Source organism: Strongylocentrotus purpuratus, unplaced genomic scaffold, assembly GCF_000002235.5.
Source record: "Strongylocentrotus purpuratus isolate Spur 01 unplaced genomic scaffold, Spur_5.0 spur5_scaffold_14, whole genome shotgun sequence".
Classification (NCBI taxonomy): Eukaryota; Metazoa; Echinodermata; class Echinoidea; order Camarodonta; family Strongylocentrotidae; genus Strongylocentrotus; species Strongylocentrotus purpuratus.
This window is the reverse complement of record NW_022145599.1, coordinates 6,598,781-6,736,194: the sequence shown is the minus strand read 5'-3', so window position 1 is coordinate 6,736,194 and position 137,414 is coordinate 6,598,781. Positions and strand designations below refer to the sequence as shown.

General features: G+C 37.9%; 8 protein-coding genes across 10 annotated transcripts; 4 read left to right on the top strand and 4 right to left on the bottom strand.

Moving 5' to 3' along the window:
* Window positions 1–4,109: 4,109 nt before the first annotated feature.
* On the bottom strand, window positions 4,110–9,124 carry LOC105437508 (ryncolin-1-like). The gene is made up of 4 exons (XM_030984965.1): window positions 9,001–9,124; window positions 7,437–7,538; window positions 6,230–6,372; window positions 4,110–4,469 (listed from the first exon to the last, which is right to left on the bottom strand). The coding sequence occupies exons 1-4, from the start codon at window positions 9,122–9,124 to the stop codon at window positions 4,110–4,112; spliced, it is 729 nt and encodes a 242-aa protein (XP_030840825.1).
* A 24,907-nt stretch (window positions 9,125–34,031) lies between these two features.
* LOC100893588 (toll-like receptor 3) lies at window positions 34,032–37,011 on the top strand. The gene has a single exon (XM_003727574.3). It carries the CDS (start codon window positions 34,032–34,034, stop codon window positions 36,669–36,671), a length of 2,640 nt encoding a protein of 879 aa, XP_003727622.3. The 3' UTR covers window positions 36,672–37,011.
* Window positions 37,012–46,569: 9,558 nt separating this feature from the next.
* On the bottom strand, window positions 46,570–62,342 carry LOC100893656. Its single transcript, XM_030984075.1, has 11 exons — window positions 60,799–62,342; window positions 58,380–58,588; window positions 57,689–57,959; window positions 56,866–57,261; window positions 55,895–56,146; window positions 55,299–55,442; window positions 53,097–53,358; window positions 52,209–52,490; window positions 50,616–50,843; window positions 49,379–49,510; window positions 46,570–47,519 (listed from the first exon to the last, which is right to left on the bottom strand). The coding sequence occupies exons 1-11, from the start codon at window positions 61,345–61,347 to the stop codon at window positions 47,176–47,178; spliced, it is 3,069 nt and encodes a 1,022-aa protein (XP_030839935.1). The 5' UTR covers window positions 61,348–62,342; the 3' UTR covers window positions 46,570–47,175.
* A 3,840-nt stretch (window positions 62,343–66,182) lies between these two features.
* On the bottom strand, window positions 66,183–67,898 carry LOC105441623. The gene has a single exon (XM_011672912.2). It carries the CDS (start codon window positions 67,896–67,898, stop codon window positions 66,183–66,185), a length of 1,716 nt encoding a protein of 571 aa, XP_011671214.2.
* An 813-nt stretch (window positions 67,899–68,711) lies between these two features.
* Window positions 68,712–83,386, top strand: LOC585741 (tRNA (guanine(26)-N(2))-dimethyltransferase). The gene is made up of 14 exons (XM_030984074.1): window positions 68,712–68,934; window positions 69,486–69,676; window positions 72,543–72,598; window positions 72,879–72,976; window positions 73,527–73,714; window positions 76,141–76,366; window positions 76,877–77,025; window positions 77,566–77,646; window positions 78,032–78,110; window positions 78,828–78,962; window positions 79,790–79,984; window positions 80,329–80,519; window positions 81,076–81,172; window positions 83,217–83,386. Exons 1-14 carry the CDS (start codon window positions 68,833–68,835, stop codon window positions 83,268–83,270), a joined length of 1,842 nt encoding a protein of 613 aa, XP_030839934.1. The 5' UTR covers window positions 68,712–68,832; the 3' UTR covers window positions 83,271–83,386.
* A 2,631-nt stretch (window positions 83,387–86,017) lies between these two features.
* LOC582823 (60S ribosomal protein L10) lies at window positions 86,018–90,331 on the bottom strand. The gene is made up of 6 exons (XM_782761.5): window positions 90,301–90,331; window positions 90,115–90,146; window positions 88,841–88,899; window positions 88,177–88,423; window positions 87,530–87,692; window positions 86,018–86,430 (listed from the first exon to the last, which is right to left on the bottom strand). Exons 2-6 carry the CDS (start codon window positions 90,135–90,137, stop codon window positions 86,272–86,274), a joined length of 651 nt encoding a protein of 216 aa, XP_787854.1. The 5' UTR covers window positions 90,138–90,146; window positions 90,301–90,331; the 3' UTR covers window positions 86,018–86,271.
* Window positions 90,332–95,105: 4,774 nt separating this feature from the next.
* Window positions 95,106–111,068, top strand: LOC583315 (PRKCA-binding protein). Of its 3 annotated transcripts, none has more exons than XM_783229.5 (9): window positions 95,106–95,268; window positions 103,832–104,072; window positions 105,550–105,706; window positions 106,315–106,431; window positions 107,100–107,233; window positions 108,182–108,274; window positions 109,061–109,161; window positions 109,799–109,893; window positions 110,772–111,068. In XM_783229.5, exons 1-9 carry the CDS (start codon window positions 95,240–95,242, stop codon window positions 111,041–111,043), a joined length of 1,239 nt encoding a protein of 412 aa, XP_788322.2. In that variant the 5' UTR covers window positions 95,106–95,239; the 3' UTR covers window positions 111,044–111,068. The 3 variants fall into 3 exon arrangements, with proteins under 3 accessions (XP_788322.2, XP_003728209.2, XP_003728208.2); XM_003728161.3 differs by lacking the exon at window positions 95,106–95,268 and adding an exon at window positions 99,854–100,717; XM_003728160.3 differs by lacking the exon at window positions 95,106–95,268 and adding an exon at window positions 101,378–101,626.
* An 8,332-nt stretch (window positions 111,069–119,400) lies between these two features.
* On the top strand, window positions 119,401–120,428 carry LOC105444723. The gene is made up of 2 exons (XM_030985022.1): window positions 119,401–119,605; window positions 119,874–120,428. The coding sequence occupies exons 1-2, from the start codon at window positions 119,603–119,605 to the stop codon at window positions 120,411–120,413; spliced, it is 543 nt and encodes a 180-aa protein (XP_030840882.1). The 5' UTR covers window positions 119,401–119,602; the 3' UTR covers window positions 120,414–120,428.
* Window positions 120,429–137,414: the final 16,986 nt, after the last annotated feature.

Here is a 137,414-nt window from a genome sequence, read left to right as displayed (position 1 = left end):
GATGTGCATAATTGTATACCTTATTTGTGACAATGGCAGGTAACTAATTTGCGTGGGGTCCGGGGGCGGAGCCCCCAGAAGCTCAGAGGTTTTAGGAATTTTATAACAGTCAGACAAGCATGCAGGGGCCCGCGGGGGTGAAGCCCCGGAAACTTATGGGTTTTAGGCATTTTATTACGGTCAGATGAACATATTTTGATACCTTATTTGTGACACTGGCAGTACACTAATTGGCGTGAGATCCAGGGGGCCTAGACCTCAGAAGCTCAGGGGTTTTAGGCATTTAATTACGGTCATATTTTGATACCTTTGATATATTTCCCCTTTTATTTCCTTCTTCTTTTTTTTCCCTTTTTTTTCCTTCTTTTTTCCCCCTTCTTTATTCCCCCTTTTTTCCTTCTTTTTTTGCCAGGGGGGGGGGGGTGGAGGGCGGCCCCCCCCCCTGGATCCGCCAATAGGTGTCCTAGAACCGTTAAAACATATCAGAAGTAGGGGTGATAAATCCAGCATTATTCTATAATCCACATTATACCCTTCACCTATATCTTGCCATTATGTTGTTTATACATGCCATACACTCCATTGCTACTCTGTTGCAGTCCTCTTCCTTTCTCTTTCTCCAAGCTCTCTACCATCTTATCCTCCTTGCCTATCCCTTTCTTTCTTTCTTCTATTAATAATGTATGTTATGTATTTGTTTATTCGGGCGTACCCAATACAAGCTATGCTTACTGGGATTCGCGCCTTTTTCCTTGCAATACAAGTTCTTAAATTATATTTATGTTCCTATAGTCCATCATTGTAAATCACTTTTGAAAGACTACACATTAATTCATTAGAAGATATTCCATGTAGATGTCGTATAATTAGCCTAATTAGCATATACACTGTATGTGCCATATGAAATAATGTTGCTAATCTTAATCCAGGAAGACTAAACACATGGATAATATGACTTTTCTGGGGTTTTCCTAGTCCAGATTCAGTCCGTTCGTTCTTTTTATCCCCCACACACAGCGCGGTCTCTCCACTGATCGCGCAATCCCCAAATTTCCGTCCACAGATTTAGAGGAATGGCTAGGTCTACTTTCAACGTTGAGGGTGTGTTATTTTATCAGCTGATTGGGTGCGCTAAACGAAAACGGTACAGAGGCTGGACTAGGGTTTTCCATGACAAGGGATTCAGTTGTGACACCAGTTTTTATTTTTAAGTAATGCAATTGGCTTGATATGTAATTATTGTACTAATATGCCTAATTAGCATATATGTAGAATATCAATTATTTGGGACTCTATTTAGCTTCACAAATTGTATGTCCAATGTGGTGGTTATCTTGGTCGCAGGGCAATGTTGTCGAACCTCATGAAATGTTTAGGAAATGACAGGCTCACCATACGCATTGGTGGTTGCGCTTCAGTCATTGGATTTAGAGAGACTGTCTAAAACACACCGAAGATGGTTAAAGCAAATGATAATGATGAAATTGATGATGTGGTGAGACAGATACGTACATAGGCCAGGGATGTAACAGGGAATACAACAGTGCGAACTATGATCTGTCTATGTTTACCAAAGCCAGAACCATTGAGACTGAGAGTACAAGCCCGACGTTGCTCAAACTGGTGGCAGAATTCCTGGAAAAGTCATATTATCCATGTTTTCAGGCTTCCTGGATTGAGATTAGCAACATTATTACATATTGCACATAATATGCTGATTAAGCTAATTATACTACATCTACATGAAATATCTTCTCATGAATTAATAATTAGTCTTTCAAAAGTGATTTACAATGTTGCATTGCACCATTTTTAGGCTTTATAGATAAACAATGACAATGAAGTCCATATTGTACACATGCTTATTAGCTCATTAATGCTAATTGTGCTATTTAAGACAATTGCATTACTTGGAATCACAAATTGGTGTCATAAATGAATTCCTCGTCATAGAAAACCCTTGAAAAGTCGTTTTATCCATGTTTTCAGGCTTTCTGGATTGAGATTAGTAACATTATTACATATTACACATAATATATGGTAATTAGATTACTATGCTAATTAGGCTAGTTATACTACATATACATGGAATATCTTTTCATGAACTAATGATTAATCTTTCAAAAGTGATTACAATGTTGCATTGCACCATTTTAGGCTTTATAGATAAACAATGACAATTGGAGCATTATGTTGTACATATTATGCTAATTATGATATTTAAGACTAATATATTACTTTAACAAAAGAAATTGGTGTCATATATGAATTCCTCGTCATAGAAAACCCTTGAAAAGTCGTATTATCCATGTTTTCAGGCTTCCTGGATTGAGATTAGCAACATTATTACATATTGCACATATGCTAATTAGATGATTATGCTAATATGGCTATTAAAAAAGTTGCCCAAGGTTGCCAAGCTGGCGACCAAGCTTAATTTACTTCAATACCCATCTAGAACACAAATCAACAAAAAAACCACTTCTACATGACTACTACGTATAAATTGCATTGTTTGAACAATACTAGCTTCGCGGGTGTCGGTGGGGGGGGGGGTGTCATTACAATGTGTATGATCGTAAATTAAAATAACACGAAAATTAAGTAGCTTCCACTTTTAATAGATAAATATTTTTGAAGAGAAAAAATATCGTTCATTCGGATCTGATCTGATGAACCTAATAAATCTTGAATGAATACAACGAATCTTGAATGAATACAACGAATCTTGAATGAATACAATGAATCTTGAATGAATACAATGAATCTTGAATGAATACAATAACACTTGAATGAATATAATAAATCTTGAACCATGAAACCATGATAGTTACAATGGATGTTAATAAATAGCATATTAGAAAACTATGATTTCACGTCACTTCTATTCATAACTGTATGAATATAATATGTGCAATCCAATCAACGCACTATACCTCAAAGTATCAGCTTCTAATATTACTTCGACAAAGATTATGATACCTTATTATACAAAATAGACATGAAAATCTTCTTTTTCCATCTCCATCTTAATTGATATCGAAATCAAACTTCAAAACAGTTTCAAACGATGTTTTTTTGAAGCGCTGGTAATCATCAATATTGGTATATTTAGTCCCAGAACTCTTTACTTAAATAACATTTAACATTTAGACAATGTCGTAAAACACGAGTATTTTCAATTGATTTGCCCCGTACACATCTGGACGCTTCTTGGAAAATTATCAACGTTTAGGAAAAACACAATTCATTAACAATATCACAATGGCGTCTAAATAGGAGAAGTTGATCGGCATAACGTTTGTATACGTATAGATCTGTAAACCTTATTTTCGTTTTATCTAATCCTCACAAACTCCTTACAGAGGGATGTGAAGTTGTGAACTACGCTTTGAAACTCTATGCGTGCATGATAACTTTATCAGTCTCTTCTCATCACGGGGCTTTTATCTCCATTGTCGAACCCTGCAAATACGGTTCGTTCCATCTCATCCCTCTAAGGTCTGAATAGGACCAACGTCCGTTTAGGTTGGCCCAGTAACAGTCATTATACCACCACCCTCCTTTATAGAGAATGGCGCAGTTTTCATCTGCATTTAAATCGTGATCACGATCTAGAGTGGTGAATTGACGTCCATTGTGAAAAGTCAACGCGTCACCTATGGATAATAATAGAAAGGATTTTAATAATAATAATAATAGTTACCCAAGGGAGGAAACCCCCACTTTGAAGGTTTGAGACATGGGATGTTCTAAAAGGTGGACTACCTTGAAAATATGCTGCTGGTAGAAGAAAAAAAGCGGCTATTTTCAAAATGGCTGAAATGGACGTTGAACGATTTTGAAGATTACTTTTTAACACAACTTCACTTTACAATATGTGAGTTGTCGTATGGAAATTTGTCTTTCAAATACCGTTGGCATTTAAACTCTGTCTATTTTTTAAACCTGCAAATGGCACATAGTACCTTTAAATTGTATGCTCTTTCAAATTTAACACTCAGTTTGTCATTATCTCACCCAAAAAAAAAATCTGTGTAGCGCCCTCTATACCAAAACTCAAGTATCCCTTCAAATAAGAAAGATGACGTTTGTACAAATTTCCGTATCTAATATAAAATATAATTGCCATTCTTCGAAAATTGGATCGGAGGAAGATCATTATAGAATGCGGTGGGCTTAAGAAGCACAATCGAACCTCCATTTGAAGAAGTTGCGTTGTATGTGAGATCTTTTAGGCGATAACCTTCACTCTCATTAGCCACACGAAAGTTGTTATACAATGCCGTCGATGATTGCCCGTTTAGGTCCACCATGTATATACGGAGCGTATAATTTCCTTGGTATGTGATGCGATGAATGATATCATTACCAAGCCAAAACTCTGCCTCTAAATCACCGAAGCCATTCTTGTATGCAGCCCAGTTTTGATAAAAGTCTACAGTGCCGTCCTGGCGACGCTGAAAGACCTGCGAAAAAAAGGATGTATTATAAATGGAAGTGTAAAATTAAGACGATGAAGTTATTAAAAGCCCTGTCAGTGTGTAGAGCTAACTTGTGGCCGATGTTTCTTGGAAATTTAGGTGTACGTTTGAGTATTTAAAGTTTATTTAAAGTTCACTCGTTCGTGACATGCAAGTATGACATAAAGTTCTTTTCGTTAGAGGAGGTCGTTTTATAATTTTGAAGATGTTCAAAATGTTGATCGTGTGACAACGTAATGAGCGATATGCTATGTATTTAGGTTGAGCATTCACTGTTGGAACGTTTTGCACATTCGGTATACGTTTGTTCGTTGTCCGCCCAAATACGTCCAACCCTATTGGAACTTTGCATAGCGAATGCACAACGTATACATAGCGTTTGTCTCACGAATGACCGCGTTATCTAAGGAGGGACAACTCACTTCTTTAAGAAATGTTATCATATAGCTCCGTTTAGTCTCATTTGACAACGCTCCCTATCGTCAGAGTCAGCAGCCTAACATGTTAGCCTATGGAATTTTACCCCCCAAAATCGTTACAGATTCTTTTTTTGTTTAAACGAAAAGCACATCCACCCCGACGTACGTCGAACTTTGGACTCAGTTTGCCAAGCGATTGTAAGGTTTTAGGTCAAGCACACGAAGGATAAGAAGCATGAATTATAATAGATCAGTTCTGATCGGTTCATTATGTCCATTTCATCCAACCCCCCCCCCCCCCACTTATTAATTTTTCCATTGAAGATAGGCAAACATTTTACCGAGGTAAGCAAAAACATGAATATTCATGATCGCCATGGACTATTCGATTATTTACAGAGGGGTGCAATTATGCACCACATCAAACTCCCCTACTTTAAGCCAAGTATTTCATTGTATTATGTAGTTTGATAGGTTTATTTTAATAACAGTTTAATTATCAGATATCAATGATAGTTTAAAGATATGGAAAATGTTGTATTTTATATTTAGCAAAGCAATCTCACATACAAATTCACTACCAAGTGTCATCTAATCCACCAATTGTCGTCTGCTATATACGTCCAGCGAGCGAAAATGAGACAACCGGAGCAATAGTACGGATCTACATTTTTTCGTGTCACAAAAGTCTTAATACACTATAACACATGACAAGCTAGGATATTTCATTAACTTAATCGAATATTTTATATTACAAATGAACATTAATTTGGAAGGAATCAAAGCAATCTCATATGACACTTTAAGTGCAAGAAGTGGTTTATTAATATCTTTATACCATCATCCAGTAACAAATTTGATTCGATTCGATTTGAATTAATTTTCTGACAGGATTTATTCACAATATAACACCCAATCCCCCTCCCCCCCCCAAAAAAAAAAAAAGAAAGAAAAATCGTGGCAGCTAAAATCTTTATTGAAAGTCTATTACACTTGTAACACGATTCTAAAGATTCAGAAAAAAAAGCTGTGTAATTATGTCATTACCCTCGTAGACTTTCACGATTGTCCAAAATACATGTATAACACAAAATAATGTTTAGATATGAATTTGGGGGAGTAAACTTAGTGGTAAATGTATAATATATTCGTCTTGCCCTACGAACACAGGTGTTATTGAGCAGCAATTTGGAAACTTATGATTCCACATGGAAACGTAATTGTTTTGATATATGCACGAATTAAACTCTATTCAAGACATTGTTGTTGTCACTGTTTATACATAGATATTGGGTTTATTTTAAATAAAAATCTGAAATCTCTTACTAGCCATCCACCATCTTCATCAATGTTGCAATAGACGTCAATCGGTTCTTTATCTTCCACGTTAGAGCCGGGGCAAATCTTGTATACTCCACTTATCCTCTCACCTGAAGCGTATATCTCGGAACAGTCTTTCAATAACTTGTCTGAAAGATGAGCAAGGTCATATATTGCCTTGATTATGGGGGGGGGGGGGGGAGGTATTTAACGACTTTTTCGGCGACAATTACTTCGCGGCCATTCTTAATAAGCTAATCCCTAATTTCAACCCTGGAGATAAAAGTATACATAATCCTAAACCAAACTCCAATCCTATAACCAAATTCCAAACAATGTCAACCCGAACCCTAACCTAACCCCCAAGCCTTTATCCTACACCCTACTCCTTTGAAAAAGCAAAGCCTTTAACAAATGTTTTCAGATCAAATATATATAGGATCACCTCTCATAATCGTCGCTACAAATTCTCTCAAGACTCAAATATATCATTTTGTAGTAACTTATCAAAACAATGAAAATGTTATTATATGTCAAGAAACGAAATGTAATCTTTATGTATTAAAATTCAAGGGCGTAATAAATCATTCAATGATTATCTCGAAAATCCGTTTTAAAGTTCCATATTCCTTTCTCCCACAAATGTAAGTGAAGTGATTAATATTGTTAATATTTTACAAGTTAATAAGTGCAAAGTCCGCCGCAATCCCAAACTCATGTTTGAAGAAAATTAATAGCGTGATCATTGATCCCTTGGTGCATATTTTTAATCTATTTATTAACGTGTACCTGACAAAAACTACAATCGCTAAAGTATTACCATTTAAAAAAAAAAAGAGATAGCAACTATTGTCCCATACCTTTCATTATAAAAATGTCTACACAAGAACATCCGATATCAAAAATAATATCTTCTCCAAGGCCTTCGATACTATTATTATTAACAAGGAAAATCTTCTTCATAAACTACAGTATTAGAGGGAAGGCGTGATGGTGGTTAAGGAATTAGTGAATATATATATATATATATGTATCTTGTACATGCTTATAATGAAACGAGAATTTTTTAAAATATCAAATCAAACATTCGATATTTCTAAATGGCTTATATCCACCATGCACAGTACTCAAGGCGCTTCAATAACTAACGATTTCGGTAGACCCATTCAGGATTCTTTAAAGCTTTTACATGAGATTGCTAATGAGTTCTTACCTTGGCATTGGTTACCAGAACTGCAGACCGAGCACAGGCACTCATACCCATCATATGTTTCCGTACAAGTGCTTCCATGAAGACAAGGGTTCGACAAACAGTCTGGGATAAAATGGCATGTCAAACGAATGTGTATAAATATTTGGCTCTTAAAAATCATGAGAGAGGGTAAAAAGAAATCAAGATAAAAAATCAAGCCTTTAAGGGGTAGGTAAATTAAGGCCCGAATCAATTTTGTGGAGCCTTTTTTATTCCTCGTACCATCACCCCTCCCCCCATCCCCGAGAGAGAAAACACATTGGTGGTGGTTTCTAGAAATCACGTTCGTTTGAAAAGAAAGAAAATCGTAGTGAAATTATATATATTAGGGAAAAAATTGCCGTCCCTTTTTTGAGATAATATGCCTTCTGTGTCAAGTGTATTCGTTTCCTTTTTTTCTTTCTTTTTTTTCAATTTCAAGATTTCAAATTTATTCATGTTTCCAACAAAACATTACGAATAAATTATAAGCAATTAAAACAAATGTAAGAAATACATGTTGGAAACAGGTTACCTTTTTAATTCAATTAGGAGAGTTCGGTTTCCCCAAATAAATCGGAGGAAATGCCCATAATGAGAGCATGAATATCTAAATCTGTTTTATAACAGAAAGAGTTGCCCTTTTTTTAACACCCTTTTGCCCATCATGAATTCCATCACTTCATTTTCCGTGGCCAACAAAAATGATTTTGCATCCTTCGCGAAAAAGAAATACGTGATTGATTGATTGATTTTTATTCGACAAGCTTCCAACATACAACAATATACAATAATAACAGATCAGAAATAAGTCAGCTTGAACAGGATAACCCAAAAAAGCTCGAGAGCTTATTTCCAGTGGGGTCCATTACAGAGATGTATAAAACTAATAACTTTAAATAGTAATTATCATTTTGATAATAATTATTTACAGACAAATAAGAAAAATAAAAGAATTACTTATTAAAGATAATAATAATAACAACATTAAACTGATGATAGAAATGATAATAAGTACAAGAAGAAAAGGGAAAAGGAGAAGGAGAAAAAGAGGCGGAGGAAGAAGAAGAAAATAATGATGAATTTGTAGAATTTCTATAACGTACAAAAACATAAGTATATGCAAAATGAAAAAGTATGAACCGGCAGAAGAATACAAATTTCAATCATATAACATGTCATTTACTTCTCTTATCTGACTGTCAAGCATTAGGTATTTCTTTAATTTCCTCTTAAAATGAGCATAGTTTCTATTTCCTTTAAACCATTGGGAAGGGAATTCCAATCTTTTATGGCATTGTAATAAAACGAATTTCCAATACTACCTACTCTTTCTGGTAAGTTAAAGTTGAATCGGCTATTTCTTGTATTATACTCATGTAAGTCAGTAACAAGATCGAAGTCGGATCGAATATAATGATTAGACCTAGTATGATATATTTTATGCACGTGATGCAATGCGAGTTGTTTTGATCTTTGGTCGACTTCAAGAAAACCAGCTTTAGAAAGTTCGCTGTAGCCGACATGGGTATATGGGGTTAGTTACCTGGTTTAGCACATATCAATTTCAGATCATTTCCCATCAACTCAGTACGATCTGCCAATGGATGATCATGTGGTAGTCTCTTAGGCACCATTTGGATGACGTCATCAGAATCTAGTGATGTCATTGTGGGACAAGACACATCGGATATCATGGGACAGCTGACGTCATCATTCGCCAGTGCTGCATTGAATGTAATCCAAATTTAAAGTACAATATGCACAAGAAAATTCCATAGGTCTTTCTTAAATGGAAATAATAAACATAACTAGACTTCAATAAAAATACGGGTGTCATTAATTCCGTCTTGACATATTACAATCAACTTATTCGAAGGCTTACACACCCTCCAAAAAAATCAACCAAGTAAAACAAAAATACATACAATAACCTGCTTAACAGTTAATCAAGGAATCACATGCACTTGGGAAAAAAATGAACTAAGAAATTCTCAATTTTGCATGGCTAACAACGATCATGACTGAAAGTAAAATGTTATGAACGAAGGCAAATAGCCTGGGGAAGCTGCATCCGTGTATCTCCTGGACCGGCCCTTATAAATTGTAGTGCACAACAGGGCCACCCCCTACCCCCCTCACAAGCAAATGTCAGGATACGCCACTGTGTGATGCCAAAGTGACTACTGGTATGATGTATCTTTATTTTGCAGCATATGCTAAGAGGATTTCTCACTCGGACAGATGAGCAGCAATTTGCAGTATGCATAAACCTGAAGTGGTGTCAGTAGCATACCCTGCCTTTCTGAAATGCCTTATCATCAATAACAAAACATTAGTAATGCCCTAGTCACATAGACCTAGACCGCCAATAGACAGAGCAAAGACAACATCAACCCCAGTCAGTGGCGGATCCAGATCCGCCCCTGCTACGTATGGCCCCCGGTGTGGGCGAGGGCACATGCGTAAATGTGTATGGTTGGGTGCGTGCGTGTATGATATGATTGGAGGCCGACAATTTAATTCATGGTCTGAAAGACCCGACTCGGTATTGAAGCTGAGACCTTCAGAGTCTGTTCAAACTTCGAAGGCTGATTATGCCGCTTTATCAACTCATATCAGTTATTAGACGACATTTTAACGTTCCCGAAAATTGACAAAATTAGAAGGGCACACGTACAAAAGAATCATTTTTAAAAAAATACTATTGCATTAACATACGAAAATCACATTGTTTCAAATGTAGGCCTACCCATCGATGTCTCTAAAAAAATAGTCACAAAAAAAGGACACAATTTGTGAAGTAGTAAGAAATTATAGGTAAAATGAAATATGGTTTGATTCACAGGGTCACAATAAATGGTATATTTTCCCAGCTCGTAGATTGAATAAATCTTATTAAACACACATACATTTTATACTTTTGTAGTGTTATTCCACTATTCCACTATTGACGGTGATAAAATCTATACTCGTCTTTTAATATGAAATATCCATCATATTTAATGTTCGAGACAACTTATTGCTGCTGGAGGACAAAGACGACATGAGATCCTGCAACGATAATTTGATCAGTTCTGATGCATCATGTTTTGTGTTTACATGGATACACCAAAACATAATCTGCAGAGATGATATAGAGAACTGATATCACACACACGAATATTATCCTTGTCTATACAATAGGGTATTCATTAGCGAGTATCCTTTTGGGTGAAAAGCTCTCACAAGACACTTTACAATTTGTTGGAATCTTCAAACCACCCAGTGAGGAAATACAAAATATAAACAGCTTTGGCAACTCTTGTGGAAGTAAACGCAATGCAAAAGGAAAATGGAGAATTCTCCGCTGTTAACCTCCTTCAGTAAATTGTTGATAAAGGTTGAGCATAATATCTTTGCCCTGGATCCTTTTCTATACCAAATAATAACCTTAACCTAAACCCAACGAAAAACCAATCCCAATCTTAATCTTTAATAATAAACTTTTTGACGAAAAAAAAACCCGGACGCCGGAATCACCCAATTTCCTTAACATGCTTAAAGATAAAGACCAGTTATGGTCATGCGATTGCATTGTGAAAGAAACGTTGTGAAATCGATCAGAAAAGGTTGATCATCTAGCATAGATGTACTGCAAGGTTCTGGAATCATCAAAATGATAAGAAATTTGGCCCAGTCGTCACAAAGTTACAAGCACTGTACACAGAAAGATGTATATGGGACTACGCACACGTGCGCGACACGTGCGTTTTTATCTCTCACAGGCCAATAGATAAACTAATTTACCAAATAGTAGGCGGTTTCCCGGCAAAATTTGTATCAACATGTATTATTCAAAACATATTCTTTCACATGACTGGTAATAAAAGCTTCCATTTCATTTTTTGAAATTGGGGCGTTTCCAATACTGGTCTTTAACTTTAATAACCAACTACATGTACTTATACGACACTGTTTTCATTGGGTTGTTAGTAAGTAATAACCCAAGACATATCCATGGAAATAAAAACCGATACACTCCACATAATGTCATTAGATAAGGTGCATGTTAGCATGTACATCTTTTAAATAATTGACACAATTATGACAAAGCCATTTTCTAATTTTAAAACATACGCCATTAGAGGCTTGAAGGGAGTGACAGTTGTGACATGGAAACAAGATGTAAATGCATCAAGTCCGTAAATACAATATATCATCAAGAGACATGCATCATCATCATGACACCATCATGACAAGACAGTGATCTGAATGGAAGTAAAAGGTAATTTCCATGCCTTATAGGCATGGCCCTGGACAGGCGCGTACACAGGGGGGGGGGGGGGGGGAGGGGGAGGGGGGGGAGGGGGGAGGGGGGGGGTTAAACTCCCTTTTGGTATTTTTCTGTGTGTAAACACCCCCCCCCCCATAACCCCCTACCCCCTAACCCCCCCCCCCCCCCCCCCCTGTGTACGCGCCTGCCCAGGCTGCCCATGGCTGACCTAAAAAAGCTGACCTTACCCCCCCCCCCCCCAACGGAGCAAAATGTCAAATTTTCAAATTTTGGGACCCCCCCCCAAAAAAAAAAAAAAGTGTCCCATTACCCCCCCCCCCCCCCGCTTATTCAGCGGCTGGCTGAGTCGTTGCGAAATTTTCGGCCCGATTTATAAATGTTAACCCCCCCCCCCCCTTGAAAAAATCCTGCGTGCGCGCCTGGCCCTGGGAAGCGAGGGTGCTGAGGGTATACGATGATACATTTAATGTATATCATTATGCTTCGTTTACGAAATTGTCACACAGCCGACAGCCACAAATGACGCTTTTTGTTTAACCTTCTTTCACAAAATCCTATAACACGTATCCCTAGCTGGCACGCGACCCAATAATACTCGCGACAAAAGCATACCATATATTATTTATGTGACCAGTCAAACACTGTTTCGAAGAGAATTGCTTATTAACTTTTTGTATTCATCGTATACATCTTCATGAAGGTTTCACACAATGAAACATCTGTTGCTATAGAAACAAGATGTAAATACATCGAGTCCGTAAATACAATACATCATCATGACACCATCATGACAAGACAGTGATACTACTGGGCCAGAAGGAATTAGACCACACAGCAAGGTCACTGTGACAGGTGGCTATCTCATTACCTCAGCTCTCATTTAACATAAGAAAAAGAGGATCATGGGGGACCAACAGGCACTGATTTGGAAAGTTTTCTATATAGATGGAGCAAGTAGCTACAAATAGGACAGTGTGCCTTGAAGCTGTTACTTGATTTAAAAAGACGTTATCATGCACTGCTTTTTATGGACTCCATTGTGTTAGTAGATACCAGGAAAACATCACCCACTGTCCTACTAAGCGCGAGTGAGCGAAAAATAAAGAGAAAAGAGAAAAAAGAAAAATGTGAGAAAGAGAAAACAAAATTGTCATCTCATTTCTAATAATTGACATTATTTCCATCATGTCCTTCTAAACTAACTCAATTCTTTTTGAATATAAAGCCTATATTCGATGATATATCATGGTATTTCAGAGAGAGAGAGAGAGAGAGAGAGAGAGAGGCGGTAGAGAGAGGGAGAGAGAGAGAGAGAGGGAGAGAGTCATCATGGAAACAATAACTATTTTATTTGGTTACACCTAGACCTATAGAGATGGAGAGAGAGAGAGAGAGAAAGAGAGGGGGGAGTGAGAGAGAGAGAGAGAGAGAGAGAGAGAGAGAGAGAGGCGGTAGAGAGAGGGAGAGAGAGAGAGAGAGAGAGAGAGAGAATGAGTCATCTCATTTCTGATAATTGAATGCGGTGACATCACCATGACAATACTAATTACACCCTATGAGCCATGTTTCGTGACATTATGAGAAATGTTAAACGGTCGTGACCATGGAAACATCTCTTTTTGAAGACCTGGAAGGCCTTGGACGAGAGGCTAACTACTCCCAGTTCTGCTAATTAATTCAAAATGGTGCCAGTGCCATGTCAATATTTGACTGGAAATAAAAAATAGTTTCTACACTAAAATTGTTGGCTGGAAGAAAGGTGGTTTAAGTCATTCTATTTCTAACATAAAATGATGGCATTTCCACAGAATTGTAAATAACATGCTATAAATCCACGTTTCATGACAAGTATTTTCATGGAAGCAAAATATCTAATTTCTACACCTTCCAGACTAATCGAGAGAGGGAGAGAGAGAGAGAGAGAGGGTAAGAGAGAGAGAGAGAGAGAGAGAAAGAGTTTGTTTGATGATTACAAATGGTGACATCTCCATGCCAATATATCTTACATCCTATGAGCCATATTCATGACAGTGATAATAAAAAAAAACTATTACAAGTTATCTTTGCGAAAACAATCTATTTTTCAATAATTGACAATTATGAAATTGCCTATATGTAGTATCCTTTTTTTAATGGGAATTAGGACCATGATGACAAGTCATTTTAAAAAGAGGTAAAAACTGATATAGGCCGAGATGAGTATTGCTTATCACTTGTAAATAATTAAATATGGTGGCGTTTCCATAGAACCATTACTATAAACAGATAAATTCATTAGATATAATTAATATAACGAATAATTGACAATGATGAAATTGCCTATATGCCTTGTATTATCACTTTTCATGGAAATTAGGACCATGATGACAAGTCATTTGAAACGAAGTAAAAACTGATATAGGTCGAGATGACTATCGCTTATCACATTGTAAATAATTAAATATGGTGGCGTTTCCATAGAACCATTGCTATAAACAAATATTAGATATAACAGCCTCCTGACAAATTTAAGGGAAATTGACACGATTACGACTTTTGCATGAAAGGCCTTCGGATGTGGACTAAAAAGAGCATCACTCTAATTAGACAGGGGCATTTATTAAAATAAACGTATTTCTCGTGCAAAACATAATACAATTAGTAATTATATTACAAAAAATGTGCAATGAAACGACAAATATAATAGAAAAGGCACGAGAAAAAAGAAACTAACTATAGAAGCAGAGCTTGTTGAAGTGTTAGTTCCTCAGATGCTGTTTCACAATATAACATGAACAAAGAATGCTTAGAAATCAATAAATAGAAAAATATGTAGCTAAGAAATAATAGATTGGTGGGGGGGGGGGAACAAGAGGAAAAAAAGGGGAAAAGTAGAAGGCAAAAAGAAAGAAAGATACACAAAAGAAAACAAATGAATGATTGCAAAAGCTCTTTAAAAAAAAGGAAGTTAGATCAGTAGAAAGAGGGAGAAATATTGTGTATTGTGATATCTTTCGAATAAACAAGGTGTGCTTAGTTTATGTGGTAGTGCCAACTAACCAACTCAAAAACTAAGCATGATTTTTTAATTTGGCCCTCCGCTTATTATATCAAATTGCGTAATAACCCTTTAACTCGTAAGGTGAAAGGACTTTCGGGTTTGTAATTTAACATGAATATTGTTAGGTTTTGTTGCACATTCAGCATATTAGATTGGAGAAGGGTAGTAATAACATATTTTGTTATGCAGGGCCCGCTGGAAGAGCAGTTTCATAACTGAAGTGGCTACCCTGGGTAAATATAACATTATTATTATTATTATTATCACTAAACATAGACGTATGAGCACAATAACTCGAGAGGGGATTCCAGGGGCGGATCCAGCCGGCGGCAAGAGGGAAGGGGGGGCCCAATTCGTGAGAACATATTTAGCAGCGAATCAGCCAGCCGGCGAATAAGCGGGGCGGGCAGGGGGTTAAAAGGAATGTTTAAAAGAATTGTCGGCGAAAAAAAAAGGAAAACAAATCTTTACAAAAAAAAATATTTGTGTACATTTTTTTTGTCTGTCAGGGGTAGGGGGAGGGGGCCGCTTTACTTTTTTGTTTAAAAAAGGTACAATCACAAGAGTTTCGAAGGCACCTTTTTGTTTTTTGCTCATCAAGTTAGAAAATGTTTAGCAGCGAATCAGCCAGCCGGCGAATAAGCGGAAATTACAATTTACGTAACCATTTTAATTTTCCCTGTTTTTTTTTTTTGCTATGGGTATCCGCGCCTGTCCTCAGTGGCCAACACTTGGTCAGTTTGAGGTAGGTTTGTAGCCGCTTTTGCGGTGTGCCAGAATGGTGAATAATCTAAAAGGAAGATGTACATGTCCTACCTCCAGTTGAGATGTTCATCATGATAAGCAGAAGTGACAGGCCGTTGAAGAAAACCTGTAGAAGAAGATAAAAATCCGAATTTTAGACAAAGCAGGAGAGGGGGGGGGGGGGGGGGGGCTCGATATTTTTACTTTTTTATTTTATGAATAGTAAGCTTTCCATTCTAAAAAAGTTTAAAGCATAAACCACGTTTGGTAGCTATTACACGTTATATGTTAATTTTTCTTTTCAAGGGGGGGGGGTGCAGTTTTTTAAAAATGGACATCCCCCAGATAAATTTCGCGGAAAGGGGCCTCCGTTCTCCGGGGCTTACAAGGTAATTTAACAATATGTAGCCTAAACGGAGAGGGGCAGGGATGATTGTCCCCTTCCTGTGAATAACCAAATGCCCAAACATGCCCCAGAAGTTGACAAACTTTATGCTTTTCAGATAAATGTATTTTTTTTTTAGACCGGAGCCCCCTCTCCTTAAAAAGTGACGTCCCCAACTCTTTTCTCTGAGCGCCCCTAGTCTCACATTCTCTATCCCTCCCCCCTCTCTCTCTCTCTATCTCCCATATGGAATATATATGCTATCCACCCGACTATATGGCATAATAATAATAATAATAATAATAATAGTGGCTACTTGTATAGCGCACAGGTCCACCTTTCGGTGCTCATGGCGCTTAGAAAAGAGTACATGTAACAGGCATAAGAAAGAAAAAACAATAAACCGAAAAACAAATTCGGAATTCTCCTAGACATAGTAAATTAAAATATTGCAATAATTACAACGAAAGAAACAAATAGGTTTTTAGTTGTAATTTGAATGTTTCTGTCGATGACAGTTGACGTAATTTTAGAGGGAGCTTATTCCACAGTTTTGGACCCATGGCTGAGAAAGCCCGTTCACCCCAAGCATGTTTTATTCTGGGTGTATTAAGTAATAGTGTGTCTGATGAGGAGCGAAGACTTCGTGTGGGGTTGTATTTTGAAACAGAGTTGCTCAGGTATGCAGGGGAAGAAAGAGAGTAAACTGAACAATACAATTTAATTACGGTAATGGAAGTACTCATACGCTACGAAGTCCGTGAATATCACCCAATTAGTACAACCATAATAGTATTAGTGAATATAACAAAAAGGAGTATCGAATCGTGTTAGTGGAGGTATTATCAATGTTTCGCTTCGGCACTCCGTAATGATTAGACAGTCCATCTGGAAATAGTGTCCCTTCCTACAAAGGTGTACTAGATCTAATTATGCATGGAACGAAATGTGTATTTCGAAATTATTATTTTTTTCTATTTATCCTCTTTCGAGGGACTTTATTTGTTCATATCATAAAATAACAGCTATTTACAACAGTGTTTAAATACAGAACTCATGCAGTTGTAACATATCATACATAGTACAGAACATGAAACTAATGTGACATAATCACTAACTAAAATAATGAAAACATTTTTGTAACTTTTGTAACTTCGTTTGTATCGAATTTCTTTTGATTACATTTCATATTTTATCAAATATACAGCATGTATCCTGTGCTTTTCACTTCCAAAACATTCTCTAATATAGTTTCTATAGATAATAAACTGAGCGAAGTTTAAAATAAAATTGAGAAGATTCATTTCTCTTCTCTCTATTTCATAACCTATTAAAAGAATTTCTTCGTTCAAAAAGATTTTAAAATTAAACGAAGTATCAATTAATTTGGATACAATCTTCCAAAAAAGCGAAACCTTCTTGCAAGCCAGGAGAAGGTGGTTAGTTAATGTGGAATCTTACATATATCACATAGATTATTATTTTTAATCTTCTATTTACATAAATTGTCTTTACTGGGCAATATTCTATGAAGATATTTAAAATTAAACTGCTTAATTCTGTTGTCATTTATAAAGTAAAATTTATAATGGAGCACCGTTTTCCAGTTAAACTCATCAGGTAAACCAAAGTAAGCGTTCCAAAAATAAATGCACGGCAGATCCTGTCTATTTTGTTCTAACATCAAATTATAATAGTGTTTGGCTTTCATGACCGCTACATCAATGGAGTCACCTGTTACTATTTCTATTATACTAGATTCCACTGCAGACGGTGGACTATTTACATATTGTAACCTATTACGTAATTTCTGCAACCAAAAATTCGGAAATGCACTTTTTAACTTTGCCATTTTGAAGGCGGAAAGTAATTCATTTTCTTGAAAATTAATACAAATAGAATCAACTTCTTTCCAGATACCGTTTACTAAGACTTGTTTCACTTTAAAAATATTGTTTCTCATCCAGTTTGGAAAATACAATAACTCATTCATATCTTTAATATTGCTATTATACCAAATCATTTCATTTTCAATATCTGTTACTTTAAACATAGCAATGTATTTTTTTAAATCAGCCCAAGAAAAAAACATGTCAACATAAAAGTTAGGCAACTGTTTTTTTTCTACAAATACGACACATATCACTCTTTTTGCAATTAAAATGCAAACAAAGTGGCAAATCCCCAAATTTTCTTGATCCAATATCTAAACAAAAATTTCCAAGCACTTTGTTCATCTCTTAAATATTTATGAATCCATGAAAGACGGAGTGACCGGCATTTTGACTCTAAGTCGATCATTCCCAACCCCCCTTCTACTTCAGGATTGTGACAGATGTTTCGTTAAACCTTTTCTGTTTTAGAATTTCATAAAAATGTGTAAGCCAGTTTATTTATACTTTTAATTATTTTAGGAGGGATCGGAACTGCCGTGGCAGTATGTACTATCTGAGACATAACTAAATGTTTAATCACAACAACTTTTCCGTACAATTAAAGTTTTCTCATTTTCCATAAATCCAAGGTATTCTTTATTTTCTCTACCTTATTTTCCAAGTTTAAATTTTGAACGTCAAAATAATTTTTACCTACATAAATACCAAGACATTTTATAGGATCTTTGGTGAAATATAAATCTTCAACTTCATCGTCATTTATATTAAGTTTCATAAGATTTGATTTGGTCCAGTTAATTTTTGGTCCCGCATGTGCTCCAAACAGTTCTACTTCTTTCATTATTTCGAAATTATGACCCTTCGGAAATACGAACCTTCGGTAAAACGATCATTCGGAAAAACGAGTGCCCCAAAAAATTTCACCCAACATTGAATGGGAAGAGAACATGAATGTAAAACTTTACTCAATAATGGTTAGGGTAGCATTACCAAAAACCATTATTGAGTAAAGTTAGCAGAGAGCGATATGGAAAACAATACAAGTACGGTTCTCACTTACCAATGTAGACATCTTTGGCATCCTTTTTCCTCTACGTATAAGATTGAGAACACTTCGGATAAGAGGATTTACTCGAAGTCTCCAATACTCAAAGATAAGGCAAGGGTTCTTCTTGTTAATAGAATTGTTCTATGCTGATGGAGTTCACGTACCTCAGACAGAAAGCTCACATCGTTGAACTGACTTTGGTCAATTACTCCTGATCGTCTGGTCGCCTGGTCACATGATATCGCCTGATCATGAGCTGCTTAATTACAGATCGCAGCTATCGAAGTCATAGTAATTGATTGCCTGATGAATAAAACATGTAGACTCAATACCATGGTCCATATCCTGGGAGGGGGGGGGGGTACTCACATATTAAAGGTAATACAAAGTTTTGGGAAATTTTGAAAATTTGGTGGATAGTGAATCTTTACAATTTTTATATATTTGGATGCCCCTGTGGATGTATTATAAGCACTAAAAAAATTACCCCCTAAAACACTTCTGTTTTCGAACAAATTGAATATAAAAATTTACCGGTGCTCCTGGTAAATTTTGATAAATTTCAAATAGCGCCTACGGCCGTACAATGGTAGCTGCGACCATGAAAATCTCAGAATATGTAGTTGTGATATGTTATTTCCAGACGGAAATAGCTAATCGGTCGATTTTAGTCAAGAAACATTGTTTCATAGCTAAATTAATATCTGGACCTTGAGAGGGAGCTATACAACATGAAGAGTTTATTATTTATAATTTCATAACTTTAGACTCGATTTCAACCGGGACAACGATCAATGAATATTGTAGGAACGCATATGCTTCCAATATTTTAATTTGAACCAAACTCATGACCCCATACCAAAACTTTGTTATACCTTTAAGAAATACGGGGAGTACCGCTCTTATTGGTCACTTTCCCCAAAATCCCGAAACATGGGTGATATACTGTGACTTATTGATAAACAAAATCAAATCAAGAAAGAAGAAGAAAGCAATCACTTTAGTCGATTCGACAACTAATAGTCGTTATTTTCCCACTAAAACCCATTTCCAAGCCCTTTCGTTTTGAGGGAAGATCTAAATTAGTATTGTCTTTAAAATGCCGTTGGAATTTAACCTTTTCATTATTTTGGCCTGCAAATGGGAGTACCTTTAAAGGTAATACAAAGTTTTGGTATGGGGTCATGAATTTGGTTCAAATGAACATATTGGAAGCATATGCGATCCTACAATATTCAGTGATCGTTATGAAATTATAAATAATTAACTCTTTATGCTGTATAGCTCCCTCTCAAGGTCAAGATATTAATTAAGCTATAAAACAATGTTTCTTGACTAAAATCGGCCGACTAGCTATTCCCGTTTGGAAATTATATATCACAACTACATGTTCAGAGATTTTCATGGTCGCAGCTACTATTGTGCGGACGTAGGCGCTATTTGAAATTTATCAAAATTTACCGGGAGCACCGGTAAATTTTTATATTCAATTTATCTCGAAAGCAGAAGTGTTTTAGAGGCTAAATTTTCTAGTGCTTATAATACATCAACAGGGGCATCCAAACATATCAAAATTGTAAAGAATCCCTATCCACCCAATTTTCAAAATTTCCCAAAACTTTGTATTACCTTTAAGTGGTTGATTTGATATTATCAAAATAATTATTCTTATGAAGACCATAATGCCTTGCTAACGTACTCTGCACAAAATCATCATTCCATGTCACATGAGCATTATTTGTTCCCCTTGTGCATCGAGACAAGCACACTAATTGAAAAACTAAAATGACCAATTTGAATTACTGCACTCAATCAGAGTAATTAGTTGTCCATGTTTCCAGTAGGGAAATGCTATAAAGTCCTTATTTCGTCGAGGGGTTTTGATTGCGCGGGAGAGACCAATGGTGGACAACCAGGGAAAGTCGATTATAGAGATGTATGATATTGTATTATGTATATTCGATATTCTCTGGTAATAATTGTGACCTTATGTTTAAGTCTATAGACTTTGCGTTCTTCTTATATTAGTTGGAATAGAAAAACTCTTTTTTTTTTAAAGTTGCCCCTCGATAAGTTTTATTTGCTGTAAGAGATCAAATTCTGAAATTGACAAATTCATGAGCAACATATCAGAAACATAGTTTTAATGTACAAATTGAAATCATCATCAGACTGCTTGTATACATGATAATATTGTTTGAAGGATATTTGGTGCATGATTTAAAAAATGTGTGTCGCATATTTTTGTAATACTTTCCACTGAATCCAATACCATTCACAAATAATATTATTCATTTGTTTTAATTATAGCTACCCCCCCCCCCGTAAGAAAAAAAAAAAGAAGACATGAAATACCTTTAAAAAGGAATTTTTCACTGAAACCTGCCAAAATTAAATCATTATTTCTCAGCACTGGTAACAAATAGAGACGAGATGAGAAAGAATGAACGTCATGGCGACCAGAAGTGCAATGAATCGTGCGCTGCATACACAATCATACTCATTGTTATCCATTCAATGAGCCATTACATGAACATCGCTATTAGTATATTATTGAAAACCGAATTCAATAGCAAGCAGATGCTAATGTAGGAATAGTGATGTGTATCAATTCATCAAAGACAATTTCCGACAATCGAGGCCAATATGTAATGCTAAATTAAAACCCCCAAAACAGAGGGGGGGGGGAAATAGAAAAATAATGGCCTCAATAGATAACGACCTCACTATATCATTTTAAAAAATATTTAAAAAAAAAAAAAAAAAACGGAGCTCGATTTCGATTCAACTGCAAGCTGGGGGTGGGGCGGGGGGGGGGGGGAGTGAGCAACAATGTTTTTGTTTTGCCCCCCCCCCCCGAAATGTGAAAATCGCACCGCCCTATATTTCGCTCAGTGGGGGGGGGGGGGGGTAGTGAGCAACAATATTTGTTTTCCCCCCTGACATGTGAAAATCGCGCCGCCCTATTTTCGCTCAGTGGGGGGGGGGGGGGAGTGAGCAACAATATTTGTTTTGCCCCCGTAAATGTGATAGTCGCGCCGACCGATCCTTCGTTCAATGGGGGGGGGGGGTAACCCCTAAAACACCCCCCCCCCCCCTTGCGTACGCGCCTGCCTCCGACATTATTAACCTATGACATATTTACCATCGTCATTTTTACCGAAGCTAGATCAGCTGGAAAGGTAACCCTATTTAACTTATGAGGAAATGTTCGGCATAGTCCACTATTATATAAATTACAATTGCTAGACATTTCAAGTGGTCGGGCGTAGCCGGCAGATGCCCCCAAATATTGAGCTAGATCAGCTGGAAAGGTAACATCATGAAAACAACAGGAAAATGTTCGGCATAGTGTACTGGTACATGAATGTGTGAGGTGTGTGTATTGTGTTTTTACAGACGTGTATCAATCAGATATGATTATTTACGTGACCGACCTTTAAACGTCACCATCGGAAAGACGTGACTCAATTGCGAACCTGCGTCCTCGGCTGAATCAGTTTAAAACTTCCACTGTTAGCCGGATTACAGGCGCACGCCACAACGCCTAGTTGTGACCATTGCCAGACATTTTAAATGGTGGGGTGTGTCTGGCAGACGCCCCCCCCCCCCCTCCTCCCGACCCTTATGATGAGCTAGATCAGCTGGAAAGGTAACCTCATGAAACCAGTTTGAGAATGTTGGCCAGGGGCAATAATTTGTTTTTGTGTTTGCCCCCGCAAATTTGCAAATCGCTAATCGATAATTGGCTCAGTGGGGGGAGGGGGGGGAGGGGTAGTGAACACTAACTTCTTTTTTATGGGGGGGCCTCGAAAACAATTAAAATCCGCCCCCCCCCCTTGAGCACCAGGGAAGGGGGCCAATCTCCAAATAAAGGTAAAATTAGCGTGTTTCAGGCAGATGCCTCCATAAGCCCCGACCCCATATTAATCTATATCAGCTGGAAAGGGAACCCTCTGAAACAATTGGAGAAAGTTGGAGAACGTTGGCCATCTTTTGTCGCATTAATGACCATTGTCAGACATTTTGAATTTTAGGGGTGTAGCCAGCAGATGACCCCAAAGCCCCTGATCCCCAATATTTTAGCTAGATCAACTTGAACGTAACCTGAAAGAATGCTCATCAACGCCATAGTGGTGGTGGGGGTGGAGTGGGTGTGTGTGTACTTGGTATATATATGCCCCAACAAACCTAATTCACATCCTTTTTAGGATTTGGGTGTTCTATCTAACCTGCCTATTGCCATTACGATCCCCCAACCCCCCCCCCTCCCACACACACCACCACCACCATCACTTGCACAAGCACACATCTACACATTTTACCTTAACCCAAATGTACCCAGAAATAAACAATACTCTTGCAATACGAAATGTAGCGTGAATGACTTCATGAGCAAACAGCATTTAGTATACAAAAACAACAAATGTAACAATTTACAGTAAGTAGGTAGGTATCAAATAAGTGAAGTACATTACGATTGCTTGGGCACTATATTCCCCTTTACAAAACTCCTTCATTCATGTGTTGGGTCGTATAGTCACTGCTGCAACCATGTACCTCGATCTAGTAATTAAGAACAAATCTCATCTTGAACTATTGTTCATTAATTTTACTCCTATCATGAGATAAAGGAATCAATTATGTCACATTGTAATACCAATCATAATCTGAAAGTTTACATTTTCATGTCTTAAATGTAATTCTGTATAACACAACATAACTAGTCACACAACATAAACAGTCTTTTTCAGGACTACACAGTACACCCTCAAGAAAGATTACAGAGAGTCCTTTTTAGGACTCCTCAATCCTCTCTCTCTCTCTCTCTCTCTCTCTCTCTCTCTCTTTCTCTCTCTCTCTCTCTCACATGGCGCACCCGCAAGCCTACTGTATAACATAACCATTACTTACCAGTAACAATTCTTTACAACCATTCATCAAAACAATATGTTAATAAATATATAACTGAACTGCAGTTAACCATTTGAATGGCCTCAGATCATTGTTTTGTTGGTCATGCTCTACAATATACACAGTAAAATGAGTAATAATATTTTTGCAAAACAATATTACAGGAGCATAGAAAAAAAAACATGTTCTTCAAGTACACCACAGAGAATAGTAATTTACAATGATAACAGTGATACAAATAATAAACCCTACTTATGATGAAAAAAATTGACTTGAAAATGGGCATCATATGAATTAATCGTTTTGTTTATAACACCAGACCAAATATCCACCTATCCCTGGAAAGGACGACATCCACTGGTAATACAAAGTTTTGGGAATTTTGAAAATTGGGTGGATAGTGATTCTTTACAATTTTTATATATTTGGATGCCCCTGTGGATGTATTAAAAGCACTAGAAAATTTAGACTCTAAAACACTTCTGTTTTCGAGAAAAATTGAATATAGAAATTTCAAATAAATTTCAAATAGCGTCTACAGCCGTACAATGATAGCTGCGACCATGAAATTCTCAGAATATGTAGTTGTGATATATAATTTTCTAATGGGAATAGCTAATTGGTCGATTCTCGTCAAGAAACATTGTTTTATAACTTTAATAATATTTTGACCTTTAGAGGGAGCTATACAACATAAAGAGTTTATTATTTACAATTTCATAACTTTAGACTCGATTTCAACCGCGACAACGATCACTAAATATTTTAGGATGGCATATATGCTTCCAATGTTTATTTGAACCAAATTCATGTCCCCATACCAAAACTTTGTATTACCTTTAAGGATTATCCTATAGAGGGACAAGGACAATAGAGTACCAAAGCTGTGACATCAAAACAAAATTATTTTTAGAATTTCTCATTTTTGTCTTCATTTTCCAAAAGAGCATCAAAAATAATGTCCAAATGTCGAAAACCAATTGAAAATGTGAAGTATTGGCTGAGATATGACCATATTTCGGAAAATTAAGACAAATTACACTGTCGCTCATAAAGGTGGAATATTTTTTTTTATCCCAATTTATGGAATTATTTAAAAAATAATTTAAAAATAATAGATCTTGATAATAGTATACATTCTAAGATTTTATTGAATAATAATTTGCCAATGTGTGCTTTGCGTGACTGCTAAAGCATGTGTAAGCTGCTATGCTTATCAACTAGGGGACGTATGCCCTTAAGTCGTAAATGACAGTAATGAGGATTAATGCCCCACAAAAGGGCACTAATATAGCACATCGACACGGTTTTGATCCTGGGGCCTCACAGTTATGATGCCATTGCTTTGTCACTGAACCATGACTGTACGCAGCGGGGGCTAGGGTAGGGGGCAGTTTCCATAAATAAATTAAAAAACAGAAAATGCAATAAATTTTCAATAATTTATTGCATTTTACCCCGGTTCCCAACATAAACAAATCTTCTGTGTGCCCTTGCCTTGAGCCATAATGCATGGCCGTCCAGAGGATTTGTTTATGTTGGGGACCGGGCAGTGGCGTACCTGGGTTACTTCGTCAGAGGGGGCAAGCGATCGAAACAAAACAAAAAAGGCGATGCTAATTTTCACTTCTGGCGAGCGAGCGGGCAAAAAAATATATTTAAGTAACGTTTGGTATATTAACCGGTATTGTTGCAAGTCGGGGGTGGGCACATTGTTAGCCACGTTAATTTCATTTTTGCAAGCGAGCGTAGCGAGCAAGAAAAAAAACCCTTCTTTTTTAATATTTGCTACTTAAACTTGGTCCAATTGTCCCATGCCGGGTGCGGGAACAATATTGTGTTTAGGGTGATTTTATACCCATTTTAGCTAGCGAGTGAAAATACACCTTTCTCTTAATGAATTGCTATATAAAACTTGTTTCATTGTTGCAGGTCGGCGCGGGCACAATCGTGTGTAAGACAATTTCAATCCCATTTTGGCGGGCAGGCAACCCCCCCCCCCTACATTTCTCTTTTTAATGATATTGTAGCAGGTCAGTGATGGGCACATAATTCCACGAGGTAGCGAGCGAAAAATCACTTCTCTACGGTGAGAACATGGTACATAAACTTGATTTCATTGATCCATGTCAACTAGGACATGATTATTTAAAGTGGTGTTATTTCTATTTTGGCGGGCGAGCGTAGCGAGCGAGCAAAATTTTTGAAATGATAATTGGTTCATAAATTTCAGGTTTTTTTGTGGCAGGTCAGGGCTTACACAATCATGTCTAAGGTGATGTTAATTCCGTTTTGGCGAGCGAGCACACCAAAACTTCTTTGAATAATGTTTGGTACATAATTATTAACTAGTAATGTTGTTGCAGGTTAGGGCGGGCACGTTAGCGATGTTAATTTCATTTTGGCGAGCGAGCGTAGCGAGCAAGAATATAAAATCGCTTCTTGTTTTAATAATAATATTGCCAATTAAACTTGGTACAATTGGCCTCAATGAATTGGTACATAAACTTTGTGTCATTGTTGCAGGTCGGGGTGGGTACAATCGTGTTTAAGCCAATGTCAATCCCATTTTGGTGGGCAGGCAAAACAAAATTAATGATGGTTGGTGCATAATTTTCAGGTTACACAATCATGTTTAAGGTGATGTTAATTCCATATTGGCGAGGGAGCGTAGCTAGCGAGCAAACCAAATTTTCTTTGATTAACGTCTGGTACATAATTAACAACTGGTAATTTGTTGTAGGTTGGGGTGAGCATGTTTGTTAGCGATGTTAATTGTAAAGACAGCGTAGCAAGAGAGGGTAAAACAAAAAACAAATCAACTCATATATCAATAACTAAAATCAATCAATTCATCAATTCTGGCGAGCGAGGAAACAATATCTCTCAAAATAACATTCGATACTTATTTACTGGGATTTTCGTTGCAGGCAAGGGAGCGTAGATATTTTGTTAAGAATGTCAATTCCATTTTGGTGAGCGATCATAGCGATGCAAAAAAAACAATTCTCTTTTAATAGAAATTAATACATAAACTTGTTTTTATTGGTGCAGGTCGGGATGGGCGCAATCGCGTTTAACACGATATCAATTCCTTTTTGGCGAGAGGGCGAAAAAAACACTTCCATTTTTAATGATATTGTTGCAGGTCAAGGGTGGGCACAATTGTTTTCAAAGCAATGTCTATTTCATTTATTCGCGAGCGAGCGTAGCGAGCGAGAAAAAATGAATTAGTCTCTTTTAGTAACATTTGGTACATAAACTGGGTGTTATGGTTGCCATGGTTGCAGGTCGGGGCCAGTCGGAGCAGACACAATTGTATTCTAGGCAATGCTAATCCTTTTCTTTTTTGCAGGGGGACGAGCAAGTGAAAACATTTAAAGGTATTACAAAGTTTTGGGATGAAGTCATGAATTTGGTTCAAATGAACATATATTGGAAGCATATGCGATCCTACAATATTCAGCGATTGTCGTCGCGGTTGAAATCGAATCTAAAGTTATGAAAATAACATAATAAACTCGTTATGTTGTATAGCTCCCTCTCAAGGTCAAGATATTAATTAAGCTATGAAATGATGTTTCTCGACTAAAATCGACCGATTAGCTATTCCCGTCTGGAAATAATATATCACAAGTACATATTCTGAGATTTCCATGGTCGCAGCTACCATTTGTACGGCTGTAGGCGCCTTTTGAAATTCATCACAATTTACCGGGAGCACCGGTAAATTTTTATATTCAATTTATCTCGAAAGCAGAAGTGTTTTAGGGGCTAAACTTTCCAGTGCTCATAATACATCCAAAGGAGCATCCAAATATATCAAAATTGTATAGAATGACTATCCACCCAATTTTCAAAATTTCCCAAAACTTTGTATTACCTTTAATACAAAATAGGCTATAGCAAGCAGCTCGCGCCAGCGAAGAGTGTCGAATTTGTTATATCACTTATATTTTCCTATTTTCATTTGTCTTTTTCTTTGCCGTATGCGGAATATTTTTCTGATGGGGGAGGGGGAAAGATGCATAAAAAGTTTTTGAAGAAACTCAAAAGCAAAAGGAGTGAAGGGAGTTCGAGCGACCAAACTGGTCATGAGGGTACTTTTGCATTTTTCAAAAGTAGAATTGAAGGATTTTGTATAGGCCTTCACTAATTGTGAGCTTTGATAACATTTTCAGGAAAAAACTGTACGTTTTCAAAATATCTGGGGTCAACTGCCCCCCCCCCCCCCGGTGCGTACGGCCATGGTGTTTTATTAAATAATTTCCCCAGTTTTTTTTCTTTCCTTTTTTTCCCCCTCTTTCTTCCTTTCCTCTTTTTCTTCCTTTTTTTTCCATTTCCTTTTTTCTCTTTCTTTTCTTTTTTTTCTCTCCCCTTTTCCTTTTTTCTTTTTCTTTCCTTGCCTTTCTTTTCTTTTCTTTCCCCTTTTTTTCACTTTCTCCTTTTTTTCCTTTCCCCTTCCCCCCTTTTCCTTTTTTTTCCTTTCCCCTTCCCCCCTTTTCCTTTTTTTCCCCCTGGAGCCCGTCAGGGGGGGCACTCTGCCCCCCTTGCCCCCCCCCCTCAGGTACGCCAGTGGGACCGGGGTAAAATGCAATAAATTATTGAAAATTTATTGCATTTTCTTTCTTTTTTTTTAATTTATGGAAACTGCCCCCTACCCTAGCCCCCGCTGCGTACAGTCATGGTTCAGTGAACCAACAATGGCCTCGTAACTGTGAGGCCCCAGGATCAAAACCGTGTCGATGTGCTATATTAGTACCCTTTTGTGGGGCATTAAACCTCATTGCTGTCATTTATGACTTGAGGGCGTCGGTCCCCTAGTTAATAAGCATAGTAGCATACACATGCTTTAGCAGTCACGCAAAACACACATTGTCAAATTATTATTCAATAAAATCTGAGAATGTATACTATTATCTAGAGCTATTATTTTTAAATAATTTTTAAAATAATTCCATAAATTGGGGTAAAACTAAAATATTCCACCTTTATGAGCGACAGTGTAGAAATTCCAAAAATAGATTTTTGATGACGTCACACTTCACCACTCTATACCCCAAAAGCTATAATCTACACAAAGTGAGTAAAAAGGTTCTTATTGGAAGAAATGTAACAAACTTTAGTACATGTTCAACTACTATTATATAAGAGAAGTAATAGTAGCACTGTCCAATGCTCCACTGTGATTCCACCTTGACGGAAAATTGAATCCAGGTCTTACATCTTTACTTTCTTGCACAAAAGTGATTATACATTTTTTTTTTGGAATATCAATCTCAAAATAGGGTGGGGAAGGGGAGGCAAAGTGCAAAAGGTAAATACACTACAAGAACCCCCCCCCCCTCCAAATACCCACCGATATAAATTCATCATCATCATTATCATGTTATTACAACCATCGTCATCATCATTATCATAACATTCTCCCAGGATAATTATCCAGAGATGAATGCTTCTGTGAAACGCATGGTTGTTTGAAAATACTTGTAGTGTATTTACCTTTTGCACTTTGCCTCCCCTTCCCCACCCTATTTCGTGCACCTGTCACACCATTTTCAGAGAGTGAGGTGGTATATTCATATCTTGTTGGTATCCTGTGATGGTTGAATGTATTTGATGATAAATATCCACGGAACACGTTTATGTCAAAGAAAGTACTTGGTTGCTGAAAATGCTTTGCTCTCTCACAAATATCTTCATTTTCCACTTCGGCTTAACAAACTTCTTTCTTTTTTTTTTCTTTTTTTAAATAACGGTAGGCCCTTTGCCTTGACTGAAATCGCTATGAGTGAATTTTCCCCGTGTACAGGATATTAATGATATTTTTGTACACGACAAACAGGAGAGTAGTCCGTGTATACGTCACATTCAACTGATCAAAGATCGAGCCAGTTTGAGATTCGCACAAATATTATAGCGATCTCATATTTCAAACACTTCAAATAAACTCCCTTAGTATTGGTCGGAATTATTTCAAAATTTCTGTTTGCATACAAATTAGGTAATTATAAAGGATGGATCGTCCTCTATATATAACGTGATAAAACAGTCAGAAAAGGAATGCGTAAAACTACTCGGGGAAAGAGAAAGTCAGTATGGAAATAAACAACGGTTTCTTGTTGGTATATAGTATTTATTAAGTTGTATGAAGGATTGCCACGCCTTAAGCTAACTTTATGTGCCAATCGTTCTTCATAATTATTTTATGTTAATAATACAATGTAAGTACTTTATGTTGATGATGTATTACTTATATGTTTGTTTATTATAATGATTTTGTTGTAATTAGTTTGTAATTTTGGAAAAAGACTTGAAGGGAAATAAATGAATCCACTCAAATGAAATCAAATCATTGTACAAATGCATCCTTTTGCTTTAAGTCTAACCGAAGGAAGACTGACGATTAATCAATTAATAAGAAGTGATGCTCAGTTCAATTTCCCAATTCAGAGTAAAATGAGATAAAATATAATTTCTTTTCGAGCAGAAACAGAACGCAGAAAAAATTTCTTCCCACAAATTTCAAAAGACTTTCTACTGATCAATTTAACGTTTTTTCCCTAGAATTCACTTACATTTCGTTACATGATTCAGCAAAATAATGCACATGGTTTTAACAAACTGCATGCAAGATAAATATCCCTCGTACAAAGGATATACCGGGTTCCATTGGTCAACAAAACAAACAAAATATTGGGAAAATCCCCACATTAGCTGTTTGGTTTTACATCCCTCACAAGCATGGGGTGATATAGAGTCGGGTTGGGGTGGGCGGTTAAACCAGTCCACTTCATTTCAAAATTTCAAATAGGGGTAATTAGAATATTAAATTGATATCATTGAATATAGTTTTACTAATAGGCCTAATTAGGAATTAAAAGGTGTTTATTCAACCCTTGTGCATGAATCACCGCGTGTACATTCTCACTACTGCCCCTCCCCCGTCCCTCTCTCTCTCTATCTCTCTCTCTTTCTCTCTTTCTTTCTCTCTTCCTATCTCTCCATCTCTCTCTGTTTCTACCCTTTCTCTCTCTCTTTCTATCTCCTCCTTTTCTCTCTTCCACCTCTCCTTTTCTTTGCCCAAAATAAAATCTCCTCTACATTATCTTTATTCAATACATACTGGCCGGCTTTGATATGATTATTGCTGTTCTGATGTTTGGTTTGGTTTGCTCTTTACTTTTCAACATTATTCACGGGAGAGATGCCTCCTTTTTATATTTTACCTTAATACACTCATGTCCATGATATAAATAGGCCTTGCTTTCCGGAAAGAAATCAAGAGCCTGCGATTCTGAAACCCTTGTAAACAACCGACTTCTCGTTAGCCTGTTATTGAGTTAGCAAGAGATTTCAATCTCCTCGAAAGTGTATCCTGTTAATGTGTCCGGTATAGGGTTGCAACTTCAGAAGAAAAGAAAAGTACGAATGCTGTGGTTTACCATGGAATCACATTGTTTAATCATGGACTCTAGGTTCATGGTTGCATTAACTCAAATCATTTCAACCCACTGTACTTTTAAAATCACCACTTCTAAAAATCAATGAAAAATTGAAAACGAAAGCGGTGGGATCATAAAAAGCAAAAAAAAAAAAAAAAAAAATCGGCATACGTTGCCTCACTGCGCGAAAAAAAGTATCGGAGATAATCGTGTTTCAAGTATCAAGTATCAAGTATCAAGTATCAAGTTTATTTGTCTTCCAGAAAACACATGTGACAAAATATAATAGAGTGTAATCATAACAGTACAATGTGTTTAAAGATTTTGCCCGTTTAAAATGCTAATTTGAATACCGTATTTACATTCAATCAAATGGAATTACATTATGATAAGAGTTGAATATTATCTTCCATATGCACTCAATATTACAGAAAGAAATGAAATATTGTTGGTGTTATTCATGAAAATGTTAAGATTTGTGAGGTCGTAGTGCGAAAAATTACATCTTATAAAGAGGGGAACACCAATCCCGATGGTGTTATATGCAAACTCTCATAACGGAAGAATGAAAAGGTCTTTGATAACTAACATAATTAGATCATCTAATGCAACCACACATAGCGAGCGAGCTTTGGAGGAAATTGCTCTTAGTCGCTTGAAATTGGGATATTTATCGAAAGAGATAAGACATTGAAAGAAAAGGAGCACGTGTCAAAGTACAAAGGGTAATTATCAGATGTGAAAATGAGGCACTTTTTACACCTACAAAAAGGGGCACTCACCAGGGACGAAAAAGGGCACGTATGAGAATGGGAAATTGGCATTTTGTCGACGGAAAAGCGGCACCCATCAGATTTTGATAGGGGCATTTATAAGAGGTGAAAAGAGGCATTTATGAAAAGGGAATAGGCCTATTATTAGAAGGGAAAAGGTGCATGTATCATTGTTAAAAGGTAAATTATTTGAGGTGGAATGGGGCACTGGCTAGAAATGAAAAAGGGGGCACTTATGACCATGAAAAAGGGGCACTTATCAAAAAAGGAAAATGTGCATTAGTTGAAAGAAAAGAATAAGATAAGGAATGGTAGAAAACAAATGAAAGAATGATGAAACAAATAAATACATAATAAAAATTGATAGAAGGAACAAAAATTAACAAAGAAAGATAGAAAGAAAAAATGATAGAATGATAACAACAAACAATAACATGAGGGATGATAAAATAATAAACAAAGAATAACACGAGGAAAGACACAAAGAGAAAATGATAAAGAATAGATAATCAAAAGATAGAAGAGAAGATGAAAGATAGAAAACAAAGAATAACATGAGAAAAAACAGAAAGAGAAAATAATAGAAGAAAAAGAAAGAACAACATGAGCCAAGTTAAAAAGAAAAAAAATGAGATAATAATAAAACAAAGAATAACATAAGGAAAGATAGACAGAGAAGGCGATAGAATAGTAAAACTAAAGAATACGAAATGAAAAGATAATAATGAATTAATAAATATTAATTTTGTGATGGAAACAAAGAAACCGAGACATACATTTTTATTACGCGCGAGCATGACCCGTGCCAACATAGCAACAGGAACCGTTCCTGTTGTTATGAAATAACGTGTCTCATCAGGGTAAACAATTACGATGAGTGTGAACATAAACGAAGCTTACCTCTGTCCGCAGTCCAGTGGATCGGTCTAGAGTAGATCGGTCCTGCAAAGTTAGTGAGAATGGGGTCTAAAACACGCTCTGCACACGTCACTACCAACGTCCCCGTCCCGAAACAGGTTAATGAGGACAGGATCATAGTACAGGACGATCTCTGTTGAGTGAATTCTTCCGTCGTCTTTGGCTTGCGTCGCGAACACTTGTATGATGGACCACCTCATTTAGATATTCTCTTTCTCGTCTCGCCGAGGATATACATTAAATCGTGAATAGTTTGAAGCGCATGTTCAGAATCATTCCACTTTAAAAATCAACCATCCATTGCGAGGGATCTTATTTTGGAGTGTCAAACTACTGGAGTTGTGCAAAGTTAAGGTAAAATGCTCAAGAGTTTTCTTCTCCACGAACCTTAATTGAAACGGTCAAAGTTTTACTCTCTATTAAAGTATGTCGCCTCATTTGATAATACGTTGAATGGTCATCGTATGAGGTTAAAGTTAGCCAAAGTTAACTTGAAATTGCAGATAGAAAAATATCTCATATAAATCCAAACAAAACGATTAAATTTCGTTTACGAAGATATTTAAGTGTGGGTATTAATAGTAAGTATAGGGGCAGTAGCATTAGTACTCATATGGTAGTCAGGGGCGGATCTAGGGGTGTTTTGGCGGTTAACCCCCCCCCCCCCCTTGGGCGGCTAAGTGAAGAAAAAAAAAGTAAAACAGTAAAACGGCGCGATTTTGGGAAAATCCTGGATCCGCCACTGGGTGAAACACCCCCTTTGGAAAAAAGCTAGATCCGCCCCTGGTAGTAGCAGCAGCAGAAGTAGTTTAATTAGTAGTAGCAGCAGCAGAAGTAGAATTAGTAGTAGTAGTAGTAGTAGTAGTAGAGGTAGTAGACTACTACTAGTAGTAGTAGTAGTTGTAGTAGTAGTATAAGATAATAAAGATGATGATGATAACAAAGAAGAAGAACACAACATTCACGAGGCTCTTCTACCAACGTTGCACACATTCAGGAAAACAGGACTCCTGCATGCTATATTAAACTGTCGAGGGTGCCATCGCATATACAGCAAACAAACACAAGATATTACAACTTTGTTAGATAAATTGACCCTATATGTTTTTCTTTTAGACGAAAATCCGAGATCAGGCATTATGGCTTTCGAACACCGTGTACTTCTTCCGCTGATCATCTTCTTCTGTATCCAAACCCTGCATGGAGATGCTGTTCCCATAACACCGTGGGATCTGAAGAGACGGCCTTGTCACGAGAACAGTGAGCGGAAGGAAGCTAATTGTGATGAAAGAAGTTTGGATTCTGTTCCCCAAAATCTTCCTGAAAATACTGAAGTTCTGAAGCTGAGGTCCAACAAACTCACCTCTCTCTTAAACTCTACATTTAAAAGATACCCGCTCCTTACCAAATTGGATATTGCCCATAACGACATCAGGATGATTGAATCTAGGACATTTTACCCTCTCAAGGAATTGCAGGACATTGATATGTCTTTCAACCTTCATCTTGTGCTTCCCGACACAGGGCTCTTCAGGTGGGCTAAGAAGCTGTCTGTTCTAGAGTTATGGTCTTCAAACTTGATATCACTCCCCAACGATACGCTAAAATGGAGCCCGCATTTAGAAAGTGTACAACTGAACTACAACCGTCTTACTTTCATCAACATCAGTAGCTGTGGCAGGGTTAAGCGTGTTTACTTGTCTACAAATAATCTTACGCACATCACCCAGAAAGCTTTCTATTTTTCATGTCATAGTGAGACTTTGGATCTAACTGATAACCTCATCCTATCAGTCGATCCCAATGTGATCGCATCATTGCATGTCAGGTCACTGCGGGTCGGGTTCGTTTCTCTGTCATTCGAGGTGTTGAGAAATATATTTATTGGCGTATCACGGTCGAATATAGAGCAATTAGAAATCACCTATTGCTTTACTTTGAGTGAATTTCCAAGAGATTTCTTTGATCCGCTGCAGGGTCATTCTCTTTCAGTGCTTGACTTATCTGGGAATGTTATGCCCACCCTCTATCCATTCGTCTTCTCGAATTTGACGCGTACTAGATTACTGGATATCAGTGGCAACAGGATCGAAACGATCGAACCAGATTTTTTTGAAAACATGCAGGATATCAGGGTTTTGAAATTGCAAAGCAATAGAATAAACAAAATAAACACCAACAATTGTCCATGGAAAATAGGCTTAACTGATTTGGATCTATCCGACAATGTTTTGACTACAGTTTCCCGATTCACTTTTCTCGGTTTGCAAAATTTAACGTTTTTAGACATGCACTCAAACATACTCCTTACAACCCTAGAAATGGCATCATTTATGGGACTAGAACAAATTGAAACTATAAATTTGTCACTATGTAATATCGTTAATGTTGAATTGGTCACTCTGAGCTTAAAATCTCTTTTCCTTAAAAATAACCCAACGATGTTTTTAATGCCTGTAACTTCCTTCGAAAGTCTACAGTCACTTGTGTATTTGAACCTCAGGAAGACCGGGCTTGATAGCATTCGTCTTTGGAATTTTTTTACAAATATCTCTCTTTTCGATGGACTGTTTAGTCTGACGACTTTGGATCTGAGTGAAAATTCAATCGGCTCAATATATGATAGTGCAGATTATTTATCACCTTGGGTATTTAAACCACTGTCTGCTCTACAAAATCTCAGTTTGGAAGACTGTCAAATTTCATTTCTTAATCCATTAGCCTTTGAGGCGTTAAAATTCCTTCGGGTGCTGAACTTAAGGGGAAACAAAATAAAGCAACTTTCTATTGACATATTCAAAAATTTTGGACAAATGACAAACATTGATCTACATAATAACCGTTTGACATACCTCGATAAAAACCTGTTTTTGAACAATAGCAGGCTGACAACACTTTTGTTATCAGAAAACAAATTAACAAGACTCAACCAAAGTACTTTCAAACTGATTGGGCCTTCTCTTACATCAGTAGATCTTTCAGGGAACCCGATAGACTGCAACTGTGAACTAAGTTGGCTTCTTGCCTGGATTAGCGGACCACTTGTACTCATGAACAAGAATAAAACTATTTGTTCATCAGCGTCTTTAGAGCGTCTTCGCGATAAACCGCTGTTTGATTTTGACTCAAAAACGGTTTGTAGCCCTAACATTGCCCTCTATTCTCTGACTTCCCTCGCCATCATGTCCTTCGTTGTCATTGTCGTACTGGTCTTTCACTATCGATGGCAGTTGAGGTACAAACTCTTTCTCTTGAAATTAGCAGCCGTTGGGTATAACGAGATGCGAGACGCTCGAGACCCCAATGATTATGAGTTCGACATGAATGTCATCTTTTACGACGATGACGAAGAGTGGGCTCGCGAACATCTTCTACCAACTCTCGAAGAAAGAATCCCGCAGTTTCAGAGGAACGTCTTTGGTGACGAAGACCTCGTGCCGGGTATGCATTACTTGGATGCGATTGACTACGTGGTGAGCCGGAGTTACAAGACCGTCATTCTACTAAGCAGAGCCGCCGTGCGCGATCGTTGGTTCATGCTCAAGTTCCGCACCGCGATGGACCATGTGAGTGACACTCAGACTGAGTTCGTAGTCGCTGTCTTCATCGAAGACATCCAAGATGATGAGATACCTTTCTTGGCGAGGTTGTATCTCAGTGACGGCAGACCCTACCTTCATTGGACTGAGGACGTGAGGGGACAGGAATATTTCTTTAATCAATTGACGAAATATCTAACGATTAATCTCAGAACCAATGACTTGATCCCTAACGAGTAGAAGAATGTGACAATATGGGCTGTTGGTGGTAAGCAGGGGTAGCCTCAATATCGTTATGAGCTGCAATATTAGAAATTTAAAATAAAAACAAAAAATCGGAGAGTGCAACGACATAATATTCTTTGAGCAATTCCTTTTCCTATATACCTCGTCTTTGAAGGGCAAGACATAGCATATTGAGAATTTTCGTATGAATACAAATGTACCACCTGATTCTATAAATGCTTTCTACTACGACATGGTCTAACACATTGTCGTACGATATGCTGATCCCTTTGGGTCTGCGACAGTGACCTAAACATACTCAGTAATCCTAGAGGTATTACTAGGGTGATCACACTCAGGCACGTAGCCACGGTGGGGGGGGGGGGGCACGGGGGGGGGGGCACGTGCCCCCCTAAAATTTCCAAGATCGGTTGAACTTTTTTAGACCCTTTTTTTTTTCCTCGATCGATTACATGTATGTGCCCCCCCCCCCCCCCAAACATCGAACTCTGGCTACGTGCCTGATCACACTGCCTGTGCACACAGTCTGCCCCATGCACATACACACACACAACAGCAGTCAGTTGGTAGAAATAGCAATTTTCGTAAATTTATTTTTAAAAAACTGAACAATATTTTTAAATTTTTATTTCACATATCTTTCAAGCATACCTTTAACTACAATTTTGTGTAGTTTCATTGTTATAGAGTGGTGAAGTGTGACGTCATCAAAAATCTATTTTTAGAATTTCTCAATTTTTTCTTCATATTCCGAAAGAACATCAAAAATAATGTCCAAATGTCGAAAACCAATTGCATATGTTAGGTATTGGCTGAGATATGACCATCTGAATGAATATATGTCCTATGAGAACTCAGTGTTATATGCTCTGGCTCCTAACCATTAGGAGCCAGGGCATATAACACTGAGTTCCTATGGGGAGTATATTTATTCAGATGGTCATATCTCAGCCAATACTTAACATATTCAATTGGTTTTCGACATTTGGACATTATTTTTGATGTTCTTTCGGAATATGAAGAAAAAATTGAGAAATTATAAAGATAAATTTTTATGACGTCACAGCTTCGGTACTCAATATGTTAAATTATTAATTAGAATATTGTCTTTTCAGCCATGTGTGACATGGCCCGCTGATCGCCCATTGACTGTTATTCTGCGTGGTGAAAATGCACTTCAATGTATAAAACTCCCCTACAAAAATGCAATATTCTCATGTGTTTCACTCATTGAAACTGTACTGGGGTCACCAAACTTTGTTTTTCTCTAAAATTCAGTCCCTGTGGAATGTTATGACCTGTTGAATTGAATGGTTTCTCGGAAAATCGTCATAAATCCTCAAATCTGACATTTAAAAAAAAAACTATACTGTGATGTAGCTGAAAGTCTGCAAATTCTTATCATTTGTTCGGTTTTTCTGAATAATTTGTGAAACATATGAGGAAATAGCTGTAACGGTGATCCAAGTAATTTCCATCGCCATATTTTATTGGCATTGCAAAAATATTTGGAATTTAATGTTAATATTTGGTGTAAATATGATCTATAAATATATGATTTAAAAAAATGCCAACAAAATGAACAGTTTGACTTTCCTATATATATATATAATTAGCTGAAATGACCTAATTTGCATATTTGATGAATATTCATTAAAAAAAAAAATCGTAAAAAAAAAAAAAATTCCATATACCTGTCTGATATACATAGGTTTCATGGATGTATCATGTTCGGTTTTGATTTGATTACATATGCGCATATTAATTAGACGGACTTAGTTATTTTCACAACTTTTTCATATCTGCAGATTCGCAAAAATGGCAAATATGACTTATTTTGTTTGCTTCTGTTTTCAAAACGGTAATAGATATATGAATTTTCTTTTTTGTATTTTTACCTCAAAGATGATATTTTAGTGTCTGATAATTTAATGTATTATTTGTGTCCAAGAAAGTGATGAATTAAGTTGTCAACTTTGTCGAATTTTGCCATTTTTGCCAATTTGACCATTTCTGGCAGGTTTTTCGGTAATTTTGCGATATCAAAAAAATGGTATAAAATCACAACGCATGGACCGATTTCAATTCTGTTCTTTGTTTTTTCAAGCTTTTATAAAGCTTGATCATTTGCAATCATCAAATAACATGTGTTTGTTGTACTTATTTTTGGTGTGCTATAGCTAGTAATAGATGGATAAGTCTGGGACAGGATGTATATTCATACCTTATCATTGATAATCAATGTTAATATTTTTAAAACTTAACATTACATATTTAAGAGAGATAACATATTGGCACTTATTATCTTAAGATATCAAATGATATTCATTAAAGATGTGTAAGTTACAACTACATTTAAATTAATTTAACAATATTTAGAGGATTTCGTTTGTACATATTGTTCAACCCAAAACCTGTTCCCAGTATGTGTGTGTGTGAGTGTGTGTGTATGACGTGTGTACAAAGAGATACTAGATAGGGATATAATTCTCAAAGTTTTGGTATGGGGTCATGAATTTGGTTCAAATTAACATATTTTGAAGCACATGCGATCCTACAATATTCAGTGATCGTTGTCGCGGTTAAAAACGAGTCTAAAGTTATGAAATTGTAAATAATAAACTCTTTGTGCATATCTCTCTCAAGATCAAGATATTATTTGAGCTATAACAATGTTTCTTGACTAAAATCGACCAATTAGCTATTCCCGTTTGAAAATTAAATATCACAACTGCATATTCTGAGATTTTCATGGTCACAGCTACCATTTTATGGCCGTAGGCGCCATTTGAAATTCATCAAAATTTACCGGGAGCACCGGTAAATTTTGATATTCAATTTCTATAGAAAGTAGAAGTGTTTTAGGGGCTAAATTTTCTAGTGCTTATAATATATCTACAGGGGCATCCAAATATATCAAAATTGTAAATAATCACTATCCAGCCAATTTTCAAAATTTACCAAAACTTTATATTACCTTTAAGGTGGTTGAAAAAATAATTATTGGAAAAAACAATTACCTTGATATCCTGATGCGTAAAACATGATGGAAAATTTCTTTCATCGATTAATATTGATCGGCGGCGATCCCGGAGGTAAGGGGACACGTCCCCCCTCATTTTGTTTAGGGGGGATCGTCCCCCCCCCCCCCCCCCCCCCCCCGCGGAAAATTTGAAAAAGTGCCAAAAAAAAGTATATAGCAAAATAATACCGCCTAAAGACTACAACAAACTTGTAGGCTCTGGAGGGCCCAAGAGTGCATCGTTTAGACAAATAAAAATGCAAAAATCTTCTCGCTTGGTAGCTACGCCTCCTGGGATAATATCCTTCATAGTATATATTGTAGAAAAACGAAGTGTGCAAAAGTATATTGCTTTTTTGATACTATAGTTTTGGTAAGGAATGTAATCTTTTTAATATAACAAAACTTCTGAAACCTGTGAGGGGTGTTCACTTCCATCACCTTCATCCCTCTCGTTCACTAAGCTTCCTCGCACTAACGTAATTATGGGAGGGGGCTTGTGCCTTGGAGGCAGGTCCCCCTAATAAAATTCAAACGTGGTCTATTAGAATTAGAATTCGATACCAGTAATTTACAATTGTTGCTGAAATGGCATGTTTTTTCCCTGAGCTTCATTCCGGGGGATATGCCTCCTGGACCCCACCAGAGGCCTAAGGCGGGCCCCGGGACAGTGGCGGATCCAGGGGGGGGGGGGCGGGGGCCCGGCCCCCCCCCCCTTGAGAAAAAAATCATGTAAAATCACGTGATTTTTACCTTTTTGGGGGGTTGGGCCCCCCCCCCCCTGGCGCTCAAGGGGGGGGGGGTGCAAATCGAAAAAAATTTGAGGATCAAAAAAAAAAAATGTGCTCACTAGCATTTCTTAAAGGTACTATATGTCCCATTTGCAGCCAACATCAAGTTCTGTAGAACTTTGCAGGAAATGTGAATACGGTATGTCACGTGTGTCTAATGTGTTAAATTCAGGCTAGTGTCCTAATATTCAAATTATGCAAGGAAATCCCGACCCGCTTACTTTCTAGACTTCAATGTTAGACACTATATTGAGTGACTGACTGACTTTGGAATAAAATGAGCTGTTTAGGGTACATGAGCTGATGAGCATTTGTCTACATCAATAATCCACTTCTTGTAATGGCCAAAATTAAACTGATTGAATCTTTGCGCAGCACAAAAAGTACGACCATTCGGTACAAGGGTCTGATCAGACCAGTAGCGAACGCATGATTTTTTCAAGGGGGGGGGGGGGTTAACATTTTAAAATGGGGCCGAAAATTTCGCAACGACTCAGCCAGCCGCTGAATAAGCGGGGGGGGGGGGGGGGGGGGTGTTAAGAGTTCACTTCTTTTTTTCTTCTTTTTTTTGGTCTCGAAATTTGAAAAATTGACATTTTGCTCCGTTGGGGGGGGGGGGGGTAAGGTCACCTTTTTTAGGTCAGCCATTGGCATAATTAAAAAAACAAAAACAAACAACCAAACAAACAAAAACAAAAAACACAAGGGGGGGGGGGGTTGATCCAAATTACACACATAAACAAAAATTGAAGGGGGGGGGGGTTAACCCCCAACCCCGACTAATGGTCGTTAATTTCCCACGTAGAGACATTTTCAAGCCCTTTCGTTTTGAGGGAAGTTCTAAATTAGTATTATCTTTCGAATGCTGATAGAATTTAACCTTTTCATTTTTTGCTTGCAGATGGGACTGCTACGCCTTCCACTGAACATTAATCAGACTTTAAAATTCTACTCTTCACAAAAAGTCATGTGCCTGATCTTTTACAAGCTTTGGTTTTTATTTATGCTCCTCACATTTTACATGGTTTTTATATAGCCCTGTATATCTACATATTTCCCTTGAAATATCTTGATATAAACCATGAATTATAAGATAACGTTGCTCTATTCAGCACCAGAATCGATGTGGGGGTGATGACAATGTTTTAATCGGAAATAAAAGATTTTTCTGAAAAGAATAAAATATGTATATCTTTTATGAGGCAAAGAGTATGCGGATCTAGTGGATTATCGGATTAAAAAAAAAAAGACGCGGGAAAAATAGTTTGAGCGAGTACATTTTACAAGTAGACTCTGTGGGCTCTGGGCTCTGTTTCATAAAACTTGCTATCAATAACAAGTGCAAATATACGATGACAAATTTGCTCTCAATTATCCAATCAAATTAATGCAAGGATTTCAGTAGCTTGTTAGAGGTTATTGGAGGTATAAGGTAGTAGTAGTATAATGCAAGATGGGACTGGTATATGGTATGCTAGGCATGGGTGCGAGATGGATAGTATTATGAGCGAACATGAATGAATTGACAACAGTAATACTTTCAGTTGCTTGTTGGGTCATTGGCCTTGGGGTGGGGCCTGTCAAGAAGGTTACATGTCAATTTTCCGAAGGTTCACAATTCCGAAGGTCCGTAATTCTGAAGGTTTGTAATTCCAAAGGCTTGTTACTCCGATGGTCAGTTATTCCGAAGGTTTGTATTTCCGAAAAATTAAATAGGGTTCATCATTCCGAAGATTCGTTATTCCGAATTAAGCCTCGAGTGTTGACCCCTGTTGACCTGTAATTTGGAAGGGTGCGGAAAATAAGGTTTTAATTCGATTTTGTGCAATCCTTTATATTTGTATTCTCCGTTCATTCAGCTTTCCATCAATAACAAGTTGTATATTCATCGAGGGCGGATCTAGGGGGGGGGGGGTTCGGCGGTTTACCCCCCCCCCCCCCTTGGGCGGCAAAATGGAAAATAAACAAGTCTTAAAAAAGGGGGGAAAGAAAAAAAATGTAAAACGGCGCGATTTTTGGAAAATCCTGGATCTACCACTGGGTCAAACACCCCCCTTGCCAAAAAGCTAGATCCGCCTCTGTTTATTTATTTTATTTATTTTGTTTTATTTACCCAGAAATAAATCGGAAAGACATACAGAATGTTGAATGTAAAACACCTAGTACAAGACACTTCATACTTATAGAACATGAATTTTTTTTTTCTTCTGATATTGTCATGGGGCATATTACAAATGAAAAAAAGGACACACTTTTATGCTGGCCTGCCTCGTGGTGCTCTAACCCACACTCCTATCTAGTAGCTAACCTCACAACAGAAGAGAGTAATCTTGAAAACAATCGAGTTGAAACGTTCTGCTCTAGACTTTATTCAAGCCTTACTTTGGCATGATGTTGTTGTGTACATGGTAAAACTGTATGAATGGTAACATCACATCAATCATACATATTAAAAGATCATAATATAAAACAAACCAAACATATTTATATGTTCTCAAAACGAGGCAGGTTCATAGCCTATGAATCAACCATAATCCAAACAAGGTAATAGCACATAAAATAAAAAACATATATTTACTTAGGTGAAAAAGAAAATGACTCTATCCTTTCAGCCCTTTTATCATCAAGGTTTCTACTAGATGCATCTTAAAATCACCTGAAAACAATAGATTCTCAGGTTCAGTCCTTATGGAATAATGCTCAAGTTATAATGAGAATACTGCACCAATATTTAGTCATGACTGTACCTATACAAAACCTGACGATTTTAGAGGTCTGCACATCAAACCCTGATTATATAACATTCTTAACTAGATGGAATTTTGACTGCGCGCAGTCAAAAATGATGCCTCCGCCATAGAGCAACTTTACAAACCAAAACGGAAGCAATTTTTAAAATTCAAGTTTGATTGTAATCCATCTGTCGGTTTTAATAATAATGCATTCACAAACTTTTTATAGTCATACATAATGAGCCCCATGACCTTTGACCTGATGACCCTCAAATCTAATCAGTTAATTGGCTCTGCAAGATACATATATACATGTCTTGAGTTTGACAGTAATCTGTCTATTGGTTCTCATGATAATGCGATCACAAGCTATTTGTGCATACATAATGAGCCCTGTGACCTTTGACCTCGTGACCCCAAAATCTAATCAGTTCATTGGCTCTGTTAGATACATACATGACCCAAGTTTGGCAGGAATCCATTGACCGGTTCTTGAGATAACACGATCACGAGCTATTTTTGTAGACATAACGAGCCCTGTGACCTTTGACCTTCGACCTCGTGACCCCAAAATCTAATCAGTTCATTGGCTCTGTTAGATACATACATGACCCAAGTTTGGCAGGAATCCATCGATCGGTTCTTGAGATAACGCGATCACAAGCTATTTTTGTATACATAATGAGCCCTGTGACCTTTGACCTCCGACCTCGTGACCCCAAAATCTAATCAGTTCATTGGCTCTGTTAGATACATACATGACCCAAGTTTGGCACGAATCCATTGATCGGTTCTTGAGATATTGCGATCACAAGCTATTTTTGAATACATAATGAGCCCTGTGACCTTTGACCTTCGATCTCGTGACCCCAAAATCTAATCAGTTCATTGGCTCTGTAAGATACATACATGATCCAAGTTTGGAGAGAATCCATCAATTGGTTCTTGAGATAACGCGATCACGAGAACGGGACGTACGGACGGACGGACGTACGGACGTACGGACGGACGGACAACCAGAAAACATAATGCCTCCGGCTACTTTGTAGCGGAGGCATAAAAATGCAGTTTCCATGTTTTAAAATTATGTAGACTTCTTAGTAGGTCCATGCTTATATCATGTTTTTACATTTGACAAAATTAACTTATAGAATTGTGCACTTCCATCCTATCTATCTGACGTAATCAGATTGTCAACCATAATTCTCTGTTGCTTGTATCCTATAACTGCAAAAATAATTTGATAGATTGCAAATAGATATAGGCATCACCACTAGAAATTGATAATGGAAATGTTGTGCTCATAAATTCAGGTTTCAGCAAAATTAACTAATCCTTTCAATCATTGGAATCAAACCTGTCAGAAAAACATTATAATTGACTGATACAGTCAAACCTGCTTTAGTGACCACCTGTCTACAAAGACCACCTGTCTACACCAAGCACTTCTTGTGTTTCCCTTGGGCGGTCGCTGTAGACAGGTTTGACTGTACAGCAATCGAAGAATATTCATTCAATACTTTTGCACAAGCTATAGCTAAGGTAATTTTGATTGTAAAAGCTAAACTTCCAAAATATCTGCAGACGCTTCCCAAAATACAAAATATGCTGTAATTTATGTAGACATAGCGTATGCTGTAGCTATCAAAACTACACAAAAACGCTTATATACATTTGCACATACAAAATATTAAATTCTGTCTCGACTGTTGACAATGATCAAAATAAGAGCAATGAACTTTCACAACACCATCAGAAAGTGGTACTCGATTTTAAACCTTCAAGAAGCATTTTGTTCATGAGATATAGTAACCATAATTCACACAAACTTGTGGCTTGAGAAACATAGACGATTTTTCGCTCAATCAGCGTGGCATGGTTTCTCAATGCAGCACAACTTTAGAATATTCAAAATATTCAGTGCAAACACAATCCTTGCATTTGTAATTTTCATAGTATGATATTACAGAATTTATAGCCCATGTTGTATATCATCATCAATAGTTAATCTTCAGTGTTGCATAGTTTACTGCACTTTCAGTTCCGTCTTTTGAATTCTACTAGGGGCAAGATTTTTCGTCCAGAATATCTACAGGTGATCAACCTCAGAAGTATTGTATCATCATGCCCCATTATGCTTCTGACAACTACAGCCACAAGAAGCATCATCAAAGAATTGCTTCAGCTATTACATATAAAGGAGACAGACATTGAAACAGTGGCACATATTCCAGATAGATAAAATTATATTAAACCAGATGGGGTCTCGACTGTGGGTATCAAGATTAATGCCTCAAGCTATCATCTACACACAGTGAGTAAAAATGTTGTTATTGGAAGCAATGTAACAAAATTTAGCACATGTACAACTACTAAATAAGAGAGAAGTAAGAGTAGCACTGTCCAATGTTGCACTGTGATTCCACGTCAACAGAAATTGAATACAGATCTTACATCTTTACTTCTTGCACAAAAGTGATTACCATATACATGTACAGTTTGTATTTATTGGAATATCAATCACAAAAATGTCAATGAAAGTTTTAGAGTCATGTATAACCAGCGTCAACATTATTTTTCTTAAAACAAAATAATCTCCATCTGTATACATGATTGATAATTTTTTTTTTTTTTTTTTTCAATTCTTGAAATACCGGTAACAGTGTTAAAGCTGCTTTTATCTTACAAAATACATGAAATATATAACATTTTTCCAGTGACATTTCTTAATATTCTCCTCCATTTCTTTGACATATTTTGGTTTGTATATTATCTGAATACCTTTCACGACAATTGAATACCAATTGATTCTTTTAATACAGGAGCGTTACAAAAGTAACCGAAACATTGGGCTGGATGGAGTCTGAATTGGGACATCAATCACCTGGAAATCGACTGTGTAAGATGTACCATGCTAGTACAGATCAAACTAGGCAGACACAAATTAAAATATCACTCCCTCAACAGGGATACAGACTTCATGGTGTCCATGTTGTGTTGTGGCCACGATGGCATCCGACTCGGGCATAGATTTGCCAGATGTAGTATATATTTCATCGGGGTGTATCCTGGGCGCTGTTTCATAAAACTTGATATCAATAACAAGTTACACGCTACTGTTATAAGCTACTGAAATCATGGCATCTGATTGGCTGAGAGCAAATTTGTCATAGAAATTTAGCAGTTGTTATAGATAACAAGTTTTATGAAACTGGCCCCTGTGATGTGATGGCATACTGGCAAGAGGTTGGGAGGTGTGCCAGGGTTGGAAGGGCAGGGAAGGCCAAGATTGTCTCTCAAGGGACGTACAAATATTGGTCACGAATTTACAGAATTTACCTTTTTTGATAGTTCCTTATTGAAGGAACAAATATTATCTACAGATCATAATTGAGAGACCAATTGTGAGAGCCACCAGTGGCATGAGCGGCCTGCCATAGTTAAGTCCAACTCAAAGTCGATCTTAGTCTTTGTGAAACACCCCCCAGGACAGCTTTGCTTATTCAAGAAGAGGTGTGCTTGATAACCTCTTTTGTTACAGGAATGAGTAAAGATTCCCTAAAATCTTGCTCGGATAATGCAGACTATTGTATTGTTGTTTTGTTTGTGATAAGAAAACAAAATAAGCCATCAACAACAATGTAGAAGTACTTCAAATGTCTGTGCAATATGTGTACAATTAAGCTGACTTTTGACAGAGCTACTACACGTTGAAGATATTTGAAAGAATTCTTAAGTAAACAGTTCATTAATGTGCCTCTATTAATAACTACTTCACTTTGCATCATGGCCTTCCTCAAACTTTCAGTTTTGTCAGGGCTCCAATAAATAATATGGCGTTCAAACCATTCATGTCAAATATCTTTATGGTAATATATATGTTTGTCCATTAAACCTTGCCAATGCATTTGTGCAGACCCAAATTTTAATTGGAATTGTCATTACAAGACATCTTATTCTAATTCTACATGTCCCAAATCCAAATTGTTAGAGAGTTGCTTCAATTTCTGTCCAAGTCTTTTAGGGTAATGTACTTTGCTACGATGTTCAAATTGTTGATGAGCTGGATGCTCCCTGCCTGGAATGTAGTCAAAGAGTGCATCTTGCTCATATTCTTCAACAAAACGGACGATTTCATCTTCATATCCATTCCGTCTTTCCTTCTGATGCTTCACTCCCATATGAACGTTCGCATTAGTGAGCATGGCATCCAATGAACTCTCAAATTGGCCACTCATCTTTGCACACATTTTCATCTGGTCTTCAGTAAATCTACCTCCGGCAGTCTCCAACATTTCTGTATTTGATATATTTAGACAAAAATATTGTTTTGAGTAGTGATCCATATCTATTACCTGGATGAACAGAGCTAATGGTGAGTAAAGAAAGATATATTTGGTGTTAATTTTCACATGCAATGTGTTTCTTATGAAAATAAACTTACACATATCGAAATGTGAAAGATTCACTTCATCTTCTCTCATGGTATATATGTATCGTATACTCTCATGGATGAATGAATATATTTGTTTTTTTACAAAAGTAATATCTGCAGAATTATTTTATTACAATTGTAATAAAATAAACTAAAGGTAAAGTCAAAGGCAGAGAATTATTTATTTCCTGTTTTGAATAATTGAGAAAAGAGTGTAAACTAAGCTAAATTTATCATAAAAGGCTTTCAACATGACCCCTTCTGCCACTTGGTCTAATACCTGTTGGTACAATTCCCAGATTATCTAACAACTTTGGCTAAATTTAGTCTACTACCAATTTGGTCTAATTGCTGTTTGGTTTATTTTCACTTTGTCTTATACCCACTTGGGCTAATTGTCATTTTTCTTATGACCAAATTGTTTAATTGCCACTTAGTCTACATAATTTTCCCTATTTCATCTGATGACCATTTGGTATCTTACCAGTTCGTCTAGTCAAATAGACTAAGTGGTATTAGACCAAATCGGTATAAAAGAAAATGGGCATAGCCTAACTAGATATTTGACGAAACGGTAAACAGGCCAAGTGGCAATAAGATGAAAAGGTTGTAGACGAAATAGGGTTAGACCATGTGGGATATGAGACCAAACAGGCATTAAATTCAAATTTGGGTAAGCCAAGTGACAATTCATCTCCCATGTATTGAAGCACAGAAAGGTTTCCATTCATGACTGCTGATTGTGTTGATCAATTTTCTTGTTCAGAAATCAATTATTTTACACTGATTTGTTACAAATGTCAATTCAGTTGTCCCTAACTCAATCATCCTGAACAGTGTGGCATGTGAAACAATATCTCTTATCATAAGAGTATTTGGTGAGATCTTGCTGGAGAAAATATAACGCCCTGTACAGTGCGTCCCAGAAAAAACGAAACCGAGATTCATCGAAATGTGATTTTCTCTTTGATTCCGTCCGCCAAATGACTTTTTGGTTTCCTCTCTTCAAATTCATTTTAATCACTCATGCATGAAATATGCATCATATGAGTTGCATCAAATGAAAGAAGAGGATCTAAGCTTTCCAAATATGTGTCATTTATTAATTATAAATGTGACTAAATTATGATAAAACATCGATAATTCTCGGTTTCGTTTTTTCTGGGACGCACTGTATATCAAAATAGAGTATAAGATAATGACGGGATCCTAATCAAATGATTGGTTGAGAGCGTAAATGTGACCAGGCATTTATTTGGTCTAACACATAATTTTGATAAGGACCGGTCATTTTCAAATGCTTATGACCGGTCATTAGTAAAAATCATAAAACATCAATTCATATAACAAATAAAATGTCATCTTATAAAACAAATATTACACATCATTTTGTTCGGCATTAGTCAAATTACCGACACTCGGTACCTTCACAACAGTCCAAACACCCTCGGCTATTACCTCACATGCTTATGACCGGTCATATTAGCAAAAAAAATCATAAAACATCATTTTATATAACAAATAAAATGTTATCTTATAAAACAAATATTACACATCATTTTGTTAGGCATTAGTAAAATTACCCACACTTGGTACCTTCACAACAGTCCAAACACCCTCGGCTATCACCTCGGGCGTGTTAGACTGTTCCAAAGGTACCTTGTGTGGGTAATTTTTACTAATGCCCTCACTGCTGTGTATTATTTGTATAATCACCTTACCTTTGTAATCCAAGCTCACATAGTCATTTGTCTGATCAAGGCCGATATTCCCACCAGGCTTCCCTGTTGCGTTTGCTACTCGATTCCACATGTAGCTGATCTGAAGTTGAGGGTCTGCAAAACCTCCTACACCTACATGAGATGATTAGTAAGGGCATCAGAATTGGATGCAATGCATGCACATGACTTCATTCTCATAAGTTAAAGATATTACCGGTATGTCCCTTTTGCAGCCAACATCAAATTCTGTAGAACTTTGCAGGAATTATGAATACGTCATGTATGTCCTATCTGTGAAATTTAAACGTTAGCAGTGTCCTAATATTCAAATTATGCAAGGAAACCTGTTTACTTGCTAGACTTCATTGTCAGACACTATTGAGTGACTGACTGGCTTTTTTCATCTTTGGTAATAACATACATAAAATGAGCTGTAAAGGGTACACAAGCATTTGTCTACACCAATAACCCACTTCTTGTAATAGCAAAAATTAAACTGATTGAATCTTTGCGCAGCATAAAACATATGACCATTCGGTACAATGGTCTGAAAAATCAGACTAGTACTTATTGGCTCTATAGCTCCTAAGTCGATTCAACAACTAATAGTCGTTATTTTCCAAAATAAAGACATTTTCCAGCCCCCTTTTTTTTAGGGAAGTTCTAAATTAGTATTGTCTTTCAAATGCCGTTGGAATTTAACCTTTTCATTTTTTGGGCCTGCAAATGGGACATAGTACCTTTAAAGTGCAGTCTATTATCTCCTGGAGGTTATCACATTGCAATTTTCCCTTATAACCCTTATCAGTCAGAATGCAAATTTAAAAAAATGATTTTCAAGGGGATGAATTTTCTCAAGATAGCTTACTATGTAGGCCTGTAGTACAGGTTTTATGCTCGGTTACTATTTGGAAATATCAATAAGGGATAAAGCAATGTCGATCTGGCGCTGCTCAGTGGCTGCCGGGCTCACGATCAATTGGGTAAAAAGAATTTCCACTTTCTGTTTAGCTTAATACAATTCGGAGTGGACTTTAAAGATTATTATTATTATTATTATTATTATATATATATGTTGAGTCTGCAATCACTTTTTGACACAAATTTTAATTTAAAATACTAGCTGTTGTCTAATTAGCACCAGTAAATGTATCTGCAATAATTTACATTTATAACACTGAGAGTTGGCCAAAAAAAACTTGCAATTGTGGTACATGCAAAATATATATGTACATACATGCAAGTAAGTAGTGGCCATTGATCAAGTACTTTAGATGGCTTTTCTCATGGAAATGAAGCATGTCTGCTTTCCAATCATCGATCATGGCAGGTCCATCTCCCTCACGGACCGCTTCACGTCTTACAAGATGACAAAGACCCTCGTACATTAGAGCCTTGGTATGGTTGAGAACAGGATCATCATTCTCTGCCCCTAGTGTACAAGTTTCTCCACAATACCATGGTTCTATGAATGAGAAAAGAGATCAATAAGGTATTATCACTTAACCTTTACTGTCTAGGTATATTTCCAGCAGTAGACCCCCTTTTTGGGGGGGGGGTGGGGTGAGGTGACGTGACTATTACCGGTATATCAGTGAAAATTACCTATATAAAATTTAAGAATGGCCTTAAGAACACATTTTTCAGACAAGCTTATTTATGAGTAAATAGCTTCATAATCAACTACCATCCCTATTTCACAACATCTTCAAACTGTTCCACATATCCCACCCGTTGTTAAAAAAATGATCACTTAAAAAATCCTGAAATGATGTTAGCACAAAAGTCAGTAAAACATCTAAACCTGATGTTTGAAACTCCTTACCAAACTCAATAAGGCATTGTTCATCTCTCCATTCTTTGAAAGCATCTCTTAAAAATACTCTTAATACCTGCACAATCGATTTCAACATGCATCAAGCGTTGATAACTTGATGTCTCAAATTGGGGTCACATTGCAACTCATATTTGCATATTTTGTATTCTTTTTCATATTCTTTATTGAAATGGCTCCGTAATTAACGGTGTATTAACCGCACCTTTTTGCCGCCGAAAAAATTTCAAAGTCGGGGGTGCGGTTTATGCACAGTACACCCCAAAAAAAAAAAAAAATTAAAGTTTCGATTTATGCCCCTTCACCTGGCGCTATGCCTGGCAATGTCTCCCAGCTCAGTAATCAGTGTGTTGACTCACCACTCGAAAACTAGAACAACACTCAAATTTGTCTGTCATCTTGGTTTGAAAGTAATCTTTCTAATAGATTTCAATATGTAGTTGATAATAATAATTCCTCCAATTTTTCTTCTATTACATGGCGTACCACAAGGTTCTATCCTAGGTCCTCTACTGTTTTTTAAGTCGGCAAAAAACTAGTCGGCAAAAAAAAAAGTTTTTTTAGGCCGAAAAAGAGGGGTGCGGTTAATACACGAGGGCGGTTTATACAAGGTTAATTACGGTACTTTAGAAATAGCTACTTTTAAAATGGCTGCTTTTGCCTAATATCATTGTGTTCACAAGTTTAGTGACAGCTAAAGCTATCAAGGGGCCATGATGCCCACCCCCCCCCCCCCATAACACTTACCAAATCACCAAATCTTTTTAGGGTTACATGAAGTCATATCAGAATGTGATATTAGTATTAAAGCTCGTCTGCACTAGTTTGGCCAGGGGGATTAGACCTCCCTGCAAGGTCACTGACAGGCGGTTATCTCATCAACTAACATAAGAAAAAGGGGATCATGGGGGACCAACAGGCACTGATTAGGCATTGTTTGCTATATAGAGGGCCCAAGTAGTGCAGTGGGGATTTAAAAGAACCAGTTCCACCAACCTTGCAGAGTCTCATCTTGTTTGATTCCTAGGCAGCTTCTGTGATACCACTCGTATCTCTTGCATCTGTCTGCTAGATGACACTGGATCATTTCATTCTCCCTTAACAGGCCATGCTTCCTGTGGCAGATGCAGTAGATGTAGTAATCACTTCGTGCACATTCTGGGCTGCAGAACCAGTCCGTGTCAGGATCAGGAGCTTGTGTAAGTCCAACACAGTCAAGATGGAACCATGAATGCTTGCATGTTCTGCTGCAGCACTTTAACATGTTACCAGTGTTTTCTGAAGAGATAAGAAATAAGAAAATAGAATACAAAAGGGTTCAAAATTTCAAGTGTTTCTGTCAGTGTTCCCTTTTAACTACATGTAGTTGTATTTTCATTATTTAATGTGGTAGAAAAATGTGTAAATAATTCTATTTGACCTATATAAACTTTGTTTTAATGAGTTTTCAATGAATTCTAACATCTCAGTATTTGATGCCAGGAAAATTTTAGTATATCATTCACTACATTAAGATGAAAAGCTAAAAAGTTTCAATAATCATACACATCATTTTAAGTCGGTATATTTTAACAATAATTTATACTAAAGCCTAAATAACTTGTACCATTTGGGACGTACCTTCAATTTGCCCTAAAAGTTTAAATCTCTTCACAGAAATATCAGAGATAATAAACAAAACAAACCATCAACTAATGAGGAGAGCCTCCTACAGAAACTCAGTTTCTTTTGGTAATCGTCAGGCATTAGTTGATGGCTTTTTTCCTGTTATTGTATTTATTATTATAATTCCTTTTCTTGTGCTCTTTGTTATTGTTATACTCCTCTATATTCCTGAAAATGAAAATGAAAAAAATAAAAATAAAAAATAAATAAACAATTTACCTGAGTGGCAAACACAGTTATAAAGGGCCGACTCTGGTAGATCATTGGCAGCCTCAGAGAATGCTTCTGCAGCTACATGGACATCTGCTTGGTCAGGACTAGTCCAACAGAAGTCCACGACTTGGTGTGACAGTTGGTCAATCCAACTTATTTGTTCATTAAGCTTTCTGTAGTTAGTTGGAAGACCTTCTGGGATGTCATCCAGCTTCTTCATACCACATAATTTCATAGCGCAGAGCAGAACATGACCTTCTGTTGAGAACTGAATAAAAATAGATAGACATGAGTGGGCATTAGGTGCCAAAGGCCCTTAAAGTTACTTATTTATCATTTAGCAGTTTTTCACATGTGTAAATAGACATTCACCCTGTGCATCTACCAGGCTATTTATCAAACCCAAACAAACTTCAGGAAGTTGAAAACAAAATATTGTGTTTCTTTAAAGTGACTCGGTAACATTGTTGAAGGTTGATGAAAAAATTTGCTTAATTTTTGTATAAAATGTTACTTACTATATTCCTTCTACTATACTAATCCTCTGACATGCAAAAAAATCCTGAACAAATTCTCAAACCACAAAGATATCTATGGTTTTCTTTGAAGGCGTCGATGTGAGGCACCCTCTAACAGTGATTAACAGTAAATTCTCCCAACCATTTTTGAATTTTCCCAACCGTTTTTCCATGATAAAACAGGCTATAAAAATCTGTCAACACTTAACTGTCTGGAATGGAATGTAGAGCCATTTTATTGCTTTGTGACGATTAAAATTCACCTAAAATGTAATTAAATTGTCCTTGTCTTGATGCTGAACAGGCTTTGACAAGTAGTAGAATAGAAGTAGAATAATATAGTTGGGAGAATTAAGGAATCGATCAGATCAGTTTTTCCCAATTTGTACCATGAATAATGATCCGTTTTCACTCAAATTTTCAGATTATCTTTAATTGTACATCTAGCATTGAAGTCACTACCTTAGCACCACTATCTCTCATCTGAACAATCTTACCAAGTCCCTTTAAAGAGACAGTGTATACATCACACTTTTGATGGAAAGTGCACTTCATCCATCTATTTGTTATCTTGTCTGGCTTAAAGAAGCCGTCATTGCCTTTATTGACCAATTGTTGTTAGAAAGCAGTCTACAGCAATCTGAGCAGTTCTTGCAAATATTAAAACCAATCCTGGGCAAAAAATATTTGATGATGTTGTTTGTTTGGAAAGGGTCAGAAGGGGTGCAAGGCGGGGGGAGGGAGGGGGGGGGGGGCGGTGCACAGTATCTTATGAAAGAGGACAGGGGCCACAATATCATTAAAACACATATAATACAAATGGAGATACAAGGGCCCTACATTAAGGGGCAGAGTGTATATTAAAAGGCAGGGGCAGACAGAGAGCACAGTGTTAAAGGGGGGGGGGGGCAGAAGACAGAGTAGTGGAAAAAGGGGGCAGGGGCATAATACATAAAATTTGGGGCGGGCAGAGGAATAGTAGGATGCCTTACAATACAGATAGGGGCACATGCACTGCAAAAATTATACAAAGGGGCTATGGGCACAGTGCTATTACAGGCAGGATGCACCTCAATTTTGTTTGGGGGGAGGGAAAGGGGAATGTGCATCATTACTCTAAAACGGTGCAAGGGGCATAACATTGCCCTAGCAGGGGATGGGGCATAGGCCATATTTAGGTTTACCCCAAAATGCAGCCAAGAGGCAGAATATCATAAAGGGGCTGTTAGGGCTGGGCGTAGTACCCGAACCAATGGAGGGGGTCGTTGCCACAGAGGATTCAATGCTGCTATGTACAGGCTTGAGAAATCTCAGGAGATCATGGCGTGATGACATGAGATTGCGCTACATAACAGCATTAAGTCCTCTTGTGTAATTAATATAGGCAGGTTGATGGATATATTGAAACTACAAATGTAGGCCCTATTCCAGGGGGGGAGGGGCACTCAGATTTTTTGACGGGGGTGTGCCTCAGTTAACCCGTCTGTCCAATACATTGAGTGCCCCCCACCCTTTGGGGCCCTACTTGTAAAGTATCCATCAAGGCACTGATGTTCTTATTGTTTATGCAATAGATGATGTTGCCATGTATGATCATTTATCATTTCAAATTAAAATTGACATTATACTTTCATACCAATTGAGTATCATTATGACTTATACAAATAATTAAACAAATATGCATTTTTACCTGGTACAGCTCCAATACAAAGTCATGTTGGGAAGACCTGATGATATCACTAGAGAAGCTCTTATGGTTGAAATTGTTCTTTAGCTGGGCTATGGTTCCTCTTTCTGTCAGGCTCGCACCAATGTAGAACTTTTTGTTGGAGTCCTATTGTATAATTGGATGTGGAATAGAGAAGCCGAATATTTAGAAAGACTTGGAACAAAAGCCATCTCCCCATACATATCTACTATAAAATCTTGCCGGTAGTTAATAGTGTACAGACCCTTTGCACTCTCCACACAAACAGTATGTGTGTCTCTGCCATCCTACATGGTCTTTCCACCCTCGGCAGGCACTCTCCTCACAAACTACATGTATGAGGCAATGTGGAAAGGGGGGGGGGGGATGCACAGTACTAGGCCTACATTTGCTAAGGGGCAAAAGGAAAGAGAGAGAGAAAAAGAAACAAAAAGGGGTCGTTTGCTCACTCCTCCCCCCCCCCCCCCCCCCCCCCCCCCCCCCCTCCGTGGAGGGGCCCCTGACGCGGTTTACCATGTAGGCTACTGTATATCTTTATTTAATTCAAATTGGATGGATGGCAGATCTTTGGCACTTACCTGCAAGTGAAGCCTTTCTTTATGGAATTCTTGAGGACATGCATGGAATCCTTCCAAACGATCGTCCCACTCCTCTCCATTGCTCCTTGCTCTTTGAGCATTCAGGATCCTCTCTATTGTCAGGCTATCACCATTGAGAAGACATGGCACAGGTTTCCCTTCCACCACAGGGACATACTGCTGCAGATTCTCCATCACTCGGATCATCCCTTGAGTTGTGCTTGGATCTGCATCCACAACACCTAGTGTCACCTGTTAAACATAAACATACATGACTATAAAATGCGACCTTCTAATTCGCATCAGGATATTACCTGTTATTAATTGTAAGTTCTTGAATGAAAACTATGTTGATTTAACTCCCGGGAGCTCCGGGAAAAGAAAGAAAGAAAGTTCATTTAAAAGAGATATCATAACATATATAGAAAATACACAGTAGGCTTGGGGGTGCACCATGTGAGAGAGAGAGAGAGAGGATTGAGGATTAAGGAAGGCAGACACTTACAAGCAGCATATATAGAAAAGAAATAAATACAAATTATATCAATATTTGAATAGTTCAGTGATCTAAAGGAAAGAGAGAATAAGTGACAATATTGTACGTAACATGTAGAAGGAGTAGCCTAGAGAGAGAGAGAGAGATGAGAGAGAAAGAGAAATAAAGGCAAACGAGGAGTGGAGAGTCAAAGTGACAAAAGTGAAATATATATATATTGAAAAAAGAACGGGGACAGAAGTAGAAAGATAATGGCCCGAATTCACAAAGAAGGTATGTCGACAAACCTTGGTTTTCGTACGTCATATGACGCGTTTTTACGCGTTTTTTACAAACCTGGTTTGTAAATACGTGTCGAAACTAGTCGAAACGCGTCACAAGACGCACGAAAACCACGGTTTGTCGACATACCTCCTTTGTGAATTTGGACCAATGAGTGTAAAGTACAAGTTTTGACTATCACTCGTCAACTTACACATTCAGATTTTGCCTGCATATCTTTGGTGTGCTTGTGGAGGAGCCTTTGGGGCACTTTGTCTTTGAGATATTGAAGTTCAGGAATGTATTCTAGAAGTATCCTGCGAACAATGAATGTGGCCCTCTCTCGCTGCCTTTCCAGGACTTCCGGGGATGGGAGGAAGGTGTATGGGTCCAGCTGCGATGCAGGTACTTGGTTCTTTGTACTGCCTGTTGTAATCCTGTCCTTGACAGCGAAACTCATTGTTTGAAGCAAGGTTGTGTTTGTCTGTCCATTCCTCTGGTATTTCCCTTGCTTACTTACAACTTTACATACTTGTATGTTATCACAACAGAAACTATAATTTGGACGGACGTGGTAGTTCAGCCTCCTTCTTGCTTCGATCCTCCTCTCCTGAAAATGTAATCAGACAAATCATTCACTTTTCTCTCTCTCTCTCTCTCTATTTATCAGGTCTCACTTTATTTAAAGTGTCATATTTTTGTTCTCAAATCAAAACTAGTAAGGCACATTAATGGAAGAACTTTAAAGAAAAAAATGAGACATAATTTTTTTTTAAATCAGTATTGTTTAAACAAATCATTGGTTATGAGTAACATAATAAAGTGAATAACTCGGATTGAAATTTTAAAAATTCAATCAAGTCAAAACTCATTTATTTTGTTAACTAGATTTTTTTAAATGGGAAATTGAGTCTCAATAATTGTGAAAAGACAGTAAGCAGCACCGTTGACATGGAAGCAAGGGAGGTGAGAAAATTTGATATCATTGCTTTCAAAATCCCGGATAGCGATAGTGCCGATGGAAAAAGAAAACTTACTTCCGCCGTGCGTTTCCATTCCCACAGTTGCTTGTCATGGGATTTACTGATTTCCTCCACTTTGCATTTGGACGCTTGGATGCCTTGGGTGATACCCATGTGGTTTAGTGTAAGAAAGACGTTGCGACTGACTCTCTGTCTCCATAACTCTATTCCAACACAACCTTGCACAAATGAGTATTTAAGTCTTGACCTTTGGTGGAGAATCGTGGAAAGCAAGTGTCCCACTTTTCGGCATCTGAGAGAGACGGCTTCATCATGGTCTAGATTCCTGGGAAAAAAAGAAAAAACGTATCAAACAATTAGTGAAATTACAGGAGTTTTGATATGGGGTTATCCATATATACTTTTGTTAATTGTCTTTATTATTCATCGCAAACACATACTTCTTCATAGGGCTTATAGTACATACCAGTATATCATTTTGATAGTGCCTTACTTTAAGTATACATGTACCGTATCATGAAAGCATTCGCTTGGACATGCAATGCTGAAATTCATATAATTAATTACTGTAAACATCAGAATCAACATTGGCCTAAATTTAATTCAGGATCATACTGGAATTTTTAAAAAAAGGAAAAACAAAACAAAAAGCAAAATAAACAAACAATAATATTATTTAATCGATCATGATACATGAACTTCCTAATTGTAAAGAAAACACCCAGTTTTTTTTTGAAAGAAATACCTTTTAGTTCTGTTACTTCGGCCTGCCCCTATGCAAATGTATTCATGGCGCATTGTCGCCTTCAGCGAAGGCATCATAGTCTCGATACAGCGGACAGTTGCTGGAACAGCATCTTTTGCTTCTTTACATGCTTGGGCCCATGAGAATGCCTTAATTGCCTCTGAAGATACCTCCTGTGAAAACGAAGGTATTCTCTTGGCCTCTCTCAACTATATATTCATGAGGGACAAAAATGATAGAACTAGTGACAGTGTGCAATGGCATTTAATGTTAGGCACCATTTTAATCATTGTTACTTATAAAGAAGGAGATGATTCAGGGTCTGTGAAAGGTGATGGGAGTGGACACAACATTCAGAAAATTTAATGAAGCAAATGCTCCCCACGAAACTATATGACATTATAGGCCTACTACCCCAGTGAGCCAGTCAGGAGTCATTATGACTGGCGTACATTCGGGGGTATACATGTAATACCCCCACATCATCTCAGGGCGGATGACATGTACAGTAATGCCTACCCCCATTTTCCAAGGAAAAAAATATTTTCATATCAGTGACTTATTGATAAACTTAAAATTATCATGATTATATACGAGTGCTGTGAGCACTGTAATTGGTTGCCCAGCTAATAAGCAGGGATAATATTATTGAGCACCACATTTGGTGGATATGTGCGTTATATAAATATTAGGCCAAATAAAAAAAAAATATATGTTTAGCGCCCTGTTTTTTAGAAAAATAGGAAGGAGGAGGCCCTTTTTTTTTCTTTCAAAATGGCCACTGGGTACATTTTCCCTGTATTCGGGCTATTTTTTAAGATGGCCGCCGACATTTTTTTTTTTAAATCAGAAATAGATCCATTTTAGCAGTGTTTTTTATGTTTTTTTTTATTTAAAAAAAAAAAAAAAAAAAAAAAGAAAAGAAAAACAAAGCAAATTTAAAGTGAAATTAGATTTAGAGGAAATCACCCCAAGATAATCATAATTATTAATAGTAATAGCTTGTAAGAAGTCTGATTTCTTAAATAACATAAGTCATATATAAGGTAAAAGGAGAAAGACAATCATTTATGGTTAAAATTTTAAGTTTGGAGCTTTTATACCTTTGACAAAAGGGGCTGTTTTAGAACATTAAAGACACCCTTTACCTGTGTTTTATCTACACGTATGTCCCTCCCCCTTGCAAAAATTAAAAATGTTTTTAAAATCGGGGGGGGGGGGGGGGGGGGGGGTGGATACTCCTTTTTTTCCCCTCACCCTCCAACCCCCGCCCCCCCCCCCCTGATTTTAAAACATTTTTTTTGCCAAGGGGGGGGGGGGGGGGGGTCATAGATAAAACACAGTTAAAGGGTGTCTTTAAAAAATAACACCCCCTTTTGCCGTTTACCCAAAACACCCCTCCCCCCTGATACGTCAATGAGTAGTACGTTCTAAGTAGCTCAGCATCATTTGTCTTATTCAATAATTAATTAATAAGAGTTCAGCAACAGCTGTTTGAGCTTACACTTACATTCTAATTTTAAAATTTAAAGGGCAAGTCCACTTCAAAAATAACTTACTTTCAATAGAAGCAGAAAAATCTGACAAACCAATCAAAAAAAGTTTGAGGAAAATCAGATAACTAAATAAGAAAGTTATGAATTTTTAGTAACATAAAAAACTTTAAAGTCACTACACAAATTGGCAACCCACTCACAAGTCTGTGACGTCATGTCCTCACTATACACTTATTATTCTTTATATAATATAAATTTCCTTTTGCCCCCTAAGAATCTAATTATTTCTTCACACCAGCATCAAAGATTGATGTTTTTGTGTAGATGCAATATAGAGTACAGTTTTTCCAGTTAAATCATGAAAAATGTGAATTCTGATAAACTATATTTATATAAAAATCAATCATTATGTATAGACTATACAATATTCAGAAAATAATATAAATTCTCCAAAGTTCATAATAGATTTTGTGAAATGTAATGCAAGCAATGTGGTACGAATTGTATGACATGGGCAAATTAATTAAGGCATTAGGCATGGCCGGGGAAATCAAGTTTTGGGGGATAAAAAGGGAAATTAATGGGATTAAACTAAAGCAATTAAACAAATAGTGAGGACATGACGTCACAAACTGATAACCAAATTGGCAATTCGAGTAGTGATTTTCATTGTTCCACAGAGTTTTACATGTACATACTTTTTCAAAAATTCATAACTTAATTTTTATTTTAATAAAAAATAGTAGTTACATGTATCCAATTTTGCTCAAACTTTTTTTGATCGGTTTATCTGATTTTTCTGCTTCTATTGAAATGAAGTTATTTTTGGAGTGGACTTGTATTTTAATCTCATCTACTACCGTTATTTAATTTACTCTTCCATTTTATTTTTCAAAAACAAGGGGAAACGTTTTTAGTCTTACCTCGCTCTTAAGAATTTCACAAGTAGCCTCCACCAAGGCTATTTTGGCATCTTCTGATAATTTGTAAAGAGCACGGAATGCTCTCAGGTATTGTTTTTTGTCAAGGTATGTTTTAATCTTTTCCTGGGGGTCAATAGGAGAGTCTCCTGACGTTTCAGGCTCATCCTCTCCAACATGGTGCTCATCTTGATCCTGAGGTTCTCTGACCAGCTCTCTGCTTGTCTCTGACTCTGCATCTTCTCGCTTGCGTTTGGGAGGCGGTGTTGTTGGAGGCGAACGATACGTCCGTTTATTCCTGTTCGTCTTTGTGGGGGCTCTTTTGTTTCTAACAGTATGTTTAATCAACTTATATTTGCATACATCGCAAATGTAGCTGTACGGATCGATGTCTTCTCTGTGAAAAACTTTACTTATAGTTCTAGGACTTGTTATTTTAATAATCTGTTTTCTTCTAAAACCTTTTCTATTTTTAACAAAGTACACTGAACAAATTGCACATTGCCGCTGGTTGACAGGCTGGTCGATGATACCAGCGCTACAGCTATCCATGTTTTGTGCTCAGCTAGCTCTCTTGATCTAGACCTAGATCTAGGCCTAGATTACATCTTACAAGTACAAAGTACATTGTAGCTCTCAGCTTCAAGTCCCACATCATGACATGCAGATCGAGTCTATCTATCGGCAATGAGCAATATTGTTGACTTCAATTCATCAAAGTCATCTCCCGTTCAAATTCCCGATCTTGTATCATCTCGATCTGGTGTCAATATTTTTTACGCAAGGAATATAGTCCTGCAGTTTGTCAGCTATCACCATTGAAGCCCAGATGATAGATCTCCTGCAAAAGTCTTCCTGACCCAAGTCAGGCTTATCTTGTCAGGATCAGGAAGGCAGCTGATCTGATGCTGATGATTGCTGCATGCTGCCGCGTGCCGTCTTTGTCGGGAAGAGCGAGAGGATGTTGAGCACCTTGTTGCATAACCTAAACACAAAACAGTTTGCACAATAGTCAATAGGCCTACTTTCGAGTCTGTCCCTGCGCTGTTCTTGGAGTCGCGTCGGTGCTCTCCCTCCTGGACCCATCAGCAACTACCTAGTGCCAAACTACACAGCTGGCCAGCTGCATTATCCTACTCCTACTCACACAATAATGTCACAAGTTACAGCCCGTCAAAATCTATGTAACAGTTAAGGGCCGGGCCCGACCTGTAGAATCCATTTATGGAACTTTGGCAGACTTACAATACAGTGACGACGATCTCTTACTTGAGGGGAGATGAGGATCTAGGAGTAGATCTAACGTTAGGAGGAAGGACAAGAGAGAGAGATTGTGCACGTTTTGTGAATTAATAATGTCCCTCATTGGCCTTCCATACTCCGCCTCCGAACGAACGAACGAACGAACACTCAACAAATACAATTTTCTGCTTCTTTACGTAAGTAAATGTCGAGAGTGCATGTAATTAATAGGTTACAGCCTGGTAAACATTAGGAAAATATTTAGTAGCTTCATACAAATGAAAGTTCTAAACCTTTGTTTTCTATGCTGGTTTTTCCAAATCCCCGCCTCGGCTCACAGACACCATGCCATCCATGCATGTGCGAGCGTGCATGCAGCGAACACGGCCAGTCGAGTTGGGCATCCGGCAGCTAGGGGCAGCGCCAGGGCGCCCCGGCCCCCCCCCCCCCCCCCCACTCAGGTTTCGAAATGACCGCATGCGTGTTGCCAAAATGTCCGGTAAAGGGGTACTTTTCGTGCGACAAAGTCCGGCCCGAGAAATGTAAAAAAAGGGGGTGTATTTGACTTTCACCCGGAGATTTCTTTAGTAGGGTGTCTGATCGCGCACCCGATGTTGTGTGCTAAAATCTTTCCCATAGAGATTGCACACATCCCTATGTGGTCTACATGCATTGCGCGACCAAGCAAAATTGGTCAATGGTTTTATGAAAAATTTGAAATTCAAACCTTTATAACAAATGATCCTGAAGGTGAAACTCAATAAATGTGGTGTCATATGAAAGAGCAGGTTTTTCTCCATATTCCCCATAGGGGGCCACCCCCGGAATTCTAAAAATATCTTGCTCAAAACAGCGATTTAAACATCGTTTCCATGGTAACTCGGAGATTTACCAATTTCACTAACTGCTCCCCCGAGGGATAAGTTGGGCCAGCTGTAAAGAATATATCCATGCACTTATTTTTTCTCTAGTCCCAAGGGATCATTTGTTACAACAGTTTGAAAATACCCTTGCTCCACACTTTGCATATCGTGCTGTGCATTAGCTGTGCAGCTTTTGAGCAGAAATTATAACTCTGCGTGAACCACTTTTCTGTCCATTCTGACCAAAATGCTATGAATATTGCACAATTTTTGAGGGGCTGTATCTTTTGATAGAAACATCGGTGAGTCTTGAAATTTGAAAGGTATTATTCTGATTACATTTGTTATTCCAATATCAAACAAAAATGGTGAAAAACGATCCCAAATTGAAAATTGAAAAATCGTTCAGACACCCTATCTTTAGAAAGGGGGTGTTTTTCTCTCATCTCTTTGAAATTAAAAAAGATGGTTATAGTCTAGTCTAGATTAAAATATCTTGAAGTTGAACATAGTCTAGATCTAGCCTAGGCTAGAAAAATTGATGAAATCCCGCGATCAGATTTCAGAAATTCCTGCTAGGCCTAGTTTTGAAAGCTCATTCAGGATTATTTCATGAGACTATTTATGACAAGTAAAAACATTGAGTCCCATGCACTCCCGTCCCAGTACGGCGGCAGTACGGACTTCTCAAAATCTGTGTGAGAGAGAGAGAGAGAGAGAGATAACAACAGAACGTATAGTCTATACGGCGCATCCGCTAGCTGCACGCTCAGCATGCATATCAGGCTAGGGTCGGCATCAAGCCGGGGCATCAAGATGGGGTATGAGGCGTGGGCCCTGCCAAAATTGTCATGATTGGGACGTCTTTGAGCAGGACCCACAGTCTCCTCGTTGTGGATATTGGGGCTGTCTACCTGTGGCTCACAGGGTGGCACATTCAGGTGAGTAGTTTGCCCTATAGTTTGGTCACAATAGTAGCACTTTCAAACTCATTTTCCTACACCCATGAAAATGAATATGTGGGACTTGGATCTAGATTTATGTAGTTTTGTACTGTAGTGTAGGCTACCCTAATTCACACACAGTCACAGCTGCATTAGTAATAGGTCTACTATCCTGGCTGTGTATTAAAGGGATCGCTTAACAATGTTAAATCTGAGATGCAAGGCCCTACATGTTATCAGTGTCTGTGATATGGTGTAATATTGAAGCCCTAAAAAAAATTGTGCTTCAAAATGATCAAGAAGAACTTGAAGAACTTAAAGAAGGGCCAAACAGTAATGACAGCTTATCTGAGATGAGAGGGGGGAGGGGGGGTCTGCATGTCCTGAGATAGGGGGTACATTGAGCAGCGTTCCGGATTTAGGGGGGTCTCCAAGGCAGGAAAAGCCCGTGAAAAGCCCGCGAAAGGGGGGTTCGGAAATGTTGGCAGTGCTCAGATAGGGGGTCTTTTCAAAAAGAGGGTACAAGCATACGCGTACCCTAAATAACACTGAGTGGGGGGGGGGGCCGGGCAGGGCGCGCGGCGGCTTCTTCTAATTCTGCACTTAACAGGCAAAACGCCGCCCCCACGGTTTCTTCGCCTAACGCGGTCCATATAGGATCAACGTAATGCGCATGCGCTAGATGTAAGCTAAAGTTCTTCTTCTTCTTCTTCTTCTTTGGGTTAAGTCTACCTCCTTCACAGTTGAAGATTCTTGCAGACTGATGAGTGTGTGTGTGCTTACGAGAGCAAGGTGCATGGTGCAATGCTATTTACATGGTGCAAGTAAAAAGTTCCCGGACTTAGTTGCTGCCTCCCGTCAGGCATTGACGGATGAGGCACATACTGTTTCTGATGGCAGGTTGTTCCAACTCCTCACAGTCCTGGGAAAGAAGGACTGCTTATGCTGCTCAGTTCTTGAACGGAGGACTTGGTAGCTATGTGCATAGGCAGTCCTGGAGGGTCTTGTGACAGGGTTGATGTAGGATGCTGTGTCGAGTGCTACAAGGTTGTTGTGGAGCTTGTACATATCATCACCAGTCTGTAGTTTTCTCTGCGTTGCTCGAGTGTGGTCCAGTCAAGTTGTTGGAGCAATTAGGTCACGCTAGATGTGTTGTGGTACCGATTGAGGGTGAATCTAGCGGCCCGTCTTTGTACCATTTCTATTTGATGGATGTGGTTTGCAGAGGAAGGATCCCAAACTGTAGAACTGTACTCAATGAGTGGTCTTACTAGAGCTTTGTAGGCAGTACTCTTCAGTTTTGGTGAGTTGATCCGAAGATTTCGTCTGAGGAAGGCAAGGGTGTTGTTTGCTTTCTGGCATATGCCTGTGATGTGTTTGTCCCATTTCAAGTCTGATGTGATTGTGATGCCTAGGTACTTGGTTGATGAGACTGCTTCCAGTGGTGTGTTGTTCAAGATGTACTGGTGTCGTATCTGGCTCTTCTTTCTGGACACTGTGATGGTCTTGCACTTGTCCGTGTTGAGCTCCATCATCCATTCAGAGGACCATTCAGCAAGCCTATTAAGGTCCTCCTGTAGTTCAAGAGGGTCTTGTCTGCCCTTGATCGCTAGGTAGATGATGGCGTCGTCTGCAAAGAGACGTACTGGAGAGGTGAGCTTGTCTGGTAGGTCGTTGATGTAGTACAGGAATAGAGAGGGTCCGAGGACAGAGCCTTGAGGTACTCCTGAGTCGACGTCAACCTTAGGTGATGCATGGCCTTCTAGAACAACTTGCTGGGTTCGATGGTGAAGAAAGTTGGTGATCCACCTGTTGCTTTTGCCTCTCACTCCATAGTGGTCCATCTTGTGCATTAGTCTCTGGTGACCGACCTTGTCAAAGGCTTTGCTGAAGTCCATGACAAGGACATCAGTTTGCAGACCTAGCTCCATGTTCTTGTGGAGGTCACTAACGAATCCCAGTAGTTGTTGCTCGCAGGATCTCTTAGGTCGGAACCCATGTTGGAGGGGGTGGAGGATGTCCTTTTCATCGCCATGCCTCATGATGCTACTTGCAAGGATGTGCTCCATCATCTTGCAGCAGATACATGTGAGGGAGATTGGGCGATAGTTGCTAGGATCGGTTCTGTCGCCTTTCTTGTAGACAGGCACCACGTTTGCTTTGTGCAAGTCATCTGGTATCTCGCCGGTGTCATACGAGAGTCTGTAGATGATGCGTAAGATGGGAGCGATGACTCTGGATAGCTGCTTCAGGATGCGTGGGGTGATCCCATCGGGCCCTGGCGCTTTATGTGGTTTGAGTTTCTTAAGCATCATCTCGATACCCTTCAGGGTTATCACTATGTCAGGCATCGATTCGTATCTGGCAACAGATGAGGAGGGATTGGAATTTCCTGGGTAAAAACCTTCTTGAACTGTCTATTCAGGGCATTAGCTTTCTCAGCAGGTTCACTGAATAGCACGCCGTCAGATTTGAGTTCCGCAATTCCAGCACTGTCAGTTCTGTTATTCTTGATGAATTGCCAGAATCTCTTCATGTAGTTGTACTTCCCTGGTCCTTCGTCATCATCTTCAACAGTAAAGATGGACTCGACATAGTTCCAGTAAGCTTTCCTGAGTGCGAATTGGAGTGTTCTTTTGAGATCACGGAGCCGCTCTTCCAGAGCATATGGAATGAGGCCCTCTCTCTTCCGGAGGTGTCTGCACTCGTTGCTCAGTCTGTCACGTTTCTTGATGAGTCGTCTGATGCCATTTGTCACCCATGGTAAGTTGGCTTTGTGTGGAGTCAGCTTTTGAGGAATGAAGTCATTGATGCCCTTCTCGATGCCAGTCTTGAAGATGAGCCATAGTTCATTCATAGAGGCATATGTTACTTTAGCTTCTATCTCATCTCTGACTGCTTCCATGCTCTCACCAAACTTCTCCCACTGAGCTTTGCTGTAGAGTAAAACTTTCCTCCGCATCTGGTGCCGCCTGGTTGGTCTCACATCTAGCTTGACGAGAGGGCAATCATGGTCAGACACTCCTGGGACAACGGTAACCTCATTGACTACAGTTGGATTACTGACAAGGAGTAAGTCAAGTGTGTTCTGGTATCTGGTTGGTTCAGTAACTACTTGGGTGAGACCGTGGTCATCAAGGAGAGATCCCAGTCTGCGATGGAGATTGGGATATCTGCAATTGCCGACTTGTTGGTTTCTCCAATCCCATCCCGGTAAGTTTAAATCACCGCCTATTACAACAGAGTGGGTGGGGCTCAGTCTTGACAAGGACCTTTCGAGCTCTGTGAGGCTCATTTCATCTCCCTCGTGGGGCCTGTAGAAGGCAGCAACATGGAGAGTCTTGGCTCCTGGCATGCTGATCTTGCACCAAATGAGCTCGCAGTCAGTTTCTAGTTCAATTTCTCTGGATGCCAAAAGATCCTTCCTGATCGCAAGAAAAACACCGCCATGGGGATCGTTGGGTCTATCCCTTCTTTCAATGTTGTAGTGGTCAGTGGGGAACACTTCACTACTGCGTATGTCTTCCGTCAGCCAGGATTCAGTCCCTATTACTACATCTGGATTGTGTTGATGTATAAGAATTGCAAATGACTGCTTCTTAGCGCGAATACTCTGGCAGTTTACGTTGAGTATTGTTAAGACTTTTGCCTTTGGCTTTGTCGGGTTGTTGGGTTTCTTTTTCGATGTTCTGGGTGAGGAGGAGAACTTTGGTGATCCAAGGCATAGTGAGTCATCACTTTCGCCTTCATCCTTGCTGTCATTTGTAGTGCATGATTCAATGTCAGTGTGGTTCAAATAGCTGAACAGATTTTGGCTGCTGAGGTTGCTACTGAAGGCACTGGGAAGGAGTAGATCTGACCTGCTGATATTGTGTACTCCACAGATGTTGCAGATCCACACAATTGAGCTGGTGCCTAGGGCACTGTAGTCTGTAGAGTTAAAGTTAATACACTCTGCATGGAACCACTGTTCACATTCACCTTCACACTGAATGCCCTTTGACTTCCAAGCCACATTTTTCCCACAGTATGGAAATTTAGGTTTCTTGGGCATGTTAATTCAATCAACTCATAGTGGAGAAAGGAATGTAATAATAATAATACATTACAGTATTGACCATGGTTGCCAGTTGTACAGTGTAGAACTAGAAGCTAGGTGGATTCCCTGTACATGTCTGTACATGTATGACTGTAGCCCATGTGAAAGCTGTAGACATATGGCACTCTTAATGAAATGAGTGGCAAAATCTAGCTTAGATTTCAGTTGACAGAATTGGTCCAAAAGAACATAAAATTCAATCTGCCATGAGAAGGAAGGGTGAAATCCCTAAATTCATGAAGAAATTCCAGATAAAGACATCCCAGGGTGTCGGTGTAGGCAGTTACCAGGAAGCATTTGCAGTGTACATCCGACTCCCGCGACACACACACACACAGTCAAGTTAAGTTCTACGGTATGTGCTGTGTGAGAGTTAAGGCATTTTGTATGATTTTAGACAAATTTATGAAAGATAAATTACATTTCGATTTAGATAAGATGTCCCAGGCCCAGTTCACATTGTTGTCCCTGCATGTGTGCATGTGTACATGTAATACAATACTTAAATTAAAGCCCCACTCTCCTACTTGTAGCTACTTGCTCCCTCTGTATAGAAAACTTCCCCAATCGGTGCCTGTTGGTCCCCCGTGATCCTCTTTTTCTTATGTTAGTTGAGAGCTGAGTTAATGAGATAGCCACCTGTCAGTGACCTCGCTGTGTGGTCTTATCCCTTCTGGCCCAGTAGTATTGAAGGTGTTTAATAGCATGGACCTTTTAGAAAATCCGTCTTCTTCAAATTTACTGCATCACCTGTTTTACAAGGGAGTTCATCATTATTTTTTTATTTCTATGAACAGGGGGTTGAGAGTCTATGCTGCATTTATATTCAGCACATTGATATGCGGATAGCAGCATCCTTACTAAGCCAGGGTCAGCCAGGGTCAGACCAATGATCTTTCTATCCATTTGGAGCAGAGCATTGGCAGGACACTCTCTTCATCTCTCTCCTGTTATACCCAACATTCGAACATCAACCAAACAATTTTTGAAGGTAATATCTTATCTTTGATTATAGATCTGTCATTATGTCATTATACCCATTTTCTTTTGACTCATCAATCGCTTCAGAGTTTGTAATCTATCTTCTATTTGGGAAGAAAGTCCTAGGGGAGTAAATGAAGCTAAATTACAATCATGCTTTCATTTCTCTGTTTAATATTGTTTCAATATACTATAGTTTAATTTCAGGGGGGGGGGGGTACTCACATATTAAGACTTCCGGGGGTGTGCTGCTCTAATGGGTCACTTTTCTCTAAAAACTTCTAAACGTTGGACCTTTTTTTTTTTATCTGCAAAAATTTCGGCAAACACCAAATATTGTGAAAAATAGGCTTTATACTTCAAGAAAAGTCCCCCAAAATGACCTTTAGAAATGGGTAGGGGTTTTGAGGCTTTAGCAGCACACCCCAGTGGCCCCGTCCAAACTAAATCTTAGTATCCCCCCTGGTTTAAATCCTTAGTTCCTATTTTAACATTAACATAAGCCGCAATCTGAATGACCCAAGAAATGTATTTTTATTGTGTTTTTTATTTTTCTTCAAGAAATCTGAAGGAGTGTCCCAAATCGCCAAGCTGTTCCATTGTGATCAGAGGAGATCACGTCCAATCAACATGTCTGAAGATGAAGGGAAGGAAGAGCCTGCAATTGTAGAGGAAGGGAGAGCTAGGATCGTTTTCCCAAATCCCAATGAGGTGTTTTACAATCCTGCACAAGTCATCAATCGAGATCTTAGGTGAGCATTCCAGGTAGATTTTTTAACCCAATGAGTACTGAATATCCTTATTCCCATAGACTTTATACAGGGGCTACCTTGTTCCCTGGCAATGGCTAACAATCGTTAAATTTAGAGGATTTGGCTTGGAGGTTAGCATTCCACGGAGCCCGTTTCATAAAACTTTTTATCTATAACAAATGCTAAATTTCTATGACAAATTTGTTCTGAGCCAATCAGATGCCATGATCTCAGTAGCTTATAACAGTAGCTTGTAACTTGTTATTGATATCAAGTTTTCTGAAACAGGGCCCAGGACACAGCCATTTGTTTCTTACTGAAAACATATAATACATCGATTGACAGTATCCATCCTTTAGGAATACTTTTTGCCCAACTTGATCTCGTTCAGTAAGGTTTGCTGTGTGTTGCATGATGACTAAGTGTACCATCTACAATACATGTAGATATATCTCAAGTTTGTCTCTATTTCATGGAGATTTCAAATTCTCTTGATTTATCATTGTATCATCATTAGGCCTAAAAAAAAGTGTTGTATTGCCCTTTGCAACCGACCCCAAAATCATGAAATCTACAGTCGGCTTTTAAAAAAAAGTTTTTTAGAGAAAAAAACTTATTACCATAAAGCATTCATAACTAATATATCAGCCCAAAGAGGGAGTAAAAAAAAAAAAAAAAATTGACCGACCGACCCATGTTTTGGCACCTTATGCAAGGGTCACTCTGTGGCCTGGACCCACCCTCCTCAGAGGTCGCCAAATATCGACGTCGACTCGACGCCTAAGCCTGACCCTGACCTATTTGTTGTTGTAGTGAAGTCCTAACGTTCGTTTTTCTTCATTGGGTGAAGCTTTACTATACAAATTGATGAAATGTGTGAAGCTTTGACGAGTAATTTGTTTTTTCTGGTGATGTGACATCGAATCCAATCGGTCGCCTTGTTTGTTCAGGTGATGTGACATCGAAGCCACTACCGGTCGCGTCGAAAATATGTCGAAATCATGTCGAAATCGTGCGTTTCAAAACAACTATTTAATTTTTATTCCGGTCACTCATGCACTCGCATGATTCATCAAAACCGTTTAGCATTTCTCGCTCCGGTTAACCGTTATTTGCATACATTTTGGAATGTGCTAATAGCCGATGATAAAGATAATCAAAGAAACCGCAGTGTAATATTACACCCTGGCCGCTGCGCGCTAGCTTTCTGGCAGCAGTTATCCCCATGAATGAATTTGTAAACAATAAAACAACCAGCCCCCTTCTCTCTTTTCTCACCCTCTTTATTCCCTTCTCTCTGCAATGTGTTCATCGCTCATGTACCTTTTCTTATTACTGCACTCTCAGCTCACAACTTTCTAAATGTTTACACATTCGATGGTCAGTTCCTCTCACATCCCTTCTCCCCCGAGTCTCTCTCTCTCTCTCTTTCAATATTAATATCCATCCCTTGCCGACTCGCCCCCTAAAATAATGTTCATATATAAATAAAATACAAAAATATTGATAACAATAATAATTGAAGTTTTAGAAATATCAATCAACAAAGTCTTGGATATTATTTGTGAGTAATTTAAGTTTTTGATCATTCTTCAATTCAGCCGATTAACACAGCCACCCTTTCTTACTTCGATCTTCACTCATGTCCCTGCCTCGTCCATGCTAGGGACATGCAGGGACATGCTAGCCCATATGCATGCTCTCTCAGTCACACACACATGTACACACAAACCTCCGGCGCCCAAATACACTGTACATACACACAGATGGAGAGCTCATGCTTGTCACATGCACACATGTGGGCGTGGCTTCTTGACCTCCCACTGAACTGGGTACGGTGAAAGCACGCGCGGTCACCAACCTGTAATTTATGCTGGTATCAAACTCCACCCACATAGCTAGAGAACCTTCCTGATTGGTCACTAACTTGGATCAGCTCATATTGCAGGGTGTGTCTTGGGTGTGTGTGATACACACTTCCACATAATTTCATATGGCAATGATACATGCAGGGAGCTCTCTCCCTGACCATGTGCAAACATTGCATTGCAAAGGCATATATAAACACGTCACAGATCAGCTATCTTCACAGAGTAACTTTGCAAGGTTAATCATGATATCAAATTCAGATGAGGAATAATAAGACATGTTTTATGTTGTTTATTACTGGTCTCTGTTTATCAGGATGACCCAATTTGTGCCATAGTCCGGGGCTGGGAATGCTCAGCCCGACAGTCTGAAGACCAGCAGGGTTCCGAGCTACAGCACTATTAAAAATACTGTATTTTCACTTTTTCAGATTATTATTAAACGGTTAAACGAAACCGCCCGTATACTTTTAACGGTTAACCGTTTAGCACAAAAACCGTAATGACTCAGGCTTAGGTGAAACAGTGGTGAAGCTTGAACTATGCAAATGGCCAGTATGGTGAAACAGTGGTGAAGCTTCAGACCGGCCGAAAACTTACAAAAGTGAAGCCTCACCTATGGAAAACTGACACAAGTGAAGCCTCACCTATGTAAAACTGACAAAAGTGAAGCATCACCTATGCAAATAATTCAAAGGGTGAAGCCTGGACTAACACATTTGCTGATAAGAGTGATGCTTTGCCTTTGTTTTTTGTAAAGCACATGAAGTGATGGTGAAACCCTGAGGTTACAAATAATTGGCTCAGGTGAAGAAAGGTGATGACCTGAGGAGGGTGGGTCCAGGCCACAGAGTGACCCTTGCATTAAAGGCAAAGCAACATCTTTTTTTTTTAGGTCTTATTGATGTTGTGATGGGTGAGAATATGTTGTAGATTGGAAATCATACACACTATTTATGTGATACTGATGACTTTTGTATTTTTTCTTTTTGTTCTAGTCTGGCAGTCACTGGATTGTTTGTAGAGGATTTCTTGCAGGGAAAAGAAATGAAAGGTAAGAGAAATACACTGTAGTCTGTACTCAGTATTTTTTTGATGGTACAGAAAATTTCAGATTTCCTATGATAAGATAATCTTCAATAATGTGTCATAGATATTTTGAATGAATCATATTTGAGCAGGCACTAAGTAATGATTGCACTGAGCATATCATTTTTATTTTTTTTTTTTATTTTAAAAGCATTTTATGATGTGATTTATGCACACTTCTGTAAGATATACGAAAGGTAGTACCTTGCAAGTTTCAGCCAATATGCTTGTTCATTTCCCCTCAGTTTCCTACGAGTATCGAGATGAAACCAAGGATACAGATGATACCCAACAGGAAACGGTCTCCGAGAATAATGTATGTTATCCTGGACAGAAATGTGAGGTAGGTACTGTCTGTCTATCATATGAGCTAGGAAATATATTTCCTTATGTAGAAAATATTCATTGGTTTTACAATTATAGATATTACAGAGTCGTGATGAAAATCATGGTTTTGATCTTGGTTAAATATCCGTTTTCCATCATCTTCATGCATATACTTGTTCACAAAAGGAATACCCTAGAATAGCAACTTATGTTACGTATGGATCTGGTAACAAACAAACAAGGCAGTTGAGTTATAGTGACAGAGATGTAACTAGTGAAGATGAGAGAATCCAGACTCGGATGATTTGAATAGAAATGGATAGAAAAGATGGATGAGAAGTAGGAAGACCGGTCAGTTTAGTGCTGGTTAGAGATAATATTTCTGCAATGTTTGTTTGTTTATGTCCGTATGAAGAGATAACATTCTTAGAACTTTGTTAGAAGCTCTCTCAGTCTCTGGTCTAACGTTAGTCATGATTGCTGAAGAAGTTACTGGTATAGCCAATCACTTCTTTTGTTTGATTCACATAGAAAATGTGTTTCTTCTATGTTTGTCTACGATATAGGAAGGGATTACATTCTTAGAAGCTCTCTCAGCCTCTGGTCTAAGGTCAGTCAGGATCGCCAAAGAAGTTCCAGGCATCAAGAGAGTGGTAGCCAATGATTTCTCAGAGGAAGCAGTCAGGGATATAGAGAGGAACATTCAGTTCAACAACGTTGAAGATCTGGTCGAAGCCAGTCATTCAGATGCATCGTAAGTTTTCCTTGACTCGATGCAAATAATCAGAGCTAAAAATAATGCAAACTTTTGTTTATGTTTTTGAATTACTTAATGTATCTACCATACCATGAACCTTGTATTTTTGAAGGTCATCAATATTGAAAAAAGGAGTTCTAAATCTATGTTAGTGAAAACATTTTGATTGCTGAGCAGCTCTCCCTCCCTAATGTACTGAAATGAAGCCTGGGGGTGTTTCATAAAGCTGTTCGTATAGTTACGCATGACTTGTATATGAAGGGCCAAATAGGATGCCCAAAAGTTTTTTCTGATATTTCATATAACCTCAATTAAATTATGGCAAAAAATATACTTTGCATTAAAAATGTTTGTTAAGATAAGAATGTCAATCTACATCTGCACAGTTTAACTTTAGTTTAGGCTTGAGTCGGTACGGTCGATCACACCGGGACCCGACCGTTGCCGTCGGGTCCCGGTTTCGTTTTTTGAGAACCGACGCTCCGAAAAAAATAATGAAATATGTAAGAAATTGCAGTTTTGCACACCACTAAAATCAATCCACCTTGAAACTTAAGTATTTAATTGTTACCAATCATATTCTAGCTCATCCAGAATCAATCCGAACTGCTAATATAAATAAGGGTTGCAAAGCAGTTCGCCCCATTGGGTTGTTGTCGCCAGCTGCTAGCTAGCTAGCTACTGTACTGGCCGGGTCTCTCGACAGAATTAATAAATCAGGTTGAAAGAAAAATTAATGTTTGAATAATAAAACGACTTTCTAAAAAGTACTTCTTTACAACATACCAATCGAATAATTTTTAAAAGACAAAATAGATATTTTTTCTTTGATTTTGAACACCGCATGCTTCTTTTAAAAGCTGAAAATTACTTGGTAATCACAAGAAGTTTCGATACGGATAGCTGTTGCAAGGCAAGTTCAGACTAGTCTCGGAAAAATGCGCTGTGCTCCTCGTTAGCTGTAATGCGTGCCAGAACGAACCCAAACAAAGACGTGATCGTAACGAGAAAAAAAATCATTAAAAACTACGAGAGCACAATTGGAAAGACAACTACTCAAAATTATCGTAAGCAGATACATAACTTGGAGGAAGAATACAATAGTTGTCCAAGAAAAGCCACACAAATAGTGATATTTAAGGAGTTACTATAGGTACAATCATTATCGGAAGGGCCTGCTGCGATATATCCGAATTATACACGTGTTTGAATTGAACACGAGGCAAATACCGCCCTCTACGGTAAAAAGCAGTATAACACAGGATTCAAGTATTTGCAGCAGGCACCTTGCGATAAAAATGTACCCAGTTACTCCTTGATTATAACAATTTCTGTGGCATTCCTTGGGCGATTATTGAATTCTTTGTCCAAGTTATGTATCTGATTATGATAATTTTGAGCAGTAGTTGTCTTTCAAATTGTGCTCTCGTAGTTTTTAATGATTTTGTTCTCGTTACGATCACGTCTTTGTTTGGGTTTCGTTCTAGCACGCATTACAGCTAACGAGGAGCACTGCGCATTTTTCCGAGACTAGTCTGAACTTGCCTTGCAACAGCTATTCGTATCGAAACTTCTTGTGATTACCAAGTAATTTTCAGCTTTTAAAAAAAAGCATGCGATGTTTAAAATAAGAGATAAATATTTATTTTTGTATTTAAAATATTATATGATCGGTATATTGTACAGAAGAAATTTTTAGAAAGCCGTTTTATTATTTTAACATTAATATTTTTTGACCAGATTTATTCAACCTGCATAAATCAAAATGGCGGCTCGAATGTTGTCTTTCTATTTCTGCCCCAGTTTTTTACTTTTAGAGGCACGATAATGGCACTAAACATCGCCAATCATGGATGAAAATAATGTCAAATGGAAGAATATACCGATCTGAGCCGAGGTATGCATGTGTTGATATATTTGATTGATAAGAAAGGTCACTTTTAAGGGACATACTGATGATATGTGCTTTTTATAAAGGCAAGTGACAAATCCTGCGAGCTGATTTCGGGACACCGGGTCCCGATCGGTGCAAGGCCGTCGGGACCCGGTTTATGAAAATCCCGACATGACTCAGGCCTACTTTAGTTGATGCAGTAAATAATGATTGAGCATCCTATTTGGCTTTTCATATACAAGTCGTTCGTAAAGTCATGCGTACTTTACGAACAGCTTTATGAAACACCCCCCTAGTCACTAATAGCTGACATGAGCTGACACAAGCGCTAAAATTAATATAAAAATTGATTGATTTTTTTTTATTTATTTTTTTTTAATATGAATCTTTACTAACAAATAGTTTCATATCTATTTGGATACATACATATACATTTCTCTTAAGTTGCAGATATATAAAAAAATCAAAATAAATGGGAGTAAAGGAAAGAAACTCCATTCTCATTTATCTCTTCTTGTCATGTTTGAAGGTTACTGATGTACAAACATCGGTTCAAAGATTCCTTCAACGTGGTTGACCTAGATCCCTACGGCAGTGCTGCTCAATTCTTGGACTCCGGTGTCCAAGCTGTACGTAATGGTGGTCTTCTCTGTGTCACATGTACTGATATGGCTGTACTATGCGGTAATCATGGGCATGCATGCTTCGCCAAATACGGGGCGATGGCACTACGGACCAAGTTCTGCAATGAGATGGTAAGATTTGCTCTAAGGTTTTGTTTTAACACTCAAAAGGTTACACACTGCAAAATCAGTCTAAAAAGTAAATAACAAAAAAGAGTCATACATGTAGACAACAACATAACTAAGAAATCATAAAGTAAATTGTATTTTAAATGGACAGGGGGCGAATAGTTCAGATAATTTTCTTTGATATAGATATTCAAAATGGACAAAAGAAAGAAACATATACTACAATACTACACATATACTACAACTGTAGAGATGTGGTCTAGTGGATTAGTCACTAGACTGTAGATTAGAAGGTACATGGTTCATATCCCAGCCTGGCACTAATGTCATTTGTTTTTGTTGATTTTTATATTATTGTATTTAAAAGACTAGCCTGATCATTATCTCATGTTTAAAATATTTTCTATTTCTGTTTCTTGTTATTTATTCAAAATGTTGATTAATATCATAATATTGATGAGTAAAATCTTTCACACAATGGGAATTGTCTTCTTGATAACTTGTTATTGACAGGCCTTGAGAATTCTTCTGCAGTGCATCGAGACTCAAGCCACTCGTTATAATCGTTACATCGTTCCAGTTCTTTCAGTCGCAGTGGATTTTTACGTGAGAGTCTTCGTCAGAGTTCATATCAGTCAGTCTAAAGTCAAGTACTCGCCAAGGTATGTAACAGAGCCACTACTGCGTTTCGAAAGAAGGTTGGGTTCTGAAAAAAGGTTATCAAGGATTTGTAAGGCCTTCAATTTTCTTTGATTTCCTGTGTGGAAGAATCAATGTCAATTTAAGAGGATTCAACTAAAAATCCTGTCCTGTTCCTAGTATGACTTACAGTAATTTAAAATTCAGACAAAAACATGCATTTGTTGACATATCTGAATATTCATTTGAATACAAATGAATAGCTTTTTACTCTTTTACTAATCAATATGATGATTTCCAAACCTCACAGTACGCAATTAATGTTATTTATTACATAATCAACCATTCCCAATAATATCATGAATGATTGTTATGAAATGCGATCGTGTGACTTGTAAGTAACATTACAGATTACTTTGGAACTACCAGTAGTATGTTGTCTGTTTGGACCAGTTTATCTTTTCTAAAGCACACAAAAAATACACGCAGAAATGTGTTTCCATAATGTGTTTATTGAAACTCATATTGTTCACTGTTTTGTTTTACTTCGTCCATGTGTGTAGCAAGAAAGCCTTGGTATATCACTGTAGCGGATGTGGTAGTTTCAACCTTCAGAGATTGGGCAAAGTCTCCTTCAAAGAGAAGTGAGTATCTATTCCTCTATGTTTCGTAGAAGCCATTTGCACTCCAATAGGAGGAGACTTAAAGGGTAATCCAACCCCAAATAGACAACTGCTCTAAAAGAAAGCAGAAAAATCAGAGAGGCAAACTGATGAAAGTTTCGAGAAAGTTTAATATATGCTCACTGTACTTGACTGCAAATGTTTCTAATGTTGAACGATTGAATCTGTATTTTCCCAATAAGAAGGCAAATAAAGGACAGTGTATCAAAACAAATAAGAATTTTTTTTTTTCTTCAAGTTGTGATTATGTAACAATTTTTTTTTCAGAAATGGAAACTGACTGGATCTTGTGTCCTCCTCCTCTGTCTCATACATAATTGTATTGGTCTTTTGTTTTGTTTGTTAGCAACCCCAATCCAATCTTCCAGCCAGCCACTGGTCCTCCTGTAGATAAGTCCTGTCAACATTGCGATTCATCATTCCATGTAAGTTATGCTTTACTCTGATGAAGTAAGAAACGGGTCAAAGTAGTCTTTCCATCAAAGTGTATCTCTTTTGGATTAATGCTTAACTCAGTTCACCATTTTTACACAATATTGTGTATCCATACGTTATGTGTCCGGACAGGTTATGTATCCGGACATTTATTTTAACCAGCATTTTAAAGAACATGACATGCAATTATTCATAAATCTTGTAAGACTTATGTTAGACACTATTATAAAGGATATATAATTGATGCATATTTTTTGTTGAAATCCAGTAGCAAAAGTAACAGCTTCTTTTTTGTTCGCATTCTGAAACACAACCCCAAACATAAATTATTGTATTGAGATAACAATGATCCTCGGGCTTCTACTACTCAATGCACCATTTGCATGACTGATCAAATGAAACCAACTCATCTTAACCTTTGACCTTGGTATACCAATTCAGGTATTCATTGACATTGCAGTATTGATTTTTAGGACGTTTTTTGGGCACAAAAACAAAAAAATGCATATTTTTTCTTTTCTTCTACTTTTTTATCTCTCATAAAAAGACTCATTGCTTGTAAATTTCTCATAACTTCATTAATTTTTATGGTTTTCTACATGTTGATGTATTTGCATTTTATTGGTTTGAATTGTGTTTTTAATGGAATTATGAAAGTAAATTAACCGGAGTTAAATAAACAGCTGTATCTGTGTTATTTTCTTCAGGTAGGTGGTCCAATCTGGGCTGACCCCATACACGATGTAAGCTTTGTGAAGCGCCTGATAACGCACATAGACACATATCCTGATCGATTCAAGTACAAAGACAGGATGAAAGGCATGATGACGGTCGTTAGTGAGGTAAGATGCTCTATGTAGAGGTGTAGTGGTCGAGTGGATACGTCCACACTCCACCCAGGTGAAGTAAATGGGTACCTGGTAGGAATTTATTCCTTGAAACGCAGAGCACATGACAGCTGCACTGCTAAAGCCAGGGTAATTATGCTGTAATATTGTAGAGCGCTTTAATAGAGACTTCTGATAAATTAAGTGTTAGGCGCTATATAAGCAAAATATAATTTTATGCTTGATACTGCCTTTCCTAATACAGACTTTTAAATGAACTTCATGTATTTAAAAGCATTTATAATGAAATAATGCAAAATTGTTCAAGTTGGCAGGAAGATAGATTTATTTCCTGTTGACAATACATCTATGTTGTATAAGATTGATTAAACCTGTATCTTTGGACACAATTTGTATTTCCTTTGTGTTTGAGCTCTCAGATTCCCCTCTTTATATTGTAACAATATACAATTATATTATATTATATTTAATATTTACATTCAAGATTATTACTGATAAAGTGAAAGACTTCCTCTGTTACATACCGTATTTGCCGGCGATAAGGCCGCAGCGCCGCATAGGCCGCACCCCCAACTTTGAAATTTTTTAGACTTTAAAAAAAAAAAAAATTGTTTGCTTTTTTGGAGACACCATAGGCAGCAAGACAGATGGCCTCTTATTTCAGCTTTCTCTCGTGTATTGCGCCATAGCTTGTCTCGCACGGGCTGAGAAGATTGAGGTTGCTTTAGCTATGGCAAGAACTTAGATCTAGATCTACCAGTAGTGTTTGGTTGTTAAGTTATGAAGTTTATCATGAACGTTTATACTTTGCCTAAACCTAGGAGCTGTCTGACTGCCCTCTGTATTACATAACCAGCCATCTATGTAACGTCGTTCACTGTGAATGTCCTTCTCAAGAGAAAGTTAGATCAGCCATCTTGAATGCCGGCTACCGAGTCTCTATCTCGCATGCATCGCCCGAAGCTCTCAAGACGGACGCTCCAGCATCCGTTATTTGGGATATAATCAGAGCATGGGTAAGATATGTCATATTCTTTGCAGTTTTGTTTGAAGCTTGAATCATTATCATCATCATCTACATCCTCCTCCTCCTCCTCCTCCTCCTCATCTACATCCTCCTCCTTCTCCTCCTCCTCCTCCTCCTCCTCCTCCTCCTCCTCCTCCTCCTCCTCCTCCTCCTCATTGGCATACATCATCATTTATCATCAAAGGGATTTTTTCATAATCCTCATATTGCCATTAATAAAACCCTTCAACCATCCTCATTTTCAACCATTCCCACCACTCCCTACTCGCTATTGCGTCCATCTTCTCAATAATTCCCTATGCTCCTTCTGATGACTCTTCTTATTCTCCAAAGGTCAAAGATCACCCTGTAAGTGAGAAGCGTCTTGCAGCCAGCAGCCCAGCGGCCTCCATCCTCAGCAAAGACTCTAGCATCAAAGTCAACTTTGACCCCCATCCTGATGCCATACCCAAGTCTAGACAGATGGTTAGGTTTCCAGAGAACCCACAGGCTAACTGGGGACCAAAGGCTAGAGCTAAGATGATGTGAGTTACAATTGATTTTACCTTTTTAACAGAGTTTTTTTTTGTTGAGGGGAAACATTTTCTTTTGATAGGGTATTCCCATCACTGTGCAAAATATTGTTTTTCCTTTGAGCCCTGAAGATAATTAAGTCTCATATTACAAATTAGAAATTGCAGATCTGTAATAACAGTTTTGTAGCACCAAATTTATCATGTAAACATTAATGAGATTGTAAAATAAAATGTTATGGATAGCAGAATGCCCAAGAAAGTAAGCATTGGGTAATACAGTGGAAACTCCTTAGAAAATTGCCTTGTTATATTAGGGAATCTCTTTATATCGGGGGTCAATAAAGAGCTGGGACCAGCAAAATTACCTTCTTATAACAGATACCTCCTTATATACTGAGGTTGCACTGCATATGGGAGTACAATTTAATTGGTTTACTATACTAGCACCAAGCAAGGTTTTATTATGCGAGTATGGAGCATTCTTGGGAAACAATGGAAAATGAGTGAATGGGATGCAGCTTGCTTGATTCATTGAGTACCATGCCTTTGTTTACATCTCTTATAGGGCAGGTGATGAAACGTTAGAGGATAAGAGAAAACGTCTTCAAGGGAAACGATCAAAGAGAAAACGAGATGGATCATCGGATGAGGAGAAGAAACAGGTACATACTGACAGTGATACGATTGATTGATGTATTTACAGCGTTATTAATAAGAAATATAGAAAGCCTGTTTATTTTGTCAGAGCATGGTTTGTTTCACATTTATTTTGACTCAAGGTGTTTTTGAAGTGTTCATTTTCATAATTGGTTGAGCAGTCCTTTATACTATGATGTGGAATATTGACCCAAATGCTTTGTGGTGTAAGTGAAAAGCTGTGATCATTGTATCATATAAATTGTGCACCATCTCCATTCCCTTGAGAATAAAAGCTGTAAATTAATTATAAACCATTAAAGGTACTATGTCCCATTTGCAGGCCAAAAAAATGAAAAGGTTAAATTCCAACAGTATTTGAAAGATAATACTAATTTAGAACTTCTCTAAAAAAAGAGGGGCTTGAAAATAACTTTGAGTGAGAAAATAACGACTATTAGTTTTCGAATCGACTTAGGAGCTAAAGAGCCAGTAAGTAATATGTCTTGATTTTCAGACCATTGTACCGAATGGTCGTACATTTTATGCTGTGCAAAGAGTCAATCAGTTTAATTTTGGCCATTACAAGAAGTGGATTATTGATGTAGACAAATGCTCATGTACCCTTTACAGCTCATTTTATGTATATTACCAAAAAAGGAAAAAAAGCAAGTCAGTCACTCAATAGTGTCTGACAGCGAAGTCTAGCAAGTAAACAGGTTTCCTTGCATAATTTGAATATTAGGACCAGGGCTCAAATTAATTTTTTGTCCACGGGGGCTCTTCCCAAAAAAAAGCGCCCCCCTGAGCCTTCTCACGGGGGCTCTTTTAGTGCTGACGGGGGCTCTTATTTTACTACAAATTTCCATTGAATTGGTACCCATGAAACTCCTTGGTATTTTATCATTATCATGTATTTAAGTCGGCATTTTCCCTCTTAGAAATTTAGTTGTTACATAGCTGTTATTGACTTTTATCCCCTCTCCATTTCTTCCCGTTCTGCACATAATTCCCTCCTCATTATTTGGAGCAACCTTATTTACTTTCTTTCTTTACTTTTAGTTTTTACCATATCCTTCCAAAACACAGGGGCGGACCTAGGTTTTGCTAAGGGGGGGGGGGGGTAACCCAAATACGATGTGGAGCATCGTCCACGAGCCGCGTAGCGGCGAGGCGATTTTTTTTGGTGCTATTTTGAACACCCGTAAGTGGTGTTTTCTTGGCATCTAGTAACATGCGGAGCATCGTCCACGAGCCGCGAAGCGGCGAGGCAATTTTCTTGATGCTTTTTGAACCCCGTTAGTGATGTTTTTCTGGAATCTACTGCCATCTACTAATACTGTGTAGGTCTGGACACATGATAGCATTTTTCTATGCACATCACATTTTTACTTGGCAGCCCAAGGGGGAGGGGGTCTTTGGTCTTCTTCTTCTTCTTCTTCTCAATATTGATTTACTGGTCAAGTTACATTATTTGCTTGTCTTTTAGAATCACCAGATTTCAGAGGATTCACACTTTTCACAACGAAAAACTTCTCCATGTTTCAGTCCTTGCGCGATCGTCTCCAGCTCTAGCAGATATTGGGCGACAGCGTGCACACCGGTACTACCGGGGCAGTATAGCCACTGCTGACGGCCACACTGCTATGCGAGCTTCCGTTGTTTGTATCGGTAATACTCGTAGAAATGGTAGAAAAAGCGCCATCTAAGTTCCATTTCATTGGTTTAAGGTTTGAAAATTGATACTCAATATTGTGTTAAAGTTATATCAGAAAAGATTTTCTTTATTGTATAACTCCACGGGGGCGATTTTTAATTTTGTAATCGCCCCCGTGAGCAACCTGACGGGGGCGATTATGGAGCTCACGGGGGCGAATCGCCCATCGCCCCCGTGTATTTTGAGCGCTGATTAGGACACTGCTAACGTTTAGATTTCACAGATAGGACATACACAACATATTCATAATTCCTGCAAAGTTCTACAGAATTTGAGGTTGGCTGCAAAAGGGACATAGTATCTTTAATGTATTGAGATTGCTTCTTTTTCTTGATTGTATCTTTAATGTGCAGTTGAAGGTGGCTGCATCAGAGCAAGAGGATTCTAACAATACAATGATGAGATGACATCCATTGGACTAATGCATTACCCCATCTCATGCACTGCACTCCCTGCCAATCGAGCCATAAGGAATGATCCTCATTTAATTTACCTCACCTGAAGACACTCCAAGAGACTGGGGGGGGGGGGGGTATGCTGTTAAAGCAATTTCCTGGTTGGACATAAATTTCGCTATGTGTAAGATTTGTACAAAAAGCAATGGTATTTCCACCAAGTCAGGAGTCAGGGAATTATATCATCCTGCACAAGGCAACTACCAAGAGTATGTCTTGATGTCATGTCTGCAAAAGTGACTACTGGAAATGCCAGAGCGACTGTCTATGGAAATGACCAAGATTGATCTGCTCTTTGATTTTCTGTGACATGCATCTTGGAATCACCATCTCATTGAATTATTGACCTTAATTCTTACGTCTTGTCAATCACATCCTCAGATTGACTACTCAGTGGAGTTATGTATGAAGACTATATTATGTTTACTATAATTTGTGTTATGAAAGAGCTTTGTTATTAGAATCAACAGAGAGTGGGAAAGATTAGAAACCGAGTCTACAGTCTACCAATGGAAAGCTAGTCTATTGTGATTATGTCTTGTTCAAGAAACAATAAAATGTCTGGTGTACCAAGTTAACACAAAATGGATTATCACACTTCCAAGTAGAATAGGTGTGGAATAGCAAAGTTTGAACAAAAATTCTTGTCATAATTACGGGGATGTGTACTTCTTGAAATTCAATATTTGAAGAAAGAAATAATAGTTGCATGGGGAATTTTTTAGCATGGGAATGATTTCTTGTGTACTAGCCACATGCAATGCCTTTTGCAATGCCTTGGTACCCTTAAAAATGTGTATGTTTAAGTCTTCCAGCTGTTGATACTTAATGTGATGAGATATACAACACTGTATGTGTAAAAATAATCTGTACTACTATTTTCATATTTAAATAAACCAACATTATGTGAAACAGACAAAGATCTATGGCACAAGTGTAGAGATCATTACCATGTTTGAATAAAAAGTGCCAGGTATAGTGCCAGCCAACGCGACATTCTGTCCGATTCCTTTTCATCAGACTTGTTTATTTTGTTCTCGTTATGAACTCTTGGATAAACCTAACAAATTAAATGTCTACTGTGAAAATTGTAAAATATTTGTGGTCAATCATCTGATTTTTTTTTTTTTAATTTATCATACAAATCTTGACGGAGTATTTCTATGAGTTACAGATGAAGTTGAGTTCTGGTCATGCGATTGCATTGTGAAAGAAACGGTGTGGAACCGACCAGAAAAGGTTGATCATCTAGCATATAAGAATTTGTGTGTATTGCAAGGTTCTGGAATCATCAAAATGATAAGAAATTTGGCCAAGTCTTGGTAAAGTTACAAACACTTGCACAGAAAGATGTATATGGGACTACACAAACACGTGTAAAAAGCCGGCCCCCCGATTTTTACGATGTTCCATGCGTATTTAGAATATGAAGGCATTTGAAGAGCCATGCTTTTCAGGGAACATGTCTTAACTGATGTTCATGTTCTTCCACACTTGCATAATAAGAATGAGTAATGCTCACAAATTATTGTTCACCTCTTCCCAGAACTCAACCTTCTCTTTAATCTTTGAGGTCAAGTGACTATAATAAACATGCACTATGATCAAATTCTATTTTCTTCTCAATTGTGAAGTGCATTCATACCATTATTTTGTATAGGCATTTGGACCAAGATGTGCTCTATTTCCTCAAAAATTTGCATACACAAGGCAGTTGCCTTTGTGTAGAGCTCTCAACTTTTAATAAAAGAGAACATTCATCCGAGTGGTGTACAAAAATCTCCAATTTGATTAGTTATGAATAGCACAAATTTCACCAAATCTGCCTGCATTTATAGAATGGTATTATTTTGTGATAAGTAAATAGTTGTACAATAATCTGTTAGAAAAATAAGAAGAGAAGAACTATAACATGAGACAGATGAGAGAGAGAGAAGAGAAGAAACTGAGCGAGAGGGTGGGGGGGGGGGGGAGAATTGAAAGAAATTCATAGACTGAACAAAGGCAGGATCAAACAAAAGGACAGGAATAGGGGAAGGGTGGGAAAGGTGCATGTATTTAAAGATTAATCAACAGAAAATTAGGATGCATTACGCAGTCGTTTGAATTTTATTCTATATAAATCTAATGAAATTCATGAAGTTTGGGAACAATATGGAAAGATCATCAAATTGCCAACTCTGTTGTGATCTTCAAGACTTATTTTCTTATCAGATGTGTCTAAATCAACACCGACTATTCAACATACACACATCCCCATTTTGATTCATTTAATTATACATGTACGGTGTAATTGTAACATTCTACATGTATCTTCATTATCATTCTTGGCCCTTCGAAAGTGGTCAAAAGTATACATGCAGATGTTATCAAGTACATGCATACATGTAGCAAGCTTATTTTCTTTTATCACGTCCTTAGTTTTTCTTGATTTTCCTTCCCTCCTCCCCCTGTACCCATCTTTCATTCCTTCTCTCTTGCTCACTCTCCCCCTCTCTCTTTACCTCCTCTCCTCTATTTCTGGCAATGTCGATATGGGATTGGATAGCCATCACAAGTACAAAAAAAAAAATGACAGTAACAACCTGATGCATTCAAAATTACATTCAACTTTACATCTCACATTCATAACAAACTCTAATTCATTATCAAACTTCCAATATACACTCCACACAAAAAGAAACCATGAGCACAACTTATTTTGTGGCTGTATTCTTCTGTAATTCCATATTCCTTCAAACATATTTCATACAGAAATTTCACGGTGTTGTGAAAAGGCAATCATGTTGAGCTTCTCATAAATGGGGTTGATGACCAATTTTGCAAGGTCCGAAATCAGTTCCATGTCAATGGGATTGGATCATTCAGTGCTGTTGTATCACAGGGCGAGTGTGTCGAGGACGAACGATGGCTGCCTGGCTTGGAGGGAGGCAGGGCGGTTGGGTCGGGTCGTCTAGTTCTTGAGCATACGAGCCTTCCATTTGTTGAGTGGTCCATGGTCGGGATGGTACTGGACTGATACTCCATCAGGGACCAGCTTGCCCTCGGCGCGCATCTTCTCGTACTCTTCCCTCGTCCACTTGGTGAAGCCCCACTTGTTGGAGTCAAAGATCTGATAGGAAGGTAACAACATCCAATCAAATAAAGTCAAAACCATCACGTGCCAAAATCATCCAACGACGATGGAAAACGCCATTAAATTGAACAACAGCAACAAGCTAGTATTTTTTTTTATTTGTTAAAGCAAAAGAGGGAGACCCAACTAAGGAGCTCCAAACAGTGGAATGAACTGTAAGTTAACGTTAATTCTTAGGAAAGAAGATTATATGTAATGCCAACAACATATGATGCCTCCGACGACTTTGCAGCGGAGACATAAAAACAACAAAACCGACAGAATATTAATTGAGAGAGCTGGTGAAATGTAGAACTAACCTCACAGTGTGTTATTACAAGATATGTGCATTTTATAGCTGGATTCACCTTATAAATTACATTTGTTACTTAATAATTTGGATATGAATATCTTACAGCATGATTAGCATATTTGAATCAATGAAATATATTTGACCGATTTCAACACAAAGGAGACTAAGCACTACATTGCTCTATGAGCTTTAAAGGGATAGTTGAGTTCTGTTTTCAGAACGCAAATGCCTTCAAAGTGCATGGTTATTGCTCTTGTTCTTATCTATGCCATATCTATTATCTAGTGCCCTTATAGAACCTAAAATTGCTATGAAGGTAATTTTAGCCCCCAAAATGTGTGAAATTTAGCCAATACGAACATATCAATTCAGCTCCACTTTCAAAAAAATATGGTGACCGTTAATTAATTATTCAATTAAAAATAACAATACGTGGGCCGGCTAGTTGTGCGAAATATAACAAACACGAAAATGCCAACATCGGCATTGGCTGAAATACGACGTAAAAGGCGCTATTTCGTTTTTCGATATATATATCTAATATTTGTGGTGGTACACAAGTGTAAGAAATCATTATATTTGTGGATATTTCAGCCGTCTCTGAAGCAATTTTGATCAAACAAAGATAATTTTTTCATTTAAATTGAATGTTCTTTCAAATTTGACACTCAGTTTTTCATTATCTCACAAATAAATTATTTTGTGTAGCGCCCTCTGTAACAGAACTCAACTATTCCTTAAAGTTTTTCTCTTCATGAATTGTACAAGTAGGACCATACTGACCTTCTGACGTCCAGGGAACTTGAACTTTGCCCTCCTGAGAGCTTCATGTGCAGCAGCCTTGTTACCCTCCTTGGTCCTGACAGACATGATGGTCTGACCGATCTTCACACGGGCTACGGTACCCTGGGGCTTGCCAAAAGCTCCACGCATTCCAGTCTGAAGCCTGATAAGGAAACACAGTTACTCAAGTTAAACAATGACATAAATTAACAGAAATCCAGACCAACAGCACTGGCTACCAAGTCAAACACATTGCTTTCAACATACAAATTCTACAACAATGGTGTATGATTTAGAAAATACCTTGCTGCTTTTGCTACGACCAGGGATATCTAGATGTTAAAATCCTTTTTTTTAAATAAACAAATGATTTCTTTACATGCTTGCCTTAGCAGACATGCGTTAGAAATATACCATTATCTACCGATTCTGCATTATCTACCAACAGGTACATGTATGAAACTGAAACAAATTATTTTTCTGACAACTAATTATATCTCACAATGGATAAGGAGACACAAGTTAGGCAATCATGAGGTCTCTGAAAATTAATTATCATGGTACAATGGTTCTACATGCTATACAACTGAAACCTTTAATTCATGGACAGGTTTTTCTACAACCGACTTTCTAAGATGGACACTCACCTATCAGCTCCAGCGCACGACAACATTTTGTTGATGCGGATGACGTGGAATGGATGGAGCCTGATCCTGATGTGGAAGGCGTCCTTACCGCAGTTCTTCACCATGTACTTGTTGGCACAGATGCGCCCGGCCTCCAAGGCTTCGGACGACAGCTGCTCCCATTCATCAGACACAAGATGGATGCAAATAGGGAACTCGTCAACCAGAGCCCTCTTGCGACCCAAGTCAAAGATACGGATCTTGGGGTCTGGAGAAAAGAGGACAACAAAAAATTATGCACTCCTGTTTATTTAACAAGCAGATCAACAGGATCCTTCAAAATTTTCTTCTTCATTTTGATGATTGATCCAAATGTGACATGCTATTTGTGTCACTAATCATTTTATTTTAAGGCAAAATGTGCAAATAATTTATTTGATGTACATAGACCCTACTAGTAACAAAATGTTTTTTAGTAATTTTCATAGTAATGTTGGATTACAATTAGAATCAAAATGTTTCAAACATCAGTATATCTCATTTCTCCCATTGTTATTCAAGGAAACTGTTAAATATATTTTAAGTACTCAAATTGAGAGAGATTTTCAAGAGAACGCTACTTTCAAACCAGCATTTTGAGTTTTAAAAGTTCAATACTAAAATTTAAAAAGAACGGTAAGCTCACCTGGGACACCACGGCAGAACCGGGATTTGGGATAGGGCTTGTTCTTGCAGTAGCGGTAGCTGTATAGTGAAGAAACCATTCAATAAAGTAAATATGTCATTTAAAAACTGCTTAAAAATCGGGCCTTCTTTTGTTAGGAACTAACTGAACCCCAGTATTTGATTCTATTTCAATTCATTTCTAATCACAAGGTATATGTATGAAAGGGGGGAGGGGAGACTTCACATGCATTGTATACATCTTGCATTCAACATCAGACAGTAGGGGTGTTGGTCCGAGAATAAGGATCGTCCTCACAAATGAGGATATCCTCGTAAACGCAGACAAATTGCGTCCTTCAAAATAAGGATCGTCCGCATTTTTTCAACGGCGCTTTGAGAGTTTCGGGTTCCTGAACCGCGCGCTGGCGATTTGAAAAATGGATTCCGCATAAGAAAATACCTTCAGTTGTCCGTCTAGTATCCAAAGATTTATCGCTCATAATATTAACGTGAAAGTCTCTGTACATAGTCAATGTAAAATGCATTAAGAAAATCATTGTGGAATCTGTTTATGGCATCGCCAGCGATTGGAAATAGTCAATGAAACGTCTGCAAAAATGAGGCTTTTTAGACCCTATTTCTTAGAACGCATTTGTCCGCGTTTACGAAGACGATCCTCGTTTGTGCGGATGATCCTCATTCTCGGACCAGCGCCCTAATAGTACTGGGGACTAGACTACTTATCACGCGGGGCATCATTTCTCAAAAGTGGCAAATCCCAGAGCTACGATGGAAACAACATTAAATTGCTGTTTTGACCGAAATATTTTTAGAATTCTGAGATGTCGCCCCTTTGGAAATATGAAAATAACCTGCTCTTTCACACAACACCTCATTTATTGAGTTATCACTTTCAGGATCACGAGCAATAAAGGTTTGAATCTCGATTTGGTAATAAAAACATTGACCAATTTTGCATGATCGCGCAATGGCAATGCACGTAGACTGCATAGGGACGTGTGCAATCTCTACGAGAAGGATCTTAGCACACAAAATCCAGTGCGCGATCATGCACCCTATTAATAGGAGAGAGTTTTCTAAATCACGATAGAGCAATCTCAAAATGTAAGAAATTACAGCACTTCCTCATTACCCAAAATGGAAGTGAACTCATGAAAAAAGGGTTCCGTATATAAACTATAACTGTGATTAAGGCGGACATGGATGGATTATAACATGGATTTCTTTTCTGATCAACAAAATAAAACGGGAGACCAAAGTTAGTACACGTACCATCTTGCCGGCCGACGTCCCATTTTCGGTTTCTGTAAGAGAGAGAAACAGAAATAATTGCTAAATATTTATGTTAACGTATATATTAAGTGTTTATTACTGTATTCTAATTGATAAAATTCATAATCATAATGGGATTGCGTGGATTTTCTTAGATTTTCAGGGAATAGTTTCGGGTTGTCGTACCTTGTATGAGACAGGCTCACGAAAAGGCCAATTTGAAGATTGTCAACAAACTCACTGAAAAAAGAGGTATTACGTATACTGTAAAATTTCCAGATAATATAACATGAACTTGAGTCGAATTTATATTTGAAATATTCATGAAATTATTGTTTTAAATAGAGATTTGTAAAACAATTTATATTTTCTTGACTATTCATTACCGACAAACTGATTGGCAACCTTGTAGAAAAAATAAGCTACTAAATAAAGACATCTTGAGAGTATGGTAGTGTAAGAGTAAAAATGTAAAACCGTATTATAAAACTTTTCATGTCCGCCTGGTCACAGACACTCTCAAAAATGTTTTAGTGTGTAAAAAAAAAAGACTGGTAGGAGCATAAACACTTGTTTATCAGAGGAAAGTGTTCAATTGCAACATTGGCAATTATGCATGATTTTTTAAGTCACAGCATGCAATCGATCGCTCCGCTGTCACCAAAGGAGAGTGTACATGCATGGGCTTGGGAAAATAATATGTTCGAGGCCTTTTTTGTGTTATGTTTCAAATAATTTTGCGCAAAACTATAGCATTCTCAATGACATTGAGATTTTATATTTCTATTTTTCTTTTCCTTTTTGTTCTGCACAAAAAACGTATACATAGGTCATGCTTTTTCTTTTGTCTTACAGTTGGGTAAATTAAACTGCAGTACGTGTCCCTAGCATGATCTTAGTTTCTTATGACTTTTGTGCCGCTACTCAGGCAAAACAAGCAAAACATATAAAATTGAAAAAAATGTGCATGAACAGATATAGTGTAGACCTACACTGTATAATCCCCAAATAAAAGAAAGAAAGCAACCAACGAAAACAAAATAAAAACATTTAGTAGCGGATTTTGTCGGCTCCGGCATGTCTCTGCTTGTAAAAGTTGGCTTAAATTGATTTGCGCCTTTGCAAAAAAACCTGGTGATCAAAATTTTTAAATCGGGCCGAAAATTTCTCAACGACTCAGCCAGCCGCTGAATAAGCGGGGGAGGGGGGGGGGGGGGGGGGGGGGGGGGGGGGTAAGAGGACATTTTTTTTTTGGTTCCAAAAAAATCGCAACGACTCAGCCAGCCGCTGAATAAGCGGGGGGGGGGGGGGGTAAGGTCAACTTTTTTAGGTCAGCCATTGGTATAATTTCTTTCTTTTTTTAATTAAAAAAAAAAAAAAAAAAAACCAAAGGAGGGTTCAGCCCCCAACCCCCCCCCCCCCCCCTGCGTACGCGCCTGGATGCTTCATACATACATGGATAAGTGATGTCAGAGGTGGCCCTCCCTCCTGTGGGGGGAGGCAACGGGCACAATGCCCCCAGGCCCACTTTTTCAATTAGTACCACAAAGTGCCCCTTTTTACACAGGAAAAGTGCGCCTAGTAAATTGTAAAAGTGCTCCTTCTTCTTTTCACCTCTATTTAGTTCCCCTTTTCCTTCGACAAGATCTCATTTTCCTTTGCAATAAATGTACATTTTCCATTCTTATATAACTGCTCTTTTTCAGGTAAGAGAAGTGCCCGCTTTTCACCTTTGACACGTGTCCCCTTCACCCCAGTCTGATATAATTGCCCTATTTAAATCTGAGAGGTGCACCTTTTAGTTTGACAAGTGCCCCTTTTCCTTTGTTAGAAGTACCGCCTCTCTTTTTAATAACTACCCTCCATTTTAACTCGGATAAGCGCACCTTACATTTTCACATGTGCCCTTTTTCCTTTGTACTAAGTGCCCCTTTTCCTAATGATAAGAAAGAAAGAATAGTGCCTGCCAGAGTCACAAATGAGGTATCAAAATATGCTCATCTGACCGTAATTAAATGCCTAACCCCTGAGCTTCCGGGGGCTCGGCCACCTGGACCCCAGGCCAATTAGTTACCTCCCAGTACCACAAATAGCGAAATATACTCATCTGACTGTAATTGAATGCCTAAAACCCCTGAGCTTTCGAGGGCTCTACCCCTTGCCCATGGACTCCATGCAAATTTACGCTCTACCTGATCATTAATACCTTAGCCCCCCCCCCCGCACTTTAAAAAACGTTCCGCGGGACAGGCGCGGATCCAGGATTTCTTAGGGGGGGGGGGCAAACTTGAAATCAATTTGAAATTTAGTGTGCTGAAATTTAAAAAAATCGTGCAGGCCAATATTTCGCTCAGTGCGGGGGAGGGGGGGGGGGGCAAACTTGAAATCGATTTGAAATTTAGTGTGCTGAAATTTGAAAATCGTGCCTTCCAATATTTCGCTCAGTGCGGGGGGGGGGGGGGGAGGGGGTAGTGTGCACTATTATTTTTTATTTTGTTTAGGGGGGGCCTCGGAAATTTGAAAAATCGCACCCTCCCCCTGTATGACACGTTTTTTCCCCAGGGGGGGGGGGGGGGAGGGGGCTGGATCCGCCATTGCCCCTCTCCCCTAAACGTTTTTGCGTATTACGCTAGTAGTTCCTCGCATTTCGTCCCACCCGGCCTGCGCCGTATGCATGTCCCCCCCCCCCCCCCATACGGGGGTGTGCCGCTCTAATGGGTGACTTTTTCACAAAACATCCCTAAACATGGGTCCTACTTTTAACAAAAATACCATTAAAAATGGGTCCTTTTTTTTTAATTGCAAAATTTGCCTAAATTTTGGGTGTTAGCCATGCAAATATCCGAAAAATACCCAAACATTTTGAAAAATGACCCAAAATGACCCCTTATAATGGATAGGATTTTCGAGGCTTGAGCGGCACACCCCGTCCAAACCAAATCTGAGTATCCCCTCCCCAGGGTCCTTCCCTTTGAAAGCTGATATTTTGTGTATTACGAGCCGTCCGGCTTTGTTGCGTAAAAAGTACCCCTTTACCGAAGATTTTGGGAACATGAATGCGGTCTCTCCGTTTCCCGGAGTGGGGGAATGGAATGCGGGGGGGGGGGGTCGGGCCCTTCCCATCCTGATAAATGCTCTTTTCATTGTGATGAGCGTACTTTTTCACCTCTAATAAATGCCCCTTTTATTTTGAAACGTTCCCCTTTTCCGTCCTAATAAAAGTGCTTTTTTTCCTCTTGTATGTGCCCCTTCTCTTTTTCATTATTACCCACTTCTTGTCTTTGTATAGATATTCTTAAATTATATATTGCAAACGTTGTTTATCCCTTTACTCTTCTCCAGCTGACTGAGCTTTTTATTGTTAAATTTCATTCTGACGCGCTCAGGGTGCGCCCATTCATCAATCCCATGTGGATTTTACGGATGCAACCTTTTTTCATCCTGTACTCTTAGTAGATTTAATCATGTCTTCTTTTTCTTCTTTTTTTCTTCTTCTTCTTTTTTTAAATATTTTGTATAAATGTATATATTTCAATGTATTTTTCTTTGCCTATTTATGTATTACAACCAGGCGCGTACGCAGGATTTTTTCAAGGGGGGGGGGGGGTTTAACATTTATAAATCGGGCCGAAAATTTCGCAACGACTCAGTCAGCCGCTGAATAAGCGGGGGGTAAGAGGTCACTTTTTTTGTTTTTTTGGGGGCGGGGGTTCCAAAAAAAAATCGCAACGACTCAGCCAGACGCTGAATAAGCGGGGGAGGGGGGGGGGGGGGGTAAGAGGTCACTCTTTTTTTTTTGGGGGGGGGGGGGGTCTCGAAATTTGAAAATTTGACATTTTGCTCTGTTGGGGGGGGGGGTAAGGTCAGCTTTTTCAGGTCAGCCATGGGAATTTTTTTTTTTTTTTTTTTTAATTAAAAAAAAAAATCAAAAGGGGGGGTTATTGGGGAGTTTACACGCAAAAAAATACCAAGGGGGGGGGGGTTAACCCCCAACCCCCCCCCCCCTGTGTACGCGCCTCATTACAACAATGTATAATGTCATTTTTACTGTGATTGGAAACAAATAGATAAGTGCCCCGTTAATTTCAACATGTGCCTCTTTTTCTTTTTAATAAGAACCACTTCCCCTTCTCACAAAACCCCCCTTTCACCTCCGAATGCCTTTAGAATCTGATCAATGCCCCTTTTCATGAAAAATGTGAGGTGAAAAATTTAGAATGGCCATGGCCGGGGTGACAACGGGATTCGTTTTGTCAAAGGTTTATAGGATGAGGGTTAATAGCAACCGTAGTTCCGTTCATATATATTGGGCAACCACTAGTTACCTCATAATGGCGCAAGGAACAGCTAGGCTTCAACCTAGACCAAAAGCTTCGGTGTATATTGTAGGTTGTTCCATTGAGACTACGTCTGGCTCCACTAGACCTCCGATTATAGATTATGTATTGGGAATGTCAACAAATGTCAGTTTTATTAAAGAAATGACCCATATCAGACGGTTATTTCTGTCCGATAGCAGCTAATGAGCTAACTGGAGCATTTATAGGGAGGTCGTGAATTCAAAGCCCTGACTGGCGTGACGTTGCCATTTTTCATTGGAGAAACAAAAAATTACTCCTATCTGTGAGGGTTATCACTTGGTCACCGACACTGACTAGGACCCCGTTTAAAATACTCAACACCATGGCTATAATCGTAGATTCATATTTTAGCTATATACCCGTCATGTTCATCTTTTTTTTGGATTTTTTTTTGGATTTTTTTAAATTCCATTGTGATATGCTGAAGATACGGATCCACGAAGTAGATTTGTTTTGAATGAGCATATTAGGGACAGTTCACTCAATTTGTTCCCATACCCTGCAAACCCGATCCAGACTCCGAGTGAATTTGCTCAACATAATAACAAAAGTAAAAACATTGTCCACTCAAGTTCAAGCCACCATACCAATATTGACCTTTTTGGGGGTGGCTAGGTTCAACCGTGCAAGTGCAAATGCGATGCATCTGTACATGTACGTAAACAGCTGGCGCAGATGGAAAAGTGACGAAACATCTTTTGTTTAGTTGTCTTTATCAATATAACGGGCTGTTTTTATCCAATTTCGTGATCTAGAGCAGCAGCATGGACTTTGAATTAGAAGAAGACAGGATGTAAGTGCTATGAACTATGACTTGTATACTTTGTAGTCGTTAAAAACATGATGATGATGAATGATGAATGAATGTGACCGGCCGCAGGCCCGGGCGCGGGCCGAGGCCGAGGGCGAGTCGACGTCCGAGTCTAGTCTCTGAGATGGAGTGTGAGAGAGCTGAGCTGAGAGAGAGACTGAGTCTGACTCTGAGTGACTGAGCTTAATTTATGGCTGGGCCGAGTCTGAGTGAATGAGCATGGGGTGGTAGTGGCGCTGGTCCACTGGTCTTCGGGACAGATGGGTCCGCAAAAATAAGGATAGATTCTAGATCTAGGTCTAGATCTAGACTAGTCCCATTTTCACTGACGATTCTGATTTCCGATCCACGTGTTGGCGATGCCAAAAACCAATTCCGCAATGATTCTCTTTACGCATTTCACATTGACTTTGTACAGAGACTTTCACATTAATATGAGCGATAAATCTTCGGGAAGACAGACAACCCATTAAAGTAGACGATAAACTGGGGATATTTTATTAGGTTACACAAAATCTGTTTTTCGCATTTCCAGCACGCAGATCAAGATCGATAACCCCCAACCTGCAGAGCGCGGACGATCCTAATTTTTAGGACGCATTTTGTCCACGTTTACAAGGATATCTTCATTTACGAGGAGACTTTGGTGCTAGTCGGCCTAGTACGGTGGTGTGACCAAAGTCTGTGGGTAATCTAAGTTTGCTATCTCAAAAAAATCAGTAAGATTTTGAAATCTGATATCACCAATGGAAAGAGGAACATAAAACTACTCAGAGAGGAAATTTTCTTTGTGATTGGGTGCGAAATTGTGAAAATATTGACAAAAGATCAGCCAATTTTTGCAATCATTTGCGTCCGTCCCGAAAAATTGCTAACTTACTGATAAGGGTCTGCAAATCTTTCATTTTGATTTGAGAGCAGATATCCTCAAAATTGTAAGTAATAAGCAGTACCGACTGATTGTACAGTATGATATCTTGCCATGCAAATTCTGAAATTTCCTTATTTTTGATGGATCACAGTTTTGTATAATCAGCTGTAAACCCCTTGTGTTAAGTTAGTTCTTGCTGTTTTTAAGACTTTTTTAGATGCAGCACGCACGCACGATCGGACATCAAATTTTTAGATCACGATATCTCCGAAATCCTTCGACGATAAATTTTCTAGTTGAACCAATTTGTAGTAAAAACCTTTGCCGTCCATTTGGTAATAATTGAAATAAATAAATTTGTGTAGAATATGAGAAATCATAGATCGAATATCACATTTTGTAATATGTTCTAAAATGTCCGCGAAGTTTGGTCACCCCTTCATATAGTCATGTAACTCCAAGGAGTTCCGCCGCCAAAGGAGATGGAGCTCCAGAGCCTGCATAGGAAAACGATTCAAACAGCTGGTTGGGGCACATTTTTTTGAAATGTAAATGTTAGGAAGTTGTTCAATTTTGACTTACATGTACAATTTTTTCGACTCCTCTGGGCATCCAGACAACCACTTGAAATGATAATTTGAAGAATTTTTTAATGGGGAAAAGGGTGATTCCTTGTCCTTACTCAATTCATCCCATGTTGTATATATATCGTTGATTCAACATGGTGAAGAGAAAGTACTCATGCTTGGTATGTGAATTACTACATGTACCTACATTGTACAATGGGTCCCCTGTTATTTATTTTTCACCAAATATAATTTCTATCTTCTTGGCTATGATTTTTTCCTCATTTAAAAGTAAAGGTTTTATTATTGATTTTAAAAGTCCTTCCAACTAAAGCTAGGTTCATGATGCATGTACAACTTCAACTGGTACGTCACTTTTTCTCTAAAAAAGTTGCTAAGTAAAAAACAAAGCAAAATTAATTAATAAATCAATAAAAAATGTGAATATTTGATGAGAAATGAATGATTAAAGATATATATTTTTTAAATGGTAGAGACCTTGAAGGTACATGTATATTCAGTCACAGGGCATTGGCCAATATGATACATGTACATGTAGCTTGTGAGGGGATGGCAATAATCACTTTAGTCTTTACCACTGGTAAAAGAAACACCAAAGTCATGGTCCTAGCATTTTAAATAAGTTTGAATTTACTTACATGTACCCTTGCTGGATGAATCAATTCATTGGCATTTAACAATATTTGTAGCAGAGTTACCAGTATACATGTCATGTATATATATTCTCAGTTAACTCTACTACAGTTTTTTGATTTTCATGATGACATTGAGTAGGCCTACAAATAAATGCTTCTCTTTATCAACCAACATTTTCCTCAACCGTCCTATTTAGTTTGTACTTCTATTTCTAAAAATATGTACATGTAAGAGTAGATATATATTTACATGTACCATACAGTACCGTATTTGGTAAATCATACATGTACATGCATGTACCAACTTGTTTTTACCTACACGTACATACATGTATGACTTTTTCCTGAGAAATGAGGCTATATCAAAATAAAGAGCAATGTATGTAGTTTATGTACAACCCAAATTTGACAGGTACATGTACATGTACATGTACAACGTAGTTAGATTTTAATTACCAGTACAACGCTTTCCAGTATATTATGCTGAAACCCCACATGTGAATTGAGAAACAAGTTTTTAATATTATTATTTTTATTTCTTAAGAAAACACAGAAAATTCTTCTTACCAACAAATGTGTTAAAATCAGTCTTCTAGAAAGTACACTGTAGATACCTTGCTCCTGAATAACAAAATAGCTAAATGGTTCTGTTTTGATTTTCGTTTTTATGTACATATGGTTGTGTTCCCAGTATGGTGGTGCAATACCATCCATATCTTTTAAAAATGCAAGTCATTGAGAATTTTAATCACTTATTTGATGACTAGGCATATTCTGATTTCAATGTTCATACTTGTAATTTGCAAAAGCCACATTTACTTGGACATTAATTGATTGAGGATCAGATCAAACACGTAGGACCTTCATTCATCAGTGACATTTATTTTCAGAATATATTGTATCACACAATCACAAGTACAAAGAATTAGATCTGTGTCAACACAGCACAGGCTATATGGTCACTCTCAAAGAGCTGAAATGCTTTGAGATTGCTGCCCTCTTGTGGTGGAAACATGTACAATACTTGGTTAGTGTCAACAGATATTCCTGTCTGGTTTCAAAACTCAAATGCTCCTTAGAATGATGAGCATATTGACATTATATTTAAATACCATGTACATGTACCTACAATGTATATTTATCTGACTTTTGAGGAAAATCCATCACAGCATTGATTATGTTTGTTATAAATTATAGTGATAGGCATAGCTGGAAAAAAAATAAGTTTTAAACATATTTATGGAAATGTAGAAATATTTGTATGATCTCTTTCTTTACAGTTCTTTACAACAAATACATTTAAATGTTTGAAGTTTTAAATATTTGGATCAATTTAATGCGCAATGAAAATGCTTTACTTTGCAAAAATTATTTCTAATATATATGTTACATAATAAACAAATAAAGACACACAGATGATAGAGTCAGTTTTTTCTTTTACCGGTACCTGCATGTAAACCAGATATAATTAATGGACATTTTGCTGAACATGCCCCTCTACATGTATGTTATAGATTTACAAATTATTTATTACTTTAGGCACCGAGTGGGGGTATATCTTGATTCTTTGTACAACACATTGAGAGAGCTCTGCTCAAAAAGGAATCTTAGAGTTGCCAATTTGTGTTTGATCAATAAAAACTGTGACTCTCTTATTCTGTCGATTTTTTCAACTTAACTTATCTATTTATCTTATATTTATACATTCATGAAAAACATTAAAAAAAGACCCTTGCTTTTAAAAGCAAGCATGTGAATTAAAAACTCTTTTGTTCACTGGAGCTTGCTGACTGTACATCTATGAATCCCAAAGTAATGGCACCCCAGTTAGCACTATGTGTCTGTTGACCCACCTACATGTATGTTGTGAAGAGAGCGCCAAGCACAACGATTGTTCCCTTTTACAACGGTCTGTTTTTATTATATTTATGAACTATGCTTTTGATCTCCATAAACAAGAGGTAAAGCCATCAAAACAAAACTCCTTTAAAGATGACTGTCTCACACAGACACACACACGCTGTGGTATCATACTAAACGGTTCTTGTTTATTAGACGAGTCCACATATAGATGTGCCGCTGTATTTGTAGGATTACCTTATAAATTAATCCTATCCTACATCGCTGTTACATTGGTGAAAGCCTTGAGGTAATATGACAATGCAAAACACTTTCTATTCAACTACTAATCAATACCAAATTCTATTGTATTGTATCTCCCTCATTTGCATGTCAAAGAAGACTTATTTTGTTCTAGCACTGTTGCTTTACATGCACATGTAGCCTTATACAGTAGGCTGGATGTTGTAGATGATTGTTGGTCTTGGGTTATGCATGTTGGAGATTAGTTCATGCACTTCAATTTCTGTTTACACGAATATGATTTGCAAACATGTAAAAAGGGTGAAGTGACACTCAACTTTAAGATTCTTTGAAGTAGTTTGGCTCGGTACATTTTGTTTCTTTGCTGCTTTATAAGCTTCATTGATCAAAGTTTCAGCCGAAACTCTTGTCGAACTGGGAACTCGGAGTCATGATGAAAGGATCGGCCACGCTCTGGCAGTCAGATCTCTTTTATTGTATGAAAACTGTCTATTGATCTCAGATACCAGCACAAAAACACTTCTTGTGGAGTATATTTTTGTATCAAGAGAGGCCTGTACAGTGTACAGTCTGCTAGTTGAGGATATGCTTGATGGATACTTGTTGTAAGCTGATATGCTTTAACTGTTATTCAAATTCAACTGTTTATTGTGCATGCAGAAACATATTTGAAGCTAGCTTATAAACTAAGTTTAAAAACAAGTTTCAAAGAATGTCTGTGCGGAACTGGAATTGTGGAACAGAACCCAGGGACTGAAAAGTTGGAAGTTGGATACCGAGATAGTTTTCAAGATGGCTCATTTGTCATGATTTGACTCGCATTGTTGAAACTTTATGATTCATACTGGATTGCATGTGCACCTATCATTTCATGCACAGTGGATTAGTGACTTATGATTATGGAGGCAATGATACTACAGTTATGCTGTTCATAAACTTTGGAAAATCTTCAGATCACTAATGAGCATGTCTTCCAGTAACTAGGATAACGAGTACAAACAGAAGTAGAGTCACTTCAGGAAATAATTCTTCACTTGATGTACTTTTTTTCTCAACAGTCATACAGTGTATGACTGCAACTTTCAGTACTCATTGATGAAGAACTGAAAATAGTACAAAAGAAGAATCAAAAACAATATTTTTTTTGTCATTCAGAAGTGATTTCATTAAGACAACATTATGCCTGTGGAGGTGGTACAAACCATTGATGGTTTTATGGCCTGTGAAGATAAGCTGTAAGTTTCATCATTATCATATTTACATTGTTGATGGGCACTGGGCGGGGTGATTTACTCAGGTCAACTAAGATCTCCATGTTAATCAGGTCGTTGAAGATATTTGAAATATTTTTATCAAAGGTTTTCTTTTAGAAACTGATGTAGACCAGTAATACATGTTAATAGGCTCTGCTAAAGTTGTTTACTTACATGTACATGTACATGTAGCATGCACTGTGCCAATATCTAATTTATAGGTGAATGATTCTTTTATTTTTAACTGCAGCACATGACCAACTTTGAGGTATTTTGTTTTGTCAAAGCTGAATGATTAATTTACTACCGGAAGGTCCTGGTAGTAATGATCATTTATTGTAATACATTATCATATAATCTAGGTCAAATCCTCCTTGTTGTTTGCTCTTTGCTTTTCACAAATTCAAACAGACTACATTTGTGTCAGATTTAGCCCACAGCTGGGCTCTGGCTGCATTATGCAGGTAGTCTTTTGCAGGTGTTAGTCTTTTAAGGTCTCTGTGTGTAGTGTGTACAGTACATGTCAAGGCAGCTGGTCATAAGAGACAAAGTTATTTTCCTATTCGTTTCATATTCACAAAGGGGATATTCTTAGATTTCTGATTTTATGTTAGGACACAGCAGGTGTGCATATCAATGTGCATATATCACATGATACATCGATAAATGGCATGAAGCGAGAATCTGTGGATTCATTCCCTGTTTACCTAGCGATGGGACTATGGAAGACTTACACCAAGTTACATGTAGATCTTATCTTTAGTGTTACAACTGGTTAAATAGTAACCGTTATCTGGATTGTTGTCTATGGGAGGATTGTTGCATTTTCTAGGGGAGACTGGACCTGAATTTCAAACTTACATGTAACATGATGTCTTCCACTGTGCCAAGGTAAATTTAGAACGTTAAATGTCTGCTGTTATTTTGAGATTTCCCCTTTCATGTACATGTACATGAAAGAGAGAGATAGAGAAAGAGAGAGAGAGAGGGGGGGGGGGGGGAGAGAGAGAGAGAGACATATTAGAGAGACAGAGACAGAGACAGACAGAGTGAGTGAAAGAGGGTGGGGTGGAGAGAGAGAGAGAGAGAGAGAGAGAGAGTGTCAGAACTCAGAATTAACTTTTGAATAATTTGAATAATTCAAAGCAGCCAATCAAAATGCTTTTGTTTCTTCCTGTCTGATTTTCATTTAGTTCCAGCTATTAACCTTAGTTTTATCTACCGGGTATAGAGATGTCTGGTTTATCATGATGTACATGTAAGTGCACTTGAGACCAAAGAAAAAATCATTAAATGCTGTGGTTTTCTTCAATATAAAAATTACATTGTACTGATCGACTGGTGATTTGAGACATTTTTATATTTTAAATTATGCTGGTAAGTAGTTAATGCAATAGCGGTTTTATTTTCTTCTAAACTACATTATGTACAGGATACATATTGCACATGGTGCAAGATCATGCAGTAGGAAATCAAAATATATTGGAAAGTGTATGAGTGTATACTGTTATTTAACTGATTTCTGTATATATTCTTCAAAATATTTCATTATTTGATTAACTGTATGACTGATTGTACAGACTGGTTTGCTTCAAGCTATATAGCCTGTTCCCCATGACCTATTTGGTTGTTTGCATTCCTGTGATTGTTAGCAATGTATTCATTCTGTTTGATATACATGTACATGTATCTCCATACCTGTATTGTGCTGCAGTATATTACCTTACATGTATGCCCTTGTACTTTGGAATCTCTTTGACAAATACATACATACATAAATGTGAATAACAATCACACACATGCATTTATACTGATGTACATGTACATCTAGTATGGGAACAGTATTAAAGGGACAGGGAAAAATATTTTTAACATTTCGGGGGTTACTTTTCAAGCTTGCCTGCATGAAAATAACACTCTTTATTTTGTTTTGAATTGAACTCTATGCAATTTTGGGTGCTCTTTTATGACTTTCAGGGGCTCTTTTTGGCATTTTGGGGGCTAATTTGCCCCGAGCCCCTGTGTATTTTTCCCCTGTAAAGGGACCATTGCTTCAATTTGATTATGTATCTACATGTATACTTTTAAATCAAAGAGAATTGATATGTCACTTTTAAGAGTTATAGTGATGATATTTGTTCTTCTTTCATTAGAGTCATTGTCCAATCTCAGGATATAAAATAATAATAATAAAGTCATTTTTATATAGCGCATAATAATAAATTCTCTATGCGCTTTACAGCAATCAATAAATTACATGATTAATCTCCAGATTTAATTATGCATGGATTAACATATATTCATATCATATACAATGATAACAAAATCAGATACAATATAAATGATATAAACTTATGAACACAATTATAATAGTTAAATAATTACGATCTTTTATTGTATGTAAGAAAATAACATCATTTGACATAAACTACAGTGTAGCATACAATTACAGACTATTGGATGAACATAAATGTCTTCAGATGTGATTTGAATGAATCGACGGTCGGGGCGTTACGAATATTGAGGGGGAGGTTGTTCCATAGCAAGACTCTAGATAGTGTCTTATTTTCTTTCTACACAGCTAGTATTTAATTCCCAAGAAATATAGGCCAGATATGAACATACTACTTTGGGTTCTGTAAAAAGTTTTATTTTGGATGTTATTTGAACATATTTGCTTTCAATCCAATCTACAAAGCATGACCCTAATACATATATTTGTTTGAATAATATTTTTTAATGATTAGAAAGGACTTCATAATACACTCCACACCTGTGTCAACCAGTGTAAAATTGAAAGAAAAAAAAATTCTCCTTGTAATTATAGATATTTTTATCATACATTGTCAGCGATTTGAAGCCCGCCGTGGCACTAATGTCCTTTGGCAAGACATTGATCTACATTTTCCACACTCAACCCAGGTTATGTAAATGGGTACCTGGCAGGAATTAATTCTTTGAATTTCTAGAGCGCCGTAATGGCAGAACAGCTACAGCCTGGGTAAAAATCTCCAAGTTTGGAACCGCTTAGTGATTGTAATAAGTGCTATATAAAAACTGAGTTTTATTATTATTATATTATTATTATATTTTCAGGGGTATGGAGGCCATACCAGGGACTGCCAAGCTGGTGAAGGACAGTCAGAACCTTGTTGGTATCAGTATCGGTGGAGGGGCGCCACTTTGCCCCTGTCTGTACATCGTACAGGTGTTTGACAACACCCCTGCTGCCAAGAGTAAACTCCTCAACGCTGGAGATGAGATTGTTGGGGTTAATAAGAAGTCTGTCAAGGGAAGGACCAAAGTGGAAGTGGCCAGGATGATTCAAGCTCTCAAGGTATGTATCTGGGACATTGATCTGGGGGTGTTTCACAAAGATCGTAAGTCAAACTTAACTCTAAGTTGGACTTAAATATTATGGAAAGCCATTTGTAGCCTTAAAATAACATATATTCAAAACCAAAAATTCATGTATTTTAGACTTTTCATAAATTTCACATACTGTATCTAGAACATGAAATCTCTTTGATGATAGGAAATATGATGGTTTGAATCAACATTTTATGCTGTTTAAAATAAGTTTTACAAAATATTTTCAAAGATGCTAATGGCTTTCCATAATTTTTAGGTCCAACTTAGAGATAAATTCAACTTAGGATCTTTGTGAAACACCCCCCTGATATCTGGTTCATGTCATGGTTTAAGTCATTAAATATATTGGCCAATATTCTACTTAAATTTCAACCCTTTAGGCTTGTCCTCATCAGCTCGAGTTTGCCAAATAACCTGCTATTTTAACTATCCCAATCATAAATTAGCCAGTTAATTTGCGTCTTCATCAACCAGCAGTTGCAATTAGCAGGATATTTTGGCGAGAAAATATCCCGAGAAGTTTTGGTCTTGTTCCTAAATATTCTGCTATTTGGGAAATTGTGGGCTAATTTGCACCCGTCTGAGCTAGTTTGTGATGAGCGTATCGGTCTGGTGAAGATGCAATTGAGTCAGAAAATAGCGGGTTGTTTGGCAAACTAGAGCTGATGAAGACAGGCCTAAAGATGGGTTTAAGCTATTTTTTCATAATGAGGTTTAACAAAAGAAGTCTCTCAAGACCTAAGCTTTCCTTTCTTAAACATAGTCTTAATAGACCCATGGCCAGGTTTATCTGAAATAGTAGGATAGGGTCGGGATTGGGATTGGGATGCAGATTAGGTTCAGGGTTAGGGGTAGGTATAGTTTGGGCTGGGTTGAAGTTAAAACTTTGGTTAGTGTTTGGATATTGATGACAGAGGAATTTTCATAAAGAGCACGTGTCATACAAAATTCATTAATTAAAAATTTAAAATGCATGTTTGTGAAATTTTAGCTTATAAAGTTTTAAGTTGCCAGGACGATATCAGCATGTCCTAAACCCCTCCTAGCCTTGGACCCTCAAATCCTGCCCAAGAATAAATTATGATCAGATACAGATTCTTCTTAGGTACACTTAAGTATCCTGAAAGATATGTTATACCCACTTTAGCAACTAAACAAACTACAGTCAAACCTGCTTTAGTGACCACCTGTTTACAAAGACCACCTGTCTACAACAAGCGCATTTCTTGTTTCCCTTGAAAATGGTTTCTCATAGAATCATGTACTAAAGGAACCTGTCTACAAAGACCACTTTTTGTGTTTCCTTTGGGCGGTCACTGTAGACAGGTTTGACTGTACATCAAGTCACTCTTTCACTTAGGAAAGTTGATTTATTAGATAAAATAGTTGTGGCACAGGAAGGGTTCTCACTTCCAAGTTTTTATCTTCTTTTATATTGCTAGAGTGAGGTAATAATCAGCTATAACAGCCTCAAAGCAGACACGAAGGAAGGCAAAGGATTGGACATTGCTCTCAAGAAGGCCAAGCATCGTATGGTTGAGAATCTAAGCTCCTCCACTGCGGATGCTCTGGGTCTCAGTAGAGCCATCCTATGTAATGGTAAGTTGTTCAAAATGATGATAAAGTGCCTCAAAAAACTTTAAATCATTGAAAAACGTTCTTGAAATTTCGAATTCCAATCATAAATATCTTGATAATCAGAGGGGCGATCGGCTTGTAAAAGTCATGGGATTCCTGACTGACCTATAGGTTTATAATTATGAATGCAGCATGAGCTGAATCCAAGATTTTGTTAAGAATCTGAGACAAAAGATGCCCAATCCCTTTAAAGAGAACTTATTCTTTTAAAATTCCTTGGCTTCATAAGCCGCAGATAAACAATACCAGCATGAATCAATTTCAACCCAATTACAGAGCATGCACGTTGTGGGAGACATGAAATCCATGTTTTATGTTTATAAACACAACGGCAGTGTTAGTGCATCTTCATCAAGATTTAGCCTATTAATTGGCCTTACATCTGGATGTTTGAGGACCAACACGCAAAGGCTATAATGACTTGGGATAATAGCTCAAACAAGTCTATTTTCTTGACCTTGAGATCCCATTCTATCAATGCTTTCATAATATAATCAGTTTTTATTGAAGGTAATTGATGAGGTTCTTTATCATGAATAAATCTATTCCGTTTAATTTTGTTCTCCTAGATGTTTTGATTAAGAGACTGGATGAGCTGAATAAGACATCACGCCTTTACAAGGGACTCATGGACCACACCAAGAAGCTACTCAAGATCTTCTATGAAATGTCTAGTACTCATAGAGGTAAGCATATAAGCATCCATTAGATATATGTCATGGGGACACATATGTAGGAAAAAAAATGGTGAGACAAAAAAGTAAACTTTTAAAGGGGGTGTAGCATGGCAAATACTGGTTTACGCCATCTATGACTTCTTTTGGACAACTGCACGTAAACGAATGGGATTGATTAACGGTCAGCGCGCGCTAGCGTTTGGGAAACAGACCAAAGTTCTCCTCACGCTTCGGTTTCGTGTATGTTGCACACGTGTGAATACTGCCGATGCCATATCCGTAGTCGTATTATACCCGATCGGCCCCAAGTCACGCAACGGGAAAGACACATACATGTAGTCTCGTCATGCTACACACCCTTTAAAAGTGGGCCATAAAAAAGTTAGTAAATTTAAGGTAGAAAATGCTATAGTAGATATTTGGGTGAAATAAAAGTTTCGTGAAGTACAGTATTGTTTGTGTACCTTGAAATTAAATATTCATTTTCCATTTTCATTTTGGGAATCATGAAAGTTTTACTATTTTTTATAATAATAGAACCAAATATGGGTATTGTAGAATAATTTTGAAGATCTGTTTAATAATAAAAGAGTAATAACTGATTTAAAGATTTCCGTAAAAAGATGCAGGCCTTAAAATAATAGCTCATCAATTTCTGATGTATTTCTTCTGAACAGCGTTTGGTGATATCTTTTGCTTGATTGGTGCAAGAGAGATTCAACCCAAGGCTAGTGATGCCTTCACTAAGTTTGGAGATGCTCATCGGAACATGGAGAAGTTTGGAATCAGATTGCTCCGCACTGTCAAACCAGTAAGGCTACCATGTTTTTTTTTCCTCTAATGTCAGATAATCTTAGATCAATCCATTTCAGTTCCTTATAAACCCACTAAAATAGAATCATGGCAAGTTAAACAAAAAACATGAACTATAGATATCTTTCAGTTTTCGCAATGTGAACAATTAAAATATTAAAGGAGTTGATTTTTCTAAACAAATGGCTGAGGGAGACCAAAAATTAAATCTTTTTTAATGATAGGCTCCTCTGTGGGGCTTCCCCAAAGGATAGATCCAGATTGATAGCAGTGATAACAAACAGTGATTTAATGTTGAGCTCTTTCCTGACATTAATTTCAATTCAGTTCTGTTGAGTTCTGCTCATTGTAAAGTTAGTATTACAGATCTTGTTGCTGTTTCTTGCTTCTTATTTCAATAAATTTTATAATTTGTTGATTTTATCTGTAATAACAGAAAATCCAATGTAATTGTAAAACTCCAACAATATCCAAGTCACGTATGTCAGTGGTCATAAATATTTCATTTCAGCCTCCCCTGAACAGGCTCCATCAGGAGCTAAATATGAGCTTCTTGAGACTGGGAGCAAACTGATTAAAACGGAAGTAAAATTGATATAGATATGTTTAATTGTGATATGGCTATACAAGAACTGAATATTGTTAGTGGTGGTGGTTATTTTACCTGACTGCTAAAAAAGCATAAATGCTTGTTAGTAAGCAACCCAAGGACTGGCGGCTTTAGGTCCTCTCCTAGGGACCTGATAATGAGGATTAATGCCTTACCAAAGGGCACTAGCGCATCGACTTGGTTTTGAACCCGGGTCGCCAGATTATGAGACCACTGGCTGAGACCACTGATCTACCAACTGAGCTAACACGCCTCCTCTATTATATACCAAATAACTAATGTTGTTGACCTGAATTTAATTTTGAGATCTTATCATTTAATGTTATTCCTCTACAGATGCTATCGGACCTGGGTACCTTCTTGACAAAAGCCATTCCAGACACCAAGCTCACCATCAAGAAATACGCAGATACCAAGTTTGAATACCTGGTGAGTATTTCTGTCTCTTGTTATTAAGTATGCTACATCCCCTGTGCCTGGGAGGGGAAAAGCAAACTCAACCAATGTGATTTTCTGGTCCTTCCTTCTTATTAGGAAATTCCTTTTACTTTTTATGAAGAGAGCAATGAATACTTAACATGCTTAGTGTGGTAGTGTGAGGGTTACCTTCATGTGAGACTTCCATTAGACATCCTATCTGAGGGACAGAATGATATTCATAGTTTCCTTAGCCCGTGTCATACTGTAAGTACAGGTGTATGACTTGCTCAAGTTCAGCTGTGTTTTCACTAAAAAGAGATCAAATTTCTTCTCAGGATGCGCACTAGACAAACTTCCAATTGTGTTTTAATAGTATAGTTTGAAAATCTTCATGTTGAAAATTCAATGATTTCATTTTTCCCCTGACAAATTGCAGGGGCTCTGATTAAAGTGATCTCTTAGTGAATCTGTACTATTTCAAAGCCAGCATGAAGTCATACTGCTTGAATTTGGGGGGCATTTCACTAAGCCTTTTTTCAATGACAAAAATCAGTGACAATTCTGCTGATAACCAATCGAAAGCAAGGATTTTGGGAGCTTTTAACACAAACTGTCATTTCTCACTGATGACAAGTTTTGTGAAACGCCCCCCCCCCCCCCCTGATGTTGAATGTGCCCCTTACCCTGCTGTGATACTGAGTTCAATGTGTGTTTGATGCATGTAATATGCAGTAGTACTTTATAGAAGTAATATATATGATTACATTTTCATACTATTTCTGCTCTAATTTTCAGTCATACTGCTTGAAAGTGAAGGAGATGGATGATGAGGAATATGCGTATGCTACATTAGGAGAACCTCTCTACAGAGTGGAGACAGGCAACTATGAGTATAGGTAAGGATAGATTCCATGCTTTGTACCAACGAGAAAACATCGGAGTGCTCAAGTATAGAGTAGAGAAATATCTCTTTTTGATTAATGAAATAATTTGTAAGTTGTCTTGAATTATTGTTATGTTAGGTAATATATGTTTATATGCTTCCCTTATCAAGTTCAATGTAAGTAGCATAAGTTTGAAGGAATGTATTGGTTTGGTTCAGTGAAAATAAGGTAAGATTTGGAGGGAGAACATAACAGTGGCCAAAACATAGGAGATATGTATTTTGCTTGCTTCAAAGAAACCCAGTTAAGGTTTGAAGAGATCTTGATATGCTACAGTTAAATTAACCCGAGGAATGTTCTTGTTTAGTTCATGGAAAGTCTCTTTAGCTTCAGGAGATATTGTAAACCTTTGAATACAATTGATGTTGTTACAAGGCACATTCTTTACACCCCTGCAAGAGTTATTTCAGACTTGGTATTCAACAGGTTAATTTTGTTTTATTGCAAGTAAGTTGAGGCGATATTTATAAAAAAAAAAATATGTAAACGTAAAATGTCAATTTCTTGAAAAGAATTTCACTAGATGATGTCATGTTCATGTTAAAGGCAATCATTGTGATTTGTATCTCTTATATGTATCTCTTTACAGATTGATCTTACGATGTCGTCAAGAAGCAAGGGCTAGGTTTGCCAAATTAAGATCAGATGTAATGGTCAAAATGGAACTACTGGATCAAAAGCATGGTAATTGTCTTTATTATTGTAACTTCGTTTAGATGTTCTTTCTACATGTTTATCTCTCTCCACTCAGATGCAATAAACAACTAACAAGGGAGAAGAAAATTATTGCATGCTTTGATTGACAAATAATACATGTTTGCGAGTGCATTAGTGAATATGCAATGTACGCAGGATAAGTCACAGTAGGATAGTGAACAAGACTTGTTGAGTTCATTGTCCGTCTCATTGTGACTTAACCAAGTGCTGTGGAAATCACTAATGCACGAGCTAAAAACATGTATTATTTGTTTTATAAGATGGGTCTACAATATAAGTATAAAGTCGAGAAATTGACTGTTGTTATCACCAAAATGCTCCCCCTGTGCATATGGTACAAATTAATGCATGCACACATGATCCATTTCAATGCTTTTCATTGGCTAAATTCTTGAACCCATTTTATAATTGAGATTAATAAAGTAGCTAAGTTAATGCCATAATGATATATTTATATGTTGAGAATAGCACTTTCTGATACCGAGAGTTTGAAAATGAAAGTTGATATTTTATATCATAAAAACTGGTTCTAGAATATAGGCAATCTGATTGGTGGTGGTTATTTTACCTGACTGCTAAGAAAGCATAAATGCTTGTAAGTAAGCAACCAGACTGCCGACGGCTTTAGGTCCTCTCCGAGGGACCTGGTAATGAGAATTAATGCCTTATTGGTCAAATGAACTTGACAAGGCTCATTATCACATTTTGACTTAACCTGCATGCAGTGCATATTCACTAATGCACTCGCAGACATGAACTATTTGTGTACTGAGAACTGAATGATTTGAGATTTTGTTGAATGCAGCTAATGCTCACTATTTCTGTTTTTGTTGTTGTTGTTACAGTTCAAGACATCGTATTCCAGCTGCATCGTCTTGTGTCTGCCATGACCCAGTACCTCCAGGATTGCCACCAGCAGATGAAGAACACAGACCTGTTCCCCATCGAGGTCGATCTTCTGAGAACAACCATCAATTACGACAGGTCGGATCAGTTCAACGATGGTTTTGATGATGAGGAGGAGGAGGAAGAGGAAGAAGAAGAGGAGGAGGAGGAGAATAACAGGAGCGGAGGTGGGGGTAGCCTGATGGAGGGGAATCTTATTGATACTTCGTAGGATGGAATGGTTATCAGGATTCATAGAAATGTCCTTTTTATGCCTCCGTTACGAAGTAGCCGGAGGCATTATGTTTTCGGGTTGTCCGTCCGTCCGTACGTCCGTACGTCCGTCCGTCCGTACGTCCCGTTCTCGTGATCGCGTTATCTGAAGAACCGATTGATGGATTCCTGCCAAACTTTAGTCATGTATGTATCTTGCAGAGCCGATGAACTGATTAGATTTTGGGGTCACGAGGTCAAAGGTCAAAGGTCACAGGGCTCATTATGTATGCAAAAACAGCTCGTGATCGCGTTATGTAAAGAACCGATAGATGGATTCCTGCCAAACTTTAGTCATGTATGTATCTTGCAGAGCCGATGAACTGATTAGATTTTGGGGTCACGAGGTCAAAGGTCAAAGGTCACAGGGCTCATTATGTATGCAAAAACAGCTCGTGATCGCGTCATCTCAAGAACCGATTGATGGATTCCTGCCAAACTTTGGTCATGTATGTATCTTGCAGAGCGGATGAACTGATTAGATCTTGGGGTCACGAGATGAAAGGTCAAAGGTCACAGGGCTCATTATGTATGCAAAAACAGCTTGTGATCGCGTTATCTCAAGAACCGATTGATGGATTCCTGCCAAACTTAGGTCATGTATGTTACTTGCAGAGCCGATGAACTGATTAGATTTTGGGGTCATGAGGTCAAGGTCAAAGGTCATGCGGCTCATTATGTATGCAAAAATAGCTTGCGATCGCATTATCATTAGAACAGATTGATGGACTCCTGCCAAACTTAGATCATGTATGTATCTTGCAGAGCCAATGAACTGAGTAGATTCTTGGGTCATGAGGTCAAAGGTCAAAGGTCATGGGCTCATTATGTATGCAAAAATAGCTTGTGAACGCATTCTCATTAGAACTGACAGATGGATTACTATTTAACTCAGGACATCTTGCAGAGCCAATGAACTGAGTAGATTTTAGGGTCATGAGGTCAAAGATCAAAGGGTCATATATGTATATAATGGATTACAATTGAAATTGATTTGAAAAATTTCTTCTGTTTTGGTTTGTAAAATTGCTCCATGACGGAGGCATCATTTTCGACTGCGCGCAGTCGAAGTTCCATCTAGTTCGAAAAGATTCAACGCCTATCATCGTCAATGTATGTCCCTTTTCTCTGTCAAAATATAATCGTAAATTTGAAAGAAAAAAATGAAGCCTTAGCGGCCGTTGTGTATCCAATTAGGCCTGTTTTCATCAGCTCGAGTTTGCCCAATAAACTGCTATTTTCAGACTCTGGATATTATCCCAAAGCTCGAAAATCGCGTCTTTACCAGACCGATACGCTCAGGACAAACTAGCTCGGACGGGCACAAATTAGCCCGCTTTTTCCCAAATAGCGGGATATTTTGGATACAAGACCAAGATTTCTTGGGATATTTTCTCTAATTGCAACTGCGGGCTGATGAAGACGCAAATTAACTGGCTAATTTTCGACCGGGATAGTTAAAATAGCCGGTTACTCAAGCTGATGAAGACAGGCCTCTGGATGCCATTTTGTCAATCAGTTGACCATCCATCGTTTACATTTTTCAGTTTTCATGTTCGTACCTTTATTGCTTTTGATTGGAAGAAAGGTTTAGGCATTCCAAAGTGACACAAGGATTTTTAATTGTGGAACTGGTTGGGAGAGATGTCATCAAAATATTGTTAGTGTTTGGAGCCATAAGAGCATTAAGTCATATACATTTTACACAGAAATAATGCCCTTCTGGCTCCAAACAGATAATTCAACAATTATCAATGTTGAAATAATCAAGATGGATACAACTCTAGAAATTACAATAGTGCCAAGAATTTGTAGATATTTGAACAAAGAGGACACCTCCCATTGAAACCTAGAGCTTTGCAAGATGAGTTGTAAGCATGTACATGTATGTCATTTTGTTTTATATTTTGCGCATCTTGACTTATAGATGTTGCCTAAGGGAGCTTAGATTGCCAGGCTCTGAGTTACGGCAATATCAAGTTCTTGCAATAGAAGTTTGATTTGAGAAAAAAATTGGCTAAAACTTGTTTTGGCTTAATGGCTCATCTGCATTAGATGTTATGATTTAACCATATCTCTTTTTTTTTGTCAAGTGAGCTTCACAATTCTTAAACAGTCCTAAACACATTTCACATTGACAAGAATTATTCAAAAAGAAGAAAATTATAGTATGCAGTGCAAAGAGGAAATTAATCAGTACTTGTTATGTAGCTTTGTTTTTGCAATTTATCATTTTTAAATGTTGCAAATGCGCAGTATTCTTTAATGATATGATGATTTTTATGTTTTGTGCAATACTTTTAATAAACTTGAATTCATTTTTTGTTTTTTTTTATTGACAGTAGGATAAGTATTTATTATTTAATGTTTAGGGTTTTAGAATAGTTTGCAAGTAATCAAGTATAAATTGTGGATGTAGGTGATTTAATATTAAGAACAACCGAGTCAAGTTCCAACTTATGTATTCATCTGGAAGTTATTTGCCAAATTAAATTATAATCATTCCAAATATGTCATTGTGTACAGGAGGTACTCATACCAATAACTGCAATTGATATGTCGTGATCTGGAATTTCACATGTTATAATGTTTTCTATTGATGAATGACAACATTACATAAGGAGACATCAACTTTCAATTATTGAATGCAGGATGAGTCAAATATATATCAATTTTCCATTATGAATGGGTTTTAGAAATTATTTGAATAAACTGTTAATAAAGACAACAATTATAGCAGTAACATTTACATAACTATTCATACTTATATTTCTAAGTGCTGCACTATTATCACCCCAGCATTAGCCATTCTTGTACGTAGTACACATACATTTATGTTGATAGTTAATAGGATTAAACCTTTTCTTTATGTTTAACCATTTTTTTAGTTATCATTTCTTTCCTTTTTTTGCTACATTATAACTTTAATCCAAGTTTCGCATGTAATTTATTTGTATTTTTTTGTCTTGTATAAATTTAGTGAGAGAAACAATTTTCTTTTATAAAAACCATACTTTTCCATTATTACATTCCATTGGATGCTTCATGTATTCATGTTGTGTTTCCCATTACTGTATAACATGCTCTGTTATCTGCATTGCAAATCTTCGGTACTATAGTCCAATACCAGAATGGTTCTAATTATTGAATTCAATGTCATAAAAAAGATCAATGAGTGTTGGTCGTAGGAGCAGTATTCTTAACTATCTGTATTATAGAGAAAAAGTACTAAATTTGTCATTTGTACTATAAACTGACTCTTTGTTTTCATGATCGAATATGCAAAGGTTAACCATACATCCTTGCTATTCAAGGTTTCTACTTCTTTTGTTTAACTTCAGTTTTAAAAGTGTATTATTCAGTGTATAATTCAGCATAACAAAAAAAAAGCATGCAGGACAACGTCTTGGCACTAGTTATATACTGACAAACTTTTGTGTCCAGGAGAGATTTCTAAAAATATCTGGAATCTATTTTTTTTTTTCTTCTTGCAGTAGAACTCGGTAGTTAGACAGTACCAGTACATATATATACATTTCATTTACTGGAGTCGCTTCTGAAATACGAAATGAATGTAATGATGTCTACTGACTGAAAGTTGCAGTTAAATGAACAGAAGTATAATCTTTTATTGCTCCTTGAAAAGAAGTCTAGTTTACAAAAGGGAACATAAACACCTCTATCAACAATGATGTCATTTATCTACCTTTCAGTTTCTTCTCTGAGCTCGGAGGTCGGTTGCAACAGTTCTCCACATATCTCTGTTCCCTCTGCCATTCTTGTATACTCTTTCAGTGTACTTCCACTCCAAGTTCTAATGTTCCCCTCTCGGTTACTTTCTGTTTCACGATCTGTATTTGACCATTAATGAATTAATGTGGTCATGTCATCGTTTTGTTGGAGTTATAAGCAGGCATTCAACCATGAAAACATGTCCACTTTAAGACATGAACATTTGTTTTGATATACTGGCATAGACTAATCAGTTTGGATTGAGATTATTACACTGTACAAAAGGAATACATTTCCCTATTCTTTATAATCTACCTTTAAGGAAAAGACCAATACCTATTCAGGCTGAAAGGTGCTGGAAGTTACTAACATATTTTGTCCACTGTGATGCTATTTCCACAGTCGTGTCCGCTCATTATATAGATATACTCGTAATGTACATAGTAGGATGAGAATAAAACTATTTATTTCAGGTGTACTAAATGAACATCTGTATTCTTTTGTGCTTTGTCTGTCTGAGCGTTTTACATGTATCTAACCTTTAAATTGGATCTCTCTATGAATATTGCATATAAGATGCCTCCACTTACAAGGAATAAGCATATTTCAGATTGTATTGTCCATAGCCTTCAACAGTTTGGTTTAATGTTAACCATCTATCGTCAAAACTTCAAATTTGGATCAAAGTCGAAGAGGAATAGATATTATGTTCCTTTTTGTTCTGCCCCCAATCATCTCATTCTCTGAACTTGCCTTTCTATCATTCACCCCACCACATGTGTGCCATTAACATATAAATTCCTAGTGGAAATGAAACTACAATGTGAGTCTAAAAAAAGTTTACACCTAGAAAAATTGCTAATTATTTAAAAAATCATTGATGAACTTTAAGTTGTTATATGTCTTATGAAAGAGTGTTTTATCCCAAATCATTTGGTATCATTTTTGTGTGGTATGTGTTCACGCTTGGATGAACAGAAGACATTGTTTGCGACAGTGCAGACATCGACTTGCGCCAAAGTTGCCTTTGTGATGTTTGAACAAAACAATTGGGATTTGGGTATTAATTCGGTCTTTGCAGATCCAAATAACATCCCTAACAAAATTAATCATGCCACACATATCAAATATCGAATATTCAATTTCAATGAACATTTGTGCGCGCGTGTGTGGGTGTGTGGGACTTTGCCCTTTGCAAAAAACATATGCCATGCATTTCATTTGATACATTCAATCCAGTCTCTCACTCTGCCAATCCCAACATAATACATACTGTAGGCATCACTTTGGCGCAAGTAGATTTTTGCACTGTCGCAAACAATGCCACCTGTTCACCCAAGCGTGAACACATACCACACAAAAATGGTACTAAATGATTTGGGATAAAAACTCTTTCATAAGATGTATAATAATTTATTGTTCATAGATGTTTTTAAAAATAATTAGCAATTTTCTAGGTGTAAACTTTTGTTTTGACTCACACGGTAAAGGCTATCAAGTTAATAAACCGGCCGACTAATATACAGTGCGTCCCAGAAAAACGAAACCGAGAAGTATCGATGTTCTATCATAACTTAATCACAACTATAATTAATGAATGATACATATTTGGAAAGCTTAGAGTCTCCTCTTTCATGTGATGCTACTCAGATAATGCATATTTCACGCATGAGTGATTAAAAGCAATTTGAAGGAAGGAAACCAAAAAGACATTTGGCGGGCGGTATCTGAATTTCGAAGAAAAATTCACATTTATAGAAAGTTGAGTTTCTGCCCTTTCATAATTATGACACCTCAATCAGGAAAAAATGAGCGAGGAATGACAAAGTTCTGTTTGCTTAAAGTAGTGCTTGCATTTCCATAATTGTATTAAACGAATTCGTTTTCACTAGCTGCCTGCCGTATCAATAAACGAAATTTAGAAAAGACTTAACTCCGTTTCGTTGACAATCAGCCGTAGACGAGGGTCTTCATGTATGGCTGATTGTCAACGAAACGGAGTTAAGTCTTTTGTCAAATCTGCTTTTTTGCTACGGCAGGCACCCAGTGAAAACGAATTCGTTTGTTAAAGTTATGAAAATGTAAGGGCTACTTTAAACAAACAGAACTTTGTTATTCCTGGCTCATTTTTCTTGATTGGGGTATCATATGAAAGAGCAGAAAATGAACTTTCTAGAAATATGAATTTTTCTTTGAAATTCAGATACCGCCCGCCAAATTACTTTTTGGTTTCCTTCCTTCAAATTGCTTTTAATCAATCATGCGTAAAATATATACATCACGTGAGTAGCATTAACTGAAAGAGGAGACTCTAAGCTTTCCAAATAAGTATCATTCATTAATTATGGTTGTGATTAAGTTATGATAAAACATCGATACTTCTCGGTTTCGTTTTTTCTGGGACGCACTGTATAACAATTTTATTCATACTTTTTAAACAAACTTGACAGCTTGAAAGCTTGCCCAATGATTGCCCGACATGGATTCCTAGTATTGTATAAATAACATGTCACTAGGTCCCCAGTAAAAACATCCATACATTTAATATTACCCCATTCACAGTGGTTTTGAAATTTGTAGCGGCGTTGTAGCGGAGCGGCGACACCGCCATAACACCGCTACAAATGCATTCACAGTAGAAAAGTTATCCCGCTGCAGCAGCGGGATAAATATCATGTACCCATTCACGCTGCAGCGGGTGATTTTTATTACCTCCGTAACAAACACGTGTATGCATGGCTCATGACCCGCGAGTGACCCCGATATGACCGGAAATACTTCAGCGCGGGGTTTTCGATTGCTTGAAATTGCGCGCGCTAGCTGTACTTTACACACTCTTCCTCATGTAGCTAGCTTTTTGTATCCTCGATCATATTACTTTTTAAAAAACTAGCATTTTTATTGCTTCCAGTCAGAATATTTTAATTTTTTGAAGTGTGAAATATTTTTATTTGGATAATTATAATATCTACATAATAATAAAATAAATTTGAATCCACTGGTTACTTTATTTCTATTTCACTTTATGTTCCCCATTGCTGGAGAAAAGAGGTCAGTGATAGGTAAGTAAACAAATCACACGTGTTTGTCGCGGTGTTATAGCGGAGAGCCTTCACACTGAGTAAACACCGCGACAGCAGCGGGACTGTCCCGCTGCTGTAGCTAGGCGTGCCTAGCGATAGTTTGTGTCGGCGTTATCGCTAGGCGGTGTTATCCCGCGATAGTTTATAACGGGTCCGAGCCTTCACACTGAAGACAACACCGCGACAGCAGCGGGACAGTCCCGCTGCTGTCGCGGTGTTTGAGGCCACTGTGAATGGGGTATTAGTTAGTAAACCGGTCTATTGTCAACCCGGCCTGAGTAGCCAGCTCAAATCCGTAGTTAAAGCCCCTCTAAAATGTTGGGAGCCCCACAAATTTGATGGCCAAAAATTCACTTAAGTTGTTTCATAATATAAAAATGGATGTCATTTAAAATACAAAATTCATGTTTACTGCGAGAACCTAAATTTTGTATTCTTTTATCAATATTCGACTTTAAACACATTATTTTGGGGGAAATCTTTCCAGAAGTGTATCTTAAATGACGTCCTCTTTCACATTATGATACAATTTAAATGAAAATTTGCCATCAAATTTTTGGCGAATTTGGGGCAAAGCAACAAGATATAATTATATTAAAAACCAAAAAAAATGATCAATCTAGAATCACCGATTGTAGACTATATTGGGTTTCGCAATAACGAGATCCTAGTGTAACAGAATTATGTGAGAGAGTGAAGCGACTGAGTTTTAGCAAAAGATCTCATTGTAAACCCATACAAAATTGTATTTCTGATGCAATTTACCTAACGTATTGGGAGCGCATATAATCCTTATTATCTTAATAATCTTGTCTTCCCTTTCTCCCCTTTCCTTTCTTTTTTTTTCTTCGTGTTTTGCACCTGTAGTTTTTTTGCGGATTTTGTTCATCTCATCTAAAGGTCGCCAGGGCACGTACCACCTCTGCCCCCCGCAGTCACTGCCGCCACTGTCTTTCATGCTTTTGGCAGTTTATAAGGGACAAAACCTACACAATCATATTGTGAGGTCATCGCGTGCATTCACTTCAACCTATAGGAAAAGCCCTCTCACACATTTACGCGCATTGACCTACGTAATAATGTATACTCATCACCAATGCGTTCGAGTAGAAACTTTTGACCAATCAGGCACGCGTTACTAAAATCCTACTCCAAAATCATACGTAACAATGAAATGCGCAAGTTTTGTGTTTACATTAGTAACGCATTACCTACAAGAGATTCATTCTTTATGAATTCCCCTTGCATTAAAGACGTTTGCTCTGCTCCTGTCTTTATATCTCAAAGAGAAATGGCTCGCCGATCTTCTCGTAAGCGACGATTTTTCGCCCGACTTCGAAAGAGAATGGGAAAGAGTATGAGGAGACTGTGTTGTCTCTTGTCAGGTAGGAATATTTTCCTAAAGCTCCCCCAATGGTCATATAACCTTATTAAACACATTTACATTTTAACAGTGTCTTAATGTAAATCAGATTGATTAATTCTGTAGTTACCAAACTCCAAAGCATCATCGAGCACGACCCGAAAATAGGGTGGTACTCTTTTGACCACCATTCACTGTTCATCTTTGTTCTATCATTATTTTTCTATAGCAACTTTGAAAATTACGATTTTATTTTTTGAATGGTATTTATTTGATTACAGCCACCGAGGATGACAGTACTGCCAACCGAAGTAATGTTTTGACAGCAGAAGCCCTCAAAATGGTAAGAATTCTATTAAAACCCAATTCTTCAATATTCGTAAAAGTTCTATTCAACCATGACAATCATAGTTGGAATTAAATCATTCTTTTGCTCTCACGCGCCTTTCGTTCTCCTGCTTTAATTAGATTTTTATTTTAATCGTCTCTCTCCGAATATACAATATTCTCTCTCCGGATTGGTTTGTCCGCCTCTCTGTATGCAATTTTAAAGCTATTACACAATATTCAGCTCTCATCTCATACAATTCCTTTTCTTTGTTCAAACACAGTTCCACTCTACTACATGTAATATCAACGATACATTCAGTGACTCGACATCATTGTGGAGTTCGGAAGAGGGCTTCCCAAGCATCACGTATTACCCAATCATCGCTTCAAAGCAAAACGACAGCGATAACAATGACGTCGACGATGATAACGCATCCGACTGCTGTCAACTCCATAACGAAGTCTTGATCGAGATTCATCATGAAGATGATAACGATTCATTGTTATCTGACACTACTTCTAGTTTGATCAGATTCATGGACGAAATGGACAATGATAGTTTTACAGACGTGTCCAGCATTACAACCGACAATGAAGACAATAACGACACGTTTACGACAGTCACCGATTTGACATACCACACCCATGATCTTTTCGATGACGACAGCAGTGACGTCATACTTGATCTCTCCCTCACCAAAGATGAATACGAACTTATCAATGGTAGAGACCAAACAATAGAAAGTGATTTTATCATTGCAACAACTTTTCTAGATGAAATCATTTCTGAGGTCGCCTTCAAACTGGATTCTAACAATTGAACCTCCGATATATTTTTGTTTAAAAAATGACAAATACTCAATTATATCCTTGTAAATAAATCTGGATATGCTATACTCAAATTGAAACTACCTTTGTGTTGTTGTTGTTGTGTGTGTGTATGTGTGAAAACTTGTGAAATAATAAGAGTAGAAAACCATTCAAACTGAACTAAAGTATACTGTATATAATTGTGTATGAATCTAGAGAGACGAAGAAACAATGCTTGACAGTCTGGTTGTGTGGATGTGGAGAATATTTGGAAGGGTTTTGTTGGAGTTCAATAACATAAAAGTACTAAAAAGTGTTAAGGGTAAAAGGAAAACGCCAAGCAAAGGGCAGGATGGGACACATTTCTTGGGGAATAACATACTTAGAGGGGTACTTGAAGGGATGAGATAGACCAACAAGGCGGGGGATGGTTTCTGACTGGATAGGTGACACAACAAGGCAATGAAGAGGAAGGCTGGGACATACAGACAGAGCGGGATTGAGAAAGCACTATCAAGATGGCTTGCCCTTGGGCAGAACAGAGAGAGAGAGACAGAGAGAGACAGAGAGAGACAGAGAAATCAACTAGTGACAATTTTCATTTAGTTCATTTCAAATACTCTGTAGTGTTAAGAGAGAAGGGCATTTGGTCCTTTTTTCTCTCTTATTTGAAATGCGTTTGCAAAACTCGTCCCCATCCCGCGCTCCACGCAATTAAGAGTCTGGAGAGGCCTTATGTGGTTCTTGCTAGAAAGTAATACCTGGTGGGGGGGGGGGGGGACATGCGGGAAATCTTTCAGGGGGCTCTTACGAACTCTCCCTCCCCTAGGACCTGGAGAAATGAATGTCGCCCCCCCCCCCCCTTTAGAAAATCCTGGACATGCCCCTGCTTTAACCTCCTTATTTCCCCATCTCGTCAACCTCTTGAAGAGTATGCCTTGGGTAATCGAACTCGGTAATGCACTTTCCTATTCCTTACATCACCTGCTTTATATGGCATGGACTACCTGAAGATGGTGAATAAAACATGAGGCTAAAAAGGGAGGATATTAGACTGAACTCCTAAGCGATCTAGACTTTGTGTTTAGAGAGAAGGAGAGAAGGAGAAGAAGAAAAAGAAGAAGAAAAAGAAGGGGGAAGGAAAAGAAGAAACAGGAAAAGAAAAAGAAGAAGAAGAAGAAGAAGAAGAAAAAGAAGAAGAAGAAAAAGATGAAGAAGAAAAAGATGAAGAAAAAGGAGGAGGAGGAGGAGGAGGAAAGTACGAAGCTCGAATTATTCATGACTGAAAGCCAGAGGAAGCTGGACAAACATAATTTGCATGTGCATTAGTCATGAGAGAATAGACTATTTCACAAATAGGCATAATTATACTCGAATTTCACACATGTGTCTATCACAATCATCGTAAATAATGCTCACGTCGTTGTCGGAGGCTTGTCCGACAAAGCAATAACTAGTTTATACAACTATTAACTACTTATGGAAATACAAGGGGTAAATATAGTTTACTTAGCTCGTGAACTGGGCTTTCGATGGCTTTCGGAAGCGATTAGCATCAATAACTTTGAATACATAGTTGTGGACTGGTCTACTCATATAAGAAATTCCAGTATGCACAGGCTCTCCCGACATATGACCATTGAATAGAGGATGCAGTATATTTAATTAAGTTATACCACATTCACACCTACGAGACGGATACAAAACAGTCCTCAGGGGCCTGTTTCATAAAAATTGTTATCAATTAAAAATTCTAAAATGCTATGACAAAGTTGCTCTCAACCAATCAAATGCCACGATTTCAGTAGCTTATAACAAATATTATAACTTGTCATTGATATCAGGTTTTATGAAACAGGGCCTATAGACCGAACAAAAAGTTACAAAGAGTAAGTTTTGAATCAGAGTAGTCGGTTTGGCGGTGTTAAATACTGAGGTATAACAAACCAGGGACTTTTAAATGGTTGACAAAATATTGTAGACAATTTACGTGTCCCTGAATTTACAATGATACTGGTTAATTCACTTTTTTTTTTAAATATCGGAGCAGTCATCAAAGGTTCTGAATAAATCTAAACTCAAATTTTGAGTTGATTGGAATGAATTTTCCTGGCATTGTCATCCACTGTAAGTGGAGACTCTTTAATAGCCATAATTCTACGCAGAATAAAAGGTCAAAAAGTATAAACAGGCATAATCGGGACATACACCGACATGTTTCTTTTTCACTTACGATCTCATCATACTCTATAGCCCTTTTTTCTTGTAGCATTTACTTTGTAGTTTTCGGTATTGGTTCATGAAAGTATAATTTTGAAGTTATTGCACTCTTCAAAGTTGCACATATTTTAGGATTCAATATAATCAATTTTGTTTTTATCGTAGCATTTATTTGCGGCATGTTTTTCCAAAGACGAACAAACAAAGGGGGATTAATTTTTTACTTTCGAAGATTATAGTATTACAATAAGAGAAAAAATACATTTTTGTGGGGGTGGACGTAAGTCAAATTAATGTGCCAATTGTCCCCTGCTGCCCCCGTAACGGCCCCCTGTATTTACCAGGCCATGCCATGATTCTAAGTCGGTATACCCCGGGGGTTAGATACTGATGATGTGACTGGTAATTGCAGACATGATGATGGATGCACTATACTACGTACGGCTCATCTACGCGAGTACGTAAGGCTGGCTGTCAGGCCTAAAGACCTACCCGTAAACGATTGCGAGGACTGTTTTTAGGTTTGGGTTCAATAGCGATTATCATCAGATGGGCGTAAACATGCATAATTAATTCACAACGTTAATAAGCAATAAACCGATGTTGACTCTCCTTTAATTGATGATGCCGATTATGATGAGTTCAGGATACAAAGCATCGATGAAAATTGCGATAACATGGTCAGATAGAAGAGAGCGAAAGAGAGAGAGAGAGAGAGAGAGAGAGAGAGAGAGATGAAGAGAGAGAAATTGAAAGGGAGAGAAACTCTTTAAAATTTAACCCGAGTATTTTGAAAGCGTACTCGATATCTTTTCTATATTTCCCTTTGTATATATCCACATCGTTGAAACTATTTAGCAAAATGTCGACCAAAATAGTTATGTAAATGATGCAAGATTAAAAACCCTGAAGGTGTGTGGCATGTATTTTACGCGCCAAAATCATGAATTTTTCATAGACTGAAGAGCAAAAGAGCTTAGCGTCATAATATTTCCTCACTGAATTTGATCAAACTAATCGTATATTGCATTACTAATCTAAACGGCTTATCAATAATTTACAAGATTGGCGGAAATGATAAATGTGTCAAATTCAATTTAAGATGGCAAAATAATACTCAAATGTCAATTTTGAAGGCATCGGTAGAAATGAGAATTATACAGATTATGACTGGATTACTGGAGCTGAACCGACTCGGCGAGGAGGCTCTATTCTGGAATAAACTTTTCGAGGGGGTGGCGAAAGCTTCTATTCCAAAAAAGTCAGCTTTTTCTTCTCATTTATTTGAAGGGGGAGCAAGAGCCAGACAACGCAACATTCAAGGGAACATAACAACCAAACGAGGAAGATCAAACTTTGTATGCTACCGACGAAACATTGATGAAGTACACATTGACAAGGTACACGATTTGAATTGTACTAATATCACCAGTCCTATATTTTGTGATTCGGTAGGCCCTACTGAAATTGGTAATTCGCACAATTAATGCTATACCTGCGTTATGATCAAACATAAAGAATCGCAAGACTATTAATGCAGTGCTTTAAATCTAGTTGTACATGTAAGGAAGCGGGGCGACCGAGCAAGCGTAGGGGGAAGCGGAGGATGACCGAAAGCGTTTACATCGCTGCCACATTTTTATTGGAAAATTAACAATGCTTATTTTTTTTTTGGGGGGGGGGATATATTTTCTCCTATATTTACTCCTATATTTACATCCTCTTATAACCCGTGCTTATTTCGCCTTTTTTAAAAGAGTAACATTACATGATAGAGACAGCTCATGTCGCCGCTGAATGTCCCAATGGAAACATGATCCATAGTAATTAGTTGCCGACAATATCGCGATGGGATGGAGACAAATCTTGAGGGATAGAGAGAGACACGCCCCTCTTTCTCTCCCACGTACGCAGATCTTCGAAAAAGATTGAAGACATCAATATTTCCAATTAAAATGTTCGCTCTGGAAAGACAAGTATCGTCCTTTCCATTTTTCAAAGTGTATCTTAGTATGATGGCAACCAGCTATCAAGACTGATGACAGGAAATAATCCGCGGGAATTCTAATTTATGGAGAAGAGAGCGCCATGATCGCACTGATATTGCTGAAATCAATCAGAATCTGTGAGAGTGAATATCTCAAACAAGAATCAATAAACAATCTTCGTGTCTAGCGGTTGTGTCGCCATCCATGGTACCCTCTGATTTGAAACACGACTATGCCATTACATTGATCATCTCGGTTATTATATATCCAATGGGCAACTGAAAACGGCAACAGCGGTGGATATTTCTTCAGAGATGAGACCCATTGTAAATAATAATAAATATAACACATCGTCAGTTCCCTGAAAAAGGGTCGTTTGAGTTCATTTCTTGGCCATCACGAACTGTTCACTACTTTCGACACTTTTCTTTCAATAGCAAATCGAGTACAAGCTTATTAGACCCAAATGTCAAGCCATAGAAGCTTCATTTCGTGACCTACCGAAACAATATCCATGACAACAGTTATTCGTCCTGATTAATCATTAAGGGTTATGAGATATTTTGATTAAAGACGTTTTGAAGAGTAAATCGTGCCCTTTTTAAAGACTTTTGTTTAACCAATTGTAGGCCAATATAGGGAAATTTTTATTTCTATTACAATGCAATATCTGTATGCCTCTTACAATCCCCTTTAAAAGTGGGTTTTCACCGTGGTTATAATAAACACATACTTTCCAGTGCAAATTAAGAGAGGCCGGAAATATTGACAAGAACTAGTTGATCTATAAAACAATACGACAATAAATAAATTTACCCACTAGGATTGGGATTCCATCAAGGACGATTAATCTGGATAAATATATATTTAAAAAAGCGTATCACCCGCCACTTTGTAATGAAGCATGTAAATGGATGAGTTCGAGACACTTCAGTAGGTCTCTATATTCATATAGACACGATAGAAGGGAGAAGATTGTCCAGCACGACTTTTCACGACCTCTGTCCTAGAAAATATGAGGTTAACCGTTTGCGTCATACACCTATTTTTCCTAAAAATTGAAATTCCCCTTTTAAATCTTAGTTTATAAGGTCTGTTCATCCATAAAAGACATCTATTTCGCTATTAAGGCACGTCCAGGTCTGCTCATAGAGGTTGGTACGCACGCACAGTCGAAGATTTAGAAAATTATTATTCAATACGAAAAGCTCTGGGTTAGTACAGTGTACCTTGATTCAAGTTCATCTCTCATTTTCTTAAAAAATACATTTATTTCAGATTTGCCAATGCTATTTGCTTATTTATTTCACTTTTTTGTTGTTGCTTGCAATGATACATATTATATGTTTCATATGTGCACAATCATGTTTGTGCCTCAGTATATTACAGTATATGTCGTCTCACCAAATTACGATTCTTGTACATGTATTACCTTTCGTTTTAAAGCTTTACAAGTTACCATTAAAATCACGCGAACAGAATATAGCGGTAAAATATTTTTTTTATTCTGGTTGCCGAGAGCAATATTATGATGATTTTGGGACATAAAATATGCATTTGACAATTTATTGGGAAATTGCCCTATGTGCCTCTTCGATGATGGCTGTATGATAGTGACACTGAGTGATGGGGAGGGAACGCAAATTACTCTTTGTTAGAGGAACGAACAAGAAGACATGCCCTGGAAATTTTACCTGTGATAAATCGATAATTATTTGACATCTCTGTTGCCATGGTAATAATGAAATATTGTATCCATCGCCTCTCGTCGTGATACCAGGAAGCCAGGGGCATGTCTGTTGTGTAGGCTAGTTGTGTGTGGCTTCAAGTGGTGTTTCAGATTCTCTAGATGAAGACAGAAAAAATGGACGAACAGATGGGAAATCATTTTGGAGCTATTTTTGTATATAGAGTATAAAGTTTCCGAGATTGATCTTTTCCCATCATTATACTCTAATCAGTCTCAATGCTTGCAACATCCTTGTTCTATATAATGGTTGATATGACAACATAAAACTAGTTCACCATTCCTGGTCTCTTGTATTATTCTGCAATTTGAGCTGCTGATGATTAGCGGGCCTGAGCAAAGAAAGGTTGGACCTCAGTGAAATACTCACCAATGGTGCTATAGATATAAAATAATGTTATGTGTAATGAAAGTTAGAATATTATTTGAAATCATCTGTAATATGGGTTTGCTCCCTTGTAAGTCAGCGAGCTTGCTACTGAGACCAATTTGTTGGCGAAAGTTGAAAGACACTATTTAAAATAACATATAACTTATAATGTTGAAAGATCCATTTCAGAGTCCTATCTAAAACAATACAATCATTGATTTAAAACAAATGATATCAAACTTTCATCTATATTTCTCCTGTGAATCCTATAAACACTTCTAAATTTTGGAAAACTATATTTGAACATTGATTGTTGTATGTTTCATCATGTCATTCCCGCCACGAAAGGTGTATAATTTGATATTTTTAAATATATATTTTGATTTATTAATCTTAAGTTCTTATCACATTGTACTTTTTAGGTATATTATGTTAAGTTCGTACATACGATTTCTGAATCACGTTTCTTTTGAATGTATTTCACTTTGACATTTTCAAATTGAGTTCAAGTTGTTTCATAACGTGGACACCACTGTGTTTCAAAGGCAGGTGGAAATGGTTGAAATTGTTAAACTGCAAAAGAAGGTGACAAGCACAGTAAGAGTGTATTTCTTCAGCGCAACCTTTTGCAGATGTGCCATCAAAATAAGCACATTCCCAGTAATGATTAAAGGACAGGAAGATATCTTTTATAACCTCGCGTCGTCTAGTTGCCTTGGGGGAGAAGAAAGACAGTTAAGCGCTCGCTCCTTAAAACGACCTTTCGAAATATTCGTCTACATTAGATGGTAAAATAGCGCGCGAAAGTGAAGACGAAAATTGCGACCAATGAATAGGGATTGTAATGGCATCCTCTTCGCCGGCCTATCTACTTAAATCTATTACCATGCTTATCCCATCTCTGAGAAGATTAAGCTTTTAGGAGGACACGAATAAAATATCCGTTTTGTGCACTTTATCCCTGCTCTTAGTTCTCAAAGTAGATTAGGATTTACAACGCGGGTCAGCTGCGAGGCTCAGCCGGGATTTACTGACTGTAATTTCACTTGAGAACGATCCATGAAAGATAGAGTGAAGAGCACTGTCATGACTGTGGATAGCATGGAGTGCTCATGGTGTATCGTAAATTAGACCACTTTGTAGGGAGGAAATGAGAGCAAGTGGATGAAGAGAGAGAGAGAGAGAGAGAGAGAGGGAGAGAGAGCGAGCTTGAGAGAGAGGGGGAGAAAGAGAGAAAGAGAGAGAGGGGGAGAGAGAGAGAGAGAGAGAGAGAGAGGGAGGGAGAGAGAGAGAGAGAGAGAGAGATAGAAAGAGGCTGGGGTGGATTTGCTTGATTCAGCTGTACATCACGGTAAAGGGGGAGATCAGCTTAGGGCTATTAAACTTAGGGAGTGCATTTGTGATGTACATAATGGAAGTAGAGGAGCAGAACGAGAGAGAGAGAGAGAGAGAGAGAGAGAGAGAGAGAGAGGAAGAGAGAGAGAGAGAGAGAGAGAGAGAGAGAGATAGGGTGTGGAGGGGTGAGATCGGTTAGAGAGAAGACTAGAAGAAGGAAGGCAAATTAATGTAAAGTATACATTCATGTCCTACATTAGAGCAAGGCATAAGCTGCCACCTGTTGAAAAAAACTATAGGCTACATGTATATTTATATCTACCACGGATAATTATGAGCATTATGACTTCGCTCTTGCAAAAAGTGAGATATGAGCCACGACTTGTTGTAAGAAAAAAAATAGAAAATGTATCGTTAATGAGTTTTCATTAATAAAACCTAAATTTCATATCTCGAATAATCTCCCTGTACCAAAATGGATCGAAGGCTTAAAGAGGGGGAGGGTTAGGCTAAATAAATTGCTATCACTTTTGCTTCAGTCTTCGCGCATCTTTTCTCTCCAGGGCTGCGATATTTCCCTGGACACAACATTTTAAATTGGTCCGATCATGAGTGCTCCTATCAATTTCCCCTAGCAGAGTGGCGCCGGCATTCATGGCCTGTATGGCTCATGTATACACACCAGTCACAATAGATCGTACGTGGCTTGCTAGGGTGATGGTTATTAGCTGGTTGCATTTGATGTTTATACTTCTGGCACTGGGTTATTAATACGTGATTAAATCATGATATCGTAGGCTAAAAATGTCTTGTCATTGTTATTCATCAATCTCACCGTCAAACCTACTCAACTGCGAATCATAACTGATTTTCGGCCATTAAATTTTGTTGAAATGCGAATTATTGGTCAGTTCGTTGTGTCAGTTTTATTGATGTGACTGTACAAATGTATCATTTTCAATTCTGAGATTCTTTGAACATTAGCCTAAACCCGTTTAGTATTGATGTCTTGTCCTTAAATTGCCATGCTTACCAATTTTTTTTAACCACTGCAAAAGGACAATAATAAGACCAAAACAAAATAATTAAACATGGAAATCCGATGTAGACACTTGACTTGAGTCTTTCAATTAAAAAAAAGAAACAAACTTTTAATCATTGATTTTTATTCGATTTCAAAAGATTTTGTTTTTGTATCGGTTCAAAAAGTGCACATTTTTTTAGTTCCTTATCTATCATTCTAGTATAAAATAAGAGAATAGTCCATTTTTGTAATGTAACAAAATTTACGCATATGCCGTTGTGAAACGACTCGTTATGAATTATTTCATATACCTTTTACAAATAAATGTATCTCAGAAGTCAGAATTCAATTAAATTACATACATTATATGTTGCTAGGTAGGACAAACAATATGGCTCGCCCTACCTAACAACACGTAATATATGCAATTTACATTCAGACTATTGAAATACAATTATTCGTGCAGATGAATGAAATAGCTCTTATCGAAGCGCTGAAAGTATTAATTTCGTTACATTACTGGCCTTTTAACACGTATTTTGTATATTTCACGCTTGAAAATGTAGACTACATTAATTAGGTTAGACTATTTTTCTTAGTTATTTGTGTAAAGCAATTGAAATTAACACATGTAAATATTCAAGTTTTGACCGATTACATTTTACGTATTATAGAATCGAAAATGAAGACTATTTAATGTCCCCAGCTCAAGGCCCCTTTATTTACACCCGGGTTTCTCCGTCACCAAACGGAATGAGATCGATGAGATACATAGTCTCTTGGACAGCGTGTGGTACGGCGTGAGTACTAGCTGCCAATGAGAAGCAGTCTCCTTGTCGCCCTCACTCACAGTAACATACCCACCTACCCACACACACACACACCCACACGCACACACATTCTCCTTGTCTACTTGTCGCTCTCACTCACAGTTACATACTCACCTACCCCCCCCCCCCACACACACACACACCCACACGTACGCACATTCTCACAGTCTCCTTGTCGCCCTCACTCACAGTAACATACCCACCTACCCACACACACACACACACACCCACACGCACACACATTCTCCTTGTCTACTTGTCGCTCTCACTCACAGTTACATACTCACCTACCCCCCCCCCACACACACACCCACACGTACGCACATTCTCACAGTCTCCTTGTCGCCCTCACTCACAGTAACATACCCACCTACCCACACACACACACACACCCACACGCACACACATTCTCCTTGTCTACTTGTCGCTCTCACTCACAGTTACATACTCACCTACCCCCCCCCCACACACACACCCACACGTACGCACATTCTCACAGTCTCCTTGTCGCCCTCACTCACAGTAATATACCCACCTACCCACACACACACACACACCCACCCACACGCACACACATTCTCCTTGTCTACTTGTCGCTCTCACTCACAGTTATATACACACCTACCCCCCCACACACACACACACCCATACGTACGCCCACACATATTCATGTGCGTGTGATATATGAAGAGAAAAGAGGTTGTAGAAGCGGTGAGGTGAACAGACTTAGATTGGATACTAAATCTAATCATTAATCATGATGACGAGTCGAGCCCTATTTCAGTCACTCTCTGTTGCATTTCAAATTTCAAAGAATATCTAAATCACCGGTGAATGCATGTGGTTCTTTTGTAAAGAGGCACATTGCACTTCTCATTCTTTAAAGGGAAGTCTGGCCATAGTGACAAGATGTTGTGAAGGAAAGCAGAACATTCGGAAAAGAAAATGATAAGTAAATGTTTTAAAAAAACAGGTAAAAGAACACCTTGAATCGTAAGATAAAGCGTATTGAAATTGGCAAGTTGGTAACTCCACTAGAATGTAATGAATCCCATATTTGCTTCAACACGCAGAATAACATAATGAAAAATAGTTTTTTTTATGCTGAACAGGATTTGTTTGGGTATTGTTTGAGGACAACATTCTATCATTGATATAGAAACTACAGCGAAATGATAACTTAAGGGTTTAACAAAACTCACAATCGAATGACGGATTCTCCTATTTGGGATGGACACTAGATTACTAATTTCATCCCTAAACATAAAACAGCAGAGGACCTTTCAAAATATATCAACCCACTGAAACCACTAATAAAGAATTAATGAGAAGCTGCATTTATTTTGTGTTATCCCCATTAATCAAAACTGAGATCGAGGCCTTTGTGGGTGCTGGGAATACGTATATTCAGGTCATCGTGGCCTTTTAGACAAATTGTAATAATGACCCTTGTCTAATAAAACGATTCCTTAACTACCAAAACTTAGAATAAGGCCAAATTTTACCCCTTTCCTGATCCAGCCTTTTTTTAATTTACCTAACAAAAGTAGGTTCTTGTAAAAACAGACAGAAAATCTTAGGTCTTATGATTACAATTTTTCAGAATTTAATAAACAACTTAAAAAAAAGAATCGTCAAATACTAGTGCCAACTTAGGATAAACCACACGCAGTAAATGTTGATAAATTATTAAGCTCTATGTTCTTTGCAAGCCTTTACTGATGTTAGTGTCAGACCTCAAGTTTATTGTTTTGTTCATATGAATACTCGATAACAGGAATACCGAAAGCTATGTTGTATCCTTATTATCAAAGTCATCTTAACTATACGAAAGAACGCAACTATATAAAAGGCCACAATAAATAATTTATTAACTTCTGTCTTTTCGCAGTCCAGATTCAATTTAAAGCAAGCGAGAGATTGAATTTCATAAACTAACCCTAAGCAAACGTGATGAATATGTCTCCTATCACCATTTTCGCAACTACACAGTCTCTCAAAATTCTTATTATGGGTGATTTTTTTTTTTTTTGCAAAAATGAAACTGAAGAGAAAGTTTTCATATGCTTGCCCTTTTACTACATACAACTTTACATATATAATAGTTTTAATTGGGACCAGTGTATCTTAAAAGCACATGCCAACAAAATACTTGTAGTTAATTATTCCAGAGGACAAAATATTTTGTGATGCCATGAGTTTCCATTTTATTAAAATCAAACAAGTTCACAAATTCAGTTGATTCAATTTCAAAAGATTTTGCCAGTGGAGACTAATGATAATTTAAAAAACTAAAATGGTAATAAAAATTTGTTTACATTGTCTTCTGCTGTTTTTACGAGCTCAACGGATTCTAATGAAAAACCTGGTCAATTTGATCACATCAATGGAAATCAATCTCTTTTATGACACAGATGTGATTTAATAATGATAAAGCATTAATGATTGGTTCAACGTAATAATGATTGATAAGATTGACGAATCAATTCCAGGGTGGTGCGAAAGGTTGGTAAAGGCTGCGTGACGAGATGTAAATATGTTGGAAGTAGAAGTATATGGCTACAAGACTATTTTGAGACTAACGTTGCTTCTATTTTCTTCACAAAAGTTCATCCTTAGTTTCGTGATTTTCAGTTGTTCTGTACTTTTTGTTGAGAAAGGGAACCTGGGAGTACGGGCCAGGCGCGGATCCAGGATTTCTTAGGGGGGGGGGCCCAAATTTGAAATTATGCGAGCCAAATATTGGTTCGTAATGGTGATCAACAGTGACGTAATGCGGGGGGGGGGGTCAGTGCAGGGAGGGGCGTGTTTCCCCCTCCCTCCTCCGCGAACGCGGAAGTTTTGACGTTTCATTAAATTATTAGAGAAAGAAGACGATCGGTTGTACCGTTCTCAAAAATAATTCTCATCTGAATTTAGTTTTTCCCCTCCCGCGCGTAGCGCGGAAAATTTTACAATTTATTAAATAATTACGATTCTTTGGAGAGTTCTCGACTCTTAATCCTCGTCTGAATTCAGGTTCCCCCCCCTCCCGCGCTTTGCGCGGAAGCTTTTTAAGTTTCCTATAATAATTAGAGAAAGAAGACGATTCGTTGTACCGTTTTCGACACTAATCCTCGTCTAAAATCAGTTTTCCCCCTTCCGCGCGAAGCGTGGAAGCTTTTACGATTCATTAAACCATTAGAGAAAGAAGACGATTCGTTATACCGTTCTCGAAAATAATCCTCGTCGGAATTTAGTTCCCCCTACATCCCGCGCGAAGCGCGGAAGGTAACATTATATCATTAAAGATTCGTATTACCGTTCTCGCCTCTAAATTCTCGTCTGAATTCAGGTTCCCCCCCCTCCCGCGCTTCGCGCGGAAGCTTTGCCGTTTCACAAGAAAATGTTACGATTTATTAAATTATTACGATTCTTTGGAGAGCACTCGACTCTTAATTCTCGTCTGAATTCAGGTTCCCCCCCCCCTCCCGCGCTTCGCGCGGAAGCTTTGCCGTTTCACAAGAAAATTTTACGATTTATTAAATTATTACGATTCTTTGGAGAGCTCTCGACTCTTAATCCTCGTCTGAATTCAGTCCCTCCCCCCCCCCCGAAGCGCGGAAGCTTTTAAGTTTCATAATGTTAGGAGAGAAAGAAGACGATTGGCTGTACAGTTCTCGACTCTTAATCCTCGTCTGAATTCAGGTTCCCCCCTGCCGCGCGAAGCGCGGAAGTTTTTAATTTTCATTAAATCATTAGAGAAAGAAGACGATTCGTTATACCGTTCTCGAAAATAATCCTCGTCGGAATTTAGTTCCCCCTACATCCCGCGCGAAGCGCGGAAGGTAACATTATATCATTAAAGATTCGTTTACCGTTCTCGCCTCTGAATTCTCGTCTGAATTCAGGTCCCCCCCTCTCGCGCGAAGCGCGGAAGCTTTTACGTTTCATTAAATCACTAGAGAAAGAAGACGATTCGTTGTACCGTTCTCGACTCTTAATTCTCGTCTGAATTCAGTCCCTCCCCCCCCCCGAAGCGCGGAAGCTTTTAAGTTTCATAATGTTAGGAGAGAAAGAAGACGATTGGCTGTACAGTTCTCGACTCTTAATCCTCGTCTGAATTCAGGTTCCCCCCTGCCGCGCGAAGCGCGGAAGTTTTTAATTTTCATTAAATCATTAGAGAAAGAAGACGATTCGTTATACCGTTCTCGAAAATAATCCTCGTCGGAATTTAGTTCCCCCTACATCCCGCGCGAAGCGCGGAAGGTAACATTATATCATTAAAGATTCGTATTACCGTTCTCGCCTCTGAATTCTCGTCTGAATTCAGGTTCCCCCCCTCCCGCGCTTCGCGCGGAAGCTTTGCCGTTTCACAAGAAAATGTTACGATTTATTAAATTATTACGATTCTTTGGAGAGCTCTCGACTCTTAATTCTCGTCTGAATTCAGGTCCCCCCCCCCCCCCCCTCTCGCGCGAAGCGCGGAAGCTTTTACGTTTCATTAAATCACTAGAGAAAGAAGACGATTCGTTGTACCGTTCTCCACTCTTAATCCTCGTCTGAATTCAGTCCCTCCCCCCCCCCTCCCGCGCGAAGCGCGGAAGCTTTTAAGTTTCATAATGTTAGGAGAGAAAGAAGACGATTGGCTGTACAGTTCTCGACTCTTAATCCTCGTCTGAATTCAGGTTCCCCCCTGCCGCGCGAAGCGCGGAAGTTTTTAATTTTCATTAAATCTTTAGAGAAAGAAGACGATTCGTTGTACCGTTCTCGAAAATAATCCTCGTCAGAATTTAGTTTCCCCTCCATCCCGCGCGAAGCGCGGAAGGTAACATTATATCATTAAAGATTCGTATTACCGTTCTCGCCTCTGAATTCTCGTCTGAATTCAGGTTCCCCCCCCCCCTCCCGCGCTTCGCGCGGAAGCTTTGCCGTTTCACAAGAAATTGTTACAATTTATTAAATTATTACGATTCTTTGGAGAGCTCTCGACTCTTAATCCTCGAAGCGCGGAAGCTTTTACGTTTCATTAAATCACTAGAGAAAGAAGACGATTCGTTGTACCGTTCTTGACTCTTAATCCTCGTCTGAATTCAGGTTCCCCCCTGCCGCGCGAAGCGCGGAAGTTTTTAATTTTCATTAAATCATTAGAGAAAGAAGACGATTCGTTGTACAGTTCTTGAAAATAATCCTCGTCGGAATTTAGTTTCCCATCCATCCCGCGCGAAGCGCGGAAGCTTTTACGTTTCATTAAATCATTACAGATTCGTATTACCGTTCTCGCCTCTGAATCCTCGTCTGAATTCAGGTTCCCCACCTTATTATTTTATGACACTGGCAGGTCACTATTTGGCGTGGGTTCCAGGGGGCGGAGCCCCAAAAAATCAGGGGTTTTAGGCATTTAATCACGGTCAGATGAGCATATTTAGATGCCTCATTAGTTTTTAACACTGGCAGTTAACTATTCTTTCTTTCTTGCTCTCATCCTATTTTATTTCTCTTTAATATACTTTTTCAAAAAAGTGAGGGGGGGGGGAGGGAGCTCGAGGCTCCCGATCCCCGCCCCACCTCGGGCCTGACATGTAGGAATCTCAAGAATCATATTTCTTGCCTGGCTGTAAGTTTAGTAATTTGTCATTCTCCAACAACAAAGTGAGGATAAATCTCGGAAATTATTTACTTTCCCTTTCATTCCTTCTCTCTTATTTTTTTGATTGGGGGGGGGGGGGTCAGCAGCCTGGGAGGCAAGGCCCTTTCGGCCCCCGATCTCCTTCTTCCCCCTTTTCTTTTTTTCTCCCTCTTCTTTCTTTCCCTTCTCTCCTCTTTCCCTTTCCCTTCTTTTCCTTTCTTCTCTCTTTTTTTTTTTTTTTTTTTTTGCGGGGGGGGGGGGCCAAGGCCCGCTCGGCCCCCCCCCCCTGGATCCGCGCCTGGTACGGGCATCGGTTAGGTAAGACCTGCATGCAATTTTGTTGAGCAGCCTGTCCTGAGAGAGTAAACATTGTGTAACTCGATTTGAGGATAGTTCAATTGAACTGTGATGTAATTGGCTACGTCAAACATGCCGCCATACCAATTCATGTCACAAGGACTAACGGTAATAGGTGAATCCAACAAGGAATGAATCTTAACAGATTTGGAATAGATTGAGTAGGGTTGATGGTATTGTTCAGAGAGTCCTTGTAAAAGGTCATGTCTTCGGTGGTTTGGCAACCGAAAATTCGTACGAAGAACTCTTGACTACCTTGGGATGGTGTATTGGCCGTTTTAAACAGTAGGGTGAGAGGTGAGGAGAGAGAGATGGAGAGAGAGAGAGAGAGAGAGAGAGAGAGAGAGAGAGAGAGAGATGGAGAGATAGAGAGATGGAGAAAGAGATGGAGAGAGAGATTACAAAATACATTTGAAGGAGGAGTGTGTGCCTTTGTCCGTGTGTGTGTGTGTGTGTATACGTGAATGAGGGAGAAAGAAAAACAAACCAAAGACGTAGAAGAAGGTTAAAGCTTAGCGAGAGCAGAAATCGAATGCATTGAAATTATCTTCACCACTTTATAGTAGTGAAGATATGATAATTATGATAAGTAAACCACCATTATACCTTTTAAACTATAAAGCTTGAACCGAGAAAAGCCTTTGGGGCTAGGTAAGACGGAAGAGCGTTCATGTCTCTGCAACCGTTAACACTCACTGGTAGGCGAATGCATGAATACGACACCTATAGACGATAGTAGCTAATGAAAAAATATATTGGATTTAAGGATTCGAGTGCGGATATTCATGTACATATTAACCAATATATGATTATAGAAGCGCAGATAAGCCAGCTAATACAAACCAAGACACTCTTGGACTGAATGTGATTATGTGAATCCATGATAAATTACTTATAGTTCACATAAATTAATACATACTTCAACCGTGAACCTAAAAGGCATGGGTTAGGTAGGCGGGAGGGGGCAAATCCCTTTCAGGTGAGATGATCTTAGCAGTGCGAATGAATCCATGATGACCAATCCGTATCGACTCCTTAATATAACGAGTCAGATGAGCTAATAATTGATGATGGACACATCATAATCAATCAGTATCAACTCCCACATCTAACAGGATGGGATAACCATAGCAGTGTGAATGAACCCACCATAACCAATCGGTATTACTTCCAACTGATTCATTGCCAAGCACGAAAAATTTGTTTCATTGTGAATGAACTCATCATGCCCAATCAGTATATTATGAAGAGTTTAATTCCAAAAGGAGCTAAATCCATTTTTGTAAATTTGGAGAAAAAAGAAATTGTATACCAGATTTTGTACAGGCGTCTATGGAAAAGCGATATTAGAAGGTGCGTTTTTCATAATTGCTGATATCAACAACTCAATTTTCATCAAAGTGGATTTAGTTCCTCTTGGAATTAAGTTCTTCATAATTATCCTTAATCTAGAGAGATGAGATTATGTTAACAGTGTGAATAGACCCATCCTGAACTAATCAGTATCAAGCTCTTAAATCTAGCGAGATTAGA

What these genes read in the sequence shown, in the direction of transcription:
- LOC105437508 (XM_030984965.1), bottom strand. Translation starts at nt 9,124, where the DNA reads ATGACATCACTAGATTCTGATGACGTCATCCAAATGGTGCCTAAGAGA. An exon ending in TTCTGGTAACCAATGCCAAG is followed by an intron (nt 6,373 to 7,436) that starts GTAAGAACTCAT and finishes CTCATCTTTCAG; the next exon opens with ACAAGTTATTGAAAGACTGT. An exon ending in ATGAAGATGGTGGATGGCTA is followed by an intron (nt 4,470 to 6,229) that starts GTAAGAGATTTC and finishes TTTTTTTCGCAG; the next exon opens with GTCTTTCAGCGTCGCCAGGA.
- LOC100893588 (XM_003727574.3), top strand. Translation starts at nt 34,032, where the DNA reads ATGGCTTTCGAACACCGTGTACTTCTTCCGCTGATCATCTTCTTCTGT.
- LOC100893656 (XM_030984075.1), bottom strand. Translation starts at nt 61,347, where the DNA reads ATGGATAGCTGTAGCGCTGGTATCATCGACCAGCCTGTCAACCAGCGG. An exon ending in TGCAGGCAAAATCTGAATGT is followed by an intron (nt 56,147 to 56,865) that starts GTAAGTTGACGA and finishes TATGTTTAACAG; the next exon opens with GTGACACTAGGTGTTGTGGA. An exon ending in AAGAAAGGCTTCACTTGCAG is followed by an intron (nt 55,443 to 55,894) that starts GTAAGTGCCAAA and finishes ATTATACAATAG; the next exon opens with GACTCCAACAAAAAGTTCTA.
- LOC105441623 (XM_011672912.2), bottom strand. Translation starts at nt 67,898, where the DNA reads ATGCCCAAGAAACCTAAATTTCCATACTGTGGGAAAAATGTGGCTTGG.
- LOC585741 (XM_030984074.1), top strand. Translation starts at nt 68,833, where the DNA reads ATGATCTTTCTATCCATTTGGAGCAGAGCATTGGCAGGACACTCTCTT. An exon ending in GGGATATAATCAGAGCATGG is followed by an intron (nt 79,985 to 80,328) that starts GTAAGATATGTC and finishes TATTCTCCAAAG; the next exon opens with GTCAAAGATCACCCTGTAAG. An exon ending in AAGGCTAGAGCTAAGATGAT is followed by an intron (nt 80,520 to 81,075) that starts GTGAGTTACAAT and finishes CATCTCTTATAG; the next exon opens with GGCAGGTGATGAAACGTTAG.
- LOC582823 (XM_782761.5), bottom strand. Translation starts at nt 90,137, where the DNA reads ATGGGACGTCGGCCGGCAAGATG. An exon ending in GTTCTGCCGTGGTGTCCCAG is followed by an intron (nt 88,424 to 88,840) that starts GTGAGCTTACCG and finishes TCTTTTCTCCAG; the next exon opens with ACCCCAAGATCCGTATCTTT. An exon ending in AGTTCCCTGGACGTCAGAAG is followed by an intron (nt 86,431 to 87,529) that starts GTCAGTATGGTC and finishes CCTTCCTATCAG; the next exon opens with ATCTTTGACTCCAACAAGTG.
- LOC583315 (XM_003728161.3), top strand. Translation starts at nt 100,662, where the DNA reads ATGCCTGTGGAGGTGGTACAAACCATTGATGGTTTTATGGCCTGTGAA. An exon ending in TGCTCCGCACTGTCAAACCA is followed by an intron (nt 107,234 to 108,181) that starts GTAAGGCTACCA and finishes ATTCCTCTACAG; the next exon opens with ATGCTATCGGACCTGGGTAC. An exon ending in ACTACTGGATCAAAAGCATG is followed by an intron (nt 109,894 to 110,771) that starts GTAATTGTCTTT and finishes TTGTTGTTACAG; the next exon opens with TTCAAGACATCGTATTCCAG.